The 144,179-nt window shown below is 40.2% G+C and overlaps 1 protein-coding gene across 5 annotated transcripts; it reads right to left on the bottom strand.

The window, feature by feature from the left end:
* Window positions 1-58,433: 58,433 nt before the first annotated feature.
* On the bottom strand, window positions 58,434-130,176 carry LOC136866942 (gastrula zinc finger protein XlCGF46.1). Of its 5 annotated transcripts, none has more exons than XM_067144032.2 (5): window positions 129,258-130,176; window positions 127,563-127,692; window positions 114,564-114,686; window positions 100,333-100,415; window positions 58,434-58,783 (listed from the first exon to the last, which is right to left on the bottom strand). In XM_067144032.2, the coding sequence occupies exons 2-5, from the start codon at window positions 127,626-127,628 to the stop codon at window positions 58,780-58,782; spliced, it is 276 nt and encodes a 91-aa protein (XP_067000133.2). In that variant the 5' UTR covers window positions 127,629-127,692; window positions 129,258-130,176; the 3' UTR covers window positions 58,434-58,779. The 5 variants fall into 5 exon arrangements, with proteins under 5 accessions (XP_067000133.2, XP_067000129.2, XP_067000131.2 ...); XM_067144028.2 differs by lacking the exon at window positions 58,434-58,783 and adding an exon at window positions 59,098-61,182; XM_067144030.2 differs by lacking the exon at window positions 58,434-58,783 and adding an exon at window positions 59,098-61,182 and having other exon boundaries at window positions 127,563-127,687.
* Window positions 130,177-144,179: the final 14,003 nt, after the last annotated feature.

Raw genomic sequence — 144,179 nt, 5'->3', positions numbered from 1 at the left:
GTTCATCCAGATTTACAAACGTATCATCCACATACCTAGACCAAAACTGTACGTTAACGAATTTCTTGCCGTTCTCTATTACGGTGTCCTCTAAAAAATCCAACTGAATTTCGGCCAAAATCCTCGAGGCCAGTGACCACATTGCTAATCCATCCTCTTTATAAATGACTTTGTCAAAGACAAAGTAGTTATAATTTTTAAGCATTTTTAGTATACTCATGAATTCTTGTATTTCAAGTTCACTCAGGTGACTGTAAGTCTTTAAATTCTTATTAATGATAGGAAACAGCTTACTAGTTTTAATACTTGGAAACATATTAACAATGTCAAATGAATGTATAGTGTGATGGGCCTGTTGTTCAAAGTTGTTTAATTTATTGACCAATTGTATGGTATTCTTTATAGACTTGTTTGCGGCGAATCTATAATGTTGTCTAAGAAATTTCTGGATAAACTGAGCCAATTTATATAGGGGGCTGGGTCTGTAATTTATTATGGGTCAAATGGAGACTCTGGCCTTGTGGATTTTAGGAAGTGCTTTTGCTGTTGGTAGGCCCGGGTTCATATATATTAATTTATGCTTCTCCTGTTCAGTGAAGAGAAAGGTGCATTCTTTAACGTTTGTTTTAATTAATGTTGAAATAATTGTGTTGGACCGTTCTTGGTTACTAAAAAGGTGTCATAGTCAAAACACTTGTTTGTATTTTGGATGTAATCAGTCCTATGCATAATGACCATTGTGTTGCCCTTCTCAGCCTTAAACAAATAAATAATAACTACTCTGTCTTTGACAAAGTCATTTATCAATAGGATGGGTTAGCGATGGCGTCACTGGCCTTGGGGATTTTGGCCAAAATTTATTTGGATTTTCAGAGGACACCGTTATAGAGAACGGCAACAAATTCGATAACATAGAATCTTGGTCTAGGTATGTGGATGATACGTTTGTAATTCTGGACAAACGTGTCACAGACGTGACTGCTACTCTCAAAAGTCTCAGTAGTATAGATCCATATATAAAGTTTAATTTGGAATCGGAAAAAAATAAGTCAATTAATTTTTCGGCCTTAACTATTAACAGACTTAATTTCTCTTGCACATACAATATTTTTAGAAATCCTAAGCAAACAGCTGTTACTATAAGGCAGGACTCGGTGCACCCACAGAACCAAAAAAGCGCCACTTCCAACAGCCTGGTAGTTCGCGCTTTTAGGATCCCCATGTCAAAGTCCAATTTAAACAAGGAGTTGAACACCATTCATTAAGACTAATGGCTTTAAAGAAGATTTCATCGAACGTATAATCAACAAATTTAGACTTTGCCCACGAACTGCATTACTTAAAGATAAACCTAGTCAAAAGGCTTTTGCAACATTTACTTTAATTACTTTACTTACATGTATAAATTTTAACCACATGAAATAGTGGATTGTTCTGTATTGTATTGAACAGGTGGATCTATAAATATTATTATATTTGTGATATACGTCATCTTCAATATGGAACCAAAATGAATAGTTACCTGTAAGAACTACAAAGTCGTGAAATGGCAACTTGGTGCTCTTTGCCTCAGAAGGGGATTGGTGTAGAGTTATATAAAGAGTACACTCCGACAAATAATTGGATCAGGCATCACCAGGGACTTTCTTGTAGCGAATGGCGAGAGGCAATCAAGATGATATCAAATATTTCTGCAGTACGAACTATCCTGGGCAGAACACAGAACGGAGAGAAAGAAACACTGGCTCACATTTTGGGTTCTTGCCCCTACGGCGAAGTACTGAGAAATTCACATCACCACAAGATCAATGATCGCAGAAGAATCCGTAGCAAAAATTTTCGTGTACATGAAGAAGTCCACGGTTTGTCTACAGCAGGGAGTACAAGACGAATTGACATAACTGCCTTTAAAGATAACGATAAGAAAGGCTTCATTATCGATCCGACCATCTGATTCGAGCACCATGTCGGCCAACCTACTGTCCATCTTGAAAAGCAGAATATCTACACACCCACTGTTCCATTCTACACAGATAAATACCAGCTGAATGAAGTAGAGATTATCGGCCTAATGGTTGGCGCTTGTGGCAAAATACCTGCGTTGTTCATGGAATTCTGGAAGAAGTTCGACCTACCTATGAACAGCATTGAAAGAATAGTTACCAGAATAGTAACAAGACATTGAGATACTGGAGATTTTAGGTAACGGATCTTTGCTTGATGCTACAGAATGATGTTATATACACTCGGATCAATATTTCAATTCAAATCTTGACTTAAATGAGATTTCCAGAAGACTAAAAGTTCTATTTGATTTCCCCATTGCATTTTCTTTCTGGCTCCATGGCTAAATGGTTAGCGTGCTGGCCTTTGGTCACAGGGGTCCCGAGTGCGACTTCCGGCAGGGTCGGGAATTTTAATCACGACACACAGGTCGCCAATGGGAATCAACTCAAAAGACCTGCAACTGGCGAGCCGAACTTGTCCTCGGACACTCCCAGCACTAAAAGCCATACGCCATTTCATTTCATTGCATTTTTTTGTCCGGCTCCACGGCTAAATGGTTAGCATGGTGGCTTTTGGTCACAGGGGTCCCGGGTTCGATTCCCGGCAGGGTCAGAAATATTAACTTTAATCGGTTAATTTTGTATGTGTCGTCTTCATCATCATTTTATCATCACGATGCGCAGGTCACCTATGGGAGTCAATTTAAAAGACCTGCATCTGGCGAGCCGAACTTGTCCTCGGACACTCCTGGCACCAAAAGCCATACGCCATTTCACTGCACTTTTTTAAAACGTACAGGTTCCAGGCAAAAGTTTGGTTTTTCGTGCTATGCGTAATAGTTTTTCTCGTTATTCCATTCTTCCGCAACGTCCTGCAGATCCCCCTCACACTACTGCTCCTCGGTCTCTTCCCCCACTTACCCCTTCCGCCCCTCTCGTGTCCCATCCCGCCGCGGGTACTTGACTCAAGCTTATCACTACTCACAATGCTTCAATATGCTTCGTTCGGTCAACGGCCTCTTGAGGTGAGTCTTATAAACCCTTACATTACAAGACACTATCTTCTCCCTCCACAACATTATAACTAGTATATGCTTCTCATTATTGACAGGTTCCGCATTTGAACTGGAAAACGTAGTTCTTGTCAACATCTTAAGGACTTCATTTGTATGGTCCCACCTCACCAGGCTCAATACATGGAACAATACTGCCAAACAAGGACACTATTCAAGTACTTGCAGTCATGATCGTACATGGTTTTAAATATTTAGGTACATTGGACCCGCAAGTCTTCGACTTGTTGACAAAGGAAGGACTAACATTGTATTTTTCTATATGTAGTCATTTTAAGTGCAATATCATAAGATTTCATCTTGTGAAAATGTTAATGCTTATAATGTTAATATGATTGCAGTTTGCTAAAGCCTTTGTCCAGCTGATGATGACGCAAAATAGCGTCAAAACTCGTTCTGAATAAACATAATATGTTGTAATTAGAGCTAGACAACAAATTGTATAGTATTGAAAAAGGTGGACCCTAAAACTTTTTGAAGCTTTGTAATCTCAGTTCAATACAAATAAAAAAAATTTATTACTTTTTTTAAAAGCAGTTTAGATGCTGGGGCAAAATGATTATAATAATTGTCCATTAACACTGAATGGCCATTATTCAGAAGTTGCTCCAAAAGATGAATGACCACTTTTGTCGAGTGTCCTTCCCCAGACAACTGGTCTTTGGCTCGGGCATACACAATAAATTTGAAAGTGATGCCCTCAGGTTCATTTAGAGCATAAAATTTTATGCCTTTCTTATGCTGTTTCCCCCTTCTATACTGGTTGAAAATTAAGCAACCCTGTCAAAGTACCATAGCTTCATCAACGGACAGTTCCTGTGAAGGGTAATAAATGCTAGACATTTTATTGTTTAAAAATCAATAATTTGTCTCAACTTTTGCAGCCTGTCTAATGACTGGAATTTGGCATCATTGGTAGCCGGGGAAAAGTGTAGGCATCATAATATAAGTAGAAAATGATCTTGGCTCATATAACTGACAAAACACAGGAACGTTGGAAAGCCTGTTAATTTTCCAATAATCTTGGAGTCTGCACATTCGCTATGTTCCTGTATGAATCAGCAAACCCAAAAGTGTCTTTAGTTCATTGACATTAACATCCTTCCATGAAAAACAAATTCCAAAAAACTGTTATGAAGCAAAAATAGAAACCTGTCAATTGTTTTGTTTTTTCCCAGTATCGGCACTAGCAGTTTGTTTTCTTTACTAAAGGGTGTACTCTTCATGCCGAATATTTGATTTCACCAGGTTGGGTTGATTTCAGGTTTGACCTCTCTTTCTGAATATTCTGTTTCAGAATCAGCACTTCATTTACTGTCCATTCTCTGAATATTCCTTATAGTTTGTTAGTTTGTTACTTACTGAACTTGACTTCAGTAATTAAATGATTTCAATCCAGGCAAGAATTTGATTAAATACCTTCAAACCTTAGAAGTAATCATATGGCACAAAGACAATGCTCCAAAGTAGTAATCAAATATAAATCTGTAATATGTCTTTCTGTGCTTGTTGTTACTCTAATCCCTATATAAACAAATACAAAGCTTACTCACCAGCACACATGCAATTATAAATAATGAATATCAAAAGACATGATATAGAAATTATAGTTAAAGGTGAGTCAGTGAAGTTGAACTCTGATATTATGCCTTCATTAGATTAGAATTAATTGTCATTAAACAATGTATATGCTAACAGACAAAAGTTCAACAATCTATAAAAAAATATGCTCTTAAAAGTCATGACTGTACTATAATATAAAACATTGTTCATTCCCTTGGAGTATATATTGTACTATTTTGTGAAATATTACATGTAACATGTCTACATATTTACTCATTTATATTACTACTATTAAACACTATGAGCATCTTTCACAGTATGACACCAAAAGGAACCCAAAGGTAGAAAGTAATAGGATGTATGCTGGAAGGTTCACAGTTGCCCCACACATGTACAATGCCAATTAAGGACTATGAAGCTAAACATTGCAGTTGAGTGCCATGACCATGACAATCACATGTCACAATTTAAAGTAACAGATTCCAAGCTCTAGAATTGCCTACATTTACTAGAACTATGTTCTAATAATAATATTGTCATCATTCATACTGCGATAGGATCACCTGTCCACTACTGTTTTCCACGCCAATGTATCTGCTCAACCTTCTTCTTTTCAAAGTAACTATTGTGCATTACACTTACTCTAATCTGCTAGTCATATGCAAGTATTGGCTTACTCCCACCAGAAATAGTTCCCTGTCTCTCACTGCCTATGTTTTGTTTCAGCTTTCATTCCAAAACCAGCTGCAGACGTCCAACAGTTCTCATGATGTGACTTCTTAATCTAATACCAATAGTAATAAGCTTACTGTCCTAACATCTTTTCTTCTGTCAAGAATATTGAGAAATGTTATTTTAGCTATTAATATTTACAGCCAGATGATGTGGTCATGCTTACAAGTGTTGTAGTAATGAAATGAAATGACCTACGGCTTTCAGTGCAGGGAGTGTCCGAGGACAAGTTCGGCTTGCCAGATGCAGGTCTTTTAATTTGACTCCCGTAGGTGACCTGCGTGTCGTGATGAAGACGACACATACACCCAGTCCCCGTGCCAGTGAAATTAACCATTTAAGGTTAAAATTCCCGACCCTGCCGAGAATTGAACCCGGGATCCCTGTGACCAAAGCCCAGCACGCTAAGCATTTAGCCATGGAGCCGGACAGTGTTGTCGTATTTCAGTGGAAAAAATGGAGGTCAACAATTTTTCCATCCAACTTGCTTCGACCGATAAAGTTACATTAATGAGATCCTTAACTTTGACACTGTCCAGATTTTGGAAACAAAATCCTCACACTACAAATGAAATAAGAATGAGACTCCCTCAAGCTTAGTGCCTTTTGTGCAATTTTAGAACATAGATGCTCCAAAAACCATTAAAAATATACTTAGTGGGATGTAAAGCAAATATCATTAAAACAGATGTAATGTTAAAGGCAGAATTTTAGCTTTTAGCAACTCTTACACAATACCACGTCCATATCATTATAGTTCACAGACTTTGAAATAGATCATTTCCTGTCAAGTCATGTTATTTATAGAACATCACACTAACAACTTTTAAAGTTTTAGAAGATGCTGAGGTGCCAGAAGTCGTTATGCAGGAGTTCATTTACTGCTAGTAAAACTACTGACATGTGCTGGCATAGTTCCGTAGCTTGCTTCCTTGAATTTTGCGGCCAGTGCTAATGATATCGGTGGTGCTATGAGCTGTTCAGCCTTGCCCTGGGTTAGTGAGTGGCCAATGTTTGCCATCAATCCAGCAGGCTTTCTCAAGGCAGACTGATAGCCAAGGGAAAGGCAGGGATGTGCAGTGAAAGTGCTGACCTCTTGTGTAGTACAAGGTTCTTCTTGTCCTTTTAGTGCCAGTTCAGACATTGGATAGCCAGATCACTCTTTTCCATTGAAGTTATTAGAAGCCATTTCCTTTGGAATGGACAGTTTTACCAACAGATGGAGAAGGATGTTATGGGCCCACCACTCACACCTGTTATAGCGAACCAGTTCATGAACACTTTGAAAAGACAACTCTCTCCACAGCACCCTGGAGACCTAACTACTGATTTCAGTATGTGGATGGCAGCATGTAAGAGCAGCCACACAGCCTGAAAAAGATCAAGGAGTTAACACACACCTGGACAACATAATTTCACACACAAAGAGGAAAAAAAAATGGAACTATCCCCCCACTTTGATGTCCTAGTGATCAATAGGGCAGACAGGATGTTAAGCCACACGGTCTATAGCAAGCCCACACCCAACAACAGGTACTTATATCAGACTCGCACCACTCAGTGCAGATAACAACCACTCTGGACAACAGAACAAAGACCAGAGGCCATTAAAACAGAACTCAACATTATATTTTTCAAAGAAATGATTTCTCTCACTGTGAGATAGCACGAGCCATCAGAGCCAAGATGGAACATGTCTCAAGAGCAACGGAAGTCAGAAAAAACAGAGCCTTTCACCATAATGTCACAGCCAGGATAGCCAAAGTTCCAAAGAAACTCAATATATGTACACCATTTATCTCTGGACTGAAGGTACATGATCTCGTCTGACATAGCCAAAGGACAGACACAAGTTTCCAGCAGCTCCTGACATCACATACCTACTGCAGACATCCCAACTTGTTCAATGATACCAAGCTGTTAGCCCCTAACCAGCATTTTCACCACATAAAAATCGGCATGACATCTGTAAACTAGGAAGAACATCTCACTATCCCAGAGGGGAGCATTTTCACTACACAATCCACCCACTCCACATAAATACTCCTGCCTTTCTCTCTGTCTTGACAAAGCCTTCAGCAATGATGGCAACGCATAGGCCACTCATAAACTCAGTTTGCGCTACAACAGCACCATGGGCAACAGCATATTTCAGCATCTTCAAATACTATCGTACTGAACTAGGATCAAATTCACCAGTGCCATACCATCGGTGATATTCAGACTGACATGTTCCTAACAAAATAATGAGCTGCTGATTTGCACTACAAGTCACATATTCAGAAGAGTACAATAGATTGTGTAGCAGAAATAAAAACAGACATTAAGGAAACTCAGCCTTCATTGGGACGCCCTTCGTGGCCCTAGTCTTCCTTGACATTCTTCTAAATGTCAGGCCCGAGATATGGTATACTGACGGTAATCAGCAAAACTTGCTTGACCGTCAAGGGTTATATAATTACCATAAATTAATCTGGAATGATACTTACAAGTGAAGTATTTGGTGTTCCTTCAAGCCAGACTGCTTCCTGTTTGATCTCTATTTCCAAGGCCATTTCACACAACAAATGAAATATTTAGTAGGTGTTGCAGTAGTATATCACTTCCACTGATCTTGCACTGAAACATGAGCCAGACAAATTCATAATAATTATTGTTGTTGTTTAGATTATCACTCCATAGACTAAATATTGATCTTGTTGTTTTAACTAACTGTTGATATAGAGATAATCCCCACAGGACCTCCAGTTTTGCATGACTGTTGACATTGTAATCTTAACCATAGGACCCTAGTTTTACTAGACTGTTGATATACTGGCCATGGCAGTAGGACCTTTAGTGTACATGGAACCCAAACCACAGGTACATGACATTTTAAAAATACCATAAGCAGTGATAAGGTTCGAATCACAACCAACTTCATGAAAATCCAGTTACTAGACCACATGTTTGTCCATGACACCCTATCCTGTACTAACATCTTTCCAACTATATCCAATATATACTCTAATTTTCCAAGTTGTTTGAAAACAATTAAGAAAGGACTAGATAAGCAATTTATAGGGAATCTGCCACCTGGGTGACAGTCTTAAATGCATATCATTATTGGCTGATTGATAAGTTGTTCATTATATTTTGCTTAGCATTGTCCCACAATTCGTTCCTCTACATGTCCCTTCAGAACTAACTGAAAAAGCTCAGAGCATCAGAGGACCATTTTCTCCCAAACTGTTTTCCAATCATCAACTTCTTTCACTATCTCTCTATTTGTGACAATTTGGGATAACAGGACATTTCAAAGGCTTCCTTGTTCCAGATATTATCGAATGTTTCACTTCCATACAATTTCATGCTCCACACTCAGATTAAAAATCTGTTGTGTTCAACACAAAAATTTATAAAACACTGTCACCACCTGATTTCATCTTTATAAATGCAGAAAGCTAGTTTGCATCACCAACATCTGATGAGAACTGAGACTTACGGGCGCCAACAGACACATCTGTTCACGAGGAAGACTTCTCCAATAATGAAAGTTCGAATTTAGACGTTAGTAATAGAAGAGTAAGTGGTACATTCTCTGCAAAATATAACAAGTGGGCATAAGCCCACATCAAGTCTACAATTTCTCCTACATGTAACATGAGGTAAGATTTATAAAATTCAACTTCCTAAATTGTATACATATTTCAACATCGACGATAATACCAAAGTTAAATCAAATTTACTCACTCTGGCCACCACTGTAGTTCTAGTGATGATGATAATGATGCTGGTTTGTTTACAGGGGCCTAAAAACGGGTAATTCTATTGATATACTTTAGTTGTGTTTCCTTAGTTTTCAGATACAAAATTTAGTTTTTTATTGTTTGGGTTATTGGTCGTCTTATTTGATGCAACTCTCCGTGCCACCCTATCCTGTGCTAACATGTTCATTTCTACATAACTACTGCATCCTACATCTACTATAATCTGCCTGTCATATCACACTTTGGTCTACCCCTACCACTTTTATTGCATACACTTCTCTCAAAACTCAAATGAACAAGTCCTGGGTGTCTGACGTGTACTATCATTCTATTTCTTTTCATCAAATTTTGCCGTATCATTCACCTCTCACCAGTTCAATTCAGAATCTCTTCATTCATAATTCGATCTACCATCTCACCTTCAGCGTTCTTCTGTAACACCATATTTCAAGAGCTCTGAGGTAATTTTCGTCTATGTTTCACTTCTATAAAATGCCATCCTGTAGATGAAAATTTCAGAAAATCTTTCTAATTCCTATATCAATATTGGAAGTGAGCAAATTTATTTTCTTACAAAAGGCCTTTCTTGCTTGTACTAGTCCTCCTTATTTCTGCCATCGTTAGTTAACCTAATACCCAAGTATCAGTATTCACCTACATCCTTCAATGTCTTGAGCGCCAAACAAAAATTTTGCTCTGTGCGCCAAAACTTTATTTTTACTCTCTGGTGCTTCAGTAGCAACATTCCACCGTGCATTCAACACAAAATTAATATCAAAAGTGAGAACAAAATAAAGCAAACAATGGTGTCCATGGTGGCCTGTTGGGAAACTTATTTCAGCTGGTCCAAGGCTGTCACACAGGCAGACACTAGCACACGCTCAATAATGCACACCTTATTTTTTTACTTTTTCATTAAATGCACGGTTGAATATTGCTACTGATACACCAGAGTGTAAAAATAAAATTTTTATCCACAGAGCAACATTTTAACATTTTTGTTTTGCACTCGACATGCTATCAACTTTGAGCCAGCAGACACCCATGTCCTTGAAAATAAAATAAATGTTATTGTATCTGAATGTATAATTTTGAAGCCTGGTGTATGAATTATAAGTGAAGCGGACCTGCCAGATAATCGATATGGTCAGCTTCCGTATACAAGTGGGCAAGTTGCGTATGTTTTCAATTTTGGGCCACCGTCGTGGAGGATATCCAAAACTATTCCCTGGTGTCTGCTTTGGTGTCAACAAGCAATATTTCCTGCATCACCTGACTTGTTCCTATTTAGGTACCCCTAAGCTCTGTTGAATTCTGACCACAAAATTTGGTCTTTGATTCCATCAGCATCAACAGCCTCTTCTTGTTCTACAACCTTATAAACCTACTTCTTTCCCTTGATATCATTGTTGAATATGTTCCTGCCATTGCCTTCTCTTCTTTCCCTAAAAATGGTCTTTCATCTGAGTTCTTGATATTCATACACCTGGAAGTACCATACAAAAGAGAAGCAAACTTTTATGATGTCACACATAAACATCACCAACTGAATAAAGCTGTTGTGAGGTAAGATGATACAGAACATCTCCAAGACATTCTACAGAAATACTAATAGCCTTACAGATAACCTTATCAGGGAAGCTCACAAAATTTCAAAACCTGACATTTAATACAGAGATGTTTGGAGCCTACAGACTAAAATACAAATCAAGCATTAAAAGATTCACTTTTAATTTGCACAAAAGAATGAAGAACACCTAAATGCAATAACCAAAATCATTCTCTATTCTTCAAGCTCAGTGGTAAATTGTGGTATCTCCCAATAATATTAGAGACAAAGTTGTGATATGCTGAATATGTAACTGCAATTGGAGTCAAGGGTATGGAGTTCATAAATTTGTTATATAGCACAATAATGAGGAAATATAATGGGGAAGACACAGAAATGCATGAAGTTACGCTGGACAGATATACTGAAAGAGCCTGAAGGTGGCTCTTCAAGCAGTACAAGGCTTTCATCTTGAGAGCAGCATGAACTGTTAAGAAAAAGTGAGTATGAACTATTTCCCCCAAAAAGTCAAGGGCCAGTGTATTGAAAGATATTGATGACAATGTAATGGAGAATAGTCGTGAAGACTATTACAATCATACCTTCAACTCCTAGAGAAAAGTAATGAGGCACTCTAAGTGCATTAGAAGCAAATCAAACTGCAAGAAAATGATGTGACTAACAAATGATGAGAAGGAGCTCAGTTCAAAGGAAACAGGCTGTCACAACTATAAACTTCAAAAAGCATGTATTGCTGCAATTTGATAGATCAAGGTGCAGTTCACAATTACCAGCTGCAGGGCTGAGGGGATCGGATTGTTAAGGCACTGACTTTCTGAACCCAAGTTGACAGGTGGGATCCTGGTTCAGCCCGATGGTATTTGAAGGTGCTCACATACACCAGCTCCGTGTCCCTAGATATACAGGCATGTAAAAGAACTCCTTAGGGACAACATTCTGGCACATTAACATCGCTGAAAACAAAAAAAAGTAGTTAGTGAGACATGAAACAATTATTATTATTATTATTATTATTATTATTATTATTATTATTATTATTATTATTATTATTATTATTATTATTAATATCATCTGCTGATATGGATGCTACAAGCATCTAAAATGTTTGGCCTGAACAACGTCAAAATAGTGACTGATTTCATCCAGTCATATCACTACATTTTATTACAACTTCCTTCACGTCGTACCGACACAGATAAGTCTTACGGCGACGATGGGATAGAAAAGCCTATGAGTTGGAAGGAAACGGCCATTGCCTTAATTAAGGTACAGCCCCAGCATTTGCCTGGTTTGAAAATGGGAAACCATGGAAAACCATCTTCAGGGCTGCCGACAGAGGGATTTGAACCCACTATCTTCCGGATGCAGCTTACAGCTGCGTGCTTCTAACCGCATGGCCAACTCGTCTGGTCATATCACTACATTATCACATAGAAAAGGATAATAACACACATCAGGAAGTGCAAGCATTGGAGGAAGATGGAGTGTGGACAAGATACATATTTGGAACAGTGAACAAAGACAATTCTGTTATGAAATGTCTTCCATGTCAACACACTCACAGACCTGTACCATGCATGATAGCATCGGTGCATATAAGGCACGAATGGCGTCCTGGGGTATAGCCATGCATGGTGCCTTCACCTGGGTCAACAGTTCATCTTTGGTTGTTGGCATTGGGTAACAGCGCAAAACTTGTCGTTTCACCATATCCCATATATTTTCTATTGGCAACAAGTCCGGTGATCTGGCCGGCCAGGGCAACAGTCTGATATCTTGTGACAACATGAAGGAAGGTGTTCACGCAGCAACATGTAGTTGGGCATTGTCCTGCTGAAACACGACGTCTCGGGTGTCGTGCAGAAAGGGTATGGCTACAGGCCGCAGGATGTCATTCCCATACGTTAAACTGCTCATAATGCCCTGGACACACATCAACTGTGATTTGTGGTTGTAGCCAATAGCACCCCACACTATAAGGCCTTGAGTTAGAGCTGTATGTCTTGTGCGAATGCAGTCAATGTGATGCCTCTACCCCTGTCTGCGGTGAACCAAAATACGGCCATCATTTTCAAACAAACAGAAGCAGGATTTGCCTGAAATCACTATCTGCTGCCATTCCTGTTCCCGGTGACATTGTTCCATACACCATTCCAGTCTAGCATGTTTATGCACATTAGTCAAAGGTAGGCAGAGAAGTGGACGACACGCAGATTACCCAGACCATAATAAATGGTGACGGACTGTCACTCTTGATAGCGTTTGATGTGTTACATTGTTCCATTGTTGCGCCAGTGCCGAGGAGGACGCAGATCTGTCCTGCAATGCCATTCGGATGAGGTGTCAATCCTCTCACAGGGTGGTCCAGGAAGTGCGACCAGTGCTGCCTTGTCATGTTCTATGGCCTTCTGTGAACCATTCTGTACACACCCATTGCACTACCGACACACTTCCGCCCACACGAGCAACAAGATCCCAGATGGAAACATCATGTTCTCTCATGCCAATAATGTGCCCTCTTTCAACTAACTCATTTGACGGTATGGTTCTCACATGTGTGTGTAAGGCATCCTGAACATCTGCTCAATTGGTTTCGGGGTTTAATGTTGAATATAGAAGACGTGGATTTGCTTTAATTTTTTTGGCTGAATATACTAGTATTTTATTTATAAGAATATTATTTTGTATGGTTTTCTTTTAGGAGGTGATGTTTTATCAATTCATTTCTTTTTTAAGTTGACTTTTTAGCTTTTATATTTATTTGGGTCTGAGGAACCCTTCCTCGATTCCGATATGATAAATTAATATATTTGGCATGAAAGGCTTTTATTTACCCTTGCCACTTAATTTTTTTTGGATTAAAGGTTTTTATGTTTTCCTTACTTATTTAATGTATTCTATTTAGTAAAGTTAATAGAAGAATTGAACTTCTGTGTTATGTTTTCAAAACATATGCTTTCATAAGCTTAATACCTAATTTACTAAATTACCTTTGGTTTATAGTGACAAGAGCCAGAGGCACATTTTAGCAGTCGGTGGTGGTGCGATGAGATATCTAGTGCTAGTTGCTTTATGTCGCACTGACACAGATAGGTCTTATGGTGACGATGGAACAGGGAAAGGCCGGGAGTGGGAAGGAAGTGGCCATGGCCTTAAGTAAGGTACTGCCCCAGCATTTGCCTGGTGTGAAAATGGGAAACTACAGAAAACCACCTTCAGGGCTGCCGACAGTGGGGTTCGAACCTACCATCTCCCGAATACTGGATACTGGCCGCACTTAAGGGATGAGATATCGATGTGGACCTTGAACCTGAGGGCTGACTTGGTTCAAATACTAATCATTTCTTCAGAACATAATAATACACATGTCCCCTGTGAATATAAAGCTGTTCTGGTTTTTATGAGCATTAGTGTACATAACTCAAACAGCTGACTTCAACAACAAGTGGCAGATTAGCTAACAAGCACTTTCAGCACAAGAAACTGGGGGCAACATGTCCACGAAATATTAATGTACCTGCAAGCAAGAATGGAAAAACAACAAAAATATATATATCAGACAATTTTAGCAAATATGTAAGTGTAATTCCTGGTTAAATGGTTTAAATGTAAGTTTCTCAAACTAATACGGTAGCCTACTTATGATTCTGTCACTGAAAACAAAATATTGCCAACTCTTGATGTATAAATCTCCTGGCAATATAAACTTTATACAAGAAGGATCAATAAATCACTACTGATCTGCATTTAGGGCAGCTGCCCAGCAGGAAAAATCTGTATCTGTTGTAATCCTAGCCTTTTCTTAAAAATCTCCCTTTGTAGGATATTCCTAACCCTAACTCCACTTCCTGCAAATGTACTTTTGCCCAAAATTTGTCCTCTTGAATTCCAACTTTTAAAGTCACCACTCAGACTTATTCGTCTACTGATGTCATTCCACGCCATTTCTCCACTAACAGCTTGGAACGTACCACTTAGACAAGCAGCTCATCTCCCTTCTCCTAAGTCTTCCAGCCCAAACTTTGCAACATTTTTGTAATGCTACTCTTTTGTCAGAAATAACCCAGAACAAATTGAACTGCTTTTCTTTGGATTTTTTCCAGTTCTTGAATCAAGTAATCCTGGTAAGGGTCCCATACATTGAAACCATACCCTATTTGGGCTCTTACCAGAGATTTATATGCTGTCCACGTGTGCAGCCACAGAATAAATTGTGCAGTTAAGTTTTATTAAACAGACTGTGACTGACAATGCTCCTTGGAAACGGTAGAGAGTGCACATATCTACCGGCTAATTCTTCCATTCCAGAAGTGTTGAAAGATTGTTCTTAGGTCTTATGGCGATGATGGGACAGGGAAGGGCTGGGAGTGGGAAGGAAGCGGCCATGGCCTTAATTAAGGTACAGCCTGGTATGAAAATGGGAAACCATTGAAAACCATTTTTAGGGCTGCCGACAGTGGGGTTCGAACCTACCATCTCCCGAATACTGGATACTGGCCGCACTTAAGCGACTGCAGCTATCGAGTTCGGTACAGAAAAGTCTAGAGCTGACAACAATGTTAGCGGAAGATAAACGAAATTGTTGGATATCTACCCTGGAAGAGCTGGACATGTCCAAAAGTAGCCAGAAAGCCTGGCGACTCTTAAAGAGGCTTAATAATGACTTCACAAAAGCCCCTGTACACATCAATTTGTCCACAGATGCCATTGCTCATCAACTTTTGCCCAATGGAAAAATAGGGGGTTATATGAATAGAGTTAAAATAGAATGCCAAATAGACAAGGAGTCTAGCGATCTCACTAATAATATCACCCTAGAGGAACTAGAGAAAGCCATAAAGATATCCAAAAATGGCAAGGCTACAGGTCTGGATGATATGAAAGGAAAACAAATAAAACATTTTGGTTCCAGAGCAAGGAATTGGGTTGTTGATTTTTGAAACAATTGCCTGCAGAGTAAACAGATACCTAAGGTGTGGAGGAAGTCTCAAGTGATGGCTATTTTGAAACCAGGTAAGGATCCATTAGATCCTAAGAGTTACAGGCAAATATCATTACTTTGTCACGTATATAAGATATTTTAGAGGATCCTACTTGAGCACCTCAGATCTAAAGTAGATCAACATCTTATTCCAGAACAGGCGGGCTTTAGATACAGAAGGAATTGCACTTCACAGGTGCTCAATTTAACAGAGTACATAGAGGATGGGTTTGAAAGACATAAAACCACAGGAGTGGTATTCGTGGACCTTACAGCAGTGTACGACACAGTGCATCATAGAACTTTGATCACCAAGCTCTATAACTTCACCAGATACTATGGTTTCACGAAGATTGTTGAAACTCTCCTGCAGAATAGCCGGTTCTTTGTTGAGTTTCAAGGAAAGTACAGTAGATGGAGGGATCAACGGAATGTACTTCCCCAGGACAGTGTCCTCCCGCCAATCCTCTTTAACATCTACACAAATGACCAGCCAAGGCCCTCCTATACAAGTAGCTTCATTTATGCCAATGACCTGGCTTTAGCGGTTCAGTGCGACGGCTTTCTTTCAAATGCACTGGGAACGTTCAGTGTACTGTCAGAAGAACCGAGTACTGCAAAACCCGACAAAGACCCAGGTGTGTGCATTTCATCTTCAAAATCAAGAAGCTACTAGACAGCTGTGCGTGACGTGGGAGGGAAGCAACTGAAGCATTGTTTCACACCAAGGTATCTGGGTGTCACCTTGGACCGGACGTTAACATACAAGAAACACTGTATTAACTCTGGACAGAAAGTCTCAGCCCAAAATAACATCCCCCATAAACTTGGCTCAAGCAAATGGTGAGCCCATCCAACTTTGTTAAGAACCTCAGCTGTTGCTCTGAGGTTCTCTACAACTGAGTATGCATGTTCTGTCTGGTTCAGGTCAGCCCATACGAAGCGGGTGGATGCAGCCCTTAATGAAACATGTAGAATAGTAACTGGGTGTCTGAAACCTACTCCCACTGACAAACTCTAGTGCTTGGCTAGTATTTCTCCTCCAGACATTTGGCGAGAATTGTTTGCAAGGCAAGAGAGGTCGAAGATGGATCTCACAGGCAACCACCCGTTATTTGGACATCAACCTCCACACAGAAGACTGAAGTCCAGGAATAATTTCCTAAATGTCTCCAAGGCATTAAACCCACCAACAAGAACAGCACTTTGTGATATGTGGTGAGCAAAAACGGAGCATCTTTCTGATTGGATGGTACATTCTTAATCTCCACGCCCTGGTCATCATTTGGAATGGGCAACCTGGAAGGCACTGAATTGCTTGAGGAGTGGAGTAGGTAAATCCAAGGATAACCTAAACAAATGGGGTTATTTGAAAGATCAGTTAGACTTCTGCAATTGTGGGGAGCAACAAACTACTCAACACACTGTCAATCCTGACCTGTTCGTTGTACACTTCAAGACTTGATTCAAGCCACTGAAGAGGGAATTTCTGTTGCCTATTCCTGGGCAGACGTGTGAAACATGTTTTGTGACATAAAATGTACTTTGTTTTGTTTGTATAGAATACCTTATTTATAATTTAAGTTATTTCAACACTCTGACACGAAATAAATAAAAACCCCTAAACACCCTCATAACCATGTGAAGAGATCTGTAACCTTTATTTACAATCCCTTTTATGTGATTACCCCAATGAAGACCATACCTTATATTAACACCTAGGTACTTACAATGATCCCCAAAAGGAACTTTCAGCCTATCAAAGCAGCAATTAAAACTGAGAGGTATTATCCTACTTGTGAACACTACAACCTGACTTTAACCCTGTTTACAATAATTCCATTGCCTACAGTCAATCTCACAACATAATCAAAAACATTTAGAAGTAGATCACAAATTTGTAACTTATTTATTAATCTATACAGCATGCCATCATTCTCTAATAACCTTATCCCTGATTCCACTTTTTTAATCTTATCATTTAGAATTGGTATGCAGTCTGGTGAGAAATTGCAAACCACTACCTCTGCTGGCCAATTTTCTGATGGTGAACTTTTTTCCACCAACTGAACTCGAGCCGGCTTAACTCAGTGTCAGACCATAAAGACTTGACGCCTTAGCGATCATGGCAATCAGGCGGGCTTATTTACCAGGTGTGAAAATGGGAAACCACGAAATACATTTTTGGGCTGCTGACTGTGAAGAAAACATAAAAGGTCCAATAATACTACCCTAAGGAATTCCTCTCTTAATTATTACATGGTCAGATAAAGCTTCACCTACTCTAATTTTCTGAGTTCTATTTTCTAGAAATATGCTCTTTTCAGTGACTCTTTTGTCTAGTACTATTTTACTCATTTTTGCCAGTAGTCTCCCATGATCTATGCTATCAAATGCCTTATACACAGTCCATTTGACCTTCTAAATACAAGACATCTGGTATATTTTGCTGGAATCCTGCAAGTTGAGCTTGGGTGTAATAACATTTCTTAAACCTGAACTGCCTTCTATCGACCAGTTATTAATTTTGCAAACATGTCTAATATAAACAGAAAGAATGATTTCTTAAAGCATACACGCAATGCATATCAAACTGTCTGGCCTGTAATTTTCAGTATCATGTCTACCACATTTTCCTTTATACACTGGGGCTACTATCGCAACTCTCCATCATTTGGTATAGCTCCATCATACTAACAAATAAGTACTTTGGATATGGTACTATATCCCAACCCATTGTCTTTAGTATATCCCCAGAAATCTTATCAATTCCAGCCATTTTTCTAGTATTCAAATTATGTACCTTATTGTAAATGTAATTGTTATCATAGGTAAATTTTAATACATCTTTAGCATTAGTCACCTCCTCTAATCTGGACATTACCCTTGTAACCAACAGTCTTTCAATACTGCTGACTAAATACTTCTGCTTTTTGACATAAACACCCCCTTGTTCATTTATGATTCCTGGAATGTCCTCCTTCGAACCTGTTTCTGCCTTAAAGTGCCTACACAAACCGTTCTAATTTTTACTAAAATTTCTATGACTGCCAATTATGCTGGCAATCATGTTATCTGCAGCTGACTTCTTTGCTAGATTAAATTTCCTATTAAGTTCCTTCAATTTCTCCTTACTTCCACAGCCATTTCTAACTCTATTTCTTTCCAATCTGCACCTCCTTCTTAGTCTCTAAATTCCTCTGTTATAATATAGTGGGTCTGTTTTCACATTCCTCAACGATTGCTTTAAACCCACATGTACAAATGTTTACATTTTTATTTACTGTTTTCCACAGAACAGTAATTACTTAATTCTATTCCTTTCTTTACAATACTTCTGGAGTTCAACACCACCCCTTTTTCCTTGAATGTACCACCCCATAACCCAGTGATTTAAGTGAAGGCCTATCTCCTACCCACCCATTAGGATCTAGAAATATCACTCCCAATTTCTCACATACCCACTCCATAGTCTTATTTAAATCCTTGATCACCTTCCAATCAGTATCTTTCCTACACAGTATTCCACTGATAACAATCTCTGCTTCTTTAAACTTCATCCATGTTGCATTTACCAGATCCCAACTACTCCTTAGCCATTCTTTATTGTAAAATGACAACAACAAAAAAAGGAAAAATAAAATAACTTATTCTGTGCCAAAAAACGAAATGGAAGAGAAATTGTCTAGGATAGTACACAAATGTCACATGACAATACAGTAATTAATATATTACTACACTAAAATACCACTTAGTCATACTATATTTTTACTATACTTTATCCTACAACACCTTAGTAGGATGAAAGCTGCCATTAATCACTGAATATCAAAAAGAATAAGTTAGACCAGACCACAACTCTGACAGCAAGCAAAGGCTTATGCCACTGAAGTGAAAGAACATGTAATCACCTTTTGTAAGGTTTTATTAAACTTATGACGACCAACTGGCGCATAAACAAATTCAGTGGCAACAGTAACATCTGAGTAGAAAGTGTCAGAGAAAATATACAAATAAGGCAACTTTAGAACTGGACTAAGACATGACAAAGAGATCACACAAATAAATTATATCATTCACCCCCACATAGATAATAGTCCTTAAGGTGGGCAGGACAGCGACGGATTCGTGTGCTCCGTCTCGGTAGCTGGTCAGGAGTGGGAGAGGCAGCTGGACCCCTTTCTTCTGACCTTGATGATTCAGGAGATTCCGTCTCGCATGGAGCTGGATCTGAAGATCCGGGTGATGAGACAGGGGTGTGGCAATGTTCTGGGCTTCCATAGGAATGTTGTCCATCTATTACTCCTCCGGCATCTTCTTCGCCCCTTTCTTCAGAAATGCCTATTGAAGAAGGCAATGGTGCCAGGTCTCTAGTCAAAACAGTAGTTTCCCTTCCATCTTGGTGTTGTATATGAGCATACTCGGGATTTGCTCCAAGAAGAGTAACTTCTTCCACGAGTGGTCCGTACTTAGATTGCCTGACATGCTTCCTTAGGAGTATTGGACCTGGAGTCAGAAGCCATGAGGGGATTGAGTGTCCATAACTGGATTTTCTCTGGTGCTTAAACATCTGCTCATGGGGAGTTTCATTGGTAGTAGTACACAGCAGTGATCTGACGGCATGGAGGGCATCATGTACAACTTCTTCCTACTGTTGGATATGCATTCCCCTTGATTTCAAAGATAGTTCTATAGTTTTCCACACAACTCCAACATATTTTTCTGCTTGGCCACTGCCCCTTGGATTGTATGGAGTAGTTCTGCTTGTCGCCACATCAACAGCCGTGAAGAATGTCTTCAATTCTAGGGACAAGAATGCTGAGCCTCGATCGGAATGAACATATGAAGGCAATCCAAATATGGAGAAAAGTTGCTTAAGTTTAGGAATAACAGTGGACGAGGTGACATCTGGGCAAGGAAAGGTGAAGAGGAATCTGGAATATTCATCAACTAATATGAGGAGATAACGGTTTCTAGATTTGGATGGTAGAGGTCCCTTAAAGTCCATGTTGATGCGCTCAAAGGGACGGGTAACTTTGACGAGATTACCTTCATGCCTGATGAATCTAGGTCAATTCAGCACAAACTTTACAAGCTGAAATGACCTTCTTTATATCTTCTAGCGAATAAGGCAAGTTCTTCGACTTAATAAAGTGATTAAGCCGTGTTATACCAGGGTGACATAAAGCTTCATGGAGGATTTTCAGTTTAGGTCCACAACATTCAATAGCCAAACAAACTCTGGAGAAGGCATCTGCAGCTTTGTTATGTTGTCCTGGTCTGTAAACTATTTCATAATCAAAGCACGAGAGTTCAAGTCTCCAGCGCAGTATCTTCTCATTCTTCACTTTACCAAGATGTCTAGTATCAAACATAAAGGCTACTGACTTCTGGTCAGCGATGAGTCAAAAATGTCTTCCTAGCAGGTAATGTCTCCAGTTTCTTCACGGATTCAATGATAGCCTGCGCTTCTTTCTCCACGGATGAATGTCGTTGTTCAGATCGGTTTAGTGTGCGAGAGAAGAACGCAATGGGGTGTCCATTTTGTGTTAGTGTTGCTCCAATTGTGTGTTCTGAAGCATCAGTCTCTACAGTGAACATAGCTTTGTCATCTATAGCTGATACTAGTGCATTTTTCACATCATCTTTCAGCACTTTAAATGCTTCAATAGCTTTGTCATTTAATGGAAAACTACCACTTGAAAGGTTATGTATTTTCTGGGAGAATCTTGGGATGAAGTTGGCAAAATGAGTGAACATGCCCATCGCTCTTCGAAGAGAAGCAGTGTCAGTTGGTAATGAGAGCGCTTGAAAAGGTATCAGTCGGTCGGGATGTGGGCGCATTTCATGATTGGAGATGATATAACCCAGTAGCTTTATTGTTTTGACCGAATAAACACTCTTCTTCTCGTTGATCGTGAATTCATACTTTTCCACGGCTTTCAGGAACTTCTTCAAATTGAAGTCGTGTTCTTCCTTGGTCTTGCCACCCACAATGATATCGTCTAGGTAAGCAGTAACCCCCATTAAGTCTTTCACAAGCCTCTAGTATCCCCTGTAACAGTATTTGCTAGCAACAATGACACCGGTCTATATCGGTTAGACCATGAACTTTGGCCTGGCTAAAAAATTGCTGAATTTCACTTCTTCTGTACCTAAATGTTCACGTAGAGGATACAGCTGACATGCATTGACATTTTGAAACTTTACAGTTTTGTTATTTTCACAGAATGTAGCAGCCCTGTGGCCACGCATAAAGCAAGCTCTATTGGAGAAAATAGCAAACTCCTCTGGCCAATAGGAACAAACAAAATGGTCACACTTCCCAGGTAGTCATAGCCTCAGTTTTAGTTTCTCTGTATAAGTAAATATATTGGTGAATCCCTGGCAAGCATTTGGAAGGATCTGTTCTCTCTGCTCCTTCAGGTATCATTTCATAACATTTTTGTGTGCCATGAAAGAGTCGATCCAAATACTGAGGAATTACTTGTACAACATCAAGAATTAATACAACCTTGATAACGTTTTCAAGAGTAGAGACGTAACTTTAAGAACGAAGATTCGTATAGTGAAGGCTATGGTCTTCCCAGTAGCAATGTACGGAAGCGAAACCTGGACAGTAAGAAAGGCTGAGCGCTGAAGAATAGATGCATTTGAACTATGGTGTTGGAGAAAACTCCTTAGAGTTCTGTGGACTGCGAAGAGATCTAATAAGTCCATATTACAGGAAATCACCCAGGCTGTTCAGTGGAAGGTCAAATACTCAGGCAAAAACTAAAGTACTTCGGTCATATCATGAGAAAACATGATTCACTGGAAAAGACCTTAATGCTGGGGAAGACTGATGGTAACAGGAGAAGAGGGTGACAACGGATGAGGTGGATTGATGACATCAAGGAAGCCACGGCTCTCAATTTAGAAAGACTTCGGAAAATAGTATACGACAGGAAGAAATGGCGCACTTTGGTCTATGGGGTCACGGAGAGTCGAAAGTGACTAAACGACTAACAACAACAACAACAACAACTACAAGTCTAATGTAATTGTCCCATTCCTGTTAACTTATTACTCTATCTCGAGTTTTTTTATCCCACATATTCATGACTATAGTTTCAATGTTCAAATGATAATTTTTGTTGGTATACTTTGTTCTAGTCAACAAAAAAATAAATAAAATAAAAAATATTAAGAACATCAAGAATAATCCTTAGATAATATGTAATGTAGACAGCTGACTGTTGACTGAAAATAGCCAAGATTAAGGACATCATGATTATGCTTGTTGTTTACAGGGGCCTAAAATCTAGGTCATCAGCCCCTAATGGTACAAAATGAGATGAAATTTAATGACAAAATTCATTCAAGACCAGAATTCAAAACACACTGATGAAGAATGAATGGGCAAATTTGAATTTAAAGTAATCATCGGATCCAACTTACAATATTATAAGTTAAAAACCATTTCAAAATCAATCCACTGACTATAATTCAAAAAGATGAAGATGAACAATGATTATGCACTTGAAACAATCAGTGGATCCTACCTGCAATGACCCACCTTCCCAGAAACTACCTTGAAACAATAGTAGTATATTCTGGCCCCTCATAGTGGTACTTATCACTAGCAAGGTAGAACCAGGGGTTTTCTAATGTAGCGGTACTAATCACAAGTAACATAGACTCATGGTGTTTCACACGTTGTGGTACTAATCATATGCAATGCAGATGCCAAAGTGTCACTCATATAGTGGTACTAAACACACGCAATGCCCAGATCTGTGGTGTTTCTCATATAATGGTACTAATCACAAGGAACATAAGCCCATGGTGTACCGGATATAGTAGTACTAATCATGGGTACTGTAAACCCACAGAGATCCACCCACTGGTGCTACTAACAACAAACCTATTGTGTATCAAACGTAGTGATACTACTCGGAAGTAAAGGCAACCTAGTGTGTTTCTCGCGTGATAGTACTAATCACAAATAGTCTCATGATTCTAATTCAACCACTCCCTTGGTCGCCCCATTTAGTCACCTCTTACAAGAGGCAGGGGATATGTAGGTGTGCCCCGCACCCACAGGGGTTCAAAGAGAGAAATACAATTTGCTTTATGTCGCACTGACACAGATAGGTCTTATGGCGACAATGGGATAGGAGTGGGAAGGAAGTAGCTGTGGCCTGGTGTGAAAATGGGAAACCACTGAAAATCATCTTCAGGGCTGTGGACAATGGGGTTTGAACCCACTGTCTTCCGGATACAAGCTCACAGCTGCACGCTCCTAACCACACGGCCAATTCGCCCAGTCAGAGAGAGAGAAAAAACGGAAGGGGCCCGACACTTAGAAAAATTAAGTACCGGTCAAAGAAAGGCAAGGGGCATGAAAATTAAAGGCTCCCTAGGCCTCAAATGCTCTAATACCATTGGGGTCAGAAAAGAACAAGAGTTGACCAATGGAGGTCGGAAAGGATAGATGAAAGTTAGGAGCCTGGCGCAAGTAAGTGGAAGCAACGCCAGCACTCAGCCAAGGGCCCCTTGGTCACCAATCCATGCTCCCAAGCTGAGAGCACCTGAGGCTCCTTTCAGTCACCTCTTACAACACGCAAGGGACACCGTACGTGTGTCTGTCATCTGTGTCACCTCACACACTGGGGGTAGCTTAAGGACAGGATAGAATTATGTGCAGTTTAGAAGTGTAGTGTAGCAATTTTTATTAAAAAGTACACTGGTATTGCTTGCTTTTTCTGTTCGCATGTAGTATTAGCAGTAAAAAAAATTCTGTCCAGATATAGGCTATATACATATAAAGTGTAACTAAATATTTCTAGTATTTTATAATCAGGATATGTCTATAGAGAGTAAATGTAGTGTAGTTATTTTATCAGTTAATATCTTGGTTGCAGTACGGTCGTGAAATCTTAGTGTCGGCCTACTATACAATATTACCTTTCTCTGGTGCATTTAGTTCTATTCATATAATACACTATTTTATTTCTGTTGATATTCTCATATAATTTCACATTAAAAGATACAAGAATGTCTGAGGGAAGCAGGTAACGGGTTTGTGAGCATGAGTTGGAATTAACCATAGAATGGTAACAATAAGCCTCATAGACGTACACGCAAATGTAAATGCCCGCCAAAGCGAGTGACGTTGACAGGGCATCCCTACCCTCCAGCTATGCTTCAAACAGCCCCCCCCCCCCGTGTGTCAGTCACGTCCCAGCCATGTTCCTGTCCACGTTCGGTGAGTAATAATCCCTTTTACGTAATGCAGTGCGCCTGAGAGGCGCATAGTTACCATCAATTGGTGCGATTCTTTCTAGTTTATTTCATATGAGTTTTTATCAAATTTGTTGTAGGTTATTTATCTTTTATTGAGTTACTTCTGGAACAAGAATTTACTTTCAACAAGCTAGTAAGACTGTCTTGAGAGTCTAGTTTTTTTACTGGTGTTTATTTTTATATACCACTTGTGCCTTTTATATCATGTGTTGGAAATAGATTAATTAATTCAATTTTCAGAAAGAAAATATAATTGAATTCACCTCTATACTTAGTGATGTAGTTAACATGAAGAACGTTGGAGAAAAGAAAGATAGGAGACAGTACAGACGTTGTTTTGCGCCGTGTACGCCTTCGAAGCGTATACAGAGATGCCAACTTTCAAAAAAGGTAATTCGTAATGCAGCCGTTAGGGCACGGGGGGGGGGGGGGGTTTGTACATTTTTTTTTTTTTTTTTTTTTTCGTGTTCTTACTAACTTACATATCATTTAAAGCTTGTAGTTACTGTTTGGTAAACGTACACTGGTAACATGCTTTTTCTTTTCATATCATGTGCATCCTCTGCACTAACAGAGCACTTAACAGGTCGGAGTTCATATTAGCACGAAATTCAGTCTTGTTCATTTTCATCATGCGCATCCGAAACATCGCGGCTCCACATACTACAAAACACGTGTGAATGAGATTTTGAGGAGCGCATTAAACTGGGTCATTCTTCCGAGTTTACCTCCCAAAATTTTCAACTATATTTATTACTAGCGTCACTAGTCACAGTAACGTAATCACACGTATTTTCCTGCACAAGAAATCCCTTCATTACTTCAAACCTTTCGCATTTCGTAACACACGATTAGCATATATCCTAGAAGAGCAATATATGTAAATTTGGCAACTACAATCGCAATAAATACTTCAACAGTCACGCACACAGTATTCACCATTAAGCGGAGTTTGTCACCACTTTACTGCCAAAACAAAGACAAAAGAACTCTCATACTTGCATGGAAGTCTGATCATGTGACGAACAAGGATAACAACTCCGCAAGATATGCCACTTCACAGGTGCCTAAATTTCCGGTACTGGAAGCACACACTGCGTCCAGCGCGTGAAAACTCGAAATATTCTTAAACGAACGACAGGAAAGGGGGATAAATTATTTCTGAGAAATCCGAGGATAATATTCCGAGAATTCACGCCGCCTTGTGTATCCTTCTGAACACTTCATACACTTAGATTTAAAAATCAACAAAAAATCGTAATTTGTGGTGTGTGATTCGTAAAGGCGTAATTATGATGGGTAATTCGTAATTATTACGATTGAATCGTAATAGTTGGCATCTCTGCATAGTTACCAATAAGCGTTATAAATTACCTTGTTACCATACCACGGTTAAGGAGCAGAGACAGCGAGTTTCAGGGAAATAATTACTTACTTGTAACAGAGGACAGGAATAAAGGTACCGGTAATTAAAATTATTGACTGGAAACAGAAACTCTTGATTTCCTTATTATGAAAAAGTGTACTGAAAAATATAAAAAAACTTACCGAACTTGCTCTCTTGTGATGTAGTGCTCAATGTTTTGTCTATTGGGCCGACTGAGACATAGAAAATTTGCAAGACTATGCAAAATCACTGAGACTCGTACTTTATCGAACAATATTGAGGTTGTGGACACGGTGTAAAAGTATAAATCACAATTCTCTGATGAAATATTTACTGGAGAAATAAAATTAACTCAATAAAACTGCGCAATGTAACGCCTTACCAAATCGCGCTAAATAAAACAATTGAACATCATTACTTAACAGCAAGCACGCCACTTCGAAATCGAGCCACATATAGTAGTGATGGTCGAATGAAGTTCGAACAGGCTCGAGCCGGCCCGATACGCTACCAAGGCTCAATACGGTATCGAACCTGTTCGAACTGTCAGGCGACCCCACATATAGACTCTGCGGAACGCTGACGGACCAGTCGTCGTATTAGGCTGCTATACTCACTATACTTACCGGTACGTGTGCTGCTTGCTGTCATTTCTTGATGGATACCGTACTTTTGCATTCATCTCCTGGCACAGGCCAGAGTAAAGTGTAGCTTCCACCGATGTCCCAGTCAACATCCATGGCTGTGACAATATGGAAGTTGCTGGGGTATGGGTAGTGCTGAGTAATGACAGTCAGAGCATGAATAGTGCATCTGAGTGTTATGAAAGGTGCTGCTCATAGGCGAGCTGCAATAGTACTTTCTGACCCAGTGAGGAAAGCAATGGCAAACTACATCACTCCTCATCTTGCCTAGTACGCCTCATTTTAGTGCTGCCATTGGTTTTAGGGGTTTCCTTATAACCGCATAACCTTTGATGGTGCTACTTGAGGATCCAACCAGCCTCTGGGCTGATGACCTAACAGACATTTATGTGTGTGGGGTGGTAAACACACGGTTCTCTGTGCAGGAAAAGAGGGTTTGTTTTATAATCTTTCTCGTAGTACAAACAATAGATTGGTAAAATACAATTTTATGGCAAGCTTTTTATTTTGTTAATAGTTAACTTTGCATTTTACATTTTGTCCGCTCTTCAGAAATGCTTTTGTTTATAACTTTGTCGTGATTTGCAGGATTAATGTTGTTAATCATTACTTTCAAGTACCGGTACCGATAGTTTCCGTATGCTACGAGTTAGCTGATGTACCTGTGCTTCACTGCGGACTTCTACATTGTATACCGAACTGTAAACTGAACATTGCCCTAGAAACACGACGGGGAAGTCACCAAACGTCTTTTCTCATATGAAGACTGGGTTAGGGATTTTTCATTGTTAGGGTAGGCCCGCTTGCCTGCCATCAGTCACAATCAGGTTGGGGTGTTTTCATTATAATGGCAGACACTCACTCTCCGCCTGCCTTTATAGATTCTCGGAAAGACTCTCTTAGTGGTTTTCCCAACTGAAATGAACATGGGTCATTACAATGACGTCAGTAGGAATAGCGCGATTAAAAGCAATGCTGTCGTATGAAATACTCGAGCAAATGGAAAACCACACATTTTCTCATTTTTAACGAACAATCCAAAGTTACAGAGCTGGAATAACCAGGACGCAGACATCCGTGAACACTCTTCGATTTTTATCGACGGGGGGGTGGGGTTCGAATAGTGGATAGTCCCAGAGCAAAAACTATGCCCTTTTACTTATCTATTTCCTATTACGGTAACCTAGGAGTCGGAAAATCGCAATTCACTACACTGGCGGGAGAATAAACTACGGTATCTAACGTGGAGGAAAATTTTTTCCTCCAAGCCAGAGAAGAAACCACATCTTAACTGCTATTTTGGAACAAAATGAATGTAGATTTATTAAAAGTGAAGAGGAAGAAACTTTTCTTAAGAAACGACTCTCTTAAGGGTTGAATTTTGAGTTATTTAGTGAATTGTGGTACTATAATTTGGAATAGGACAAAATTGTAACTCTAGACCAGTTCATACTACTACTACTACTACTACTACAACTACTACTACTAAGTGAGCCTCTGTCTTAAGTGTGCACACTGCTCATTCAAAACAGTGCTTCAGAATAGGGATGTATCACGCAAAACTTGTCCGCTAGGCAGCGTAATGTTAATATTCGGTATGCGCTTCCCGTTGCTCGATTGTTTTACACGAGACTTATATGGAGTATTCCTAATTCGTGATAATCGAAAAACGTAACTTTAGCTTTAAATACATGAAAAAGGAGTTACCATATTCTGATAATGTTTTTAACAAGACGGGAAATGGTATAGGTGCAATGGCGATTGCGGATTTGGAAGCAGAAAAAAAAAAAAGGGGCGGAAAAATATCCGGCAAAAACAAGAGTTGATTGAAAGGTACCATTAAGAAATAAATGCAGCAACTCCTTCTTTTAGCGTTTTAGTTAAGATTGAATTCTTAAAGTACAAATAGCATTTTGAAAACATTCCTAATACGGTATTTTTCTTTTCTTTGCAGGTTATAGGCGTACATAAGGCACGACATCGGTGTGACAGCAGTGCCTGGGGCTATCCAGTACGACTGAACTTCATTTCCTGCAGCGCACGAGTTTCAGACCATAAGACAAATATAAAGATTTCCAATTTGGAATTAATGAGTTATTTCGTGTTCAGGAAGTCTGAAATTGATGGTGCTCCAGTGTCAAATTATAGGTCACTGTGTGATTCAGGGTACCGCACATGGTGTTATGGCTGTTTTCCTACTTCTATATCTTCTTGCTCTCGGAGTTATTACCGAGGTACTGGTGCCACACCATGAAAATATCGAAGGTACAGCGTTCTCCTTAAGTTTTCGTCTTTCGCCTAAGATTATTGAAATAGGTCATATTAACTCCTCAGAACGTCACTATCTTATTATAAAATTATTTCTTAATTAGTATCGATTAGGTTCCTTACCAGTTTCAGTAATGATATGATGTTCAACTGTAAAATGTTTCGAGCAGACATTGATATTAGGCGTCACATTTTTATTTCGTAGGTCCTGCCTACGAATCGCATGCAACCACTTTTTACAGAAAGGATCCTGCTTAGGAAATTGATGGTATGAATACCGTCGACCTTGATTCTGGGACATTGGGGCACAGCAATAGTCAGGCATCACAATTTTCTTGTTGTCTTTGTTGTCGGATATTTAAAATCATTAACTTCATCATTTAACTAGGTAACTTCCATTAAAAAGACATAAAAACAAATGACGATTGACAAGCGCATACCGGGTACTCCTCGTGAGACATCTATCGGTAGTGTTTCAGTAAATCCCTATAAGTAACAAATAGCTGGAATACTATGACGAACCAATGTGTTACGTACCAGCAGTATCAGAAAATGTATGAAAAAGAGGAATGGCATGCTAAAGAAGAAAGTTATCTAACTCCTCAGCTATATCCCGCCAATATTCAGTCAGGCTGTTAAACTCGGTACGCAGCAGTAATCCCATATATTTGAGTTAAGTGTCGGCATAAGAGACAAAGAACATCACAACAAACAACGGTCAATGTAATGTTATTGTTGATCAATATCACGCGCTTTAGATATTGTAGGCCTTCACATTTAATTTTCTTCCGGCTCTAAAATACCACTCTTATCATAGTTGGTATGATAAAACTGAACAAAACATAAATGATCGGAAATTGAATTCTCTATAGTCTTGTTATATAGTAGGCTACTTTTCCATAGGACCAATAACATAGGTGTTTAAAAATTAAAATTTAGGTGCCTTCCCCTACACTACTGTACCATTTCACCCAGAATTAATAAAATTGTTTACAGCTTAAACTGTAGTTTGTGATTCCCCGACTCTATACACCGATTTTCATTAAATTTTTACCCATTTTCTCGGGGCTCGGCGTTGATATGGGCTTAGCAACAAAAATAAAAATTCATGTATATCTGTGTTATAATAGCCAGTACGGTAAAAATGTATAAGACATAAATGATCGGAAATTTAATTCTATATAACTTTAGTTATGTAGTATTTATCGATATGACCACTAATAATATAAATATTTGAGTAATAAATTTTAGGCCTTCCCCTAAACTACCATTTCACTCAGCATTAATAAAATGATTTATAGCCTAGATTGTAGTGGCTCATGCCCCGACCTCACATACCTATTTTTATTAAATTGTCTTCTGCCGTTTTCTCGTTATGCGTGTACATACATGCAGACAAACAGACAGACAGACAGAAATTACGGAAGAGTAAAAGCTGCATTTCCTTGTTACTGTGGACATGACTGATACAGAAATACCATTTCTTTTTTTCAAATTCTGAGCAATGTACAGACAAAACTCTTATTTTATATATATAGGCCTATATACGAACTTGTTATTACTGCAGACAGAGCAAACAATGACCTGTAGGAAAAGGTCATGGAGTTGAGTCTACTTTGAAAAGCTTCCAGACAAAAAAGTAAAATGCATACGATGTGATAAAATGTTAAAAAACGATAGTAAAAATACATTGACGAAGATAAGGCACTTAAAATTTCATAATGCGCATCCTTCATCGAATGAAACAATTCCAAATGGGGGAGAGACATCTCCATCAAAAACGACGTCGACATATGCAGGTAAAATATCGTTAATAGGCTCCTTTTCTTTTCATGAGTATCACAGTGGATGGCCACTCACGTGGTCCACAAAGTTACTCTACTGTTGACGTAACTTATAGGCCTACTGTTTATATATAAGCATTACGTTATGAAACCGTCAGTTTATTCCTTGATCGAAAACACCGAGCTCGATAGCTGCAGTCGCTTAAGTGCGGCCAGGATCCAGTATTCGGGAGATAGTGGGTTCGAAACCCACTGTCGGCAGCCCTGAAGATGGTTTTCCGTGGTTTCCCATTTCCATAGCAGGCAAATGCTGGGACTGTACCTTAATTAAGGTCACGGCCGCTTGCTTCCCACTCCTGGCCCTTTCCTATTCCATCGTCGCCATAAGACTTATCTGTGTCACTGCGACGTAAACCAATAACATTATTATTAAAGAAAAAATGGAGATCTTTACTGCTATGGCAATGGCCTCAAACAGGAAATAAACACCCCTTGCAGCCTTTATATTGGACTGGAAAAAATTACAACAAAGGAAGATTAATAATGTTATTGGCCTTACGTCCCACTAATTACGTTTACGGTTTTTGAGACTCCGAGGTGCCGGAATTTAGTCCCGCGGGAGTTATTTTTACTTGCCAGTAAATCTACCGACACAAGGCTGACGTATTTGAGCACTTTCAAATACCACCGGACTGAGCCAGGATTGAACCTGCCAAGTTTGGGGTCAGAAAGCCAGCGCCTCAACCGTGTGAGCCACTCAGCCCGGCACCAAGAAAGATAAGGAATGAGCCTGCAGGGCAAGAACAGTGCAAACCCACTCGGGCCGAGGGTACGTCACTGCCCTACGCACAAGACACGAGTCCGTGTTATTCCTCTTAGTCAAATTTTACGGCAGGTAGACAATACCATGAGTCTAATCTAACCCTTGCTTACAGAAGTTGTATTCAGCCTTTCACCATCTAATTGCGAGCTACTGTCGTTGTGGATCACTTGAATTGCGACTGTGGTGTACAACGAAATACTTTAGTTAAGAAATGAAAAGACGAAGGAAATTCTATACATTCCTTAATAATGTTTATTTCATTTCAGATACTTCCCCGAGGCAAGATAATAATGTGTCAGTTTTCTTCGAATGTATAAATATAAGAAAATAAAATAAACTGTTTACATCAAGCGCAGTATAAATTAAACCGAAATATGTTGAAAAGGTCGGTTTTCTTGCGATTATAACGTTTTTTTAAAATACTGTACCCGAATCAATATTTCGCTGAGTATTGGAGGAGAGCTTCGTAGCCACAGTCGAACGAAGAAGAGGAAGATTACGCCCGCAGAAGGAAAGACATTGAGAGGGAGATAGATGCTATCAAACACGTATCACTAACTGCGGGCATGTGGACATCTTCGAACACTGAGGCATACTTAGCTATAACATGCCATTTCATAGACAGTGCATGGACCTTACGAAGTTTATCACTTACAACTTCACGATTTAGAGAGGCGCATACCTCGTCTCTAATTTCAACCTCATTTGTTGAGACAATGTGTGAATGGCAGTTAAATGCCAATCTTTTAATACACTGGACCTCGTCTTTTGGGTGGAGAGACTTCGTACTCACTTTGACTTGACTGTTTCTGTTGCTCTGGAGATGAATGTCGTGTACTGCTTGAAGAGCCACCTTCAGGTTCAGGTTCCTCCTGTCCTCCAAAATCCGTATATCCATCCAGCGTAATGTCGTGAATTTCTGTGTCATTATGTTATATAATATATCCGCGAACTCCATATCTTCGGCCCCGATGTCATATCCATATTCAGCACGTCGCAACTTGGTCCCTAATATTTGGACCACATGATATCACTGCACTGTACACAGTTTACACAGTAACACTCCAAGAGACGAATACGTACTGCAGCTATACCACTCACAACTGGAGCACGGGTTAGTGCAGCTACACTATGCCACCGTCTAGTGGCGCTAGCGGACAAGAGCGGAGATTTGCATGGAAATGAAGCACACCACTGTTGTGTTTATGATTGCGTGTTATTGTTATTAAAAGATATTGATGACAGCGTACTAGAGAACATTTATTAAGACTGTTACAACCGTGGCTTCAATTCCTACAGCAAACTAATGAAGCGCTATAAGTGCATCAAAAGTAAATCAAAGTGCACATTAATTCTAAATTATGTGTCTAGGAATCGGGGAGCAGGTGCTCGTTTCAAAGGAAACAGACCATCGCAATTGCAAACTATAAAAGAATACCGTATGTAATATCGCAATTTGATGGTGCAAGCAGGTACGGATCTACAGATGTTGGCACTAGAAGGGGCTAAAATGGTTGGCTTGGTCAATTTTAAAGCTTCCATTTCCTTTATCGACCATCTCATGGCTGAATATGGCATTTTATCTATCATATTATTACATTTGTCACACGTAAGGACATAGAAGACGATTATATCATACGTCAGAAGGCACAACAGTTTGTAGAAGAAGTGAACACGTTTATAACAGAGGAGGGTGTGGAGAAAGGTAATGTTTGGAAGAGTGACCACACTCAATTCCAGTATGAAATGTCTTCAGCAACAATACTGTCCTACAGAGGAGAGAAAACTACAGGTAGTGTGTTGCAGTCTGTACATAGCTCTACCTACCCACAGCTACACAATTGATGTGGCTTTATCAATGGCAGACAGACTAGCAAACAAGTTGTACATCTGTTTTCAAGAGACACAACGCACTTTCGGTCCAAATATGTTATAGAAACTTGCAACAACCTGTCCACGAAACATTCATGTGGTGGCAAGCAAAAGTGGAAAAATGACTAAAGAACACATGAACTTCAGTCCTTGGCGATCATGTAACAAATGAAAAGAGCCTATTGTTGTGTGAATCCTGGGCTGGTCATACAGATCGTACCCTTCTAGATGCAAGTTTTCCTAACAGAGATGTTACGCTGAAGATATTGCCACCGAAAACAAAATATTACCAACCCCTTGTTGTTTACTTCTTTCGGCTATATAAACTCTATATCAGAAGGATTACTGACCTTGTAAGACTACAATGTGCCAAACCACAAGTGAAGGCACATGATCGTTACTTCATCGTGAAACTTCACTCGTGATTTACAATCAATTTGCTGCACCTACGTATAAGCCTATGCTGCAATATGCTTGGCGAAAGCCAGGTTATGATATTGACATACCAACATCATCATTTGAAAATGTAGTTAGTGTGGATCTTCGAGATGATAGTTATTTATAGTAGAAGTACTTAATTTTGCACCTGTAATGCTGTGTAGAGAAGGAATTTTATCTCAGTATAGTTCAGCTGAAGTATGGTTGAATAGTACGGAGCGGCGAAGACAGTGTTATTGTGAATCTACGTGTTTATTATGAGTCTATGCATTTATTGAGATAGTGAGGAATTTGTTGAATATAGAGTCTTCGTATATGAACATGAATAGGTCGTTCAGAGTATTAATTAATATGAAATGAAAATGAAATAACGTATGGCTTTTAGTGCCGGGAGTGTCTGAAGACAAGTTCGGCTCGCCAGATGCAGGTCTCTTGATTTGACGCCTGTAGGCGACCTACGCGTCGTGATGAGGATGAAATGATGATGAAGACGAGACATACACCCAGTCCGCGTGCCAGCGAAATTAACCAATTATGGTTAAAATTCCCGACCTTGCCGGGAATCGAACCCGAGACCCCAGTGACCAACGGCCAGCACGCTAACCATTTAGCCATGGAGTAATATGAAGGCAACGGAATAAAACGCTCTTCGATATGAATCTAGTAGGTATTATAAGCCACATGTCAAGTTCTGCTCTCGTTATATCTAAGTACATTTCTACGGGAACCTGCCCAGATAGTGTGACCAGCAGCATCATTTTTGTGCTGTTCATGTGCACGATTTTCTGTCAGCTATTCGTGAGGGAGTAATCCAGAATCATCGATCCAGTGTAGCTATGCAACTGAGATGTATTTTGGGAATGTATATTATCCAATCTAGGAACGAGCCGAAGCTACGTTATTGTATTTCTATTAGCATGTTGGTGCATAATTATTCTTTTCTTACTTTGAGACAATGTTATTTGAATGTCATATCTCCAAAATGAATTCTTTAATTTCATGATATCTACATTGCTTTGAATTATGTAAATTGATATAAGGGAAAATCTCTTTCATATTTTAATGAATGTCTGTATGTTGCTGTCAATAATGTAATGTTAATTTATGTTTGTTTTTAATTAAAACGCCTGAAGGCGTGTACTAATATTGACGTGAGGATTTCTGTTAGAACCGTGGGTGAAGGAACAATAATTCACTAAAAATCATCTAACTCGTATATATTACGTTTCAAGTCGTATATTTATATGAATATTTACGCCACGATTTCTGATGGCATTTCAAGTTTTTCTTAAAGATGCTTTTAGATATTCACTTTCAGATTGTCGTAAATCATTGATTTAAATATGTTAAGGTTTATTTAAATTTTCACATGGAATAACGTTAGGATAATTTTTGTAAATTCAATTGTATTTCACGGTTACGTTGTTATCATATTCAAGTACGCTATTGTTGAAGATTAATACCGCCATTATAGTCAACCTCTTTCTCTTCGACAATGTAATTTTGTGCCTCCATAACAATGCAAAAGAATGTAAATTAACCAGCCATCCCATATTTAATTTTATCATTTGTATATAGGAAGGAATTTCATATCTTTCCATTTAGATTAAATTTCTACCATTGCATGAGACGCCTGTCTGTATGAGGTATTATCCTGATTTAGCGGTAATTATCTGTCGTGAGAACATATCCTTATCTGACATGAACCTTATGTTTTGCCGGAGCTAAGGTATGATATAATATTAACACTGTTATAGGCCAACCCTACCTGTAGGCTATAATTGAAGCTGATTGAAGACATCCTATTTTGATAATAATTCAGATTCGATTATATTTAAGATGTACATATTTATTGATGATGATAACAAGTTTTCTAGGATGCCATCGTACGAGTAATATCGGTTACGCAATGCGTTATATTTTGACGCCCAATTTCAATCACTACATTTGTTACATTTTGACGTCCAACTTTAGGACATTTAACGGCCATGTTGTTGCATATTTTGGTCACCCAACCTTGGGGTAAATCTATGAACGTATATAATGTTGTAACCCCAGGTTAATCGACTCGTAATTTCTATAGTCCTATGCCGCGCCACCACGGGCGGAAGCGAGAGAGGGATGGTCTAGCACTTAAGCCTTGTCGTGATTGGTGTGGTTGAAGGGTAAGCGGGTGGGCCTAAACGGTGACGTCACCAGCCCATCGCTAGTTGGTAAGGCGGACGCTATAACCATTGCACTGCTCCCTCTTTAAGGCTGCTCGTCCCGAAGTGCTACACGACACGGTGCCAGGCGATAAATATTGTGGAAAGTATTATTTCATACTTACAATTGAAGCTTATATTCCAGTTCCAAGACTTATCAACGACGTAAGTATAACAGATTTGTAAATGTTAAAAGAAAAATAACCAAAATGGTATGTGCATTTTGTGCATGAGTTTAAATATTTAATTCTTGTAGGCTTCAGCTAATTATGCTGCTAGAAGGTTTTCAAACCGATCAGGTAACAGACCTTTTAGGATAGTCCGATACGATGTGTCCCCACTGAAGCAGCCGAACTGGTTAGACAACCTGCAAGTAAGGTTAACACGTGTATCCACTTAATCTAACCTCACACAGGCGTTTTACCGTCTGCTCTTAAAAAGCATAATCAGTTTGATGACATGTAGTTGAGGTTAGAATGATACTACGGCATTATAACCTAACTTTGTTACAAGAAACTCTAACCTAACCTCACACACGATCTTTATTGACTCCCCTTGAAGGAGATGAACACGTAAGGTAACTTGTAGGTGAGGTTAACACGTGTGTTAATCTAACCTTGCCTATAAACGCTAACCTAACCACACACTCTTCCTTTCAAAGTGTCCCAATTAACGAATCTGGTGAGTTTAATTCACTAAAAATAAACATGTATATGTCGTTTTCTCTTCATAACACAGGAGATTGTGTGCTGACCGTTCAAATATTTTCTGTCCATTATAAAATACATGTAGATTGGAAATTTATAAATAAGGTAAGATAACAACCGACAATGTACGTTATAAACACAAAATATAGGTTGTATGCATTCCAAATACATTCCTGCTCACTTCCGCTACTTTGTAGAGGATTCATGCTGTCCCCTCCGCTTCACGCACAATGCAATTCCCCTACCACGCACACTTCTCTTCTCCTATGAACAGGGTAAGATAACATCAGGGAATGTGTGTGTTTATACACACACAAAATTTGTACGGATTCAATCATTGGCAGGTGAGCCTACCATCTTGCTCTCATACACAACCTATCAGAAGATGCAGAACTATCTGCTTGTCCGATGTGTTAGTAATTGTTTATATAAAATTTCTTCCTTGACTGTGTAGTATAGTCTGCTCTCACACTCGTCCGTAAGAACGCTCAACATTTTGCCTTCTCACATGTTATGTACACTTTTTGTTGTAAAATGTCATGAAGTTTCACACTTGTGGCCAGAGCTTACCGATCCCCTTTTAGAAGAGATCAAAAATGAAAGGTCGATTCCACTATATCGCCGAGCGTTAATAGAAACGGCTTTCGCAAGTATCAAACTCAAGATCAATGCGTAAGAGACAGGATACTCCAGTATACAAGTTCTAACTCACAAGGCAATAAACTCAGCAGAGCGGAGCGCAGAGGAAGGCATAATACACAAAGCCGTACTTCGGAACATTAAAAAAAAAACACATTAATGGTGGGCCATACCCAAGAGGAGTTATCGTGGTAAGTGCATGTTAATCATATGAAAGGAATACCAGAAAACAGAACTCCCAAAGCACAGAATTCTTTTTTTAAAATATAACATATATATTGAATAAAGTTTTCAAAAATACAAAATATAGATCCACCAAAAGGATATAAAACAGATCACGAGGGACTATTTGAATGGTCAATAATCTAGTTTAGATAGACACACACAATTACAACGAAGGGTAAAATGGCCCGCAAAAGAATCAACATTATCTTTGGTTACAACAAGGGATAAAACCCCCGATAATTACAGCTGTTTTTGAGGTACAACCAAGGGGAAATGCCCCGTGTATTACACATATCTTGACTCGTACAAATTCGAGTGAAAAGGTTAAACCTGAGCAAATCAATGTTCTTGTTTGCATACAAGCTCCCATAGGAGGGCCATTTGATGAACCGGAATAAGATAGTTAAAAAACAATTGGCAGTAATTTTAATTGAAGAGAGGTTTACAATACCAAAAAGGGAGTACTTTACAAGATACTGCCACAATCCCCCAGATTCGTGTTTCAGCTTAGACCATATAGGAAAACATATGAACATCGAAGCTACCTAGTGTAGATAGATCATAAAAGGGTTAGCAGACCGCGATGCACCATCTTAAATAACAAAGGTAAACAAAAGGACAAAATAATAAAGGAAGGGAAAGGCAAAAGGAGGGCAATGAGGCGAAGAGAGAAGAAAAATCAGGAGGGATAAGGAGACAGAGTACTGATCAGGCCGCGAAGCTCCCACATCACATGAATGGAAGGCAAAGTTCACACCTCACACATCGCGAGTCCAGTCCACTTTCTCGATGTGAGGGACACACGGGAATACCGGCGCCCATGATTAGTATACCTAGGTGAGGAGCCTCATCGGTTTGCGTTGGCTGTGAGTGGCGCCATTATGTGAGAAATACCATAGGTCTGCGTTCCCTGTACAAAGTACATTACTTGTGAGTAGTACCATCTTGTGTGGAGCACCGTGAGCTCTCGCTACTTTTGATTAGTACCCCAACATGGCAAATACCATGGTTCTACTTTACTCGCGACATGTACCATTCTGTGGGGCCTTAGACATGGATTTTGCACGCCTTTAAACATCAAGCATCATTGTGCTTTATAAGTGGTCCCTTGGTCAGTAATACCACAATTTACGATCTATTTTTTGAGTCTGATCCACTGTTTTGATTTGTTTGTTTTTTGTTGGGTTTATGTCAACCATTCCTTCCATTTTTTATTTTATTTTGGTCAGTGTATGAATTTGTACTTTTTGTTATTGAATTTCGTACCATTAGGGGCCGATGACCTCGATGTTAGGCCCCTTTAAAACACAAGCATCATCATCATCATCATCATCATCATCGTAGAAGTGAAACTTCAGATTCTTTCCCCGAAATATTCAACTGATATGTACCATTTTGCCAATCTCGGCAAGGTGGATCGCAGCCAGAAAGGATACGACTCTATGAAATACCGTCTAGAAGGGAATTAAAAGAAAAGCGGATGTCGGCTTTATCTAGGCAAGGACCTAATAAAGGAAGTAGTTGGATATCCTCAGATTACTCTCGCATCTGTGCCTTTACACCTTATTTGAAGGTGATGGAGCCTCCGCGGCTCAGGCGGCAGCGCGCTGACATCTCACCGCCTGGTTCTATGGTTCAAATCCCGGTCACTCCATGTGAGATGTGTGCTGGACAAAGCGGAGGCGGGACAGGTTTTTCTCCGGTACTCCGGTTTTCCCTGTCGTCTTTCATTCCAGCAACACTCTCGAATATCATTTAATTTCATCTGTCATTCATTAATCATTGCCCCGGAGGAGTGCGACAGGCTTCGGCAGCCGGCACAATTCATATCCTCGCTGCTAGATGGGGGCTTCATTCATTCCATTCCCTACGCAGTCGAATGACTGGAAACAGGCTGCGGATTTTTTTCAGAAGGTGATTGAAGCCGTAGAGGATAGTGGATTCCTTGTGTTAAGAATTGTGACGGACAATCACAAAACCAACGTCTTCATGTTTAGACATTTTGGACAACCTCAGATATCCAGACGATAATATTCCAATCAAACTAGAAACAGGAAATCAAATCCTAATTTGCGTGTACTAGGTTCGTGTTGTTGAAGTGAAGACGGAGTGTCACATTTGTGTCAGCAACGTATCACTGCCTAGAGCTTCGACACTGCTAAATGGAACTGATTATGCATCAGGACAGAGGAGTTTTGTTGCTCTGGTGAAGAATCTGCAGAAGTTCGTTTAAGCTGCTGCGCGCTATTGTCGAAGTCCTTCAAACGTACGATCGTAATACGACGGCTTGCGTCGTCTTCCCTTTCAGAATACCGGGCCAGTTGGCCGTGCGGTTAGGAGCGCGCAGCTGTGGGCTTGCACCCGGGAGATAGTAGGTTTGAACCCCAATGTTGGCAGCCTTGAAGATGGATTTCCGTGGATTCCAATTTTCACACCAGGCAAATGCTGGGGCTATACCTTAATTAAAGCCACGGCCCTTTCCTTCCCATTCCTATCCCATCGTCGCCATAAGACCTATCTGAGCCGGTACTACGTAAAACAAGTAGCAAGAAGAAACCCCTTTCAGAACGGGTTTTGTTACAGTGTGAGGTCGAAGATCATCAGCAAACTGTTAGTGATATTATCCTAACCAAGTTCGTAAGACCTCTATTATTTGATATTGCGTTGGCAAGAACACAAAAAGTACGGTACCACTCCAAGCCTTCGTCCAGGAAAATCTGCAAATTGTGCATGAAGAGGCCAACTGCGACATCATACACGCAATATTGCCGATACGGTATTTAATATTACTGATGTAATTTACGAGCTTCAGTTAACATATGACAATACTGCATAGTGTTTTGTAGGCTGTCGTCATTACAAAAAGATTAGAACATTCTGCGTCTATGTCTGCCATCTAGCAGAAAAATTTTGTCGCAGTCGCAAAAAGGCTCGCATAGAGCAGGCAGCATAGGAGGATCGAGACGGGGGTGGACTTTTTTCTTACTGTGTTCAAGCAATATTTATAGCCCACTCTCGGGAAATTGCTACCTGCCAGGTAATAGGGGTACGTTCTTAACCCCGGGAATTACGTAAATTTAACTTTAGTTTGTAAGAAAGATAAGTTTATGACCTTTATATGAGAATGGTATGTAACAGTTGGGTCATTATTTTAGCTCAATAGGCTACTTGTTTTGTTTTTTATTATCCTATGGCTTCTAGTGTCCAAGGGTATGTTCGGCTTACGCGAACTGCGTGTCTGGATGGGGGATGATGATAGTGAGGTACGGAGAGTATGAAACCCTATGTTAGCCTTTGTCTTTTGAATAACAACAAAGGAGGTTTTCTCAAGGTATTGACGTCGCCATGCGACGTACGAATCAGTGTCTGTAAATCTTTACAAACTAGTTCATAAAAGAGAAGTTAGAAATGCACCGTGCTGCAGCTCGCACGACGTCACAGCCCAATACACTTGTGTGCCTAGTTAGGAACTTACACTATGTGATCAAAAGTATCCGGAAATCCACAAAAACATACGCTTTTCATCTTAGGTGCATTGTGCTGCCACCTACTGCCAGGTACTCCATAGCAGCGACCTCGGTAGTCATTAGTCATTAGACATCGTGAGAGAGCAGTATGGGGCGCTCCGCGGAACTCGCGGACTTCGAACGTGGTCAGGTGTACGCAAGATTTCCACCCTCCTAATCATATCTAGGTCCACTGTTTCTGATGTGATAGTGAAGTGGAAACGTGAAGGGACACGTACAGCACGAAAGCGTACAGGCTGACTTCGTCTGTAGACTGACAGAGACCGCCAACAGTTGAAGAGGGTCGTCAAGTGTAATAGGCCATCAGACAGGAATTCCAAACTGCATCAGGATCCACTCCAAGTACTATGACCGTTCGGCAGGAGGTGAGAAAACTTGGATTTTATGGTCGAGCGGCTACCCATCATGCAGGTCAGTGCCAAACGACGCCTCACTTGGTGTAAGGACCGTAAACATTGGACGATTGAACAGTATAAAAACGTTGTGCGGAGTGACGAATCACAGTACACAATGTGGCGATCCAATGGCAGAGTGTGGGTATGGCGAATGCCCTGTGATCGTCATCTGAGAGCGTGTGTAGTGCCAAAAGTAAAATTCGGAGGCGGTGGTGTTATGTTGTGGTCGTGCTTTTCATGGAGGGGGCTTGCACCCCTTGTTGTTTTGCGTGGCACTGTCACAGCACAGGCCTACATTGATGTTTTAAGCACCTTGTTGCTTCCCGCTGTTGAAGAGAACTTCGGGGATAGCGATTGCATCTTTCAACACGATCGAGCACCTGTTCATAATGCACGGCCTGTGGCGGAGTGGTTACACGACAATAACATCCCTGTCATGGACTGGCCTACACAGAGTCCCGACCTGAATCCTATAGACCACCTTTGAGATGTTTTGGAATGCCGACTTTGTGCCAGGCCTCACCAACCGACATCGCTACCTCTCCTCAGTGCAGTGCTCCGTGAAGAATGCGCTGCCATTCCCCAAGCAACCTTCCAGCACCTGATTGAACGTATGCCTGCGATAGTGGAAGCTATCATCAAGGTTAAGGGTGGGCCTACACCATATTGAATTCCAGCATTACCGATGGAGGGCGCCACGAACTTGTACGTCATGTTCAGCCAGGTGTCTGTATACTTTAGTGTAGGCCAGGCCTCAAGTATTCCATAGAGATGACAGCAGTGCATTCTATGTTGGATAGTGTTGGAAAGCTGAATATTAATTATGCTGGATAGTGACAGAGCCATTGGTGTGGATTTGTTACGTGCAGCTGGGTAAATAGTGCCTCGAGATCAAGATTGCTGTGTATTTGATGTGACACGTGTTTGTAACAGAATGTTTTTCTCTTGATTTCTTGGAATTACATCATATTATATCTCTGGTAATGGAAATGCTAGTAACTGCTTGGGCATTGGAGAATGTCATGTGCCATATTTGAAGTAAATGCACTTTTGGGGGCGGCCAGGTGGGTCCCTGTCTATCGCAGTGAACACATCTCTCTTCTACAAAGAGTTCTGCATATGATGTGAGAATTTCTAATCCCTTATTATTTTTTAAGCCGGCCCCGTGGTGTAGGGGTAGCGTGTCTGCCTCTTACCTGGAGGCCCTGGGTTTGATTACTGACCAGGTTGGGGATTTTTACCTGGATTTGAGGGCTGCTGCGAGGCCCACTCAGCCTACGTGATTAGAACTAAGGAGCTATCTGATGGTGAGATAGAGGCCCCGGTCTAGAAAGCCAAGAATAACGGCCGAGAGGATTCGTTGTGCTGACCATATGACACCTCTTATCTGCAGGCCTTCGGGGTGAGCAGTGGTCGCTTGGTAGGCCTGGTTCCTTCAAGTGCTGTGGTGCCATTGGGGGGTATCATTTTTTAAAGCTTGTGTAGTTCATAATAACATTCTACTGGTACAGCTCCTGACAGGACTGTCGGTCTGAATTGGTTAGGTCTGGCTAGTGACAAGACCATTGGTCTGCATTGTTTAGGTCCAGCTACTCACCAGACTATTGGTCTGGATAGTTTAGGTCCGGCTAGTGACAAGACCATTGGTCTGGATTGTATAGGTCCTGCTATTGACAAGACCATTGGTCTAGGTTGGTTAGGTCCAGCTAGTTACAGGACTATTGGTCTACATTGGTTAGGTCCAGCTAATCATAAGACCATTCACGTGGATTAATTTGCCCGTACTAGTGACAGGACCTTTGGGCTGGATTGGTTAGGTCCAGCTAGTGATAATACCATTGTTCTAGATTGTTTAGGTCTGGCTAGTGACAAGACCATTGGTCTGGATTGTATAGGTCCAGCTAGTGACAAAACCATTGGTCTGCATTGTTTAGGTCCATCTACTGACCAGACCTTTGGTCTAGATTGTTTAGGTCCAGCTAGTGACAAGACCATTGGTCTGGATTGTATAGGTCTGGATAGTGACAACACCATTGGTCTAGATAGGTTAGGTCTGGCTTGTGATAAGGCCATTCATTTGGATTAATTTGGTTGGGCCAGACCATAGGTCTGGTTTGGATAGGTTCAGCTAATGATAACGCCATTCATGTGGATATATTTGGTTGGACTAGTGATGACCTTTGGGTTGGGGGCAAGCAAGTGGGACTTTGCATAATGTCAATAGCATCGTCTTTCTATATAAGTAAAAAGGGCGTTAGGAAAGTTTTGCAACACGCAAAAACAGTTGGCTATGGTGAGGGATGAAAAGAGGGGTAAAAACCGGTCTAGAAGACAGGAAGGCACGACCTACACACCAGTTGTTACCAAGCAGTGGGAATGAATTTCAGAGGGGAAATTTTGGGGTTGAACACGATCCTCGTTCTGGGCGACCATCTGAATCAGTGACAAGGAAACATTGAAGCTGTGAGGAAAATGTTGCAGACTGCTTGAGACAATAGAAACTGCCATTTTGCCAAGAGGTACACAGGAAATGGCCTGAGGAAAACATTGAAGCTGTGTGGAAAATGTTGCAGCAAGAGAGGTGGTTGACATCCTTGCACCAGCTATTCATTCAGTTCTGCATGACCATCTCCATGTTAGAAAGGTTGTACATTGCGCTTCTGCGCATCCAATCTCCCAGTCGATCCCAGTTACGAGTTCGGTTCGTAACAACATGGAGGTAATGTCCTACGGCTCATGCAGTTTGAGCTTTTAATATATTTGCTCAGTCCACGATCAACCCCGAAATAATGTGAGAATTGTTATTGTTAATCGTTTCGACCTTAATTTCAGTTGACCTGCGAGTCGCCTTATTTAAAATAACTGATTTCATTAATTTTGGTATTACATCCACAACCATTTTGATGAGTTGTCTACTGTGGAATTCTTATCTCCCAAGTCTTCCAGAAACCTTGGCATTTGAAGTATGCTTCTTCAACATCGCTCCCATGCTCAAGTGGGTGTATTATCTATAATGTTAATGATTTTAACTTTTGAGCATTTGCATGAAATTCGTAAGTCTGATCGCTTTAGGTTATTGTTCAATGTGATATTCGTGGCGTTTTGGGGATTTATTTATAAGTTATTTTGGGTATCACAAACGAAATTCCTTGTATTCGGTTTCACAAATTCCTTTTTTAGCTAGAGGCTTTACGTCGCACCGACACAGATCGGTCTTACGGTGCCGATGAGAGACGAAAGGGCTAGGAGTTGGAAGGAAGCGTCCGTAGCCTTAGTTAAGGTACAGCCCTGCATTTGCCTGGTGCGAAAATGGGAAACTACGGAAAACCATCTTCAGGGCTGCCGACAGTAGGGTTCGAACCCACTTTCTCCCAGATGCAGGCTCACAGCCACGCGCTCCTAACCGCACGACCAACTCGCCCCGTGACAAATTCCTAGATTGGTCCCTAAAATTGAATTTCGGTAAAATTACGGTTCACCTTCATTAGAGAAAATTGAGTTTCTGGATTAATATATGAAATTAACTCCCTTGATATGGTGAAAATTTTACTCAGTCTCAATTTTTCTTCATGTTATATAATAATTTAATCATCCATCCTAAACTTCAATTTAGTCTATAAATCAGTTATCTTTAGATTACTTCAAGTGAGGTACGCATCGATGGCGTGATGATTCATTGTCCCGTCCTCTCGCTACTTTTGATGTATACTTTTGTTATTTTTGCTGTACCTTATCTCTGCATTGGAGTGTCTTAAGATGCTATCTTTGCAGCCATGACCCACACTATTACTTTGGTTGATTTTTATTTTCCATGAACATGCTATCCTAGGAGTTGCGTTTCTCAGGAATAATATTTGTTTCATTGGGAATTTTTATTTGAATTTTCTGCATTAGCTTCACCTCTTTCCGTCGGAGGATACTGCATTAATTTAATCAGATTCATGTCTTGATGTGATGGTAATACAAACCTTAGTGGAGGGTCGACTACTTTATTTATTAGTTGAAATAAGCAACTATTTTATTAGCATTACATAAAGCGGTGGTTACCAAATGGCGGGCCACGGATGCGAAACAATATTTGAAGAGTGGAAATCCTAAAGGATCTAAGTGCCATTTTTTAACTTTCGGGTTTTTTCACTGCTAACCAATCTATGTCTTTGCGCCAGTCCTGTGTTAAGGGATTTATGTGCCTCAGTTGTTCCTTGGAGTTGCTACAGTCCCTAACAGAATGCGCTAGTCCTATTTGCAGACAGGCCTGCTGTGCTAGTGGATCTATGTGCCACAGCCGTCTGCCGCTAGCCGAGCAGTAGTCAGAAGTCAAGGTTATGCAGTAATCTTCATCTCGTGCTATTGTTTTACTTACTGAGGATTTTGCTTGTTATTGAAAATGATGGACGAGAATGATGATGATAATAATAATAATAATGTGAACGCCAGTGCTGTAGTAGTGGTGGAAGTATTGAGAAATTTACGGAAAAAATCACATTAACTTATTCCCCAGAAATGTTTCTCACTATAGTCGTTTGAAATCTGAAAGAGAATAGTGGTGACAAGCTTAAGCCGCATGTTCGCTGCCTTTAAGGAAAAGTATCCTGATAGTGGTGTATCGTACAAGTTCTACCGCAAAAAATTCCTAAATGACTTTCGTAAGCTCTCGTTCAGAAGACCAAGGAGTGATACCTGCAAAAGGTGCGATTATTTAAACATAAAATCAAAAAGTAATGACCCCATACAATCAGCCAAGGCCAAAAAGGCGCTCGAGTTCCATCATAGAAAAGCTGAGAGTGGCCTTCATGTATTGAAAAATAACACACTTTACCTCGCAGCGAACATTGTACCATTCTTGTAGATTTAGAAAAAGTTTTCCCTTTGCCTAAATTGACGCACAGAAACATGTATTATTTGCGTCAACTCTCTTGCTATAACTTTAACATTCACATTACCGTCGCGAACGATGGCATAATGTGCTTGTGGCACAAGGGGCACAGAGGTAGAGGAGGGAATGAGATGGCTTGTGGCACAAGGAGCACGGAGGTAGAGGAGGGAATGAGATGGCTTGTGGCACAAGGGGCACGGAGGTAGAGGAGGGAATGAGATGGTCTCTTGTATTTTGCAGGCTCTAAACTCTGGTTTATTCCAAACAGAAAAGCGAATCTTGTTGTATGAAGTGACAATTGCTCAGGCCGAATAAAAAGTCGAATGTTAATATTTTTGTACAAGTAGACAGTAGAACGGGGCAAGTCAGTAGAACATAAATTTCTATTGTCTGAGCACATTTTTAAGTTGCCGATCACGATTTCGCTCTTATAGAGAAACGCAGCAAGACAGCCAAACAGCAAGTAATGGAATATCTTGAAAATGTGATCTAGCAAGCTAGGCCTACAAAACATTTCCGAGTGTTGAATATGTACGACAGTTTATTCGACTTTGAGAAAAACGCTTCTGAGTGCATTGATATGGAGAAACTTGGTATCACTCAGGTTTGTTTGTTGAAAATACTCATCATTAGCCTGGCATTGTGTCCTGCAAAACTACCTTTCCCAATCTGTGTGACTGGGAGAAATTTCATGTACTGAAGAAAGACAACCAAATGAAAGACCTTGCAGCCGTGGAATTGGAAAAACTTCCAGCTACAGTTCCGTTGGCACCAAACAAGAAAAAAGATCTTTCCACCATGATTGATTACGTGGATGAAAATAATAAGGACTTTTTTCCAACAGATGTTAGCTCAATAAAGACAATGTTGTCTCGTGGCACTTGGATCTATTAGCTGTATCAAAACTTTTTATACGCAGATCTTTCTGTTCAAAAGGCCACATAACTGTTTCATTTTTGAAGATAATTAAAAAATCCTTTGACAACATATTTAAAATCATGTAAAGAGTTAATTTGTGTTTAATTACAAATACATATTCATTTCTCACAAAGATGTGCAGTTTTTCTACTTCCTGAAAAATTTCACTTTTGGCACTTAGATCCTTTAGCATTTCTACTCTTAATTTTGCGGCCTGCCAAGGCTTTAAAAACATTTACGATATATGAGGAAACATTACAATAAATACTTCATAGCTCGACCAAAAGTGTATTAATTTGTATATCCTTTAATTACCCAATTAATTCTTTAATATTATTTCCTGTTATTAAGTTCTCACCTCGCCTGAATATATTGTGTTATTAAAACAATTAAAATCCAAACTTAGGGCAGAATATGAGCCCTCACAACTGCCACTAAAGAAATCGCTATGAGATCCATGCCAACATCACTGTGGACATTTTATGCAATGTTGCATGCAATGAACACAAAGAAATACTTGTGGGATGGAGTTCCGTGCCTGTTGCATATGGTCGGTCAATACAGAGAGGGATAATGCCGGTCGTGGGTGATGCTGGAGTTGTCCAATGATGTCTCATATGAGCTCGATCGGTGACAGATCAGGGGATCGAACAGGCCAAGGCAACATGTAGACACACTGTAGAGCATGTTGGGTTAAAATAGCGGTATGGGGGCGTGCATTATCCTGTTGCAAAACTCCCGGGGAATGCTGTTCATGAACGGCAGCACCACAGGTTGAATCACCAGACGGACATACACATCTGCAGTCAGTATGCGTGGGATAACCAAGAGAGTGCTCCTGCTGTCATAGGATAGAGCTCCTCAGACCAGACTTCCGGTGTAGTTCCAGTGTGTCGACGCCGCAGACAGGTGGAATACAGGTGTTCACCTGGCTTCCATCTAACCAACACACAGCCAGCCATCACTGGCTCCAAGGCAGAACAGGCTTTCTTCGGAAAACTCAAAAGACCTCCACTCCATCCTCCAATGAGCCCTCGCTTGACAGCACTTAAGTCGAAGACGGCGGTGGTTTGGGGTAAGGTGTATGCACGCCGCAGGGCGTCTGGCTCAGAGCTGTCCTTCAAGTAACCAATTTTGGACAGTTCCTTGCGTCATTGTGCCGCCAACAGCCGCTCGAGTTGCTGGTGCAGACGCAGGCCGCTGCGCCACAGCTATACGCCAAAAATGGCGGTCCTCCCTCTCGCTGGTGCCACTGGGATGTGCGGAGCCTGGTCTACTTGTGAGCGTACCTTCACATGACCACTGCTGCCAGCACGCATGCACAGTGGAGACAATCCTACCAAGTCATTCTGCAATAGCGCAGAAGGAAAATTCACCTCCATGCTGCCCTATTATACTGCCTTGTTCAACCACAGTGAGCTCTTGGTACTGGCCTCTTTATCGCCGTAAAAGCTTTCTTGACCCATCTCACAGTCGCTCCGTCGAACCTCCTAGGTAACTAACATCTCATACAGTACAGCCCATGTTTAAATCTGGTATGCAATATCATAGGGCTGCACCACGCTAATGCGAATTTCGGTAAATTTGTATCATATTTCAGACATTTAAACACGACTACCAACTTTCGTTAACCTAGTACAACCCCTTCTTGATGTTTGGAATTTCTGCCACTGTAATTAACATTTTTATGAAGTTGTAAATTAGTGTTTTAATCAATTAAAATATTTAAACCTTAATTTCAATTGTATTATGTACATAATTTCATACTGATGCCTCTGTTATATTTGCTAAATTTTACCTAAATTGGCCTATTATTAAAGTGCGGCGTGCGATCGTGCCTTATGTTTCCAATATAGCACTTGAGCCCTTACAAACTGGAATCCCCCTGATGTATAGTTATAATGTGTTCAACAGATTCTAATTTATTTATTCACGAGCAAATGTATCCGTGCTTTGCTACGGTATTCTACAATGTATACGGATATCGAAGTAAATTGCTGTACATGAAGTGAATAAACATTTTTAATTGCATGTCTGTTTGCGTTATCCGAGAAAAAAACATAGGGAGGTCCGCAGACGTTGTTGCCAATGTAAAGTGCGAGTTGCAGAGTTGTGATGATAACGACAGGTCCACTTGTCTGCCGCAAATTCAGTCACATTTTGATGGGTAAATTTGTTTATAATCGGGGTCACCTAAATCTAATGATAAAGAGAATCAGGTAAAAGAGTTAAAAATGCACGCTCCCTTGCCTTCTGCTAGTCAAATCAAGAAGGGAATTATGCATTACAATTGTACACAGGCGTTGCTAGTTAAAATCGATGTGGGGAGTACTGATTCCAACAGCAGACGCCCTCCTGCTGAGAGTCACTATTGATTTGTAAAGTATTAAGTACAATGTAAGACACACCCCTTTCTAGATAGCTACAAATCGATTTTAATTAATAAATGTAGATCGACATACGGAAGTATATGCATGTTCACCTTCATTTACAGAATAACTGCTGCTAAACGGTGCATTGATATTGAAAAACGGTTTGTATAAAAAGACGACTCTGGCCTCATTTAGCTATCTAAATGGCTGGCCCTATGATATTTCCTCGTATCTCATCTATTTAAAGGCAAGATTATTTTAGAAACGTTGAATAGGGTGAAACTTGTGAAAGTTTTTCACACAGTAAATTACTTTTCAGATAATTATGTGACAGCTTCAAACATAGAATTTGGCTGGGTGGGCCAATATTCGTGCAAATTTGAGGATCCCATCTTTCCTATCAGTGACTCAAACCATCAATTATACGTGTACAAAGTGCAAAGTGTAAGGTAAGATGGCGGCGAGCGAATATCTCAGTGTGGGTATCCTCTGTGCTACTTTAGTAATATGTGTGGTTAATCAAGGATTTGTTGTCTCGAATTGTGTTGGAATTACTTCCGAGGAATTTAGTGATGATGTGGAGTGTAGTGAGTGTGCGATGTGTGACGATATAATGGTGAAAACAATGAGATTGTGTTTGTGCGCCACGTGGTCGGGGTGTGACAAGCTTACACACACTACGGGGCCGGCGTCCTCAACTGCTGCGAGTGATCCGCCTTCAGGGCCTGCAGGTACACAATGGAACGTGGAAACTTCCTTCGCCCTCTCACAGGCAGGAGTCTGGTTAACTTCGGATCGTAAGTTTTATTTTCCTTCCTTACCGACGGCTAACCTGTCTTGTTTTCTTAAGGTCCCAACATCGACCCACGATTCGTTGAAATTACGCTGTCATGCGCGCCGTTCCCCGTTAAGTTTCTTACTAACACTGTTACTACTGTCTGGTGATGTGCAAATTAATCCTGGGCCGACAATGAATAATGAGTTCTCCGTGTACTGTCAAAATATCAGGTCCATAAAAAATAAGATTACAGACTGTGAACTTCATGTTCAAGAATTAGCTGCTTTCGACGTTATCGCCTTAAGTGAAACTTGGTTGACGGGTTTTGTGTTAGACTCTGAAATCCCACTCTCAAAAGAGTTTTCGTTATTCAGGGCCGATCGTAGAACAGGATCCCGGGGAGGGGGTGTTTTAATCGCTGTCAAATCTAAATGGCATGCGACCCTACGCTCCGACCTGATGAATGACTGTGAAGCTGTTTGGGTTGAAGTTACATTTCATAACATAAAATATCTTTTTGCATGCTTCTATAGACCACCTCGTTCTTATCTCAGCTATTCTGAAGCTTTTCTTTCCTCTGTGCTTAAAGCCGTTCATTCCAAAGATAACATTGTCATACTAGGAGACTTTAATCTGTCTGTCTCCTGGATTTCCCCTTCATTAGGTCAGCCTTCTAATAGCCTTGACAAATGGTATATGGACCACTATATTACTGGACTGAACTTCAAACAGCATGTCTTGGAAAACACCTGCGGAAATAGTCTTCTTGACTACCTGCTTTCCTATAACGAGCCCTCATCTGTTTCTGTGGGACGAAATATTTTTAAATCCAACCACAAGTCCTTTGAAGCAACTTTCACTCTCACCCCTCCCCGTGCTCCGAGATGTCATCGACCTGTCCTTAGGAGCTCTGTGCCTGTGTGGCGTAAAGTTGACTGGCAGACTGTGAATCGTACCCTGTCCCTGTTACCATGGCATTTGTTGCATGTGGGTGAAGTTCAAGATGCGGTGGACTTATTTTATGATTGGACGCTTGCTGTGATTCGGGACCTCATTCCTACTCGTTCGATGTCCAGAAAATTCCCTCCATGGAAGAAGAGTGATACTAAAAGTGCTGAACTACAAAAATCGGTAGCCTGGAGACAATGGAAGAATGCACCTTCCGAGAGTAATTATAAAATATTCTCGGACCTTCGCAAACACCACAAGTACTTATTAAGGCGGGATTACTCTGACTATATTAACGGAGCCTGCATTGAAGTAAAACACAACAGTAAAAGGTTCTGGTCACTTATAAATAACAGAAGAGACAATAAACGAATACCGGAAGTAGTAACCTGGGACCAGTCTGTAGCCAGTGGAGCAGATAGATCTGAATTATTTAATGAATATTTTACCTCTAATTTTGTTAAACCTGTGCAATATGTTGAGTTTCCTAAATGTAAACCTGTTACATCCCATAGCCTCAGTAATATTTCTACCACTGAATCTGAAGTGTACTCCCTACGTTCGTCTTTGTCAGAAAATAAACCCACTGGTCCTGATGGTCTCAGTCCTATCTTCCTTAGGAATACAGCAGTAAGCCTTTCATACCCTATTAGTGTGATATTCAATCGGTGCTTCTCAGTCGGCTACTTTCCGAGCTCCTGGAAACTTGCGTATATCACACCAGTTCTTAAAGGTGGACAGAGGTCGGATATTGCAAATTATCGCCCGGTCTCTATATTACCTGCTTTATCAATCATTTGTGAAAGGATCATCCATCAGCATTTGCTTGCGTTTACAAATCCCTATATATCCCCTCAGCAGCATGGTTTCCTTCCTGGAAGCTCCTGCGTAACTAACTTGGCTATCCTCCTCCATCATGCCACGTCTGCCATCCACGCGGGCTCTCAACTTGATGTATGCTATATCGACATCGCGAAGGCCTTTGATACCGTGGATCACACCCTTCTTGTGCACAAACTTTCTGAACGGTTTAACGTGCATGGGAGACTCCTAGCTCTAATTAATAGTTTTCTGAGCGAAAGACTACAGCGCGTTGTTCTTGATGGATGCAGTTCTTCTCTCACCACCACCCTCTCTGGTGTCCCGCAGGGTAGTGTCCTTGGTCCACTTCTTTTTGCCCTGTATATTGATGACCTTATCGATACTGCTTCCCACCATTCATGTGAAATACTGCTCTTTGCTGATGATTGTAAAATCTTCAAGCAGATCGATTCTCCTACAGATACGATCCAATTGCAAAATGCACTTGATTCACTATCAGGTTGGTGTACTACATGGCGTCTTAAACCTCATCCCTCCAAGTGTTCCACCATTTCGTTCACACTTCGTAAATCCCCCGTTCTACAACAATATCACCTACTGAACCAACCGATTGCTCTTGTTGACAATCAAAAAGACTTAGGAGTGCATTTTGACAGTAAATTGTTGTTTGTCTCGCACATAAACAGGGTTACCTCACGTGCTATGTCACTCCTTGGTTTACTGTACAGGTTTTCTGACATCACAGATGTGAATGCCCTCCGAGCATTCTACGTTTCCTGTATCTTACCTATTGTTGAATACGCCTCTCCAGTCTGGTCCATTTCTGCTTCTTCAAACCTCTGCCACCTTGACCGTGTACAATCTTTTTTCTGTGCTATCGTCAGAGCTAGGGTCCCTGCATGTCGCAATCTAAGCACTATCCAAGTGCTTGGGAAACTGAACCTCAAGACTCTTTCTGCTCGGAGGAAAGTAGCCGACCTAAAGCTGCTATACAAAGCAGTTAATGGTCTGTTTAGGTCTCCAGATTTAGCTTCCTTATTTCCCCTCCACGTCCCATCCCGTAATACCAGAATGAAGACCCTATTCCATACTCCTTACTCCCGGCTTTCTCTCACCCAAAGGTCCCTTTCGGTACGTATTCCAGCAATGTTTAATACATTATCTATCAACAACAACCTAGATCTCTTCGTAACGTTTCCTTCCTTCTGTCATGATATTTATCATATAACTTAATTTTCCTTCTTGTTCTTTCCCGTTCTGCTCCTGTATTTACTGTAAATGTATTTTTCTTTGTTAATAACGTTGTTTATGTAAATATGTATTATACATGATTGTACAGTTTTTATTGTGTATATTCGTGTCCTTTGTAAGTATTTATATATCTTTCATTTTAGATTCATATCTGTTGTACATAGCTCAGATCGTTGTAATTCGGCGTTATGCTGTTGCTGATCCTGAATAAATAAATAAATAAATAAATAAATAAATAAATAGAGCCAAATTTATCATAAAGGATAGAGATACGTCCAAAAGTCATAGGACCAAAGTTGTAGATCACTCCAAATTGAACGGAGATTGTGCCATCCGTTTTGTGATACGACTTACCGTTTAGCCACCAAATACCTAGAAAGGAAGGTCTGCACCGTCATTAAAATTGCCTCCATATTTCGATATTTTGGGGGGTAAAAAAAATGTTTTAACATCTCGTAAATTTTCCATCGGTTACAGGCAAAAACTATAATTTCGCCAGTTTCTATTTTCTAACTCATCTGGAAGATTGTGCTGCCATCTTGCTATGGGGGAGGGGGTTAAAATTAGGACTTTCAGGAAACTTTTAAACCCATGAAAGCTATAGGTTATCGTTCTGGTTAAATATCACCGACTGTGTTCTTATGCGGATTTGAAACTCCCAACGTGTCCCTCTCAGAGAATTTTGATAATTTTAGATTTTTCTATGGATCCTGAAGTCATCAGGTTGTCTGGTACCAAGTTTTAAGTTTCTAGGATGCCTAGAATGGTCTCATTAATTCACGTCTGTTTTCATTTTTATGCCTTAATTTATATATGTATAGTACAAAATATATAGATCGCGCCAAACTGACTTCTATATATTAATATGAATTCACGCTTCCGAAGTGGTTCTAGGGGTGTCTTACTCCCACAGTATGTTTTCCAGGCAGTAAGTCATACTTGAAAATCATACTGGAACATTCACACGTCTATTACCTTGGGCATTCTTGGCCATTTATTTTTTCACACTTTCTCACCCTCTATGCCAAAGGATGGCATTTTTGACTATTTTTTCACCCTTTCTCACCCTCTATGCCAAAGGGGGCTGAAGCTGGACTTTAAAATCCGGAATGTTACTATCCATCTCGGCGACCCCGAAAACTATGGCTTCGACACTATTTTCGATTATTTTAAAATTTGAATCCCCCTCACCCTCCACCAGAAAGGGGGATGAACTTGGACTTGTAAATTATCCGGGGTCTCACCATTCATCTCAGCGACCCCGACAACTATGCATTCAACATTATTTTCGTTTATTTTTATATATCACTCTCCAATTGCCACCCACCACGAAGGGGGCTGAACTTTAAAAAATGCCGGAGTGCCATTATTCATCTCAGCGACCCCGAAAAGTATGGATTCAACACTACTTTTGATGATTTTGTATCAGAGCCCCCTTGCCCCCCTGCCCATAAGGTTTCTTGGGGTGTATTACCCCGACGTGGTTTGTCTCCTGATACTAAAAATCCTGAGCGTCACCATTCATCCCAGAGACTCTGAAAAGTATTGATTCGACACTATTTTCTTTACTTTGTATATCTGACCCCTCACCTCCCGCCCCTAAGGGTTCCTGTGCTGTCTTACCCCCAAGTGGTTTATCTCCTGATACTAAAAGTCCGGAGTGTACAATTCACCTCGACGACCCTGCAAACTATGTATTCGACACTATTTTCGTTTTATTTTATAAATCAGTCCCCCCTCGCCCCCCACCCAAAAGGGAGCAGAAATTTGACTTTTTAAAATCCCGAGTGTCACTAATCACCTCAGCGACCCCAAAAACTATGGATTCTGTTACGATGTTTTGTGGACTGGCAGAGGTGAAAGAAGGTGCTGGGATGAATAGGTCTCAACTTACGAAATTAAAGTTAATTTAAAATTTAACAAAGGTTATATTTTCTTTTCAAGAGCAAGAAATAACAAGTATAACAGGTACTCAGTAGCATATCAACAAATTAAGAATGTACAATTGCCATTTGTTAATGGATTTGGGCTTCGAGCCCCCAGACACGCAATCCTTGAGCAATGAGCCCAACTTTACCTAGGTACAAGGTTTAACAAAGGGGCAGAAAACCCCAATCATGCCAAGGAGCACTAGCTCCTAATTACCCAGTTAAGCCTGCTCGAGGCACACAGAAAGCAAATTTAAGAAAGAGCAACCCGCTGTCAATGTTCAAGCCTATTCAAAGGCCACACCAAACTCCACCTTTAAGCTGCCCTCTGGGCACACAAGAACAAGGGCAATGATACCCAACCTACTGAGGCCTATACAGTAAAGAAACAGGTCAATTACATGGCCCAAAATACCAACTTGAGTGGAGGCGTAACTTGCACTCCTAATACACTTTTTCAAAACCTATTCGGCACTAGGCCGGTTATGCAAGGGCTAATCCCATACTACGGAGGTGACATGATAGGAAAACATTATTACATTACGAAGTGAAGGGAAACTGTTATGAAAACGTCGTCACCTCAAAACAATATGAGTGGGAGCTCGAGAGGGTTAGGCACTCTCTATCCCAATTGTAGTTAAAGTTACAGAATTTATACCAAGTGTCATTTACATTTTAAAGGAAGGTTACATGATAAAAGTTTCAAACGTGCCCCGAGGGTTAAACTGCTGAGCTAGCGAGAAAAGAAATTATTAAAAGGTCATTACCTTATGGATGAACTGCTGCCCGACGAAAGAGGCGCTTCCCGCCCCCTGCTACATAATCACCCAAGAAGAGATGTTACTGAAGTGGCCCCGAGACCAGAAAGTCAGCAGTTTATATACCCTCGCGGAAACTTCGAGACATTTCATGAATGATTACAACCCGCCCTCAAAATTTTATTGGGTAATGGCAAAAAATTTATACACCAGACGAAGAAGAAACATCTTATTGGTGGAAAATTAATTACAGAAATTCCTCATTGGTCAAATTCAAAACTGGCGGAAAGAGAAGGGTTATACTGCCAACCCAAACAATGACTGAAAGAAATTTAACAAGGAACAAACTTATGACTACAAAATTTCTTCAAAAAAAGTTCCTTCGCTTCGCACTAGGGTGCAGAATTATAGTTCTTAAGTAGTGCCATCTAGAAGAGAATGTTCACACTTCTTACTACAGAGAAAACAAAAACAAATCAAAACTGATATAGTTCAGAACTCTTCAAAATTTACTGTAGAGACATCTTCTGAGGAATCATAGAATTAATGTGGTTGTTAAAGTTCAGGCTTTCCCCAGTTGAGGAGTTTCAACTGGTGCAATGTTTGAATTTGCATTGTGGGGGTGTACCGCTCGGTACAGATTCAACGCTATTTTCGATTATTTTTTTACCTGGCACCCCTAACCCCCACCCCTAATTGGGCTAGAAGTGGCTTACTCCCACAGTGCTCGTCTCCAGATTGCAACGAAGAAGTTTCAAAATTTGATTAAATTGCTCCAGTGGTTTAGGAGGAGGTGTGTCATTTGAACACACATCCAACATCAGTCCCCCCCCTCGCCCCCACCGAAATGGGAGCAAAAATTTGACTTTTAAAAAAATCGGGAATGCCACTATTCACCTCAGCGACCCCAAAACTATGGATTTGACACTATTTTCTATTATGACTTTATCTGAACCCCTAACCCTCTACCCCTAAGGGGGCTAGTGGTGGCTTACCCCCAAAGTGCTCATCTTCAGATAGCAAATAATGTGTGTTCAAAATTTGATAGAAATTGCTCCAGTGGTTTAGGAAGAGATGTGTCATTTACACACATACATCCATCATCAGTCCCCCCCTCATCCCCCACCCAAATGGGAACAGAAATTTTACTTGTAAAAAATCGGGAGTGTCACTATTCACCTCAGCAACCCCAAAACTACGGATTCGACACTATTTTCGATTATTATTTTACCTGACCCCCCCTAACCCTCCACTCCTAAGGGGGCTAGAGGTGGCTCACCCCCACAGTGTTCGTCTCCGGATAGCAAATAATAAGTGTTCAAAATTTGATTGAAATTGCTCCAGTGGTTTAGGAGATGTGTCATTTACACACATACATCCATTTTTGTTTATTTTTATACATCACTCCCCCCTCACCCCCCAAAGGGGGCTGAACTTGTACTTTAAACAACCCGAAGTGTCACTATTCATCTCAGCTACCCCGAAAAGTATGGATTCGACACTATTTTTGTTAATTTGTATATCTGACCCCTTGCCCCCCTCCGCCCCTAAGGTTTCCTGGGCTGTCTTACCCCCACATGGTTTGTCTCCTGCTACTAAAAATTCGGAGTGTACAATTCACCTCGAAGACCCCGAAAACTATGTATTCGACACTATTTTCGTTTAATTTTATACATCAGTCCCCCCTTGCCCCCATCCAAATGGGAGCAGAAATTTGACTTTTAAAATTTCCGGAGGTCACTGTTCACCTCAGCGACCCCAAAAACTATGGATTCGACACTATTTTCCATAATTTTTTCACCTGAACCCTTCTAACCCCCACTCCTAAGGGGGCTAGGGTTGGCTTACCCCCGCAGTGCTCGTCTCCGGATATCAAATAATAAGTGTTCAAAATTTGATTGAAATTGCTCTGGTGGTTTAGGAGGAGATGTGTCATTTACAAACATACAAACATTCATTTTTACATATATAGATTGAGAACTATACTGGGTGTAACAAAAATGTATGGCACAAACTTGCAGGACAGATTCCTTATGCATAGATGAAGAAATTATGTTTTATGACCATGGATCCAGAAACACCTTGTTTCCATGTTACATCTCATTGTTTCCAGCTCATTAATGGGAAACACACAAGAACAGAATGTAGCAGCATACTACATCCAACTCTTTCTCACAGGATATCTTCAATATGTCCTCTGTGAGCTTTGATACATTCTTGTCAAGGTCACACTGATCACTGGAACAGTTGATGTTACCTGTAAGCAAACAATGACGTAAGTCGGAAGGCAACAGGGTCATGTAAAACAAAACAAAACACTGGCAGTGCACCTATGATAATGACGCCGTTACGACATGTAACCAAGAGTACATAGTTCCCATGATTAACGAGTTGAAAAATGAGACGTAATATGGCACACCCATGTTCATATAACATAATTTCTTTGTGTAAATGTGAAGAATGTGTCCTGCAATTTATGCTGTTCATTATTCTTACAGCCTGTATATACCTATCAGCCCTGGATATTTTTAATGGGATTATTAGTGAACATTCTAATTTATTATCCCCTTATCATTTACACTTTTATTGATACATTTTTAAAATAACATAAGCCTGAACATTTTCAGAAAGCACTCAGAATGGCACTTGGTAGTTTCCGATTAGTGTTTAGGTCCTTCCCTCATGTTTTGGCCTGTGTATTTCCGCAGGTCCACCCACATAATCATTAATGGACAACCAGTAAGGTATACTAGTTAAACTTGTGCCACTGAACTGATAATATTTTATTTCCGTATAGCGAATTATAATGTACACAACAGTGTTTACAACTTGTACTTGTACAATATTAGGGAAATATAATCCTGAATGTGCACAAGATATTAAAGTAACTCATCTAAAATTTAATTTTTAATATGATGGTTCACTTTTGATTTCCACCACTTACTATCTACCATGCCATAGCCTGAATACCATTCACTGTCTTGGCATAGTCTGTCAGAACTACGAGGAGTATAATTACCTGACTTACAATTCCAGTAACTTTTCCCACAATTCACTCCGAGACTTAAGCCAAAGATTTTTTAAAGTTCTTTAAGTAATGAAAAAATCAAATATCACATTCATGTGCATACACTGCAATCAAATTGCGTCTGAATCAATCATGGAGACAAATGATTCCCGTAAGGCATTATAAGAATTTTGTATAACCACACATGAGGGTTAAGAGGTGTCGCTTATGAGAAGACCTTACAGAATTCAAGACATTGCATACTTGAGAATAGTGGGTCCTTTCACCTGATTAACAGCTGTTGTTAAAGATAAAACTTACATATAAACATCTTATGAAGAGTGAGATAACCATTGATGATCAATATATGACTTGCAAGTAAACATCTTACTGCCTACAACTTATAGGATTGGCCTTAGGCAATTTGACATATGAAGAGTGTTTGTACATCGCACTTTTGAAAACTGATACCACCGCATATATTATAAAACATAGCCGCACTCCAGTGTAAGGTAAGAGGAATCACTTGTGCGAAAGCCCTTGCTGAAAAGATTGCACTGTATACATTACCACAGTTCGACAAATCATTCAAGTGCATAAAAAACGTTGATTCAGATGAGACCAGGAAACAAACATCGCAACTCAGAGAGTAAGCAGATAGGCATTTCTTCAGACTGAGGTAATTGGCAATGTGAAGATACCACGTCCAACGAACTTGCTATTTCACACAATAAAATGTACACGGCCTTGAAGAGTGAATTGCGAGCTACTTCCACATGCATGAAAAGTTGACCAGAGTGAGCTAAAGAAGCGATTTTTAGGTTCAATTTGTAGAATAAGTGCCACTACATACAGCACAAAATTACGGCCTGTGGCCTGGGTGTGTAGGCAGATGTCTGTTGAGATACCGTTTCGTAAGGAACGTCCTAGGACAGAAATAACAGGCAAATGATCTCTCGTTTGAATGAATCAACAGGTGCTGCTTTACATCGGTTTTGCGAAGAAAACTGCGGCCGCATTCATTGCACTGGAATGGCCTCTCTGCTGAGTGCGTCAACATGTGATTTCTTAACACGACGTTCCTTATGAACCTACTACCACATTCATTACACTGGAAACGCTTCACCCCAGAATGAACTAACAGGTGGTGTCTTAATTCATCCTTCCGCATAAATGTAGCTCGACATTCATTACAACTAAACGGCCTTTCTCCAGAGTGACTGCGAATGTGCATCTTTAGTTGATAAATCTGAACAAACCCGCGACCACATTCATTACAAGAGTACGGCCTTATCCCAGAGTGATATATCTGATGTGTTTTTAACTCCGCCTTCCGTGTAAACGATTTATCACACTCACTGCAACGGAATGGCCTGGATGTGGAGTGACACAATTCATGCATTTTCAGTGCTCGTTCCGACTTGAAAGCATTACCACAGTGAGTACATTCGTGGGGTCGAATTGCAGAGTGCGTCAATGAGTGTGTTTTAAAAATTGTCTTAGTAGCAAAAGTTCTATCGCATAATTTACAATAGAACGGTCGTTTACCAGTATCACTTAGCAAACGGTCCTTCAGCTGACTTCCATTTTTGCAGCACCCATCACATGAATGCACCGAAATTCCCGTCAATATTTCTACATTCCCCACACTGAAATATACACAAAAAAAATAATAATAATAATAAATAAATATTTGTTAGGAATAAAGGAAAATCAGTATACATTCTAGAAGGAAACTTGCTAATTCAGCTCAGGAGGTTACTTGACTAAAATTCAAAAAGCTGTTTGGTAAACATACTGTCACATATAGTAACATTGTTATGGCCATCTCCATAGTCAGTTAAGAGGTGCCGGTAAAAAGACGACATCACAGAATCATGACATTGCGTACCCACATAACCGTTGCTCTTGATAGATTCAGAGAGGCCAACCGTGAAGACTGTTGGTCTTCGTCGTTTCCCAACTCACATACGACTAACACCAATCGTGAAGATGTCAAAATACCAAAGGGAGTATCCAGTATCGCCAATGAAGGTACATTCCGGAGAGTCTGAATTCATCGTGTGGTGAAATTAGAACTCCTCCATTATCAACACTAAATTTTAAAACAATCATATACAAAATAAATACACACAAACTCCGTAAGACTAACAACTACAAGCAAGTGACATATCACGCATACGAACGCAATATTTCACTCACAGCAGTTCAAGAAAGCAGGGTCAAAGAACAAAAATGGTTCAAGTGTCTTTGGCACGTCCTTCATAATATGAGAACAGGCGGATTCAATCATCGGGATTACATCTTCCAGCAAACGCCTCTCAGTTGTTATCTCAGATGGGGAAAGAAAGGATATTACCCAAACAGATATAGTCCCATCAATGGTGACAATACGAACTCTAATTCTTCTGGGAGGTGTTCATCGATGAGGTCGGCAAAATTCCCGATCACCACGTCAAGGTCCTCACAGGCTAGTTCAACGCCCGATACGGAAAGGAAGTAATATATCAGAAAATAATGAACCCCATACAGCACATAAGGGCACTAATATCAACGGTTAGCGTCTAACAGAACTGTGTACGTTGCACAGACGCGTATAATGTACACTGTCGTTCCTAGAAAACTGAGACACCAGACCACCTGGAAGTCAAAGAATGCCACTGGTGGTTCATTTCACACAGACCAAGTTGCAAATCATGCTAAACACAGAAAAGAGATCGTGGGTGTGAAAGTTCGTAAAGGCTAGGGCGTGGACTATGTATATTTCTTCACACACAACACATTAGGTGACTTCTTAAACTCCAATGTGGCCCCAGAGGTAATGAATGCGATGTTTACCGAGCGATATCGCTGGTGCCGGTAGCCTGCAAAGACTCTTCGCGATTCTACAATACCCAGTGAGACCAGCCGATTGGTGAATACCGGGACAATTTCGACAAGAACGTTCTTGCGTCGCGCAGATCTTCAACCTGAAATTTAATCAAAAACTAACATGAAACCCCGGAAAATCTGGAAGGAAGCGACGTCACCTGTGGTGTAATATTGTGGTCTGTGAGCGTCCCACACCTTGGAACTCGACTAGGCAAGATGAAAAGGATAACTTTACAACAACGCGAAGACTATCAAGCACGATCTTAGGGGGTGTTATATAATATAACCATCAATGAGCGTTAGATAAACTGGACAAATAATTCAGGTTATACAACACCAGAAATATATTCTAGGCCTCCAAGAACGATTCCCCGGGTATAATCCACCATGCATTCATTTCAAGAACCCGGAATGGAAACTGCTCACTGTAATCGTAGGAACGTGGAAAATCCAGTGAATTAGTGTGAACAGTTGTTCAACTGAGCGTTATGCTGTTGAAAAACACCCCTCTTGAATACTGTAAATGAAAAGTAGCAAAACCAGTACAATCAGCAGTCTGATGTACAAATCTACCGTCAAGCTTCTTGGGATAATGACAAGAGTGCTCCTACTGTCAAAGGAAATCATTCCCCAGACCATAACTCCTGACGTAGGGCCAGTGTATCAATGCGGCAGACAGCTTGGTTCCACTTCCTTTTTACGAACGTATAGCCATCACTGGTAACAAGACAGAAACGGCTCTCATCTGAGAACACAATAGATCTCCACTTTCTCCTCCAATCAGCTTTAGATTGACACCACTGAAATGGTAGACGACATTGATTCGCTACAGGATGTCTGGCTCGGAGCCGTCCCTTTGTTACAGTTCGCTTCGTCACACTGGTGCCAACTAAAGCTCTAATGGCTGCCTTGCATGGTCTTCGGTCCGTGTGCGGTCAGACTCAAGTCGTGCTTTCCGCTGACCATGTGCATTGTGGATACATCCCTGCCAAATCTTTTTACAGTATCGCGGAAAGATCCACCTTCTTGTAGAATTATTACATGGTCTCATTCAAACTCAGCAAGCTACTGATACTGCATTCTTCATATTCTTAAAGGCATGTTTGACGCAGAACTACCTCAGAACGTTAACACCGGAAGATAACTAAATCTCATGAAGTGTACAACATGTATTTAAAGCAAACTTGACTTCCAAAGTCATAGGGGCTGGCTACCAGCACTCTTCGACGACTAGGGAGCAAATATCATAAGTATTCCTCTTTCAGATGCACAAACATGCCTCCAGAATTTCGTTTATCTAGCACAATTCCTTCTTTGTGTCGGGATTTCGGTTTCCACCAGTGTGTAACATATAATACAGGGTGCGGCAGAAATACGTGATGAATTTCAGACCTAAACAACTCAGCAACGCAACAAACCAATCACAATTTTGTTGTGCAGTTTAAAGGAGCAGGGTTTGCCATTTACGTCACATACAGTAGGTTGGAGCGAACTAAAGGTCGTATTGGCCACAGCTTCCAAACAGGTGTTACTGTCATGGTGCGCGCGGCCTTGGCCTTGGAGAACACACGCACCGTCTCGTCCGGGCTAGTCAGTCGCTAGCATGGCGTGGAGTGGTGAACACCGAGGTTTCGTGATAGAGACTTATTTCAAAAATGCCGACTCTGTTACCACAAAGCGTTTGTTTCGCAGACACTTTGGCTTAGGTATGAGATAGTACCGAGCAGGAACACCATTCTGTTATGGGTGATCAACTTGAGAAAACGTGGTTCCAATGTGAAAACGAAGCCGCCTGGCAGGCCTCGTAGCGTCCGAACACCAGAGACCGTCCGTGCAGTGAGACAAGCCTTTACGCAATTTCCTCAACGTTCGGCGCATAGCCATTTACGTGCTAAGGGACTCTGATCGCACCGTAAGGAGGATTTTACACGCAGACATGAATTTCCAACCGTACAAAATGGTGGGTGTTCAGAAACTCAGTGAACGTGATTGGGCCAACCGCAGAGCGCGTTGTGAGACTATCCTGGAAACTGTAGCAGCTGACACCAGTCTCCTGGCAATTGATGAGGCGCACTTTCATTTGTCAGGCTACGTTAATAAACAAAATGTTTGGTACTGGTCCGCAACGAATCCTCAACAGCTCCATGAGCAACCTTTCCACAGCGAGCGTGTTACTGTTTGGTGTGCCGTCTGCACCGAACCCAAGACGTAAATACACACATATAACACTACGGGAGATTCGAGGGCGTGGACTCCGATCAGGAGAGGCAGATAACAGCCTCGAACTGAAGGTGTTGATCAATAATAATAATTCATGATAAGGAAACAAAACTAACTACCAGCAATAAAAATCGAATAAAATTAAATGAGGGTTTATTAAGATAAAAATGGTAATGCAAGAAAAGAAGCCACCAAAGAAAATGAAACATTATTACATACGTGCCTTTGTCCTTCAGGTTAGTAGAAGCTAGCATCGTAACCGTTCGAGCAGAACATACCATAAATACATGGATAAACAATACCTTACGACGTGCTCACTGCTTAATTGATATTTTCACAACACATTGAAACATCTTATTTTGGTCATTTCTTTCCGCGAAGTAGTTCACATTATATTTACCAAACATTATTCAAGCCTCCATCATTATTACAGCATCAACAATGACCATCACAAGGATAATAGATCACACAGCCTCTCGGAGTAGAGCGAACAATAGTTACATGATGGCAATGCAGGTATCGAGATGGCCAGAAGTGCAGCGTCTCAGTACCAAAGAGCACACAAAAGGCAAAGAAAATAAAGCGGGTGTGCGCATCACCCGAATTAAAATGAAACAAAAATGGCGGCCATCAGAACGAGCAAAACGGTCATAAAACAGACCAAGACAAAATAATAAACACTGCACTCGAAGTGAAAACCAAGTGTACGAGGAATAAACGAAAAGGAACATAAATTAACTGACCGATACGACATCCCTTTAGCCCCTCGCTCGCTCTCACACATACACACAAACATTCAGGCATTGTCGACATCGGGCAACAATAGGGTCAATAACCTCTTTTCAAAACAGATCGCAAACACATGTAGTATGACTCACCTGGCCATAAGTAAGTTCCCACACACGACGTAGAAACGTGCCACTGCAAATATTTTATAAGCAGGACGATATGGACCCACGGCCCACGTACAAGCCCACCAACACAGGCACTGGGTACGACGTATCTCCGTGTCGACACCCAGAGCCTACTAACATTTGGTGGCAATAAAGAAGTATAATGTCGTGCACATAATGACAATTCTCGTAGAGACCCAGTTACCTCGTCACCACCACCACAATAATACCCGCAAACACATACCCATTCATATCGCGGGGCAAAAACGTATATCAGTCAGTCGCGATTACAAGGCACTTGAAACAGCCACAAGATAAACATAAAATAAAAGTGAAAACACAGCTCAGATTACCTGTAGTAAAAGCTGATCAATAAAAAATCAGAATATGAATACAGGCAGAGTTTAAACCTTATAAAAACCCATCGATAATTCGAAAATGCTACTCCGAATAGAGGCGACTCCATCTTTTTTTCTGGCCTTCAGGTCATAACAACAATAAAGACATCAAGTCAAGGAGATAAAAGTCAAAGGCTCGCGGAAGGAAGGACCATCCGTTTACAAAGCAGGGGCGCTGCCCTCTGCGGTACAGTTTGGGAAATAATTAATAGTCAGTTTAGTGAAGTCAAACGAGAGCTAATGCAAGCTCTTAGCAATCACAGATAAACCTACATGTTATGAACGTGCTAAACGAGCTTGTTTCACGTCACTGATTTCGGAATTGTAGGCCCTTACTTTTATGGCGAGGACAGAACTGTAACAGTAACATCGGATCGTTACGTACAGCAGTTACACAACGTCCTACAGCCAACACTCACCGACTTAAGGAATCCTACTGTGTGGTTCCTACAAGATGGTGTCACTACACACAGCACTCGAAGTGAAAACCAAGTGTACGAGGAATAAACGTCGATGGGTTTCCTCAGAGAAATGTTTCCAGGACGTCTCATCTCCTTATGGGGTGACGTTCGATGGCCAGCCCGTTCCCCTGACTTCGCTCCGTTCGATTTTTTTCTCTGGGGATATTTGAAGGATCGCATCTTCCGACGTAAGCCGCGAACACTACATGATCTGAAAGCTGCCATCCGTGAAGAAATCGAGGCAATACCACAAGACATGTTCAAGCGATTCATACGGAACTGCAGGGAGAGGCTTCATAGATGCATCGAACAGGACGGTCGGCATTTTGATTACTTCATTTTCAAAACCTAGTGTGTATGTGTACGTAACGCAAATGACAAACACTACTCTTTCCAACTGAAATAAATCTTTAAATGGCTTGTTGCATTGGCGAGTTCTTTACGTTTGAAATTCGTCAGGCATTTCTGCCGCACCTTGTAGAATAGAACATAACAACATTGTGGATTTGTAGCTGCCTCAGTGGATCAGTGCTGGAGTTTCAGCCACTCGATCCCAAGAGATTTTCAAAGTGCAGCATATATGTCGAAATTGGAAAGAAATCTGAATAAATCAGAACTTGGTCAACTAATCACAATCAATCAGACATTAAAATATAGGAGAAAATACGGGCAGGTTTCTAATGTTATTCTTCCCCCAATACAACTTAAAATTGATCTACCCTACAAGACCATCATCTGAGCCCCTTCATTCTATGGCTCTGAAAAGTGACGAGCCAAAAACATTTCTTCAGAACATGGATATCACACAAAGCAAAACAATTTCGAAAGTCGTTATGTAACCAATGGAAGCAAATAGGATTCGGTGGTAGGATGTAGAGATGAGATTTTCAGAAGCATGAAAGGAGATTGAATCATGTGTTTAACTGGAGGCAGGTTTATTCAGTGGACTGGTTATGTTGCTGGAATGGCCAATAGCAAGGTCATGGTCAATGAGATACGTAGGAACACTTAAAACGTTTTGAAGGACAAAACTCGGCAGCCCGGTTAATAATACCAACCCACGACCATCCTGATCACTGGATATGAAAGCAGAATTAGACTGGATGGATACTATAGATGAGTTATTTTCATTTTGCACAGTGACATTGGATGAGCTACCAGAATTTTCTAATATGCGAGGATTGAACCCTAGAACTTGGAATGTACCAACATTGATTCACGAGGCAGGTCACAGACTTTGTGAATGATGTGGATGAGGTAGGAGAAGATACAGACCAGACGGAAACAGCAAAAGGGCCATGGTGAAAATTATCTACAAAACTGTACATGTATTTCCTGTGTATTCCATTTGCCACCCAATGTTCTACGATGTTGACAGGTAGACCTTTTGTGACCTATCTCGCCTTCAGTATTCTTCTCTAATATTTTCTCTAACTACATTCATTTCAAATGTCCAATTCTGTATTCTTCTGAGCAAGTTATTACGCATGTTTCACTTTCATACAATGCCATGCTCTGGAAAAAGTTATCAATAACTTCTCCTTGATTTGCATGTGAATGCTTGAGGTGAGCAACTCTTCTTTCTTTACAAAGGCCTTTGTTGCTTATGGTAGTTTACATTTTTCATCCTTTACGTCCCCTTTACTTCTTTAGTATCCAGGTAATAATATCCATCTAATATTATCTGATAATGCCCAGAAACATGGTATCCTTACAACTTTAACTACCAGGGCTAGGACGATTTGTGTACTCTCTGTTCTACAAGAGGAAATTAACACCTTGAGAACCACCTTTGAGAGCAACGGTTATAGCAAAGCTTCGATCTCTATGATTCTGAAAACGACGCATAATCGGACGTCTGTTGCGAGAAAGGGTGTAAGAGGGAATGGTTGCCTAACTTACAAATGTAACATGACAGATCTTATTGCTAAAATCTTACAGAGGTACAATGCACGAACTCTATAGGGATTAGGCAACTCCTGCGACCAACGAAGCACACTATGCCTAAATTGCAACAACCTGGTATCCATAGAGTTCCCTTTACTTGTGGTAAGGTTTATATTGGGCAGACTTCAAGAGCGATATGTACTCCCACTAAGGAAAATAATAGGTGTATCAGACTCAACCAAACTGATAAATCAGCTGTCTTGACGTCCTGTTCCCAAGGAGTGGATGACCTTGCCTGTATAAAAAATGCAGGCTTCAACCTCAGTGAATCATGGCCACCTATTATCAGGACAACCAGAAGGTGATGCTTTACTGATGCCATTCGTTGTTCCTGGCAAGGGGCTAAAATGGCATGACCCTATTACACTTTAGGGCACCATTTTAAGTTCTGTTTTGCTTTCTCTTAGCAACCATTGATCTGTCATGTTTCCATTCTCTGTTTTCTCCTCATGAAGAAGGGCACGGTACCCCTCGAAACATGCAGTGAGTGAGTTTATATAGTTTATTACATGGCAAATTCCCAAAAATTTTACATCATGAATATCCATGTAATTCCTCTAAGACTGCATTCCCAAATCAAATATTTATTGCATTACCTGACTTTGTTCAATTGCATTCCATTACTTCGGTTTTGGATTTATTCATTTTCATCTTGTACTCCTTACCCAAGACTGTGCTTATACCACTCAACATTTTCCCAAACTTCTACAATCTCAAAACAAATGTCATTGGCAAATCTCGAGAGATCTGATATTCTCTACAATGTTGGAATTCCATTGCCAAATATCTCTTTAATTTTCTTTACTGCCTGGTCTACATAAACATTGAAAATAATGTGGAGCAAACTGCAGCTTGTCTAATTCTCTTCTCTATCCTTGCTCCTTATTTCATAGTATTCAACTTTTATAATGGGTGACTGATGATTTTAGATGTCTGCTCCAATACAGAAAAGGATAAAAAAATATCCTCAAACACAGGACTCAGAAATATTACTTTTAATTTGTGCTGGCATTTAATCCCCTTTTACTATTGAGTCCTAAAATGCTGAGAATATTGTTAAGACATGATTTTGTATATTACATTTAAATCTTATTACAATAAATATCCCTGTTCATATCAGATAACTCAAATTTTAGTGTATATTTCTTCTGAGATGCATCGGACATTTGTAATGTGATTTATGGGATATTTTCTTCTTTCAAATATATTCCTTCAAGAATTTTGTAGTAAATTAAATAAGACATTTATGTTACAGTATCTAGAAGGGTATAGCTCACAGAGTTGTAGACAAGCTAAAACATGCATATGAAGTCAAAATCAGCACAAACTGTCCAGAATTCAGAAAACTTGCCCATGTTTTTATTAATGTAATGCCTAAATCCAATGTTCTGCTAATGAATGATGCAGACATTCCTAGAGATATAAACTAAGTGCACTCAAAGGTGGATAGTTATTAAACTTAGAAGAGAAAGTGTGCTTTGTTAAAAAAAAAAGTAGAAGAACAGCATCATGCAGGACGTTAATGAAGTCGTTGAGAAGGGCTTTAATGAAATACGGCAGGTTGTGGTACCCAAAACGCAAGACCTGAGGGAAGAAGTATGTCTTGTGCAAGAACGAGTGATGGCGATTGAGACTCGGCAGACCCAGTGAGCCCAGGAGTAGCGAAGACAGTTCCTGTACGACGATGGTGATACCTTCATATTAAGATGGGACCCTTTCCAGACCAACTTTGAGACAGTCTGCATGCACAACAGATGGACATCAGATGAGAGGGCCACACAACTGATAACCAGGCTACATGAATGAGCTGTGAAGACATTACACAGCCTCCGACCAGGTGCTACCTCTGTGTGTGCTACCACTCGCTGCTTTACTCAATGACCTGCACCACTATAAACCTCCAACTGAATGCTCGCCCTACTAACTTGCACTACTTTGACATCACTAACTACAAGATTCTAGAACTATCAGAGTTTGTTACCCTAACCTAACCCCATGGCACTACAGCCCTGAAGTGTCTTGGCCTGGCAAGCGACTGCTGCTCAGCCCCAAGGCCTGCAGATTATGAGGTGTCATGTGTTCAGCACTACAAATGCTCTTGGCCATTCATCTTGGCTTTCTAGACCGGGGCCGCTATCTTACCATCGGGTAGCTCCTCAGTTGTAATCACGTAGACTGAGTGTACCTCGAACCAGCCCTCAGATCCTAGTAAAAGTCCCTGACCTGGCTGGGTATTGAACCTGGGGCTTCCAGGTAAGAGGCAGGCACACTACCAATGCATCACGGTGCTGGGGAATCAGAGTTTGTGTTCTCCTGATTTCAACCCTACCTCACCATCCTCTCATTCACACTTGGCGTTCGTGTTTGGCTATAGTAACTCAAGTGTCAAGGCAGAGCTGGGTCTCCCAATTATCATCATCACCTGTTTCCAAGATAAGAAGATGGAAAGAGAACATTAATATTTCCCAATGAGTGACTTTCAGTTTAACTTCTTGTGGAACTTACATACCTGGATGAAACAAATCAGCAGTGCCTGTGTTTTCTCTTTTTCTCCTCTCAAAATTCATTTGAGCAGACTTCACTCAAGTCAAAGGACGTAAATTTCCCTTGGCAAGCCAACCGAAAGTGGGTAAGATGTTGTTTTAAAACTGTGAATACCTTCACATGCAGGTGTTAAACCTTTCCCCAAGGATATTCTTTGACAAACTATCTGACAAAGCCAGGAGTAATAATTTGCTTGTAGGAACAGCTCTGGGATACCTTCACTAAATAATTTATTATGTAAAAACTGCTTAAGTTACAGAGATGCCAACTTTCAAAAAAGGTAATTCGTAATGCAGCCGTTAGGGCACGGGGGGGGGGGGGGCGGTCGTAGATTTGTTTTTCTTCTTTTTTTCGTGTTCTTACTAACTTACATATCATTTAAAGCTTGTAGTTACTGTTTGGTAAACGTACACTGGTAACATGCTTTTTCTTTTCATATCATGTGCATCCTCTGCACTAACAGAGCACTTAACAGGTCGGAGTTCATATTAGCACGAAATTCAGTCTTGTTCATTTTCATCATGCGCATCCGAAACATCGCGGCTCCACATACTACAAAACACGTGTGAATGAGATTTTGAGGAGCGCATTAAACTGGGTCATTCTTCCGAGTTTACCTCCCAAAATTTTCAACTATATTTATTACTAGCGTCACTAGTCACGGTAACGTAATCAGCACAAGAAATCCCTTCATTATTTCAAACCTTTCGCATTTCGTAACACACGATTAGCATATATCCTAGAAGAGCAATATATGTAAATTCGGCAACTAAAATCGCAATAAATACTTCAACAGTCACGCACACAGTATTCACAATTAAACGGAGTTTGTCACCACTTTACCGCCAAAACAAAGTCAAAAGAACTCTCATACTTGGATGGAAGTCTGATCATGTGACGAGCAAGTACAACAACTCCGCAAGATATGCCACTTCACAGGTGCCTAAATTTCCGGTACTGGAAGCACACACTGCGTTCAGCGCGTGAAAACTCGAAATATTCTTAAACGAACGACAGGAAAGGGGGATAAATTATTTCTGAGAAATCCGAGGATAATATTCCGAGAATTCACGCCGCCTTGTGTATCCTTTTGAACACTTCATACACTTAGATTTAAAAATCAACAAAAAATCGTAATTTGTGGCGTGTGATTCGTAAAGGCGTAATTATGATGGGTAATTCGTAATTATTACGATTGAATCGTAATAGTTGGCATCTCTGAAGTTACCTCCTTGAAATTTTGCAAGAGAAATAAATGCACTATACTAATTATAAAACGATACAAAGATCTTATTTAATTACACACAGGAACCCCCAGTTCAGTATGGAACATCAAGAAACATCCAGCATGTCACAAAGTAATGTCACATTGCTTGCACCTAAAGGCAGATGGAATTGCTCTACCTGAAGGGGCTCTTCCTTTCTTGTTCATTCAGAGAACACAGGGCTTCACCCCCCTCCTCTATCCTGATAAAAGTGTGATTATTTCCTGGTGACGGGCGTGATAAGGGAAGAGACTCTTTCCTACCCCGCTGTTCCAGTGAAGAAAAATTTCCAATCATTTCCTGAATGAGAGAGATGCTTGCTGAATTCCAGCCCATACTTTGTTCTAGAAGGAGAGTTAGTTGCAGCACATAATGTAAAACTATTTATGATGCAGACAATGATTATAAAACCAAACACATACTTCCACCACTTCCTACAAAGCCTACCAACTGTGTAGTAGCTTTTCTTCTGGTCTGCTTAATCAACCCCTCCTATGTACTTTGTATATTTCTGTATAGACAGAGGACACTGCAAATGTACCCTTTCCTTGGATTTTCCCACTTACCTCTGTACCTCAAATTGTACCATGGGGTCAGTATCTGTTGACAAAGTAGTAATGTCCCTCTTGCCTTTCCAAACAGTTGCAAACACATTTATACACTGCAAACTTCTGCTCTCCCCTTGCTTTAGTTTCAGTTTCTTGGGATATTCAAATTCAACTGGCCAGCCGTTTCTGTTGGTATTTACACTACCACCTGCATAAGTGCCTAGGATATAGAGTTCATTCATGAGTCTAAAAGATAAGAAAAATCTATCGAAGTACACATGATCATTCTTATGTAGATAGTTTTTCATTAGATTTAGCAAAACCTGTTCCCCAAGTATGTCCTTGTAGCAATTTTCCTTCTTTCCCAAGTAAACAGTAGCCTCAAAAACATAGCTCTCAGGTGATGCTCAAACCCACACTGTGAGACCCCATTTCGTGGGCTTTTAAGGAACATATTGCTTCAAAAAATGTCTCTCCTTGAAGCCAATCATAGCTTCATGAACAGAAAGTTCACATCCTGGTTTAATTTTTCTCTAAATCTAGACATAGCTTCATGAACAGAAATATCACATTCTGCTCTTAATTTTTCTCTCAATATAGATATCCAGTCTAGAATAGGCCTTACCTTCTGAAGACAATCATAATCAAAATCTCCCAATTTCTTTTCATCTTTGGGGTTGGTCTGATGAAGATTTTTACAGAGCAAATAATACCGGCTCTCAGACATAAAATTACTAACTATATTACAGTGAATGAGGTTTGAAGAAAAATAATCTCTTTCTTTCAGGCAGCTGATACGAATATATCCCATATAAATAACTATAAAAGCTTTCATTTCTTCACGTGTTGTATTTTCCCAATCTTTCTCTATTACTGAAACTACTTTTTCTCTTGCAGGTCACATGTAGGTTAGTAGTCTTTGTTAATTTTGAGAAAAAATTGCTAACAATCATGTCCTCAAAATATTCACATTCGGTGCTACCAGTTGGAAGATCACGCACAGGTCCATGGCCAAAAGAAAATTAGCTGGGGGATTGAAACCAATACTGTTTGTCCAAGTAGGCCTAATAGTTTGAACAGAGACAGTACTAAATTAGCATCTCCCATCCTATCCAATGTATTTAGAGTTTCTTCAGGTTCATCTTCTGTGCCAACTGCTTCCATATCACTTTCACTATCCTCAATACAAATTTCGAACTTACTATCACTGTATACGTCAACAAACTGATTCAATTCATCACTAATATCAGCTTCATCCATGTCACTATATGAAGCCATATTGCTACAATGTGTTGACATTCAGGCAGGTGTCTGTTTTTCCTAAGATAACCTGTACAAAAGGGCGGTATTTTAGCAAGCTGTGCAGGTCATTTGTATCTAGGAAGCATAGAGAATTCATTGGTGCCTGGAAGTTTTACGTTTGGCCCACAGATGGCAGAGGAAGACAGTTTAAAACTCAAGTACGCTCTATTACGCAAACGGCGGGAGACAACTTCAGAGTCTGGTACACGTTACTACGTAACCCACAAGAAAGAGTTAAACTTTACTTTGCATCTGGTAATTTACTCTCAATAATGGACCTTGGTCTTGCAAAATAGTACCTATATTAACAAACAATGTCTGGGTCGAAGGGGCAATTATCGAGACTAATGTAGGAAATCCCATTTGTGAACTATTTTGGGTTCTATGAGATTTTTTTTACAGAACTAAAGTAATAATTCACCTCCAATTATTATTGACTGCTAACCTTCTCATAGTTTTCTGAGACATAAATGTTCAGATATTAACAAAAATCAATATTCCTTGGATAAAGAACAAGATTCTAATGCGGTCAAGGGAAACACCCTTCACTTTTGGGTGGCAGTGTGCATAATCTGTAAAGGTTCCCTTTCCAGGAAAAAAAATTGTCAATTATTTATCTTATAGCTTACTCTTACTTGATTGAGATTATTCTGATGTATAACATAATTTTAGGGTTTCTTATAGTATTTGATATCAACAAAGAATTAGGTGTAAACTAAATTAATGTTAGACCTAATGAGGCTATTTTCTAATATGAGATTAGATCTCAACTCATGTCTTTAGACAAATGTGTATAAACTTATGGTATATTACCTCCCTCTTTCTTTCCAAACTTCTCGACATGTCAATATATTACTCTATTTGTTTCCTGAACTTCTTATCTGACATTTTATGGTCCTTCATATGCTTGCTTTTTCTCTTTGTACCAAAGTGAAGAGTGGAACCAATTTTCAGATGAATTGTAATTTAGTACTGCAAGGGTACTTTCGTCAATGTTCAGGTTATAGTTGTACAGAGGTGCCAACCATTGAAGTGGGTTATCAGTAAACAAACTCTACCCCTTAGCAAATTATTGAGTCCACTCCATAGAATGTTTCTCCCTTCCCGATAATGAAACCCCCCTTTCCCTTCCCATCAGCAATCTATTCTACACAGTAGATTGTAATGGTTATAGCATCCACCATGCCAACTTGCTACGGGCCCGGCTCATCACCGTATTCGGCCCACCCCTTACTTCAACCGCGCCAATCACGAGCAGCACTTAAGTGCCAGGCCAGCCCCACTCGCTTCCGCCTGCGGTCCTGTAGCAGAGGAGTATGGAAATGACTCCACGATTAAACTGGAGTCTTCCATTTTGCGAGGTTCCTGGATCCATCGAGCATGCAGACTATTCTAGAAGAGCCAGCGCAGGTATATAAGAGAGGAACGACCTGCCAGAGTTAGTGAGAGTTAGACACAGTGAGTGAGGAGTGAGATTGAGTTCGCTGGCGTGAGTTAGGGAAGAGCACAGTCAGTGATAGCCTGGGCTGAGATGTAAGCCTGGTGGAGTATCTGCCTGTTGAAGCCGAGGACTCGTTCCTGTTTCCCTGACGTCGTGTGTGTGAGTCCCTTGAGGCCGGCTGCTGGAGAAGAACCTTGGGTGTTCTGGAGCAGCGCGAAGGGAACACTGGATGCCGACGTATGCAGACTGAGAACGGAGTTCGACGGGTTGAGCGAACAGCGGATACTATCCCGACCTGCGAGACTGACGTGTAGGCTGTGGACCGTGACAGCGCTAACGAGTGTGACTGAGTGGCTGAGTGCAGTGTAAATAATCGATGACTCTGTGTGTGTGTCATTGTAGATGGAACATGAGAAACTAAGAGAGCGCAAAGAGTGAAAGTGTGTGTTATGAGCAAACATGGTGTGTAGTCTTGTGTAGTTTAGTGCGTAGCTAATAAATATTAGAAATAGGACGCTACCAGGTTCTGCACTCATTTATTTGTTTATTTACCCCGCCATGTTACAATATCATATTACACAATAACATTGCACACTGCCTGTTCATTCAGTGATAAAACATTCTTTGTAACTTGTTTCACACCGAGCAACTGCTTTTCAGTGTAGGTATTCTTGAAGCATCCTATCCCCTGTGATGACACTTCGTCTTCTGAACCATTAAGTGATTCCAGTGTACCTGCATGTGCTTAATATAGCCCTCATTTCTATAAATACTACGTTACTTAAGAATTTATAGTGGAAAAGAACAGAGTAGAGTTCCTTCAATCACACAATGAATTTAACAACACTTATTGGTAAGAAACGGAAGGCCAGGCTGAGTGGCTCAGATGGTTCAGACGCTGGCCTTCTGACCCCTAACTGGCAGGTTCAATCCTGGCTCAGTCCAGTAGTATTCGGAGGTGCTCAAATACCACAGTCTAATGTCAGTAGATTTACCGACACGTTAAAGAACTCCCGCAGGACGATATTCCGGAGCCTCGGCTTCTCCGAAAACAGTAAAAAATTACCTAGTGATGTAAAGCCAATAGCATTACTATTAACAAAAGGAAGTGAGGATCGAATCGAAGTATCAGTGCCAACTCACAAGCACTGAAACGAGGGAGGTTGGACAGAAATGCTGCAAAGGACTGAACATCTGTCCTTTTTTTGTTTCCGTAGAAAATTATTTTCTCGTGTTAATGTCACTTTTCCGTAATAATTTCCCCATTGACCATAATGCCATAATCGTGAGGTGAAATTCATAATAATTACGGACAATCTGTAATAGCTGGCACCTCTGGTTGTATGTAGATGTCCCTTATGTATGCTGTCCTTGAAATCTCTTTCTGTAATAAAAATCATCACTTGATGATTACTCAATCGCAACTCTTTGATATCGTTATGCTAAAATCTTGTGTTCATGTGTTCACATACCTAACTAGTTGTCACTGACCATATAAACTCACTACCATGTCACTTGATGGTAGAGTTTGGTCTTTCTTTTATATCCAACAAAGATACCAAAGAGTACGCCATAATGGCTGTTAGGTTTCCAAGAAATCGCCTACTGAGGAACATCGCATGTGGGAGGGCTCAATGGGTGCTATAATAACCACTAGCTGCCAGCCGCCAACCATCTCCAGCTAAAGATGATACAGCAGGAATTCGCCACTGAGGTCAAAGAGCTAGCTCACAAGGCTCTAAATGGCTGACACTGGCAATAGGCCTCAGAGGCAGTGAAGACACCCCTGGTACAGTCACCAAGCATAAGAGCTGCCAAGAGCGAGGGTGCACCAGAGTTCCCCCAGTAACAGAAAACTATTGTAACGGTTATAACGTCCACCTTGCCAACTGGCTATGGGCCCGGCCCGGCGCCGTATAGGCCCACCAGTTACGCTTCAACCGCGCCAATCACAAGCAGCGCTTAAGTGCTAGACCAGCCCCACTCGCTTTCGCTCGGGGTCCCGTAGCAGAGGAGTATGGAGATGACTCCACAATTAATCTGGAGTGATCCATCTCGCGATGTTCCTGGATCCATCCAGCATTCGGACGATTCTAGAAGGGCCAGCGCAGGTATATAGGAGAGGAACGACATACCTGGAGTCAGTGAGAGTTAGACTGAGTTAGAAGTTGGTGTGGTTCAGTCGTGAGCGCCTGCCAGTGTAGTGAAGTATGTGAACTGCCGTGATTATCGGACTAGTGTGCTACAGTGCGGACTGTTGGCGAAGGAGAGAAAGTGTAGCGGTGCGACGCGGGACCTTGTGTGTGGGTGCAAATCTGTGTAGTGTGAGAACAAGTGAGAAACCAAAGGAGAGAGAGCGCGCGAACTGTGTAAGTGTGTGTTATGAGCAAATGTTGTGTACAGTCTGGTGTAGTTTAGTGCGTAGCTAATAAATCTTAGTATTGAAGCTACCAGTCTAGTGTTAATTGATCCTACTACCCCGCCAACTCGTTACAACTGGTGTCAGAATTGGGATCGACTGGTAGCAGTAATTTCGTAACTAGGAATTTCTAGTGAATCGTAAAATGGATAGCGAACAGTTCCAAGCTCTCCTCAATAAATTCACTGAACTCTCATCCAAACAGGACGAAGTCAAGAGCGAACGGAAACTGGAATTAAATGAACTTATGGGGGGACAAGATAAATTAGAACACGAAATGCACTCTCTCGAAAGAAAATTAAAGAGTGGCATTATGCAGGACATACAGGAACTGTTTGAAAAACAGATCAAAGAAACACCGCAGGTTGTGGAGTCAGGGGTTCGAGACCTGAAAGAAGAAGTAAGTGCCCTGCGTATGAGAGTGACAGCCATGGAGACTCGTGCTAGGGCCACCTGCAGCGACAGCGGCTCCAGCGCCGGGAAACGAAAACCCCCGCGCTTCAACAGGACAACATCTCGGCGGACCTTCGGGGTCCAATTCGAGGCCGTGTGAGGGCACAACGGTTGGACATCGGAGGAAAGGGCCGTGTACCTAATCGCTGGACTGCAAGGACCAGCAGCGGAAGTACTACACAGCCTTCAGCCGGGTGCTATTTTTTTTTGCTAGTTGCTTTACGTCGCACCGACACAGATAGGTCTTATGGCGACGATGGGATAGGCAACGGCTAGGAGTTGGAAGGAAGCGGCCGTGGCCTTAATTAAGGTACAGCCCCAGCATTTGCCTGGTGTGAAAATGGGAAACCACGGAAAACCATCTTCAGGACTACCGATAGTGGGATTCGAACCTACTATCTCCCGGATGCAAGCTCACAGCCGCGCGCCTCTACGCGCACGGCCAACTCGCCCAGTCAGCCGGGTGCCACTTACGACGAGATTGTTAGAGCGCTCGACAGCCGATACGGTGACCATCAGCTGGCAGCCGCCTACCGAGTCCAGCTGAGGAAGAGGACCCAGCGCGCTAATGAGACGCTGCAAGAATTCGCGCAACATGTGGAGCAGCTAGCCCACAACGCTCTGGATGGGCTGCCTCTGGACCACATTCAGCGGGAGGCAGCCTATACATTCATTGATGGGCTCCGCGACGATGAGATCCGTCAAAAGCTGATGCTCACCGGGGAGCATGACCTCAGAGAGGCCCTGACGTTAGCAATGAGGGTGGAGGCAGTGAAGGGAACAAGAACAAGAATACGAGCCGTGAGAAGCGAGGACGCGCCGGAGACCCGCGCCATTACGGGAGAACGACGCACGCCGCCGCTGAGACGTCGACGCACCAACGAGATGACCTGTTGGAATTGCGGCGAGGGTGGCCACCTGCGGAGGAACTGCCGTATGGAGGCGGCCCCTGATCAGGGAAACGAGTAAGGGCCGACAAGGAGAGGGGATCGTCGGCACCGTCACCTCGTTTCACGCTAAATGTGGTCGCCGAGCGAGGCGACGACAGCTTGATCGACGACGGGTGGCTCGGAGACAGGCCGTGCCGAGTCACGATAGACACGGGGGCGGCAGTGACCATCGCCAGGCCGGACATCGCTGAGGGACAGCCAGAGAGGGAACCCCACCGCCCTCATCTGCTGCGGACGGCCTCAGGAGACACCATCCCTGTCTTGAAGGAGGCGCTACTTCAACTGACGCGGGGACAACGACGCCTACAAGTCTGGGTCTTCGTCGCCGCCATCACGGATGAGGTCATCCTGGGCCTAGACGCGCTACGGAAATACGAGGGAACTGTCGACGTGGGACGACGTGTATTGTGGCTCGGCAAACAGGAGGTAATGCTGCGACGCCCAGGTACGCAATCTCGAGTAGAGCGGTTAACGTTGGCGAGCGACGAAGGGATACCATCCAACAGCGAGGTGACGGTTACGGCAAGGTTAGAGGAACTCATACAAGGGGACAGCGTGCTCTTGGAACCCGGTTCGCCGACCACCAATCAAGGACTCTACCCGGCCAGGACGCTCGTTCCAGCACGAAGCTGCGTGCCGGTACGAATAATGAATTCGACGTCGCGGGAGCAGAGGGTACCCAGCGGGACCGAGCTTGTGACTTGTGAACCAGTTACGTGCGTCGTGCCAGTGGACGACGAAGACGCACAGACCCTGGAAGCAGGCGAAGGATTGGATAAGCTCCGGAAGATATCCGACGCCCGGAAACATTTAGAGGCGAGAGAGCTCAGGGGGGTTAAGGAACTACTCCATGAGTTTCAGGACATCTTCATTGCCGGAGCCGACTACGGAAAGACGGACAGTGTGTACCATCGCATTAACACCGGCGACGCGGCTCCAATCCGACAGCCACCTCGTAGGGTACCCCTGGCGAAGAAGGTGGAAATCGACCAGACGCTAGATGACATGAAGCAGCAGGGAGTCATCGAGGAGTCGAACAGCCCGTGGTCATCGCCAGTCGTCCTGGTGAAGAAAAAGAACGGTGAACTCCGTTTCTGCGTCGATTGCCGGAAGTTGAACGACGTCACGTAGAAGGACTGTTTCCCGTTACCTCGGATAGATGACACCCTGGACACGTTATCTCAAGCCCAGTGGTTTTCGACTTTGGACCTGAAGTCTGGATACTGGCAAGTAGCGCTCCATCCGGAAGACAAGGAGAAGATGGCGTTTTCAACCGGCCAAGGGCTCTACCAGTTCAAGGTGATGCTTTTCGGTCTCTGCAACGCACCGGCGACTTTCGAGCGACTGATGGAGGCCGTGCTGAGAGGGCTAACTCACGACGCTTGCCTCGTGTACCTGGACGACATAATTATTGTGGGACGCACGTTCAGAGAGCACGTGGAGAACCTGTGGAAAGTGTTCGAGAGGCTACGTGGGGCTCACCAAAAGCTAAATACCGGAAAATACCAGCTGTTCCAGAAGGAGGTCCGCTACCAAGACCACATCGTGTCATGGGAGGGAGTAGCCACGGATCCGGAGAAGTTAGAGGCTGTCAGGGACTGGCCAGTGCCGAAGGACAAGCGAGAACTAAGGAGTTTTCTTTGCCTTTGCGCGTATTACCGCAGATTTATAGCTGGCTACGCAGACATCTCAAAGCCTCTTACACGGCTCACCGAGGAGAGGAGGTCTTTCCAATGGTCAAGCGAGGCGGGGACTGGCTTCCGGAAGCTGAAGGAATCGCTGTGTACTGCACCCATCCTCGGATACCCCAAGCCTGGGAAGGAGTTCATCGTTAATAGCGACGCCAGCAACGTGGGAATTGGTGGGGTACTGTCACAAGCGCAAGACGGCCAGGAGAAGGTGATCGCCTATTTCAGCAAGACGTTGTCAAAAGCTAAGAGAAATTACTGCGTGACGCGTCGGGAATTGCTGGCCATCCTGAAGACCTTGGAGCACTTCTACCAGTATCTGTATGGGCAGCCTTTTCGCCTGCGCACCGACCACTCCGCATTGACCTGGCTCCTAAGCTTCAGAAACCTGGAAGGACAGACGGGTGCAACGCCTTCAGGAGTACGACTTCGCCACCGAGCACTGACAAGGAAAGAAGCACTGCAACGCCGACGCTCTATCGAGAAGACTGTGCCCTGCGAACTGTACACACTGCCAGAAAGTAGAGAGACAGGCAGGCATCGTGGACGTCAGGGCCGTGGGGGCCACCGCCGCTGAAGGATGGGATCGAGACGCCCTCAGGAGGAAGCAGCTGAAGGACGACGACATCGGGCAGATCTTACGAGAAGTAGAGTCGGGGCACAGACATCGCCGAACGCAATCCAACCTATAAGGCGTACTGGGCCCAGTAGCCGTCTCTCAGGGTTAGTGACGGGGTACTTACCCGCACGTGGGAATCAACCAACAGAAAGAAGCACATTGCACAGCTGATAATCCCCAGGAGCATGAGAAAAGAGGACCGAGTTGCATACGGGCGCTACTGCCGGCGACTTGGGAGTGAATAAGACACTAGATCGTGCCCGACAGCGTTACTACTGGGTGCACTTGTGGAATGATGTTGAGAGGATGTGCCAGCTGTGTGACACCTGCACTGCGAGCCGGTGTCCATATACCAGGAGTAGGGGCCAAATGATGCAGTACAACGTTGGAGCACCATTCGAGAGGATCGCCATTGATATCGCTGGACCATTACCCGAATCAGACGCCGGGAACCGTTACCTACTCCTAGCTATGGACTACTTCACAAAGTGGCCTGAGGTCTACGCCATCTCGAACCAAGAGGCATCGACAGTGGCCGACGTCTTGGTCAAGAACTTCTTCTGCCGATTCGGTGTCCCGAGGGAACTTCATAGCGACCAAGGCAGAAACTTTGAGTCCAGGTTGATGCAAGAGGTTCTGCAACTCTTAGGAGTGCGGAAGACACGTACGACGCCTCTCCACTCTGTCAGATGGTAGGTGGCGCGTTTTGTAAAAACCGTCGAGGAGCACCTCAGGAAGGTGGTTTCGGCGCACCAGAAATACTGGGACGAGAGGGTCCCCTACTTCTTGATGGCCTATCGAGCGTCCACCTATGAGACGACGGGCATAACACCTGCCAACGTGGTCTTCGGAAGGGAGCTCCGCCTGCCATGCGATCTAATGTTCGGGTCTGCACCAGACCAGCAGCAACCAGCGACAGACTATGTAAGGGAGTTGGTGGATCGGCTCAACGACATCCACGATTATGCCCGACATCATCTAAGGGTAGCCAGCGACGGATGAAAGCCCGCTACGACTTGCTCGCGAACTCTGCGGGTTTCCAAGAAGGTGACAGAGTGTGGCTGTACCGTCCAGTACGGACAAAAGGGAAGTCACCGAAACTGCAGCCACAATGGGAAGGCCCATATACAATCGTCACCAGGATCAACAACGTCGTCTACACAGACAGACAGACAGACAGACAGACAGACAGACAGAGAGGGTGTCCAACAGTCCCTACATTCTGCGAACAGTTTCAGTAAACACCATTCCCATCATAAAAGAGGCGCTGCTCACCCTGATGCTAGAACAATGATACCTATGAGTCTGGGCCTTCTTCACTGCCATCAGAGAATGGTCACCTTGGGCCTAAATACACTATAGGCATAGGGGGAAACTTGTCAGAAGCTGACGAGTTGTGGCTCAGTAGGCACGCCTCGCTGTGCAATCCCGGGTAGCGAGACTAATTCTTCCCAGCAAAGAGGGGATACCTGCCAAAAGTGAGGTGATGACAACATGCACAGAGAGAAGATGTGTTAGAGGAACCTGCCCTAATGATCAATGAACACGGACTCTATCTGGCCAGGATGGACAACTCGGCACAAGTACTAAATTTGAAGCTGTGGGAACATAGGTAGGACCCCCTGCGGGACCGAGCTTGAGACGTGACAGCTAGTTATGTGTGTACAACTAGACTATGAAAAGGCACAGGTCCTGGAAGCAGATGAAGGTTTCGACAAGCCCAGAAAGGTTATCTCCAATGCCCAGAAACACCTGGAGGCAGGGCAACTGATGGGACATACAGAAGGTGACTATGGAAAGATGGACAGGATGTATGATCACATCAATACCAATCTGGCAACCACCCCAAAGGGTACACCTGGCAGCGGAAACTGACCAGATGCTAGATGACATTAACGGACAGGTTGTCATAAAAGATTTCAACAGCCTGTGGTCATTACCGGTGGTCCTGGTGAAGAAAAATGGACAGCTCCAATTCTGCATCAGATATCACAAAGTGAATGATGTCACCAAGAAGCAGTAAATAGAGAGGTGGATGATCCACCTAGTCAATACTATGTGTTAATTTTTTCAATATCCACCTTTCACATTTACAATATGTCTAGTACATGTTTCAAGAATATGCACATTCTCTTCTTCAGCTAGTTGAATTAAATTTCCTGTATACAATAGGACCTAGTGAAAATGGGGGCCCCCATTAAGAAATCTAAAACTATGACCAGTACAATGTAACATGTTAAAACCTGAAGGTTGGTGACATGGAAATTTAAAAAAACGAAGATGAAAAATGCACTTTATGATTTACACCTACGCATCAGTAGTCAAATTTCAGTTCTGGAGTGGGAGGAGGTGTAATTCAACATTGACCTCTCATTATTTACAATATTAAAGAAAAACCAAGTTTTGGATAGAAAATACCGGCTCATTGATGACAAGCGCATCACAAGAGAGGAAATGCGAAACAATATAAGATACACAACAACACATACATTTTATCCGCCATTTAAACACCTGACCAATTTTGATTTCAACAATGATTAAGTTGAGATCTTAAGTAAAGGTCCTAAACATAACTAGCCACACACGAGTAAGACCATTCAAAAGAGGGAATTAGTGAAACTGATAGCAGTATCTGAAGTAGCAATTGCAGAGGTCCCTATACATGAACAAGAGAATATGAGGTTCGAGGCCAAAAGGAAAATTTGTAAAATAATGGAACACAAGACTATCACAGATGTCAAAACGAATAATAACCTCTGAATGATTAACAAGAAGATCAAAGATAACAACATAATTGTTACAAAGGCTGATAAGGGTAATACTATAGTTTTGATGAATAAAGAAGATTATGTTAATAAAACGAAGGATTTTTAAAGGGAGGTAAGTTTTGTCAGATAAAAAAGGACAGCACCAACATTATACAAAACGATATTTAAGCAAATTTTAAACAATACTAACTTTTTGATGGATTTGAAAGAAGCAAAATGGTTGGTAAATATGAACCCAGGGTTATCTAAATAGAGGCCAATGCCTAAGGTACACAAAGAAGGCATACCTATTCGACCGGTTGTGAACTTCAGAAATAGTCCCACATATGAAACGGCCAAATTTTTACACACGTTTTTAAAGAAATATTAAAGATTTAATGTTGATACTAGCCTCCGCAATACTACAGATTTTTGTAATAGGACAAAAAATGTAATTTTATCACAACAGAATACTATCCATAGCTTTGATGTTAAGGATATGTACTCGAACATCCCAATTACGGAGACTATAAACATCGTTAACCCTAGACTGGGTACGCTGGTTGACAAAAGCAAACAGCGCGATATTTTATGCTGTAATTCCTAGAACTGTCAGTCTTTCACCTCCTTGCAACTAATACCTTTTTTCTCACTCTTGACCTTCAGTTCAGGCGAGTTTCGACAACAGTGGAAGCGATACATGTGTAATTATTTCAAGCGAACTCTTGGAACCCAAAGCTGGTTAACAAAGTCAAACGCACACCAGGTCATATAAGTAAAATTTATTTCTTTAAAATGTCCTTTCCTCTGTACTTTTCAGGTAATTAGGCAAAGTCAGGCGTAATTACATGTAGTATATTTCTACTTTAGGTCTTGGTTTGTCAATGACGAAGACATACCTGATATTTTGAGCCAGTTGTCCGATGAAATACAAGAGTCTGCCTCGGACTTTTTGGATGGGGAGGAGGATATTATAAACGTACAGATAAAAATCATAACAGTGATACAGGGCATGAAGCCGATTTGAATAGTGAGATCTATGAGGACGATAACGAAAGGGAATATATCCTCGGGTGTGATGGAGGAACAATGTGGTCCAAGACGGACTTTTCAAAACTTACTTTGAGGAAAGCAAGGAATATTGTAAAAATACTGCCAGGACAGGAAGGGGAGACGAGGAAGGTATCAACAGAAATTGACTGTTTCATGTGGTGAGAAGGTCGATGATTTATTATACTGGAATAATTTGTATATTTCTAGTAAGTGGGCAGAAATGAATTCCAGCCATGAGCGCGATGCTAAATTTGTGAACTGCAGTGAAATTATGGCATTGCTCGGGGAATAATGTGTGAAGGAGTTCTTGGGCATGGTAACAAAGTTTATATTTCACCCAGTCTTTTTTATTTGCTATTATGTCTGGTCATTTCATTGTATAATTGTGGAAATATTCAGATATGACCATTATTTTAATTTCATTGTGTAGCTACTGCTTAACTCATTTTAAATAGGTGCAGTATTCATGTCCGTATCAGAATTAGTTCATGTGTTCATTATTATCCGTTTTAAGTACATTCATATTAACCACTAATACAAGTTTTTAATTTTATTTGGAGAATAACACTGAAACAAAAGGTAAAACGCCATTAAATTAAATATGTATGCGATTGGAAGCCTATAAATGATTGAAAATCTAACTGGTTGACAAAGTCAACCGCGCGCCCGGAAGTGTGACTGGTCTAGGGTTAAGGAAAACAAACGCATACAGCCCGTTAAGTAGAGTAGAAATAGATGAATTCATCATCTTATTAACGTTCACATTAGAAAACAACTTTTTTACTTTTGATAACTATGTGTATAAACAAGTTAAGGGGTAGGCTATGGGATCACCAGCATCTGGTATAATTGCTGACATATACATGGACCATATGGAAATTAATAAAATAGTCAGCAAAATAAGAGGATTAGATTCATGGTTGAAGTTTGTTGATGACAAGTTCATTATCATTAACGAACAGGATCTCAAACCAAACGAGCTGTTACACCAGTTAAATAACTTACATAAACATATTGTCATTCCGGAAGAACAATGTCATAACTGTCAAAACTGCGATTGTGCAGGAGACCCGAAAAACCGATTTATTTTTTGTTAAGATTCAATTACGCAAAATATTTGTTTTGAAGGAAATTGTAACATATACAAGCGCACTGTAAGATACAAACATGTTTTCAAAATAATTACCTTTTTTTTTTTTTGCCCAAAATGACCCCTTTTCTGCAAATGCATCATTGTTCTTCTGAAACTGTGATCAACATGTAACGAAGTTTGTCAGTAGTATCAGGAAGATAAAAACCCCACGTTTCAAAAATTACATTATAAAACATTATTTAATGAACAGTTTATACACAGGCCCTACTTGTTGACAAATAAATAAAGCTGTTTATTTTTGTGGAAATTAATAATGCACAAAATTGCGGTCCAAATATCAAAGTGGTATCCTGTGTGGATTCTGATGTTTCTACGAGTGTTATCATAGAATAATAGGTATAATTGGTACCATTCTGCTAACAAAACAAGATAAATGAAATACAAACTATAAACACTGAAAGTAAAAAAAAAACCAAAACGGTAATGTAATGAGCTTCTCAACCATTGAAGCAACAAGTCAGAGAAATACAATCACATCCTGCCAAAAGATTCCTACCGCTAGAAATGGATGATCATAATACAATCACATCCTGCCAAAAGATTCCTACCGCTAGAAATGGATGATCATGATACAATCACATCCTGCCAAAAGATTCCTACCGCTAGAAATGGATGATCATAATACAATTTGTACATTTAAGCACCTTGTGTGGCATTACACCACAAAGCTTTCACAGACAAAACTTCAGAGGAATGCTATAAGAAATACATGTTGAAATACTCCATGAATAAATGCATTCTGAAGTACAGTATCAAGAAAAATTATCTTCAAAACATTTAGTGGATAAGAGAGTCATAAAAACCTCTATAAAAATGAGGAATGATGTTTCTGTCAATCAAACTATGTAAATCTCTAATATTATTTTCAGAAAGGTCCATCTTTCTGTTATAGGCTCATTTCAAATCAATACTAGCTGGATCTTTACTCTGTGACGAACGCCTCTTTGTAACCTTAAACTGAACGTTACTCCATTCCAATTGTTTATAGCTAGTCTTATAGCAAAGCACATCACTATCCTTCTCAAATCGTAAAAGTTTAACTTCAGACATTTTAAACACAATACCATCAACATCCTTAAAATTAGGTACCATCTCATCATGCAACGCCTTGATGTCTATGAAGTCAGCAAAACTCATTTCTCTAACACGTGGAGGCTCCCCCCTCTTTTTTGCAGTTCTGATGATTGATACGTATTGATCAGGCACATAAATAGGTCCAGATTTCTTTGCTTTCTTCAAAGACTTCTCAGTGATGCTATGGACTGCATCCCCCTCGTTTTTTGTGTGACCACGCATCAAATATTTATGGGAAATAGACTGAATGTTAAGTCGCGCAACTGCATACAAATACAGTGCTATGATGTATCTGAAAAAAAAATAGACAATTTCACGCTACATGCTTTCTCCAATACAAGAATTTTTATAATTATTTCTGAAAATTGACACAATAACTCTATTTTGAAGAAACGTTGCTTTCTTCATGCTGACCTGTTTTTCTGCTGACCTCCACAGTTATCAGAGTAAAATACAACACTTGTCCCAGGCATAGTATTTGACAACTCTTCAAGATGTTATTTATAAGTTTCATTTCCGTATTGATAGATATTACTTTACAAAAAACAATATGTATATGAGTTTCCACCTTATCAATACAAATTTATTTTACATTAAGCAAGTAAATGTAGTCAAGACTAGTTTCGACCCCTAGGGGGTCATCCTCAGTTGACAAGCGTTAAAAATGTATTGTTTACAAAAACATCACATGTAGTGGTAAAAGCTTAAATTAATTTGAACCGATCATTAATGTTGGTATGTCTGGTACATGATTGACTAGTGTGCATCATCCATGAAGACACATATTATTTTTTATGCTACTACCATCCAATTTTTTTAGGTTATACAACGTGGAATATACATGCATTTATGCAACTCAACAGTGGCAAGTTTAACAATGTACATTTAAAGTTGGTTCATAAATTACACATTGGCTATTGATTAGGACATTGGTTTGAACACTTTTGACTAGAATATCAATGTAACACCTACTGGCATATATCTTAGATGCTAAAATCAATTTGTAAGGCCTGTTACTCTTGATTGAGTCTTAGTATAAAGTTAAAATTTTAAATGAAAACTATTTGCTTAGTATAGGCATTAAATAATGCTGTTAAAATGGACGTAGTGGTAAAAGCTTAAATTGATTTGAACCGATCATTAATGTTGGTATGTCTGGTACATGATTGACTAGTGTGCATAATCCATGAAGACACATATTATTTTGCATGCTACCACCATCCAATTTTTAGGTTATACAATGTGGAATATACACACGTTTGTGCAACTCAATAGTGTCAAGTTTAACAATGTACATTTAAAATTGGTTCACAAATTACATAAATTGGCTATTGATTAGGACATTGGTTTGAACACTTTTGACTAGAATATCAATGCAACACCTTACTGGCATATATCTAAGATGCTAAAATCAGTTTGTAAAGCCTGTTACTCTTGATTGAGTCTTAGTATAAGGTTAAAATTTTAAGTGAAAACTATTTGCTTAGCATAGGCATTAAATAATGCTGTCAAAATGGACATCTAGCTAAAACAGTGGTATATGTATGTCATATATGCCTGGTTTAAAAAAAAAAAAAAACACATTACATTAATGTTATTGATATGTGGTGCAACATGTACATTGTTTTTGGAACAAATGGGGTTGACGAATTTTTCATAACAGTCTTAGATATAGTGTTCTAATAAAATGGGTCCGTAAAAATATTTATATGTATAAAACAGTTAGCATTTAAATAATCCGCTGTAGATCGGGTAATGCTTAGATATCTATCTGGAGATATATTAGGCAGCTACTAATGTTGGAGTTATTAGAAATATTAATGGAGCATGTTTTCCATCCGTATGTCGTGATGTTTCTGGCTGGTGACATTTGTCAGAATGTGTTGAAATTATGCGTCTTGATGCACGTTGATTTTATCGTGGAAGCGTATATGTTGTAAAACCTAAATGAAAGTATAGACAGAAACAATATTCTTTTTCATGCAGTAATTCCCTCATTAAAAGATTTCTACATCAAAAGAATAAGTAAACAAAAATCTATATGTTCAAATCAACCGCCCCAAGACTTCCTCCCCTCTAACCCCACTCCCATCACTAACACTCCACCCATCCCCCCAAACCTCCCCTCTACCGCCGCTAACTACAATCTCAGAGCAACACGTATCAGATCCCAACAGGCAGCTACAAAGAACGCACGGTTCCAACACCTTATGTAAGTAAAACGATATACGATTTACTATTACACTTTCATACCACGCCATTATCACACTCATTATTTCTATTTCCAGATACTGTACCTTGTTTTTACAACATATACGCTTCCACGATAAAATCAACGTGCATCAAGACGCATAATTTCAACACATTCTGACAAATGTCACCAGCCAGAAACATCACGACATACGGATGGAAAACATGCTTCATTAATATTTCTAATAACTCCAACATTAGTAGCTGCCTAATATATCTCCAGATAGATATCTAAGCATTACCCGATCTACAGCGGATTATTTAAATGCTAACTGTTTTATACATATAAATATTTTTACGGACCCATTTTATTAGAACACTATATCTAAGACTGTTATGAAAAATTCGTCAACCCCATTTGTTCCAAAAACAATGTACATGTTGCACCACATATCAATAACATTAATGTAATGTGTTTTTTTTTTTTTTTTTTAAACCAGGCATATATGACATACATATACCACTGTTTTAGCTAGATGTCCATTTTGACAGCATTATTTAATGCCTATGCTAAGCAAATAGTTTTCATTTAAAATTTTAACGTTATACTAAGACTCAATCAAGAGTAACAGGCTTTACAAACGGATTTTAGCATCTTAGATATATGCCAGTAAGGTGTTGCATTGATATTCTAGTCAAAAGTGTTCAAACCAATGTCCTAATCAATAGCCAATTTATGTAATTTGTGAACCAACTTTAAATGTACATTGTTAAACTTGACACTATTGAGTTGCACAAATGTGTGTATATTCCACATTGTATAACCTAAAAATTGGATGGTGGTAGCATGCAAAATAATATGTGTCTTCATGGATTATGCACACTAGTCAATCATGTACCAGACATACCAACATTAATGATCGGTTCAAATCAATTTAAGCTTTTACCACTACGTCCATTTTAACAGCATTATTTAATGCCTATACTAAGCAAATAGTTTTCATTTAAAATTTTAACTTTATACTAAGACTCAATCAAGAGTAACAGGCCTTACAAATTGATTTTAGCATCTAAGATATATGCCAGTAGGTGTTACATTGATATTCTAGTCAAAAGTGTTCAAACCAATGTCCTAATCAATAGCCAATGTGTAATTTATGAACCAACTTTAAATGTACATTGTTAAACTTGCCACTGTTGAGTTGCATAAATGCATGTATATTCCACATTGTATAACCTAAAAAAATTGGATGGTAGTAGCATAAAAAATAATATGTGTCTTCATGGATGATGCACACTAGTCAATCATGTACCAGACATACCAACATTAATGATCGGTTCAAATTAATTTAAGCTTTTACCACTACATGTGATGTTTTTGTAAACAATACATTTTTAACGCTTGTCAACTGAGGATGACCCCCTAGGGGTCGAAACTAGTCTTGACTACATTTACTTGCTTAATGTAAAATAAATTTGTATTGATAAGGTGGAAACTCATATACATATTGTTTTTTGTAAAGTAAAAAAAAAAACTCTTCAAGATATCGAAACACACAAGTTCCTATTTCAGTCACGCCTCTATTTCCGAGTCGCTCATGCCAAAAGAAACAAAAGCTTTTGTCACATCCAATTTCGGTTACCTACAACAACAACAAAAATACAATAATGTTTTCATCACTAGAAAGCCAGGTGAACTGGATTAAAAAATGAGTGTAACTGCATACAATACAGGTTGACAGACACTTACTGTGAAATTTTAACAGTTGAGACTCGATTTGTAGAAAAAGGCCGATGTTTGTCCCTTTGGCACTGGTAAGACGGGTTGTATATCATAAACGGCTAATTTCATTTCTCCACTTTTGGCCTTTTCTTTGTCTGTGGTTTTCTCTGTTCTACTCAGTTCCTTTTCTTCCAGATGTTCTTCATACTGTAATTGCAGATTTGACTTTTCTTCACCTACCGCATTTTTATATCCCTCACATTGATCCTTCTTTGGCACGAAGAATCCTATATTAAATTCGGTATTGAATATGCGTGCGTAGGTATCGTAATTCACAGCTGGCGTATTAGCGGAAGACCGCTCTGAAGAATAATGTCACTGCATTTCTGCGATAGACAATCCATCTATAAATTCTCTTGAGGAAGCACTTCTTATATAATGGCTCTCAATTCATGGTATTGAATTTATGTGAGTCCTAACTGAGTTCAAGATTTCTTCGTCAATCTTATTACGGTTGTCATGCTTTCCTCTTCTGTCTTCAGGTGCCATGTCAGCCCCAGTGAATTTGCCTGCGATCACAGTACGAATTGTCCTTTCGGTTATTCCCAAAGTGTTTATCAAAAATGTTTTGCACACATGAAATTTCTGGTCATTATTCATTACATAGAAAGCGCAATTTGACTTTCTAGGTTCTTGGGCAGATATGCGCCGATATTTAAGAACAAGTTGTTCTATACATGAATTCAAAAAGTCTCATTGTCGTTGCAATGAACCTAGGCCCCAATAACTCCTGAACAGCTGATTTCTGTAGTCTTCTGACAACTTCTTTGAACAAGCAGCGCGTGTCTTACGAGCCTCAACGATTTTCCCCATTCTAGATGTATACATTTTCCCTGAGTTTCTCAGAATTTTTGCGTGAATTTTGTGCCACTTATTAACATTCCGCACCCTTTTTTTGCCTTTCTTTTTTGGAGAATTTTTAGTGAGGCCTGTTTCGCTCAACAATTGTTGACTCACAGGTATTTCGGTGTTGTTGGACAATGAATCAGATCTTGACGATTCGTCATTACTAGATGGTTCATAATTGTCACTTGAGCCTGACGAAAACACATCTGAACTATCATCAGAGCTATTATGGAGCTTAGAGGGTGTTATTTTAACTTTTTTCAAACCCACTTTTGTTAGTGTTGAACTATGAACCACATAATAATGTGAATTTTCAGTTTCCTGTTTGGCTGCGAGATTATGTTGTGTGTTAGATGCCTGTGGCTCCACATTAATGATCTCTGAATTTGAAGTATCACGTACAGTTTGCATTTTAATTGACGTAGAACAATTTCCCGCTGTTACACCTCCGTTTTCTTCCGTTGCCCGAGTATGAACAAGACAAATAATTACCTTCATTCGTTCGCTCATTTTCACCCTGTGAAAACAATGAACACTTTCAGTTATAACAAGTAAGATCTCAGAAGGTCACAATGGTCGCAAACTACCTACTTCCCAAAATTGATATAAAAGAATGTTGACATGAATCTGTTTAAACCTCCTAGTACCATTCGGGTCTAAGTGACTTAAGAGTATGTTTTATATTGAAATCTCTGCTGTTTTAAAAATGTAATGTTTGACTTTATCCCTCTGAGTCAACTGTATTCAGAGATATTTCATTATGATTTCTATTTTCAACACATAAAGGTTTATTCACTGTTTGGGGTCAATTATGACCCTTAGAGGTACTCCGTGTAACAAAAAACACCTGGTATTAGGAAGGTTAAGCCATCTCGTTCTTCTTAACATTGGCATCAAGAACAGTTATGACGTAGAATTGAACGGACTGTGGAGTTCAACAACGGTGAAAAGAACACTTAAGACATAAAGTTTTTAATTTGTTAGATGAACAATGACACCGTGCACACTTACGTCGTTGTCGCACTAGAACTGCGATGGATGTAGGTGAAGTTTCGACCCGGAATCACACTTACGTCATTGTTCCAGCGGACACGAAGGATCACTCACGAACTCAAGGACAGCACTTTTTTTTTTTTGCTAGTTGTTTTACGTCGCACTGACACAGATAGGTCTTACGGCGACGATGAGACAGGAAAGGGCTAGGAGTGGGAAGGAAGCAGCCATGGCCTTAATTAAGGTACAGCCCCAGCATTAGCCTGGTGTGAAAATGGGAAACCACGGAAAACCATTTTCAGGGCTGCCGACAGTGGGGTTCGAACCTACTATATCCTGGATACTGGATACTGGCCGCACTTAAGCGACTGCAGCTATTGAGCTCGGTAAAGGACAGCACTGAGACATGCGGCGATATTTCTCTGAAGCGCAGTCACAAACAGCTAACATTTCTACGACGACGCAATTTCCCTCTAGCGGCCTAGAGCATAACTACAGTTCGAACGATATTCACACGTGGGCGCTAGGTATTTCTGAACCCAGATGACCACGTAACTCCGTTTGATCAAATTGTGCAGTTGTGTCATTGTTCTTCCGGAGCGATGATATAACGTTCACAATTGAATCGGAAGATAATAAAATTCAAAAGTACCTAGACGTAAATAACTGGACATATAACTAGATATATACAACTAGAGATAATAAAAACCTGGTTTATCAAGTATTCAGAAAGCCTTCACATACAGATGTTGTAATCAGGAAAGACTCAACCCACCCAAGAGAACACAAGAAAGCGGCATTTATAGCTTGAACAACAGAGCAGTAAATACACCACTAGATAAAAATGAATTTAATAAAGAGATAAACATCATTCACGATATTGCCAGAAGAAATGGTTTCCCTATGAGCTATGTCAATAGGATAAAGAGTAAGGTCATGAATAAACCACACACTCTACTTGTAAATAGGAAAGAAAAGAAGAAATGTGCTACATTCACTTACATTAATAAACAATCATACGGCTTGGTTAAACTCTTTAGGAAACACAATATCCATGTACCCTTTAGAACAGATAATAATAATAATAAAATGTTATTCAATTTGAATAGTGTAAACACCAATAGTATTTTCAGTACGTCGAGAGTACACAAACTGCCATGTCAAGACTGTGAGAAGTATGTAGAACAGTCGGGAAGAAGCGTGTTGGTACGTTATAAAGAGCATGTGAATGCACAAAGATATTCTAGATACTCTGCCATGTGTGAAAACAATCATCATTTCACTAATATTGAACAGGTAAACAAATGAATGCCCTTGAAAAGTTAGAAATGTACAAGTTACAAAACTTTGATAGTGAAAATAGCCTTAATGAGCACATGGCAGAGGACAATCAGTTGTTTAAATTGGTGAACCAGTATTCTAGAAAGAGGTCAAAAGAGAATGAGAGAAAGCGCATAAGGGGGAAGCATGACGATAGCATCAGTGATGGTACTCTCTACCCCTCCTACCATCCACCATGCCTCCCACTGCAATCAGTCATTTGCTTTTACATCTCCTTGACAGTTGCATGACAGCACTACCTATATTACAACATCGGCTGGTTTTAATATTTTTACGAGTTGTTTACGTTACAGTCTTCCAGTTATAGTTTCTATTTTACTTTTCCTTCTCACAGACCATATTAAGTTCATAACAACCAGCTGCATTATTAATGGAGAGTATCGGCTTGACAACAAACTTTTATATCATTTTATATTATTCTTAATACCACCCCACCTGAATTTTACAAGAAAGTATTGGAACACCAGGACACATTGACATCACATCACAACAGGACTCAGTGCTCAACATTTTATTCATATAGACATCATCCTACTGTGTTTTATTGTATTTGACAAGATGGAATTTATTTCCATGCCCCCCCATCCTTCAATTTTTAAAATGTTACATTGTACTGGTCATAGTTTTAGATTTCTTAATGGGGGGCCCCATTTTCACTACATCTTATTGTACACAGGAATTTTGATTTAACAAGCTGAAGAAGAGAATGTGCATATTCTCGGAACATGTACACTAGACATATTGTAAATGTGAAAGGCAAATATTAAAAAAAAAATTTAACACATAGTATTGACTAGGCGGTTCATCCACCAATACTGACCATTATGGTCAAGATTATTAAGAGTCATTAAGAGGGACTACAGCAAGTTAGCCCAGACAGGTGACACATCCGGCACTTAATCCAGAAGACAAGGAGAAGACTGCATTCTCTACTGGCCAAGGGCTGTACCAGTTGACTGGTGTTGCCTTTTGGGCTATGTAATATGCCAGCGACCTTTGAGCAGCTAATGGAGTCTATACTGAGAGGACTAATGCATGAAGCCTGCCTGGTGGATCTGGATGATATCATCATAGTAGGGTGCAAATTTACAGAACACATGGAGGACCTCCAAAGAGTGTTCCAGAGACTTTGAGGGGTTCAGGTGAGGCTGAATCATGGAAAATGTCAGCAACTACAAAGATTTCTTTTTTATTTATAATATCTGAAGCCATCTCTAGACTCAGTTAAATTTTAACTCCTAGACTCTTCAGTCTACTGGAACTAACTTTGAGTAAATAAATGTATAAACTACCTGCAGGAGAAAACGTATGATAACAGTATTTCACCTGAAAAGGAAATAAAAAGTCCACAAGGATGCAAACACATCATACCCCCGTGAGGAGCAGCCATGGATCCTACGAAGTTAAAAGGCATTGTAACTGGCTGGTACCAAAGGACAACGAGAATTCAGATGCTTCATCACCATTTGCACCTACTATCCCCAGTTCATAGCCATTATGCTAACATCTCAAAGCCAATTACAGGGATCACCAAGGAGAGAAGGTCGTCATAAGCAGAGATTGCCTTCTGTACACTGAAGAAGTCTCTGTGCATGGAACCTGTCTCGGAATAACCCAAACATGGGGTGAAGATTATCATCGACACTGATGCCAGTGAGCTGTCAGAGGTACAGGACCACCAAGAGAAGGTGATCTTATGTGTGAAGTAAACTGCTGTCCAACGCTGAACAGAACTACTGTGCGATGCACTGGGAACTACTGCACGATGTGTCGGGAATTATTAGCAATCATGAAAGCCTTGGAACACCTCAAAAAGTACCTGTAAGGACAGCCATTCCATCTGCACACCAAACACATGGCCCTGACTTGACTTTTGAGCTTCCACAACCTGGAGGGGCACATGGCCTTCAAGAGTACATTTTCACTGATTAACACCTTTAAAGAAGGCTCTGTCCACAACACCACTCAGAACAGTACACACTGCCCGAAAGTGAAGAGGCCGGCAGACACAGTGGAGGTCTGGGCCATGAGAGGCCAGATTATGACAAAATAGAATGCAGTCCAACTACAAGGCATATTGGCCCAGTGGAAATGTCTAAAAATCAGTGACGGAATGCTAATGCACATGTGGGTGTCGACCAATGGCAAGAAATGGATTATCAAGCAGAAAATGGCCAGGAGCTTGAATAAATCCTTAGCGACCTGTCATATGTGGACAGCACTGCAGGCCACCTGGAAGTCTCTGCCAGGGCTAATACAGAGGAACAACACTGAGAGGATGTGCGAGAAGTGCAACACCTGTGCTGCGAACCGAGGCTCATGTACCAGAAGTAGGGGCCAGATGGTGCAGTTTGTCAGAGCACCTATTGAGAGGATAGCCATTCACATCAGTGGTCCATTTCTGAAATCTGATACTGGAAATTACTACACACTCCTGGCCATGGATGATTTCATGAAGTGGCTGTAGGTTTTTGCGATCCCTAACAGAGACTCTACAAAGGAAAATTTAAGGGTGTGTCAGAGCATCATACAAAGCGGGACTTTTCTAGCGTCCACCAATGAATCGAAGGGCATGACTCCTGCAAATATGGACTTTGGGAGAGAAATACGCATGCCATGTGACTTAATGTTTGGATTGGCAGCAGATCAGGAACAGTCAGCAACGGAATACATGCGGGAGTTCATGGACTCGTTAAATGACACCAAAACAACATCTGAGGATAGCAAGTATTCCCACTACTACCTGCTAGTAGTGTCCAGTGGCCTAGCCAAGGGAAGATGATGGCTGTCCTCTGGATTGTCTGGTGCCGTACCATGGAGCAGCTCTAGACGAGCAACCTTAAGGAGAGGACAATGTGGCAATGTCCACCAGTTTGTATAAGACCTTGGGGGAACAAGACAGGTCAGCCCAACTGGGAACCGTCCATGTCACTACCTAGATGTTGACTCCCGCATGACCAGCACATCAGGAGAATGATTGAGCAGAGCAAGGCCAATCCCCCTCTGACATCACACTATCATCTCCCTGTAGGCCTCCAACAGTAGTGGAAAAACCTGGAAGATAACCCAAGATCATTCTAAATCTGGAAAACTCTGAAGACTTCCTTCATGCCAGGCTGAGTAGCTCAGATGGTAGAACACTGGCTTTCTGAGCTAAGCTCAGCAGTGTCACACCTGGTATTTGGTATTTGAAAGTGCACAAATATATCAGCCCCATGTTCGTATATTTACTGGCAAGTAAAAGAATGCCCACAGGACAAAATTCAGGCATATCAGTGTCACTGGAAACCATAAAAGTAGTTAGTGGGACGTAAATCCAATAACATCATTGTTACTACTTCCTTAGTGAAGAATCTTGAGGAGCCAGCAATTCCTATATAAGGTGGACAACTGAGAGCAGTATGGAGTCCAGTTGATGAACCAAGGTCTGTTCTGTTATGGAGTCGAGACTGTCTTCAGTGAAGTCCGGAGTGCCTTGTAGCTTTGCATCGTGCCAATATGGAGTCTACGAATACTGTTGGAATGTTGACTGGCTAGCGAGTGCCTAACTTGTAGTGCAACAGATTGTGCATGGCATGCAGGATAGGAAACTTTATAGTGCATAACTAAGTAGGCTTAACGATAAGTAGCAGAAAGACTAAGGAAATGCACATAAACCATCGTAACAATCCTAGCTTGACTCTAGATGGTTTGGATATAGAACTGGTGTGACTTAGTTAGTGTGAGTTGAGAGTGCAAACTGTTTAGTGGGTAGGAAATAAATCTTAGTCATAGGAGTATAAGATGAAATCATTTTGGAAGATCAAGATATCTCAGTAGAACCATCAACATGACAAGAGATTGCACAAGCAGTGATACAAATAAAAGTAAATCCAGATTTAACAGCAGAAATCGTGGAGCAACTTCTAACACTAACATGGACCGAAGAACACTTCCCTTGACGGGGGGGGGGGGGAATTATACCACGTGGCATGGGAGACTACATCAAGAACAAGCAGGTTTCAGAAAAGTTTGCTCTACTATGGATCAGATTGACACATTAAGGCTCATCATTCAACAATTTGCTCAGTATCGGACATCTCTGTATATACTTTTCATTGATTCTGTAAAGGCCTATGATTCTCTACACCAAAAAAATAGGAGGAGTGCTATGGAAAAGTTAGGAATCCTACACAAGATAGTCTGTCTTACACAGGTAATGTATGGTGGATATACTTGCCAAGTAGAACATAAAGGGAAGCTGTCTGAACTATTTTAATGTAAAAATCTGGAGAAAGATAAGGATATTTATTTTCTCCAATCTTCTTTATCACAAAACTGGATTATATGTTGAAAGGAGCAACGAATAGAGATGGTGGCATTTGGTGGGGATTAAATAACTATCAGAAGAACTGGATTATGCAGATGATATCTGTCTTCCTGCAGAATGTTTTTGGGACATGGAAATCAAACTGAATGACTTAAAAATAGAAGCTGAAGAAGTAGGCTTAAATATAAATAAAAAAGGACTAAGGAAATGCACATAAACCATTGTAACAATTCTAGCTTGACTCTGGATAGGTTGGATATAGAAAGGGTAGAGGCATTTTGGTACTTAGGAAGCATGGTAAGCCAGGATGGAGGTTCTTTAGAGATGCGGTGAGTTGTATAAACACAGCTGAAGGAGATTTTACACAGTTAGGGCCAATATGGAGAACCCCTCATATTCACATAAAAATTAAGCTAAGGATATTCAACTTGAACGTTCAATTGGTGTTACTGTATGGGAATGAGCCCTGAAAAGTGACCAAAGACATTGCCACAAGGTTACAGTCCTTTATTAATCCTCGTTCTACAGAGAAAGAAGCATACCATGACCGTAATAAATGGAAGCCATGTCATTCTTTAACATCCTAACTGGCTTATTGAAAGGAATTCATGATGATGATGATGATGATGATGATGATGATGATGTTTGAGGTATATTATGAGAATATGAGACCATCTCAAAAAAGACCTTTGAGAGGCCACAAGTAAAAGTCCCATACAGCAAGAAGAAAATGGAGGAGGATTGGGGCACCTGGAGAAGTCACAAGAAAGTAACACCAGGCAGGCATTGGTAGTCACAAGCAAGGCAGATGACCTGGAAGAGAACCACAGACAGGGATATTGCTGGAGTCAACAAGACATGGAGGGAGGTGAAGGCATTAGCAACAGATAGAACAAGCTGCAGAAATTTTATCAAGGCCCTATATTCCAACTAGGAATTAAAGAAAATAAGACAAGTAAGTAAGTCGTATGAATATAATGCTTTGATCTGTATTTCTATATACCACCCACCTCCATATTACAGTATCATAAACAAACCATCTTCAAAAATATATTGATCTATCTGAGATACATTTTGCACTAACAGACTTCACCTATTCTTAAAGTTCCTTAACACGTAACTCAATTTTAACTAGTAGTTTCCTAAGAAATTAGAGTTGTAAAAAATTTATAAATATAGCTGGTAAAGGGAGATCAAACAACCACTATGGAACATGGCACTTAGGTAATGAACACATTCCTACTGTTTAGGTATAGGAGTGTAAAACCTAATTAAGCAGAACTGTACTTACTCCTTCTCTTCTTTGAAACAAGAGGCCAGTTGGTCAACTGAATGTTCATTTACGAATATTTCATTCTTATAGTCTGCAGAAGGCTGCAAGAAACACAGAAAGTTAATTAAAAATACAGAGCAATGAGGTGACAAGGATATAAGTATACCAAACCTTAGTACTGTTTCCTGATACAGGGTCAGAAATGTGAGATGATATTAATGTTATGATTTTATGGTTGGATGAATTTCCTGTTACGAACCTCAGTTGAGGAGCTAATGAGGATGAAATGAATAAGTTATGGTAAATGAAATTGGGTGAGAAGTTGGTAAAAATAGGAATTTACCCAGCAGTTGACTGGAAGTGAAAATAAGAAACCACAGGACTGCCGACAGTGGGGGTTCAAACCCACTCATCTCAACTCCACTTAACACACAGCCACTCCGATCAATATCAAAGTAATAAGAAAAAATACATAAACAAGAAACTGCTGACAAAATAAATTTCATATTTGCACAATAAAATAATAACTGATTTATTTTCCATTTTGTTACATATACAAAATGGAAAGGAAAAAGCAAGTGTAGAATCACGTCATTGTGATAGAACAAATGAAGGAAGAGGAATATTCCATAACAGACCTTTTCAAGAAAAATGTTGTGTTTGGAATAAGGTAAGGGGAGGGGATGTCACATTTTGTAGTCTGACATTTCATCACTGCTTTAGATTAAGAGATTACTTAAGTCACACCAATTTATAATTTTTTACTGATTGTTATATATATGCAAGTATTTCAAATCTGATCATGGCTGAAGATGACCTATTCTAGCAAGGTCAAAACTGATATAAATAATATAGGATATAGAATTAATCCAATGCTATTGAATAGGTGCAGTTTTCTCTACACTTTGACAGTGATCAATTGTCAATATGGACCATAATGAAATTCATAACTTATGAGACCTCATATTGCATGCAATACCTGTGTCAAGCGGCAGCGCGTCGGCCTCTCACTGCTGGATACAGTGGTTCAAATCCCGGTCACTCTATGTGAGATTCGTGCTGGACAAAGCGGAGGCAGGACAGGTTTTTCTCTGGGTACTCCGGTTTTCCCTGTCATCTTTCATTCCAGCAACACTCTCCATTATCATTTCATAGCATATATCATTCATTAATAATCACTTTGGGAGTGGCGACCCCATCGTAATAATAGCCTATATCTGCTTCATTCATTACATCCCTGACCCGGTCAATGACTGGAAAACAGGTTGTAGGTTTTCATTTTCACCTGTGTCAAGGACCTTCATTACTGCTATGAGGGCAAATGAAACACAGTTCTGTTTGCTAGACCCATGCAAAGACCAGAACAATCATTATGATGACTGATGGCTGTAATTTTTGTATGACCAACGTCTTTGGTTACAATGAGAACATACATACATCATTATTACGGTGGGCCGAAAAAACTCGAATTATTTTTCCCAAAGCCATAATACTGCGGAGAAATTGCGAATTGGAGAGAATGAAATGGGATTTTTAAAAAAAGAAACAAAATAGGTTCATTTCTTTTCCGGTCGCCCACATGCTCTAAAGTTTGCTGAAATTCAGAAAAATGTAGATTTTTACGATAATTTTCTAACTTGCTTACCTTGTCAATATTTAAATATAATAGCTCTAGTTGACTCTTACTCGAACCAATAATGATTTAGAAAAAATAATGGTTCAAATCAGTTAAGATCGTCCGCTTGCGCAACAGCCATCAAAAATCTAACAAATTCTTGCGCTCGTCGTAACTCGCTCGGGTCAAAGACTCTGATGCCCAGCCCACCTACCACTCTCCCAGCAACACCGTGCTATTGTTGCGTCAGCCTGCACTTATCCCTCGTGTTTGATGTGTGTTTCATTCACTCTTCCAATTACTATTGTGGCATTTGCATCTACTGTATTTCGATGTTTGTTTTGTGTTATGACATTTTTGTGTAACTTTGTGACCTAACGGTGGTATACTATGGCTGTACCTCAGAAACTCATCACAAGACAGGTATTTGATTGCCCTATATTTGCTGCACCTATAGATTTTCCATCAAACAAGCTAAAGTTAAAGTTGTTATCCTTCAGGTAAAAGTAGCGATAGCGACCAAGATATTGGCCTCCATCATCAGTTTCAACAATATTTACATTTGAATACAGGCACAAGGGTTTCAGATGAGATTCATATTCATCATCCAGAGTTAAATGGCTGTCACGCAATCTCCTTTCCAATGATTTAATACGTTTTTTTGTTTTAGACATGTCCAACCCTCCAATTTTTCTGTGTGCTCATAATAAGTAAACAAATCTTAGCTCAATAGCACGTATTTTATTTGATTTTGCACACACTTGACAGTTATATCACATTTACATAAATCAGGGGTTCTGTTACAAATGCAATTAACAACAATTGGGCATTTGCAAGCTACTACGTCAGAAAGTAATGAGTATTTTTGCTTAAACTTGTCAATTTTCTGCTTAAACGAATCTTTATTCTTATTCCGAGTATATGATTTTTGAATGCTGTAATATTTATCATGCAACGCTTTTATAAGTTGCACAATTCTCTTATCTGTAACCGTTGGGATGGATGCTTTCCGATACAAACCAATTATTTTGTTAGGTACCGTACTGGCAATGTGTGAAAAACTGACACTCTTATTATTAACTTTAAGTGCCAAGTGGTATCTCTCCTGTGAACAACACTGAATCACGTCCTCACCAGTAGGAAGCTTGCTTGATGAAAAGTATTTAGGTGCAGCAAATATAGGGCAATCAAGTACCTGTCTTGTGATGAGTTTCTGAGGTACAGCCATAGTATACCACTGTTAAGTCACAAAGTTACACAAAAATGTCATAACACAAAACAAACATCGAAATACAGTAGATGCAAATGCCATAATAGTAATTGGAAGAGCGAATGAAACACACATCAAACACGAGGGATAAGTGCAGACCAACACAACAATGGCACGACGTGGTGGCGAGAGTGGTAGGTGGGCTGAGGGTCAGAGTCTTTGACCCGAGCGAGTTACGACGAGCGTGAGAATTTGTTGGATTTCTGACAGCTGTTGCGCGAGCGGACGACCTTAACCGATTTGAACCTTTCTTTTTCCTAAATCATTATTGGTTCTAGTAAGAGTCGACTTGAGCTATTATATTTAAATATTGATATGTTAAGCAAGGTAGAAAATTATTGTAAAAACATACATTTTTCCAAATTTCGGCAAACTTTAGAGCACGTGCGCGACCGGAAGAAATGAACCTATTTTGTTTCTTTTCTTACCCCATTTTATTCTTCCCAATTAGCAACCTTTCCGCAGTATTACGACTTGGAAAAAAGAATTTGAGTTTTCCCGGCCCACTCTAATCATTATGGACCGTTATGCCATTCAGCGTTCAGTCTGCAAACCTCTGTGAATTTACTAAATGTTGTCACAATCCCCAATTTGCAACCGACTAATGCTGTACCCTCTTTTAGTTCTATACCTCTTGTCTTTAAATTGTTAAAACTGAGTCTAACCACTGTTGTCTTGATCTCCCCCTACTTCTCTTACCCTCCATAACAGAGCAATAATTCTCCTAGGTAACCTATCCTCTTCTATTTGAATCACATGACCCCACCAACAAAGCCAGTTTATGCATACAGTTTCATCCATCGAGTTCATTCCTAACTTACCCTTTATCTCCCCATTCCGAGTACCCTAACACCATTGTTCGCACTTGTTTAATCAGCAATCATTCTCGATACTTTCAAGTCTGTTACTTCTAACATGTAATTAAGATATCCTGAATCCACTTAACTTTCGCTCCCATAAAGCAAAGTTGGTCTGAAAACAGACCAATGTAAAGATAGTTTCATCTGTGAGCTGATATCAATCTTACAGAATACTGCTGACTGCAAATGTGAGCTTGCTGCATTAGCTTTACTGCAACTTAATTCAATCTCACTAAATTACCATCCTGGGAGAACACAACCTTAATAGTTCAAACTATTTACCTGTCCTAGCTTTGTATCACCAATCTGACTCAATTCTGTTGAATTTCTTACCTACTGACATCAATTTAGTCTTCAAAAGCATAATCTTCATATCATACTCATTGCACCTATTTTCAAGTTCCTAGATATTAGACTGCAGGCTATCGACACAACGTGTCATTAAAACCAAGTCGTCACCATAGGCCAGACCGCTCACTACATTTCCACCTAACTGAATCCGTCCCTGCAACTTTATACCTTTCAGCAGATGATCCACATAAACTACAAACAAGAAACGTGAATGATTATAGCCTTGTCTAACCCCTGTACGTACCCTGAACCAAGAACTCATTCTACCATCAATTCTCACTGCAGTCCAATTGTCAACATAAATGCCTTTGATTGATTTTAATAATCCACCCTTAATTCCATACTCCCCCAGTATGGCAAATATCTTTTCCCTCTGTACCCTGTCATATGCTTTCTCTAGATCTACAAAACATAAACATAGCTGTCTATCTCCCCTCCAAGATGCCAGTGAATACATTGCCTGGTATACTAATCAGTGAGATACCTCAATAGTTGCTGTAATACTTCCTGTTCCCTTGCTTATAGATAGGTACAATTACTGCTTTTGTCCAATCTGAAGGTACCTTACCAACACTCCATGCTAATTTTACTACTCTACAAAGCCATTTCATCTGTGTCATCCCCCTATACTTCACCAATTCAGGTCCAATTTCATCTACTCCCGCTGCTTTATGAAAATTGATTTCATTTACCATCCTTTCCTCTTTCTTACGCGTAGTTTCACCAACATCATATGAGCTTGGAAGATCTCCTTTTACGTTGAGAAGATCTTCAAAATATCTCCTCCACCTGTCAAGTGATTCCTGGGATCTATTATGAGTTCACCTGAGTTACTCAAAACACTGTTCATTTTCTTTAACCCTCCCTTCTTAAAATTATTTATTATTGTCCAGAAAGGTTTCTCTGCTGCTTGACCTAGCCTTTCCAGGTAATTACCAAAATCTTCCCACGACTTCTTTTTTGGATTTAACAGCTAATTGTTTTGCTCTGTCACTTTCATCTACATTCAATTCCCTGTCTGCATTGGCCCTTGTTTGGAGCGATTTCTGATAAGTCTTCCTTTTATGTTTACAAACTGCTCTCACTTCATCATTCTACCTAGATGTTTGCCTTTTCCTCATCTTCACACACAGTTGTTCCTAGGCATTCCTTTGCTGTTTCTACCACAGCATCCCTGTATGCCACCCATTCTCTTTCTATATCCTGAACCTGCTTACTGTCCACTGTTCACAAATTCTCACTAATCATATCCATGTACTTCTGTCTAATTTCCTCATCCTGGAGATTTTCTGCTCTTATTCGCTTGTAGACACATTCAACTTTCTCTAACCTAGGTCTACAGACACTTGGTTCACTACAGATCAGACAGTGGTTTGTATCATCAAAAATCTCCACAAAAAACCCATATATACCTTAAAGATTTCCTAAATTCAAAGTCAGTTAGGATAGAGTCTATTATGGATCTGATACCCCTACCCTCCCATGTGTAGCAGTGATTAGCCTTATTCTTGAATGATGTATTCGTAACTGCTAAACCCAGCAAAGAAGTCCAGCAAATGCTTCCCATTCCTGTTAGCGTCCATATCTTCCCCACATTTACCAATCACCCTCTCGTATCCTTCAGTTCTATTTGCAACGCTCTCATTGAAATCGCCCATTAGCGTTATCCTATTCTTGCTGTTGACCCTCACTAACAGCACATCCAGATGCATCCTCTTTGCTGACTCAGCCAGTTCTACTTTATTTCTTTATTTCCTTCTTCCACAAGCCCCATTAATATTGATAGCTCCCCATCAAATTCCACTTTGTTCTCCAACTTGTTTCCAAGAAGTCCCTTGACTGTCAAATGGTAGTGGGACTCCATTACTCCCATAGGTCGGAGGCTTTATTAAAATGTTCTGAGCTCTGTATATTCGTACAGCACGATGCTACACTACTCACACATGGTCCAAGCGAGGATCTCTCCTCTAACGGGTTAGGGACCCCGGTGGATTGTATAGTCCTAGCCCCCTGAGCACACGGAGGGCGTTAACTCAGAATATGTCCGAGATGCCCACTTCCATCCCGATTCTCAGGACCATGCACTAGGCCACTCAGCTGTTGCCCTTGGTTCATGAACTAGGCCATGGATACTGTAACACACATCACGAATGATTTACAATGAGAAGAGAAAAAAATTAAATATCCAAAACTCTTTGTCAGCTATTGGCCTGTTCTGGTACCAGTACCTTCCAGCTGGTAACTTGAGTGATGAAAGTGAAAGCACTTCCTTGCAATCGGATGCAGAAGAAATGGGTTACAAGCCACATCAATATGACACACGAACAAACAAATTTACACAATCGGAATTTAATGATTTGACAAGGAATTTCGAGTTAACCAAAGAAAAGAGTGTATTACTTGGCTCAAGACTACACAAAAAGAATATGTTGGCATCTGAGGTTACATCTTCTTGCTACAGAAAATGTGAGAAAGAATTTTTAAAATATTATACACAAGAAGCGCAACTTGTGTTTTGTACAGAAGTTCAAAAAATACTTTATCGATAGGGAGAGAAAAAGTATGATACTAGCAACCAGCACATTTTTATTGACTCTTCCAAAAGAAGTCTTAAGGCCGTTTTGCTTCATAACAACATTCTGAATCCCATATTTCCATACCGCTTGCACACTCCACAAAACTGTTGGAAACATAGAAAACATTAAAGCTGGTGATATCTCGAGCACGATAGTCAAATTTGCAGTGACTTGAAGGTCATTGGATTGCTGCTGGGACAGCAAAAAAGCTGCACATTTTCCTGTTTCCAATGCAAATGGGATTGCAGAGCACAGAATAAATATTGGGATACTGTATATTGGTCGGAAAGAGAGCAATCACAGGATACGAACTGCACGGTTTTGATCAGTATTGAATTATGATCACAATAATAATTTAACTTATGTTCCAATGGACAACCTTTTAATACTATATTATGCAATATTTACATTAAATTTTTAAAACTTTGAACATAATAATAATAATAATAATAATAATAATAATAATAATAATAATAATAATAATAATAATTATAATAATAATAAAAAACCCATGTGGCGATTTACCGGTTACCTCCATCGGGCGCGTCCCATTGGAATTGGGGAAGCTCGCTGGCTCTGCCGCTAGCAGAGTCAGAGGGTAGTAGGGAAATAAAATACCACCATGAAAAAAAAACTGGTCCGTGCCAGGGTTACGGCGAAGACTGGTAAATGACCAGAAGCCAGAAAAGATCTTGAGGCAACCTCTAGGGCTAACAACCCTAGTTGTAAAAGGATGCGTACCCGTCCAAAGCAAAGTCAAGTCAAAAAGCATGATGGCACAACATTTCAAGATACATACCCCAGGGGGTAAATCTTCGGATAAATCCATCCTCGTGAACGCCACGGCGCACGAGTCTCGTTCAGATTCTGGGGGAGACTCGACATCATGCAAGAGACGAGTCGGAGCGTCTCGGTGTACCCCGAAGAGTCAAAAACTCAGGCCAAAATCTAAAACCTTTCTAGCAACTTTCAACATAAATTCACTTACACAAACTGGCAAGCTGAAAACCCTCACCAAAACTTTTCACGAAAATCAGATATCCATAATGGCTCTACAGGAAACAAGGTACCCAGATGAAGAGATTTTTGAATCCAAAGGCTATCGATTTTTCAAGAGCAAAGCGCAAAGAGGAATCCTCAATGGAGCTGTGATGCTTGGAACCACGTTTGCTGTTAGAACCAAGATACTTAAATTGGCTGCAAATTTCGAACCTGTGAATGACAGATTGTCTATACTCACAATTAATTGCGCGAACAAAACCTACGCCCTAGTTAACACACATGCTCCTACAAACGATAAGAACAAGTGTGATCCAGATGAAGTTGATAATTTCTGGGACCTACTGGATGAAAAATTAAACAAAATCCCCAAACACCATGTCAAGCTTCTTTTGGGTGACTTCAATGCCCAACTAGGTCGTGAACAGAAGTACAAGAAAGTTATAGGAAATTACCCTGCTCACAAAAGAACCAATCTCAACGGCAAAAGATTGGTGTCCATTTGCGAAAATCACAACCTGCAGGTCATGTCGACCCACTTTCGCCATCTACCCAGAAAGCAAATGACTTGGCGTTCTCCCGTCCAAGCTCTCGGAGAGTTCCAAATTGATCATGTTGCAATCTCCAGGAGAAACAGCCCTGAGATTATGAATGTCAAGGTAAAGAAAGGCATCAATGTGGCCTCAGATCATTATATGTCTCTTATCAAATTCAAACCAATTCCCACAAACACAAGAACCAAACAGATCACACGCTACGACAATGATAAACTTCGGCAAAGGGTCGAGGAGTTCTAGGAGAAGGCTAGACCAAATGACTGTGACTTTAACAACGCCAAAAGTCTCCTTGTTGAGGCCGCCAAAGACGTTGCAGAAATCAACAGAAGCAAAAAGCATGCCTGGTGGAATGGTACCTGCGAATCAGTCCTCCAAGAAAGACTCAATGCGTGGAAACAGTACTACTCTACAAAATCAGAAAATGATTGGGAAACCTACAAAACCCAACGTGCCCAAGCAGCTAGGGTGTTCAGAACTGAGAAATGTAAATACGAAAAATCTCTCATTGAAAAGATAGAACAAAACTTTAAGAAGAATGAAAGCAGAGAGTACTACAGAGCCTTCAAACGCAAACTCACTGGCTATAAACCACCATCTCTATGCTTTGAGCGAAAGGACGGCACACTGGCGACGTCAAATGAAGAAAATTGCAGCATTCTGGCAGATTACTTCAAGAATTTACTTCATTGCTCTAAACCGCAAAGCGCCATTGAGACCAAGGAACCCTTACTCAGGTACCCAGATTCCCAACCACCCGACAGAGATGAAATCAAGCGCCACATTGCCCGTCTCAAAAATAACAAAGCGCCGGGGTAAGACTCAGTAGTAACAGAACTATGGAAATATGCCCCAGAGGAATCACTTGATATCTTGCTAAAGCAAATAGAAGAAATTTGGAACAAGGAGACCCTACCCGAAGATTGGAAAATAGCTTCGATCCATCCATTACACAAAAAAGACAGCATGAAGAACATCAACAACTACAGGGGAATATCTTTGCTACCCATGACTTACAAAATTCTATCACTTGCCATCCTGGAGAGTTTGGAAGCACAAGTCGAACATCAAATAGGTGAATACCAAGGAGGGTTCAGAAAAGGTCACTCAACAGCTGAAGAGATCCAAAATCTCAAAACAATCATCAGATATTGTACACTAAGGTCCAAGCAGTATGTGTCTGTCTTTGTGGACTTTAAGAAAGCGTACGACTCCATTGACCAGGAAGTCCTGCAAAACATCTTAAATGAATTTGGAGTTGATTTGAAACTGCTGGCATTAATTAGAGCCACCCTGACCGATACAATATCCAAGGTGAAATTCCACGTATGTCTCTCGCATTCCTTTGACATCAAAACAGGAGTCCGACAAGGTGATGGGCTATCCCCGATACTCTTCAACTGTGTTCTTGAAAAGATCATCAGAACCTGGCGGGTGAGATTACAGGAAACCAACTACAGTCCATTGAGAATAGGAACCAAATCAAAGGGGATCGCAACAGACTGCTTAGCGTTTGCCGATGATATTGCCGTTCTCTCAAACGACATAGAAACCGCTAGAGTTCAAGTTGAAATTTTAAAGGAAATTGCCAAACAAACTGGTTTGCAGATATCATTTGAGAAAACAGAAGTAATGACTAACATCAAAGAGGCTCCACCAAAACTCCATACAAAATACGGGGACATCACCCGAGTAGACAAATTCAAATACCTGGGTAAGATCATCATGAAAAATGGACTGGACAAGGAAGCACTTCAGGAACGAGTACGCAAACTGGAAATAGCCTACCAAACATCCCGCATAATCTACAACAAAAATTGCCTTTCCCAAAACACCAAGATACGTCACTATGAAACAGTTCTGAAGCTAGTAGTTCTATATGCAGCCGAAACCCTGTCTCTCAATGCCAACAAAGGACTCCTTGAAGAACTGGAGAAAACAGAACTCAAAATTGTGAGAGGAATCTTGGGATCAAAGTACAGAAATGGAATCCATCAAAAGAGATCCAACAAGGAAGTCTACAGCAAAATAGAGAAAATTACCGACACAATCAGAAAAAGACGGGCACGATTTTATGGTCATCTGAAAAGAATGGACGGAAGAAAGTTAACTAAAGAAATCTTTCACTTTTTTGATTCAAACCCCAAAACCACAATTCCCTAGTTTAGAAATACCAAAGACGACCTGCAAATGCTACATATCTCAGCTGAAGACACCCTTAACAGAGATCTCTTCCGCAAGAAAATATTGACGAACAGGCTAAACCGAGACGAGCAACCGAAGAGAAGACACGGTGCCCCTTGGACAGAGGAGCGTAAGCAGGCCCACTCACAAAGAATGAGGAAAATTTGGGCTCTAAAGAAGGGCAAGTTCAGTGTCAAATGCAACAAGACTTAACGTGGTCCTTGATGGCCGCAGTGAATTATATATAATAATAATAATAATAATAATAATAATAATAATAATAATAATAATAATAATAATAATAATAATAATAATAATAATAAAAATAATAATAATATTAACAAATACATTGCAAATGAGAAATATCCCAGTGGCAATGGTCACTTACAGTAATGTAATAATAAAGTAAACTTAATTACCCAACAACAAACAAACAAACAAACAAACAAACAAACAAACAAACAAAAACAAACAGGCAAACAAGAAGAGTACAACAAGCAAATATATGGAAAGAAAATATTACAAGAATTGTGATAATAAAGTTAAAAATATAATACCCAACAACTACAACAACTCAAGTACGAAGAGCAATTCCATGGAAAAAATTATTACAAGAAATACTCATTCTAATTGCAGCATCATGTACAGTTTCATACACAACTTAATTATTTCCAATACTTAACACTATGGCTTACAAAACTATAGGTTGACGACGACGACAACAACAACAACAACAACAACAACAACAAGCACATCCATGGAAAGCAAATGTTACTAGCTAATTTTCTAAATCCAGCATTATCATAAATGAATTCACACACACATTAAGTATTTCCAGTACTTAACACTACAACATAAGTTTAATTATTATGTGAAAGAGAGCAACTTCAACCAGGATCCAAAAATGCCTTAAATGTAAGTCTATGGACCATGAAAAAATTTTACTTCCTCCCTTGCACAGCAAATTAGGAATGATGAAACCATTTGTTAAGGTATTAGGCAAAAATGTCCATGCTTCAAATATTTATGGGGCCGATGACCTTCGATGTTAGGCCCCTTAAAACAACAAGCATCAGCAAATATTTATGCATAAAATTTTCCAAATTATCAGGTGCAAAAACTCAAAGGAGTATTTGATGGACTACATATTCGTAAACTGCTGGTGGACAAAACTTTCAAAGAAATGATACCCACAATTGAGGAAGATGCACAGAACACGTTGAAATAACTGGTGAAAAATTTGTTTGGGAATATCAAGGACGGCCTATACAAATAAATTCTAAGAAACATGTTGGACAATTTTAACCAACCCGGTTGTAACATGAGGCTAAAGCTTCACATCTGGACTACATCCCTCCAAATTTAGGAGCTGTAAGTGAAGAGCAAAGTGAATGGTCCACCAGGATCTCAAGGATGCAGAACAGTGCTACCACAGATGATGAGACGTAAAAATTATGGCTGATTATTGTTGGTCATCAGGACCCTTCCAGAGAGTGCTCACGAAATTCGTAAACAAATTCTGTAGGAAATGGAAAAATACAATTTATGTATCATTTACTTTACTTTCTAACTTGTTTAGTTTGTATATTTTATCTCCCTACTCCACATGCGTAATTCAATCAAAAATGTTATGTAATGACAAAATAACATTTGTACAATTACCATTTAGCCAGATGTGATTTGGCAAAACAAAATTCATTTTTGAATTCATTGTTACACAATCACTGTACCCCACCTATTTTATTTTGTACCACACAATAAAAAAGGTTTTTTTTTCACACTTACAACCATCAATGCCAAAAAATTTGTTGGAGAGCTAGGAAATGCTACAGCTATTTTACTTATTATAACATTATTACTAACATAAGTATGTGATCTCGTTACCTCTGCAATTTAAAACACAATTCCTTTCCTACCCCTCCACAAAATATGTTACAAGATTGTGAACAACTGCAAAAAGACCTTGACAATGGACAGCAGGCAATGGTATGATGACGATGGTATGGTTGTAAGTTACACTAATAGAAAAACATCCTCTCAGTTTGAGTTACTGCATTGACAAGGTGAAAGTTCCTTATGGGGATCACTGTAAGTACCTAGGCATTAATACAAGGAAAGAGCCTGTCTCTGGTAATCACATAAACGGTATTGTTAACAAAGGGTACAGATGTCTGCACATGGTTATGAGGGTATATATGGTTTGTAGTAACGGATGTAAAAGGAAATGACATTTAAGTTTCTGGTAAGTGAATGGTTCCAATGTATGGAACTCTCAAACCATCATCTGAACACTCTAACAACAGAAGCACACCATCAACATAGAATACTGTTCAACAGAAGAAGATAATCAACGACACTTCAGCAGTCCTCATCAAGTTGTTGATTAGCTATCCAACATAGGTGCCCAAGTAGAACTACGACATAAAGATAGCATCTTTCTGGGCTAGTTACAAACTAAAAACTAAAAATACAAACAAAAAATTTAGAACTTATTCGCTACTTTTGAATAAGACTATATCAAGTACAAATGCCAAGGTCCAATATTACAAAAAAATGGCACAGTGTTGGAATGCATTTCCTTTTCATTTTGTATATAATCATTCGCATTGTTCTATACTCACTTTCATCATTTTGTACAATATTTTTAAACTTTCATTCAAATTCAACATTGACCATGGCTCAAGGCCATCAATATTGTTAATTTTTCACTTGAACCTAAACCAAGTTACTCTTATAATGACTGCTTTTTAAGTGAAGTTTCCTAATGTATTCAAGTTTGTAGTAGATTTAAAATCATTTTTAGCCAGGTACCTAATATGGGGTACTGAAGTTTTTTAATGTATTCAATTTTGTAGTAGATTTTAGATCAATTTTAACTAGGTACCTGATATGATTTGAGGTAATGATATAGCTGATGATGCCCCATGGGAAAGGGCAAAACATGTCCCAATTTTTATTTTAATGAGGATTTAATAATAACTTTAATATACTGAGTTGTATAGAATAGGTGGAAGAGAAATAAATTTCTTACTTTTATCATAAGATTACTTTCAATACAGATTCGCAATGATTTTCATTATTTGTAATCAGTGGTATGTTCCGAGCTGTCAGCAAAGAGATGGCCTGGAATGACATTAGTAGACAAATAAGTTTCAGTGGTGTCTTTTTGCTAGTGGCTTTACATCGCTTTACGTCAACAGGAAAGGCCTAGGAGTTGGAAGAAAACGGCCGTGGCCTTAATTAAGGTACAGCCCCAGCATTTGCCTGGTGTGAAAATGGGAAACCACGGAAAACCATCTTCAGGGCCACGGACAGTGGGATTCGAACCCAATCTCTCTCGGATGCAAGCTCATAGCTGCGCGCCTCTAACCGCATGACCAACCCGCCCGGTGAGTGGTGTTTTTAAAAAGGAGGAAAGATAACAGTATGAAGATCAAAATTGGAATTCAAGAGGACAAATTGGGACAAATATTAATTTATAGGAAGGGGAGTTAGGAATCGCAATAGCTTACCACGGCATATGTTTGATAAATTTCCAACTTCTGTGCAATTATTTAAGAAAAGGCTAGGAAAACAACAGATAGGGAGTCTGTCAGCTGGGCGACTGCCCTAAATACAGATCAGTGGTTAGTGACTGAAGTCATTTAACTTGAAAAATAGACATAAGACTTTCTTCAAACTATCCTGTACTTTTACTAGAAAGAAATGCACATGCTGCTCATTCCACATGACAAACTGTGATAAAAGGATAATTACTATTTAACTCATGCAGGAAAATAAATTCCACTTGAGAATTACTGAAGAAAGAGGTGGAGTTTTCTTTCTCATGAGTGGACTTACCACTGTTCTGTCATCATCAGTTCTAGGGTCTACTGCATCATTCTCCTCCTTTGGAGTGAGTGAAGTCAGAGACTCAACCTTTATGATATTGCCATTTTCAGCAGCGGTATTTACGAGTGAATCCTACAACAGAAAGAATAAAATAATACAGAATTTCAGCTAAATTAAAATTTAAATATGCTGCAATGAGACTCGCAGCAAGTCCAAGACTGTGACTTAGAAACTGTTAGGAGAAATTATAATAACCTACAAAATGTTATTGGTGTGTGCAGAACAATCACAAATTTCTCTGTGAATATTTCTGAAAGCTTTCGACTCCCTACTAATGTTCTACAAGAAATGTCAACTGTGATTTTGAGAAATTCACTCCAAATAGTACAAAGACATGTGTATAACTTAAATATTTTTTGTATAAAAGATCCAACAGAAAGGAAGTAGTGGGGGAGGGGGTTGGTAGCTGCCCAAAAATTATTTTTTTAAATTCTAATGAAAATTAAATATATTTTCTTATTATCCTCACAGATTAATCTACAGGCTCAATCTTTGTGGTTTTCCTAGTATTAGGGCAGCCATCTTAATTGGGTTTTCTATCTCTTTTTCTCTCTCTATACAACATGTTATAAAACAAAGTATATTAATATTTTTCAATTCAAATAGCAGATTCTGTAAAAGACAAAAATGATCAAATGAAAAACACAGGTATTATAGCCTTATATAGAAGAAAATGACAAAACATGAGAACATGAGTGAATAAATGGCTGCTTGCTAAGTTCCTATTGGCTGCCATGTCAGAGAGTTGCAAGTATGTTCTGCTATCATATGGTCACTTGATAGTTATGAAGGTGTAGTACACATTTACTGTCCATCAAGAAGGAAATTTTTCCAGCTATTCATAACAAGTAGCATATTTCACACTTGTTTATTTGCTATTTTAGTAATAATTGTTTTGATAGAGCGAGATGGAGAATTTGCAATCTCTCTGAGATTTTTCTTCAACAACACTGTCTGGATGGAATGTTCTAATTGTTGAGATGCACTGCAAGGAAGGTTTGTTCCTTGCTGCAGTATTTTAACATTTCTACATTCCAGGTAGTACAACTAAACAATGCTTCAATATCTATCTCTACAATGAGAAACACAACTTATTTATTAATCGGCTACAAAGTTTGAATAGAGCTTTATACCTTATACATTGTATGCACTACGGACGACTATATATACCACAAAAAAAAGTGATGTAACATGTAGAGATTGTAAATATTGTAAATAAATAAATGCTGTAGATTATATATGATCTGTGTATTTCTTTAGCACATTAGAGAGATTTAATTTGGCTCGTTGAATAATTGTGTATTAATGGTCATGTAGTTAATTCTGAGTGTTGGTTAACACTAGAACTGCCAGAGCAGTCAAAGTGACCACTACACATTTTCCAAACTCCACTTTGACTACAGTTTTTACTGTAGGATATTGAGCTGCAGGGACTTTTCCTGATTAGTGGTCAGGAAAATCCATATTACATATAATTAATTTTGCATCAATGGATGTAATGGGTATACCTACTACCACCGGAGCACTTATTTTGACCAATGTATTAATTATCATACCATAAAATGTATTATAACACATATCTCTCGTTGAGATATAATCATATGCTCATAATTATGCCATCAACAATGGTAATGTTCAAAAACTCTGATATATTACGAATTGTACAACCATTATTTCCTCTGCGACTCCACTAGTGTTGTCTTTCATCAGCTTGTCACACTACAGCAAACATGTCACATAGACCATCAGTTGCCGAGTCTATTGCACAACATTTCTGAAGATTTGTCTGATGTAGAATGTGGTCCAGATATAAAAGATCTAAGAAGAGAAATGCTCGTGAAGATTACTACCAAACAAGTGGTAACTCAGAAAGCAATGATTCAGATCACGCTGAAAACCGGATTGTTCAGGCTGAAGGTAAGTTGATATTAATTAGCATTACTATAACTAACACCATAACAACTTCGGAAAAATTCCTTGATTTATACCATATTCAAATTATAATGATGCCTCACATAGGCCGAGTACTGATGAGTTTCCAGTTATTCTATTACATCCATAGAAACAGTAACCCGTAAAGCATGGTATCATAGGGGATGCGACAACCAAAGTAAAAGCCTCCCATGGCCAGATAATGCGTCATTAGGTACTGATGGCATCACAGAGTGAACTGTAGCAGATTTTGGAAAGACTACCCCTAGTAGGTTTGCTCGCCATACCCCCTGGAAAAAAAATCCAGAACTTAAACCAAATTGAAAACGGCATGTTTCTGACGACATTGTAATGAGTGTGTGGCATCTTTTATATAGATAAATCAATATTAAAACTCATAAAGCAATGTACAGAAACAGAGGTAAAACAATAATAATGAGGAACTGTGTGTATCATGAATGAGAATATAATAATTTCAATAGCGGTCAAAATGACCGCATCGGCGGTTCAAGCTATATAATATATTCTGGCATTTTCTAGTGTTAAATACTAACCAAAATCACAGGTCTTAAAATCAGATGATTTAAAGTGGCTATGAATTTATTGCAGCCATTTACTCTTGCACCAAATATATTCAAGACATGATATTCCATTAATGTGAAGGACACAAATTACTGCAGTTCACTCCTGGAACATGTCTCACATACCAGTTATGATATTCTATTGACGTTACGCCCTGCGAAGTGAGACAACCCCTACCTGTCTTCTTTCACAGCATATGTTGCAATCTAGACATGATAAACTCTTCATATTATATTACATGAAGTGACACAAATTACACAGAACCTTTGACCAGGTGAGTTGGCCATGTAGTTAGGGACATGCAGCTGCAAACTTGCATCCGGGAGATACTGGGTTCGGGCCCCACTGCTGGCAGCCCTGAAGATAATTTTCTGTGGTTTCCCATTTTCACACCAGGCAAATTCTAGGGCTGTACAGTAATTAAGGCCACAGCCACTTCCTTCCCATTCCTAGGCCTTTCCTGTCCCATCATCGCAATAAGACCTATCTGTGTCAGTGCGATGTAAAGCAAACAGCAAAAAAAATTCATAAAAATTAGAAATGTATTTGCTAGTTATAGGTTTTTACTTGTTTCCTTCTTTTATTATTACTAGTGTTAGTTTTAAAAGTATTATCATGTTCATCTATATTGTCATGTTGTACATTCTATAATTATTTCTTTTATTACTATCTCCATATTTGCTATTAGTACTATATTATTTTAAAAAAGATTTCTTGTATTTAAAAAATTATATGTACGTTAATTATTTTAAATGTTGTGGTTAAGTGTAAGAGAGGGCCACCTGTGTGGGTTTTCTTACCTGTTTCACTTTCGGGCGCATCCCAGGTGGCGGATGGGGAGGCTCTCCAGACTTGTCTGGAGGGTCTGAGGGAAACACAACACCCTCTCGCGGACCAAAAATAGGTATTGGCAGAAATCGTCTTGAGGCATTGTGATTGTTACCAGTCCAAGCCAAGCCTTGGAAGTGGAGGCCTTGCCCACACATGCTAGAGAGGCATCCATGGTTCCTCCACATGGGTGATATGGTGGTTCATTTGAAGTAGGAATGATCACAATATGAAGATAAAGTTGGAATTCAAGAGGACAAATTGGGACAAATATTCGCTAATAGGAAGGGGAGTTAGGGATTGGAATAACTTACCAAGGGAGATGTTCAATAAATTTCCAATTTCTTTGAAATCATTCCTGAAAAAGCAAGGAAAACAACAGGTAGGGAATCTGCCACCTGGATGACTGCCCTAAATGCAAATCAGTAGTGACTGACTGATAAATAAAGCAAATAAAGGGCCACCTGTGCGGGTTTTCTTACCCGTTCACCAGAAATGATGAATAAGTGCACAAGTAATGCATTAATTCATGGGACCCAATTCAAGGATAGTATAAATACAGAGTCAGGAAATGGGAACGTTTTAATTTGAAGATGAATATGGTGTAACATTCATTGACAATTTATTCAATCACGTAGCAATATCAGAAAAAAATGCAAAGTTAACAGCTTACAAGAAAAATCTGCCCTAATGAGAAAATAATTCTTACGGGATAAATTAACCTATTCAAATGATATTGGATTGTGAATACCTAAAACAAGAACCTTGACTTCAGATGCAAATTCCAGCTAGAAATAACACCATATGCCTCACTGAAACCAGGCGGCTAACTTTCCTATCTGTAGGTATCTAATTATAAGTTGCATAGTACATGAATATCTGCAGATTCATGTGCTTTGTAAGCTAGAATAATAGGCTAATTAGTACCAAAAATCTAAAATAATTTTAGAAGGATCCAAGCAACACTTGAAAACATACATTGAACAATAATTTACATCTAATTCAACACAAGATTCAGACATGAATAAGAATAATTTCCAGGTACAAAGATACAGCAAAAATCCATAGTAACAATCTTGTTTCTGTGATTGTTTGTGGACCTTAAGAAGTCCCCAAAGAGTTATCCGAAAACTTGACATTTCCTCCACCAAAAATTAAAGAAAGATAACAATTAAATAATAAAAACAAGTACAATAAATAGGGAGAAATATCTGGAACAGTTATTCCAAGATGACATGAGGAGACAGGAACCAGAGATATCAGATACAACAGGACCAGATATCCTAGTAAGTGAAGTGGAAGCAAGCGTACAACAAACGAAGGAAGGGAAAGCAGCTGGACCAGATGGTATACAAGCAGAATTTCTCAAACTGCTCAGTGAGGAAAAAATAAATATGATCACAAAAATATTCAACGACATTTCCTCATCAGGTAAAATCCCTCCAGAATGGTTAAAATCAGAATTTATTGCTTTACGTAAGAAATCAAATGCCAAAGAATGTGAGGACTACCGTACCATCAGTTTAATGAGCCATCTGCTAAAATTATTTCTTAAAGTGATACACAAGCAGATATACAGTATTTGTGAAGAACAGATAGCGTCTAACCAGTTTGGGTTTTTGAAGGCAGTTGGCACTAGAGAAGCAATATTTAGTGTACAGGTACTGTTCCAAGGATGTAGGGATATCAACTGTAATGTATTTGCATGCCTCAATGATTATCAAAAGGCATTTGATCGTGTGAATCATGAACACCTGATAGACGTACTCAAGAAAACAGGAATTGATGGGAAAGATCTAAGAATAATAGCAAATTTATACTGGAACCAATCTGCAGTCATGAAACTAGATCAAGACCAATCTGAGCAAGTGAGAATACGCCAAGGGGTCAGCCAAGGATATATAATATGACCGATACTCTTCAACCTTCATTCTCAGCACATATTCAAAGAAGCCCTATTTGATGTGGAAGAAGGAATTTCAGTGAATGGTGTCAAACTCAACAATTTGCGCTACGCAGATGACACAATTATCTTTGTAGATACGATGGAAGGGCTACAGAAGTTGATGAACAAAATTTCTGACACAAGCAAGAGATATGGTCTGAACATCAACACTAATAAAACAAAATTGATGATCATCAGTAAGAAGAACATCCGAGGCATGAATCTGTTCCTCAATGGAACACATATAGAGAGAGTTTCACAGTATCCGTACCTGGGTACCATTATTAACGAAGCATGAGACAATTCGCAAGAAATAAAGTGTCACATTGGAAAAGTGAGCAGTGTTTTCAATTCAATGAGCTCACCCTTCAAAAATCACGACCTTACCATGGATACCAAAATGCGGCTCCTTAGGTGCTATGCGTTTTCAGTTCTCTTTTACGGTGTGGAAACATGGACCCTTACAAAAGCCACCACTGCTAGACTGGAAGTATTTGAACTCTGCCTATACAGAAGAATTTTGAGAATATCATGGACTCAGAAGGTTACAAACGTTGAGGTTCTATGCTGAGCTAACAAGAGACCAGAGCTGATCAACACCAAGTGTCGTAAACTACAATATTTTGGATACATCATGAGGAATCAGAAAAGATATGAGCTACTTCAACTTATCCTGCAAAGGAAAATAGAAGGAAAAAGATCTCCTGCGCGAAGAAGAATGTCCTGGTTCGACAACCTTAAAACCTGGTTCAACAAAACATCTGCAGAACTGTTCCGAATTTCAATGGATAAAGCCAGAATAGCCATGTTGATCGCCAATGTCCGAGGTGGACAGGCACGCTAAGAAGAAGAAGAAGAAGAAGAAGGATAAAAGTGAAAGTGAACATCACTAGTGAAATGACTGTATAGGCACCGTGCGCGTCGCTCTAGCGGCCAGGCGCAGAACAACACGTGAGGCAGACTCCAGACTCGCAGTACCTGTTCTGTTATGACTGAGCGTGTAGTTACTCAGATGATAATGGCATAGAAAAGATCAAGTAAACGCAATTGTTGTGTTGTCACATGTTCCAATACTTACGCAAATACGGGAAGTGAAGTACAAATTTATTGTTTTCCAAAACGAGCAATAGATGTGGACCGAAGGAGGCGATGGATAATACAAGGAGTTAACCGAACGAAGTAAGTAGGAGGCCTACACATACGCACTGCACATGTTTGCAATAAGTTCAGTTGATCCGATTTAATTTTTAGCACTGATGGATCACTTTGGCAACCTACGACTTACTCAAGAATATGTAGTGCACATTTCATCGGAAACAAAAGATCTAGACACCCATTAAGTCCAGCCTATGTTCCGACAATATTTGCAGATGAATCCAGGAAGAGAAATGTGTCGCCGGGATCCAGCTTACAGCGCTTTCACTGACAATTCAAGCGATTAAAAAGGAAGAATCAGACGGAAAATTTTCAAGTACAGTTTGCCCAAGTAACATAATCAAGGATGCATCCGTGGGAACAGATGCATCTGATTTTCATTGTTCAGACTTCATGTTTCCTTGCTCAATAAATTAAAATGACGTAAATACACAAGCATGTATTCCACTTAATTTCGGTCTGGGAGGGGACATTACGAAACATGATAAAATGTGTGGAACGGAATACAATCATACAGACATCAAGGGTCCAGGTTTCCAAGGCTACAGTTCCATAAGGAACAATACCCAAATGCGTGATTTAACAGGTGTAAACTTCAACGTCTTTGCCTTGCGTTATTACCAAACTGTAACGTTTCTAAATTATGTAAAGAAACCAGATTATTCATTTTCCTAATGAAAATGAAAATCGGACTGTCCTATTCTGCTTTGAGAGTGTTCACAGGACAACAATTTCACGTATTTTTACGACCGTGCTTATGCGACTGGCACTGCGTACGTATTCTGGCCTAGTAAGGAAAGTGTTCAAGAAATAATGTCTCCAGCAATTAAAAGAAATTACGGTAACTGTCGAGTCATTATTGACTGCACAGAATTTAGGGTTGAACAGCCTCCCCAAGTAGATCAAGACATTGTATTTCTATTCTCAATACAAGAGTTGTACACTTCAAAAGTTTTAATTGCAATCACGCCTAATGGTATGATCGCTTTAAATCTAAATGTTACGGTGGAAGAGCTAGCGACTCATTCATAACAACCGTCAGTGGTTTACTTTCCTTCAACATGGCGATGAGGTCATGGCAGTATCATAATCATGACACCACCGTTCTTACATGACGGGAGATTAACAGCTGAGGAAGTTGAGAGTACTTACAATATTGCGAGTGTTAGAATTCACGAAGAAAGGTGTATTAAAAGAATCAAAATAAACAATATATTACAGAAATTGCCAACAGAACTTTTTCCACACGTGGATGACATCGTCTATGTGTTGCGTGTTAACGAATTTGCAACCTCATCGAATAACACAAACAACAAATGAACTTCCATACCATAGCTTTCTACTGCTTCACTTTCCATTTCACTTCTGTAAGAATGTTCAAAGCAGCTCCCACTAATTGGAGATTCATTTACAAATGCGAGAGCTAAAGTATCAAAGTTATGTCGCCTAGTTTTGATCCGATTTGCTTTCATGCTAGCAGATATTCTTATCTTTTTTTCTTGAAACCATCGAGGGCTTCCTGATTGAGATAGAGTGTCCAGGGATATTTTAATTATATGATCTGTATTAACCTGCACTTTGCTGGTAAAAAACATTTCGTCACTCAAAGTGCGAAAGGTGTATTTGTCTGGCAAGCACACGTCGTTAGAGACTTGTAATAGCTGTGTCACAATTTCCTAACATTCTTCTCTCTCCACATCATTCACTACCCTGTCTAACAATAAGGTGACTACAGATCTGCACGATTATTTGATTTCAGTACTTGCTTCTGCTCGATGCTTTGTACGAAGACTGAAAGGGATGTTTTTTTAAAATATCCTCAGTTAATTCGAAGGGGGAAAGAGATGTCATCAAAGTCTTTTTACCGAACAGTTCTTCTATGCGTTTGCCTTTTCTACATTTTTCTGCTGACATTGTTTTCGGGCTCGGTTTTCCCACTGTTGCGGACGGTCTGTTTTGGAGGCAACACTTTCATTATTTATATGATACACTACCGCAGCTACGCGTTTACAAGTTCTTCTGGCGCCAGCAGGACAGGAACATTTGCTGGTAGAGACATTAAGATTCTGGTCAACCTGAACACAAAATAAAAATGCGTACAACTTAGCAAACATGCATCAATTAATCCTTACTAAATAAACTATATAAATTTTTACCTAACTACACCTTGCCTACCTCAAGTTTTATGATATAAGGCGGCAAATTGCCAGACGCTTGTCGGGTGACTTTTCCTGTGATGTATCCGAAACCATTCAAAATTAACTCTTCAACACTGTTCACGTGGCCACTGACAACAAGGTCTCGTCCTTTATTGCATGATGATTCACTTAGATCCCCGAATTGAATTGCTTTAAAGCCGCAACTTGTTCGAATGTTACACACGTTGTACTGAGACTCTCGCACTGCGCCTCACCTCTTGTTTCAGAACGGGCCACTATGTAGCGCTAGTAGTAGCTTTTCGATCTATTTGCACGGTGCCTATAGAATAAACCACTCATTGACTCAATCAACGTAGCTAACACAGCAGAGAAATAAAACAGCTCAACATAACACCATCACCTTAGTACAGTGGATACAGAAATTAAGATCAAGTCAGTTCATAAGGAACATGTTGAAAGAGTCTAAGTTTGTGACTGTCACTATTATCTCTGCTCAAATTTCCCTGTAGGGACATGTAGAAAGCATAAAAATGTTCATATATGAAGACACACACCACTGTATACGACACGAGAGATTTTACTTGACCAATGCCATAAATATTATAGAATGAAATTCAACACATGGATATACAACAGGCCAGGATTTTTTACCTCCATACTTCAGAAGGTAATAAACCAGTTTAAGAAAGGCCTCGCCATAACTTCAAATAAAACTGAATACATTCTGAAATTAGGGGAAAATTTTTAAGAACCGGCTTGAAAAGAAAGGAAAAATAGTCTCCAGAAAGGTAAACTCCCTCCCCACCTTATTTAAGTCAGGCAATTGGCAAAGTTGAAACAGCAGGACTTGGAGCCTGAATCCAAAAATGTAATGTTGGTTGGAAACTTATATTAATGTAAAGAAAACAGTTTTATACTACACAACAAGATGTCTAAAGAGACTGTTTGCACACTCTGCAGAACGAGTGACCCTTTTGTTCTCATGTCTCACTGGTCCGAGAAACAAGTCCTGTTTTTGATGTTCTGGAGAACATCACAGAATGCGAGAATGATGCCAGAAAGAATTCTGGCATCTGGCAAGTGTCAGTGTTCTTGCAATTGCCTGATGGTGTGAGAACATTCCACCCTCATGTTAAGAATGTGCGTAGGCTGTTCCAGTCAAATCCTGCATATGATTGGTTGCTTGCTTCCCTTATTTTGGAAGGGTATGCATGCAAACTACGCGGGGGGTATGTCTTCATATTCTAACAAATATGAAGCTAGCATTGTCAATTCTCACCTTAATCCTCTGAGAAGGTGGAGGTGTCTTTTCCGAGCTCTTGACCCGAGGAGGGAGTTGCAGTATGTAAATCTTCAATTCCGAAATTCGTTTTTGTTTGCTGGGTCATGTCCTTAGAATCCCCTTGATGTCCCTTAGATCACTTGTGTTTCTAATTTGCTACTGTTTTAACTTTTTTTCTAAAAGTGTAAATTCCTTTGGTATCAGCTTTAAACCTGTCAGCACTTATTTGAGGCACAGGACATCACTTGGGTTCTGAGGTCAGGACTACCAATCCTCCCATGCTTGCAAGCACAGCTATCAATTTGGCCACCTTCAATTGTTTGTCAATGTAGGATCTTTATGCAATATTAATTGTTTAATAGCTGTAGACTGCAAGGGTCAGCATATTTGTGAGGAAGGCAAAAATTTCAATTTAACAACACACAGTAATTCAAATCTTCATATAATTTTGCAAGTATTGCCGAAGACTGTATAAATATCTATTTATATGGTTAAGCTATGTGTTTCCTAAAATCATTTTGAAGGTTAAGGTCAGTAGATTAATGAGCCTAAAGAGTTATGTTTAATAAATGATATTCAGGGAACCTGACAGTCTTGTTGAGGAATGTAAACAGGCCTCTCCACACCTCATCCTGTCCGTCTATTCTTATTAGTCACCCCTGTTTGTGTATTTTCTTTATCTTTCCCTTGCTTGTTTATAATCTTATTGTGTACAATGTTACCATGTGGTACACAACAGATCCAGAAGGTAGGAGTCAGGCAGTATGTATCCAATTATGGAGATGGGACAGGCCAATCACCGTGAAGGTATAGAGAGGGAAGAGGAGAAAGAAGAACACACTAGCAGGAATGTGATGTTAGAAGTGGTCACATGACAGACTCTGAGAAGCAGTGAGTCAGTTAGATATGGGCAGAAGTCCAGTTTAGACATATACATAGTCAGAGGGAATGTAAAAGTGGAGAGCCTCAGAAGAAATACAGCTGCAGTCAGAAGAAAGTAATCACATATCATTACAAGTTAAAGACCAATTTTTTTTTAAATTAGTAACAAACATGCACTGTCAGATTTCATACTAATTACTTAAGTATGATATGTTTAAAAATATATTGGTAGAAAAAATATCTGAACACCAAGAAGGGGTTGTACTAGAATAACAAACGTTGGCAGGCCTATTTATACATCTGAAAGATGACTGATTCAAATTTCCAGCAAATCGCAATAGCATGGCGCTGGTAGTGGTCCCATGACGCTGCACTTCAGGTTTTCTTTAAATATGCGCATCACTTACATGTGAGATTGGATGGAGTGACTGTGAGTGGGTCAAGAATGCCTATACGATGATGAAGACAAGAGAATCAACAGCTCACTGCAGTTGAAAAACACTGTATAGTAAGGCGACGTGAAGGTGGATATTCCTTCCTCGCTATTACAGAAAACTTGACACGAATGTCTCTACTGTGCAAGCATGCAGGCAGTAGTGTTCATGAGAAGGTACGATCGCTAGAAGACCGGTCTCCGGACCTCCCCATGGCACCACCGGGAGGGAGGACCGCGGTATTCGATGTATGCCTGTGGCGCAATGGACTGCATCTGCAGCAGAAATTCGAGCGGCAGTTGGCAACAAAGTGACGCAACAAACTCTCCGAAATCAGTTACTTTAAGGACAGCTCCGAGCCAGATGCTCTGCAACGTGCATTCCACTTACCCCAAACCAACGCCGTCTGCGACTTCAGTGGTATCAAGCGAGAACTCATTGGAGCATGGAGTAGAGGTCTTTTGTGTTTTCCAATGAAAGCCAGTTCTGCCTTGGTGCCAGTAATGGCCATGTGTTGGTTAGGAGGAGACCTGCATACCACCTGTCTGCGGCGTCGACACACTGGACCTACACCGGATCTTCTGGTCTGAGGAGCAATTTCCAATGACAGAAGGAGCACTCTTGTGGTTATCCCATGCACCCTGAGTGCAAATGTGTACATCCATCTGTTGTTTCGACCTATTGTGCTGCCATTTACAAACAGCATACCCGGAGGTATTTTCCAACAGGATAATGCACACCCCCATGCTTCTGTTGTAACCCAACGTGCTCTACAGAGTGTCAACATGTTGCCTTGGTCTGCTTGATCCCTCAGTCTGTCTCCTATCAAACACACATGGGACATCATTGGACGATAACTCCAGAGTAAGCCACAATCTGCATTAACTGTCCCCATATACTGACCGACCAAGTCCAACAGGCATGGAATTCCATCCCGCAAGCTGACATCGGACCCCTGTATGACACAATCCTCGCACGTTTGCATGCCTGCATTCAACAGTCAGGCGATTACAACCATTATTAATCGACCAGCATGGCACATTTATGACGGCTTTTCTCGCACGGATACTGTATTAACCTGTAGTCTTGTACCTTTAATGAATTATGTTACCTCAGCAAAAAAATTGCAGTTGCTTAAGTGCAGCCAGTATCCAGTATTCAGGAGATAGTGGGTTCGAACCCCACTGTCGGCAGCCCTGAAGATGGTTTTCCGTGGTTTCCCATTTTCACACCAGGCAAAATCTGTACCTTAATTAAGGCCATGGCCACTTCCTTCCCACTCCTAGCCCTTTCCTGTCCCATCGTCACCATAAGACCTACTGTGTCAGTGTGACGTAAAGCCAATAGCAAAAAAAAAAAAATTTTGTATTCTACATTCCTGATTTCATGGTGGTTGGATATATTTTTCTGCCAGTGTATATAGTCAATATCAGTCTACATGTTTCTATATAATATCATTACTGGCATTATTATTATTACCACCAAATGGTGCTGGCGCCTTCACAACCATGAATCGTTTGTGGCCTGGTATATGAAAAGGTTGGACAGCCCAGATGTATAGTGCAGTAACAGTCACAGCAAAGAAAAGTGATGAGAAACTCACTTCTTCTGCAAAATCTTTTTATAAAACTTAGACTACAATTAGGTGTTTTCTTTGAGATGTGGTGTTCTTACAGTAACCAGCAAAACTAATTCAACTGCCTACAGTTATATTCTAATCACTATAAAATTATCTGGAATGATACCTACATGTGAAGTATTTGCTGTTTCCTCAAGCCAGACTAATTCCTTTTTTACCACTACTTCCAGGTCCATTTCACACAGCAAATGAAATTTTTAGAAGGTGTTGCAATTGTAAATTACTTCCACTGATCCTGCACTGAAACAAGAGCCAGACAAATATATTATTATTATTGTTGTTTAGGTCATCACACCATAAACTAAATAACAAGCTTGTTGTCTTACATGACTGTTCTATCATGATCATAGCCATACCACCTTCAGTTTCTCATGACTGTACTACTGTGATAATAGCCACGGAACAACCAGTATTACACGACCGATTATATCACTATCATGGCAGTAGGATATATGGTTTAAATGGAGTAAAAGCGGTGGGACATGGTATCTCCTTTCACATATCTCACATGCAGTAACTATCATGTTCGAATAGGAACCAACTTCATGAAAACCCAGCGACTAGATCTCATGTTTGTGTCACCAGCACATGGGTATACTGTATATACCAGCTTGAAGCAGCTCTCCTTGTTATCATATCCTGTAGTAATATCATAACTTCCATATAACTAAAACATCCTACATATACCCTGATCAGTTTGTAATACATCATGCTACAATTCTTATACTCTACACTTTCCTACAAAACCAACTGAACATTTTCAGAGCATTTCAGAATGTATCCTATCAAATTTTCCTTTGTAGAATTTTTTTTTTCTTTCCATATCACTCTCCAGTCATCGAATTCATTCACTATCTCTTTTCTTGTGCCCTAATCTATCCTGACCTTCAGCAACTTGGTTTAACAGCGCAATTTGAAGCCAATTCTGTCTTTCTCTGAGACAGTTATTATCCAGGTCTCACTTCCATACAGTGCTATGTTCAACACTTTAAGTTTTTCAATCTGTTACACTCAAGATAAAAATGTATAAAAGAAACTGCTACTAACTCATTTCATCTTTGTGCATGCCGGGAGCACATTTGCAATGTCCCTGTTTGTCAGAGGATTAAGACAGTCAGGAAGCCAACAGACAATTGTGTGGCCTTGTAGAACATTCAGAGTGTGTCACTATACAAAGCTGCATCAGTTGTAGTGTTTTATAAATATGTATCTTGTGAATGACTAAAAAAAAAATGTTACCGGTACTTTGTAAATCAACTTTAAAGAACGTGTGGCTTCAATCTTAACAAGACACTAACAATTTCTTGAGTAACAGATACCAAAAAAGTTACATTTAAAATATCCACTTCAGCATTCTTACATGTAACAGGGTTACAAGTTATGTAAATGACTTGCCTCATATCATATCATTAAATTACACATCAAAGAACAATACACCATTCAAGTACATAATAATCCTAATACAGCATCATATATTCATAAAAAAATATTATAAATTATACAGTAATTACAGAAGAAGTGCCAAAACAGCTAATAATATTTGTCAACAAGTAAACATGACTGGGAAGTTAACACAGCAAGGATAGCCTACTATTTTGCAGATGATTTGGATTACTATGTACTTGGATTGTTCGCAACACAAACCGTTTGTAAAGTAAATGCAAAATTAAAAGTACGTAGGTCTATTGATACATTAAAATTAAGAAAATCCACATTTAATGTTCGGTACTAGCGGACTGTAGCCTGAAAATAGGAACTTTTGACTTCCTTATTATGAAAGAAGAACGGTGAAAAAATAAGCTTACCGTATTTTGTTAAAGGTGCGTAGGATGAGCTGATTGAGTCTAAGAAGACTGGCAATATGAGATAACTGAGATTCGAACTTATTCGGCAATATCCCGATTGTGAAGACGGTGTAAAATGAAAGAAATCAAGACTCCGTAATGAAATACAAATAACTCAAAAATAATGTATACAAGTTATCGCAATAACATGTTTCAAACGACTTCAGAGAACAAATTTTAGTATCACCACTACCGTACGTAACACGAAGCAGGCCATTCTGAAAGCAAACCGTATACAGTGATTTGTATTTACGACAGAAAAAAGCCAAATCATTAAACAGGGAAATATTGATTATAAAGATAAAAGTCATGATTGGATCAACACATCCACCTGTTATAGCAATAGAAAATATCTTATCAGTTAATATTGTGCAGAGTGAGGACAAAGTCGGCGTAGTCTTTCGAACAAACAAACGGAATCCCGCAGGGGGATCCAATGAGCTCTCTCTTGTTCAACATCGCTACAGCCGATACTGCAGACATCCTTCAGATCACAGCGGATACAAAACTTATCTTATACGGAGATGACATGGTCCTGGGGTCACCCAATAGCAAAGACCTACCGTATAAAGTGCTTTAATAGAGTAGAAGTGGGTAAAGAAAAATTGCCTGACAATAAATTTCGAGAAGACAGTCCAAATGACATTTCGAAAGGGAGGAAAAATCTCAGGTAGAGACTCTCTTACCCTCAATGGAGAACCGCTGAAAATCGTCAACCACTTTAGACACCTTGGAATTACGGAATTACCCTGCAAACTAACTTACTACAATGTCGTTTAGATATCATGTCCAAGAAAGTACCGCAGCAGCTACAAGAACAATTTCAGCCATGAAGAACCTACCAGCTCTGCCCTTAACTACAGCTATGAGACTTTTTAACGCCACAATATTCCCTGCAGTAGATGGCTGAAAAATAACGTAGCCGTTACTTTGTCACAGTTTCATTCATGTCACTGTTATAAATGTCACGAGGACAAAAAACAACAGGTTACCGAGTAACGACAACAGAATAACATCCTAGTGAAAACAGTATTTATAACTTAACTGGGAAGTGGGAACTGTCACTAGTAGCAGTTTAAATAAGAAGAAATTGTGCACAAATGTGCATTACATTTTAGAGTAATCCAATAAGGAAACTGTTATTTTGCTGCATACACTAAAATGGTATCGTTCACATCGTTCGTTACATAACACGCACACGCACTGCACAGATGGGTCATGAAAACCAGGTCGTACGCACAGTTTGTGATGGAAACCATGTATGGCCAGTCTATTCAGAGCACTCCTCAGTTCGTTGTTCGGCCCAGTCCAGCTTCGGTTAATCATTGCGTCCGTCCCGTACAATTCCAAGTCAATTTCCGCTCGTTTTCATAGTCTAATATGAAGTAGTTCCTGTTCTTGTCGTGTGGAGGGTAATTGTAGTCTCATTCTTATGTCTTCCATAAGGAAGGTTTCTCTGGCTAGCTCATAAGCAAGTCTTGACTGTGACTTTTTGGAAATACCTAAAATTCTTTTCAAGAATTTAGCCTTGACATTCTCAATAATTCTAAGGTCAGATAGAGTTAGATGTTCCCAAATTAGCTCCAAACCGTATGTCAGGGCAGGTAGAACCTTTGCATAGAACAGCGTCATGGCTGTATTTAGAGACAGTTTAGTGGGTTCCTTCAAATCATACATATTTCTTATGGCTGCCAATGACCTTTCTCTTATATGAATTCTAAAAGAAGTAGAAGAGGGCTGGAGCGTAATCCCCAAGTATATGAATGAATTCACAACTTCCAGGGCGGCTTCACTGCTTGTTATCTTGTCATTTGCTGCTATTTTCCCTCCTTTCCGGAAAACCATATGGACTGTTTTATTTCTGTTGATTATGAGACTATTCATGTCGGCATACTTATCGAGTTTATCCATTACAGCTTGTAGGTCATCTCTGTTGTTCGATCCTATTGCTATGTCATCTGCACACTGGTACATCACAACCGATGTTTTGTGGATGATATTTGAGATATCTGCTAAGGCTATGTTAAATAGTATCGGACTAAGGGGGTCCCCTTGCAGTACCCCGTTGCTTTGTATAATGGCTGCTGAGGACGCTTTGCATCTTGTATCGTGACCCTGTTGTAAGCAAGTATGTTGTTTATGGCTATGGTTAGTGGGTTGTCTGCTCCAATCATATTCGCTAGTTTTCTAAGGAATATTTCTCTGTTTAAGAGGTCAAAAGCCTTCTTAAAGTCCACAAAGATTACATAAAATTTCCCCTTTGACCACCTCATTGATTCACGTATATTGTCCAACAGATTCTTGACTGCATGTAATGTCCCTCTTCCTTTCATGAAACCAAATTGGAGTTCGGGGATCATAGTTCCTGTTTCTGCAATTAGTCTGTTCTCTAGGATCTTGACATAGGTCTTATAAATGTTGTTTTCGAGGGCAATGCCTCTATACGAATCAGGGTCATTCCTGTCTCCTTTGCCTTTGAAGAGCATTTTGATATGCGACTGCCTCCAACCTTCGGGTATTTTCCCTGTCGTCAAACACGCATTGAACAGAGTGGCCCATGTATGAAGCAGAATGTCACAGGTATCTTTCAGGTTTTCATTGAAAACTCCATCTGGGTCAACTGCCTTCTTATTTTTCATGGACTGGATAGCAGTTTTGACTTCCTCCTGATCAATAGGTCTTGTTGTACAATGTAGATTTTCTCGAAGTGGGAGAGCTATGTCGAGATTTTGCTGATTAAGAATCTCCGAGAAATGTTTCTCCCATGTAGCTATTGGAAATTCTGGAGAAGGGCACGTAGCTTGTTGTTTGAGAGCAATGTAAGGGTCTTTCATAGCATCTTGAGCTTGCAATTTAGCCTTTTCTTCTAGGTAGTGCGCCTTCTTTTGTTTGAGTAGTTCCTTATATGTTTTCCTTTTCACTGCATACTCAGCATATGTGGATTCCCCACCTGTTTCCCGTGCCTTCTGTAAAAGGTCCAGAGTATCTTGTCTGGCCGTGTAGCACTCCTTGTCGAACCATGGTTTGGCGATCCTCGGAGTCTTTCTGATTTGTGCTTTCTTTATGAGGTAGTAGCAGTTTAGAGAGACCTTCAGCGTTCAGAGTGTACGTTTGTCTTCCTAGTGAGAGCGCTTTCGTAGGAGATTGCTTTAAGTTAAATACACTGTAGTTTATAATATACTCTATAGTGTATTTGTGAAAGTTGCTCAATCAATCACTACTGATCTGCATTTAGGGCACTCGCCCAGGTGGCAGATTCCCTATCTGTTGTTTTCCTAGCATTTTCTTAAATTATTGCAAATAAATTGGAAATGTATTGAACATCTCCCTTGGTAAGTTATTCCAATACCTAACTCCCCTTCCTATAAAAGAATATTTGCCCCAATTTATCCTTTTTAATTCCAACTTTATCTTCATATTGTGATCTTTCCTACTTTTAAAGACACCATCCAAACTTATTCGTCTACTGATGTCTCCCCCACGCCATCTCTCCACTGACAGATCGGAACATACCACTTAGTCGAGCAGCACGTCTCCTTTCTCCCAAGTCTTCCCAGCCCAAACTTTGCAACATTTTTGTAACGTTACTCTTTTGTAAGACATCGCCCAGAACAAATCGAGCTGCATTTCTTTGGATTTTTTCCATTTCCTGAACCAAGTAATCCTGGTACACAGGAACACTGGAACCATACTCTAGTTGGGGTCTCACCAGAGACAAATATGCTCCCTCCTTTACATCCTTACTACAACCTCTAAATACTCTCATAACCATGTGCAGAGACCTGTACCTTTTTTTTTACAATCATATTTATGTGATTACCCCAATGAAGAACTTTCCTTATATTAATACCTAGGTATTTACAATGATCCCCAAAGGTAACTTTCACCCCATCAACGCAGTAATTAAAACTGCGAGGACTTTTCCTATTTGTGAAACTCACAACCTGACTTTTATCCCCGTTTATCATCATACCATTGCCTACTGTCCATCTTGCAACATTATCGAGGTCATTTTGCAGTTGCTCACAATCTTGTAACTTACCTATTACTCTGTACAGAATAACATCACCTGCAAAAAGCCTTACCTCTGATTCCACTTCTTTACATATATCATTGATATATATAAGGAAACATAAATGTCCAATAATACTGCCTTGAGGAATTCCTCCCTTAATTATTACAGGGACAGATAAAGCTTCACTTACTCTAATTCTCTGAGTTTTAATTTCTAGAAACAGAGCCCCCCATTCACTCACTCTTTTGTCAAGTCCAATTGCACTCATTTTTGCCAGTAGTCTCCCATGATCTACCATATCAAATGCCTAAGACAGGTCAATCGTGATACAGACCAATTGACCTCCTGAATCCAGGATATCTAGCTGGAATTCTACAAGTTGGGCTTCAGTAGAATAGCCTTTCCTAAACCCAAACTGTCTTCTATCAAACCCGTTATTAATTTTGCAAACATGTCTTATATAATCAGAAAGAATGCTTTCCCAAAGCTTACATACAATGCATGTCAAACTGACTGGCCTGTAATTTTCAGCTTTATATCTATCACCCTTTCGTTTATATACAGGGGCTACTATAGCAACTCTCCATGCATTTGGTAAAGTTCCTTCATGCAAACAATAACCAAACAAGTACTTCAGATATGGTACTATATCCCAACCCAATGTCTTTAGTATATCACCAGAAATCTTATCAATTCCAGCTGCTTTTCTTGGTTTCAACTTTTGTATCTTACTGTAAATGTCATTGCTGTCATAGGTAAATTTTAATACTTCTTTAGTATTAGTCACCTCCTCTATCTGGACATTATCCTTGTAACCAACAATCTTTACATACTGCTAACTGAATACTTCTGTCTTTTGGAGATCCCCGCATACACACTCCCCTTGTTCATTAATGATTTCTGGAATGTCCTTCTTAGAACCTGTTTCTGCCTTAAAGTACCTATACATAGGTACGCTTCCATTTTTCACTAAAATTAGTGTGGCCACCAATTATGCTTGCCATCATGTTATCCTTAGCAGACTTCTTTGCTAAATTCAATTTCCTACTAAGTTCCTTCAATTTCTCCTTACTTCCACAGCCATTTCTAACTCTATTTCTTTCCAAGCTGCACCTCCTTCTTAGTCTCTTTACTTCTCTGTTATAATATAGTGGATCTTTACCATCCCTTACCACCTTTAAAGGTACAAACCTATTTTCACATTCCTCAACAATTGCTTTAAATCCATCCCAGAGTCTGTTTACATTTTTATTTACCATTTTCCACCGATCATAGTTACTTATTAAAAACTCCCTCATGCCTGTTTTTCAGCCATACGGTACTGCCTAATAGTCCTACTTTTAAGACCTTCCTTTCTATCACATTCATTTTTAACTACGACAAAAACAGCTTCATGATCACTAATACCATCCATTACTTCATTTTCCCTATAGAGCTCATCTGGTTTTACCGGCACCACATCCAAGATATCTTTCCCTCTGGTTGGTTCCATCACTTTCTGAATCAGCTGTCCTTCCCATTAACTCATTTGCCACTTGTTAGTCATGCTTCCTGTCGTTTGCATTTCCTTCCCAATTGACATCTGGTAAATTCAGATCTCCCACTACAATCACATTTCTTTCCATGTCGTTTCCCACATAGCTGATTATCTTATCAAATAATTCTGAATCCGTGTCAGTGCTACCCTTTCCCGGTCTGTACACTCCAAAGACATCAAGTTGCCTATTATCTCTAGAAATGAGCCTTACCCCTAGAATTTCGTGCTTGTCATCTTTAAATTTTTCGTAGCTTACAAATTCTTCTTTCATGAAAATGAATACTCCCCCTCCTACCATTCCTATCCTATCTCTACGATATACCCTCCAGTTTCGTGAGAAAATTTCTGCATCCATTATATCATTTCTCATCCATGATTCAACTCCTATTACAATATCTGGTAAGTATATATCTATTAAATCACTTAATTCTATTCCTTTCTTTACAATACTTCTACAGTTGGGCACTAACAGTTTTATGTCATCCCTACTTGATTTCCAGTTCCCTGTTCCCTTAACACCGCTCCCTAGATAACCCCATTTCCCTGAATGTACCTCCCTAAAACCCTTCTAAACAAATTTCCTAACTTATATGTACCACTGCGGTTTAAATGAAGGCCATCTGAGCGCAGATCCCTATCTCCTACCCACCCATTAGGATCTAGAAATTTCACTCCAAGTTTCCCACATAACCACTCCATAGGCACATTTAAATCCCCAATCACCCTCCAGTCAGTATCCCACCTACACAGTATTCCACTAATAACAATCTCCGCTTCCTTAAACTTCAGCCGTGCTGCTTTTACCCGATCCCACACATCCCCAACTTTATTGGTACTTATACCTGCTTGTCTTACGTTGTTAGTACCAACGTGAAACACTACCACCTCGTCCTTTACCTCCTCCTTCTCTTCTACTTTCCTCAACATCTGCCTTAACCTAATTTCTGGATAACACTCTACTCTGGTACCCTTTCCTCCACACACTTTCCCGACCTGTTTTCATCAGGGCCAGATTAAGGGGCTGGGGTGCTAAATGGGCTGCAGCCCTGAGCCCCGCGTGCCAAGGGGCCCCGGCCCTTGGCCGAACCTAAAATTGTATAAAAAGGCCTGCTGCTCCACCTCCGTGTATGTACATGAATATTTACGCTCGCAAAATATCGAACACCCACTCTTCCTTCCTTCCTTCCTTCCTTCCTTCCTTCCTTCCTTCCTTCCTTCTTATCAGCTGTCTGCTGTAGTATTTCATCACTGCTAGAATCAATTACCGTCCGCAGAAACGAATCCTCGCTTCTTACGTACTGCAATTATTGTAAAGGTTGTTGTTGACGAAAATTTAAATCTGGCGCCGTGGCGAATGCTGAGATCAAGACGTGGGATACCACTATACTTAGGTTACCCCTTCTCGACGGTAGGTTTAGTGAACGTCAAGCCTTCAGGGTTTTGAACTGCAGCCAATAGCCAACAGAGAAGACTGTTGCGTTGTGAAGGCTGTTTCACAAGCTACTGGCAATGCTCAATCCCGGATCAGTGGAGATGGTAGCCTAAGTTTAGCAAATTATAGTCCGGCTTTGTGGCTAAATGGACAGAATGCTCGGCTTTGGTCCTATGGCCCCTGATCAATTTTCATAATCAACCCCCTCATACTGTTAATTCCCCTGGCTTGGGGACTGGGTTTTATGACGTCTTCGCCATTCATTTTATCCTCATTATTACACCATCCGGCCTATCCAGATGCCGTGCACTATTAATACTATTATTATTATTATTATTATTATTATTATTATTATTATTATTAAATAAAAATGTTGAATTTTACAGTGGTCGTACCCATCGTTCACTGCTTAATTGGCTTCCTCGGGAGATCAGTGTTGGTGTCCGACTCATGATCACGGGTTCGATTCCAACCAACAAAAGGGAACCTGAAAGATTGCATTCCATTTTAGCAGATCTACCAATAAAATAAAACTATATTATTCCTATAACAGCAGCCCTGTAGTGTAGGATGTAGAAGTGAAACATGAGCACTCTGTTATCTATATGATGAGGATGTATATACGATGAGTAACGCATGGTTGATAGCAGTGGCGATCTGACAGAACGTAGCCTAGTATTGACGTCCGAAACGGGGGAGGAGCTTACCGTCAGCTGTTTCCAATATGGCGGCGAGATAGTGACGGGATGTAAACACGACAGTGATCGGGTGTGCGTCTGTAGGATTTATTAAGTGTTCAAAATGTCTTTGGTGTCGTATGCGCAACTGTTGAGAGTTGTCGGAGATTTCATTCGTCCATTAGTGGAAGGGGAAGAAATATTCAAGCGTAATTACTTGATATGTGTAGATAAAAAGTTTGAAACAGAAGATGAAACTGGTTGTGTTTACAATCATCCCACATCGATTCAAAGTTAATGTTGTCTTGAACAAGGGGGTGAAAATGTGAAGTGCAACTGTATATGTAAAGCGGGTTTGTCAGAGAAATGTTACCGCTGACACGCTAATTCACCTTAACAGTTAAGCTACTGTAATTTTCCACTATTAGAGGTTATGGAGTAATTTCTTAGCCAGGTGACGGGGGAGTTACCTGTTTTGTAAACTGTAATCTTGGGGAAGAAAGAAAATAATAATTCTACTAAGTAAATGTTGTAAAGCAAATAAATCCTAGGCTTTATACAGGCTTGTGTTGGAACAGCCCACATAAACTTAAATGTTCTTCCATTTTTACCATCAGCACAAAAGTTAGAACTTAGAACCGACAATAATAACTATAAAAAAATTATAACTACCTACAGAATATGCAGAGCAAAGTTGAAAAATTATAATGTAAGACCTCTACAGCTGTTTGGGGTTGAAGAATACTTGGTTTGTCCAATTCTACCAAATAATTAGGTTATGGCTTCTAATTTATGATGACCGGGCGAGTTGGCCGTGCGGTTAGGAGCGTGCAGCTGTGAGCTCGCATCCGGGAGATAGTGGGTTCGAACCCCACTGTCGGCAGCCCTGAAGATGGTTTTCCGTGGTATCCCATTTTCTCACCAGGCAAATGCTGTGGCTTCCTTCCCATTCCTAGACCTTTGCCGTCACATCGTCGCCATAAGACGTATCTGTGTCGGTGTAACGTAAAACAAATAGCAAGAAAAAGCTAATTTATGACGGCAAAATACTACATAATTTCTTTCATTGATAGAAGTATTATATAGGCAATTTAAATTCAGTGCTTAATTACTACCAGTTAAAGATATTACTCACATGTAGATAGTTAATTTACTGTCTGCTGTTACACATATGAAGAAGTTTACAAAGAGCGGATTACATTCTATGTGCGGCACAGAAGTATTAGGCTACAAGTTTATCAGTATTTTTGATGTAGCTAAATCTTTGTGAATACAAATTAGAGATAATAACTATCAATGAGTACAATAAACAGTACCGGTACCTACGCTGTGGAAAGAAGTCGTCTTCTCGAGAATGCAGACTGCACACTGTCATGTATCGCGTAACGCGTTTTCCAATTGACAGCGCGGAAACCCATCTTTCTCTCTGAACTTTTTGTACAGGAAAGTAGTGAACAGATTTCGCATCCGTTTTATACGATTTGCAACCATATACAGAGCAGTACCTCCTCAAATTTGACAATTTTCTTTCTGTTTCCATCACGACGTCAATGCTTCGCCATGTAAATATACCTCACCAGTCACTATGTTGCAACTTCAACATTCTACCGCGTGGCTGCGCCATCCAACTTTTCTGACGTCAATATCTATCACCTCCAGTCTCCGTTCCTATCCGAGGTTCAACAGCACGCCGCGCGAGGCGAGTAGAGGAGAAAGGGACGAGAGTCCGGGCTGCGATATCAGTCTCCGATGCTTAGCTCCCAGAAATACGTGCGACGTCTTTTTTCTTACTGCTTTCAAGTTTTGTAATTGGAATAAATGTGTCAGATGCTTACATTATAATGTGCTTTAGACTTCCATCATTCTCAATTGAAGTTTGGGCTTCACCGATAGCCTTGGTAGCCTCAGTATACGCCACTGATCTGGCAGCTTGCGAGTTCGGACATAGGGGAAGGGGAGAAGAGGTCTAGGAAGTGAGCGGGTGGGGACAGGGGAAGCACGCTGGAATGCGCATGCTGTACTATATCTTTGCATCAGGAAGAGAATTTCCAGTTCACCTCTGATTGTTGAACCATTCGTAAACTACAACTGCAATGTTCTTATAAAATGGATAGAAAATATCCTAGTGGTGCCAAAAAACGTAAATTAAGAGAAAAACATTTGAAAGAAATTGAAAAGTTGCCGAAACTATCAGCATTTTTTGACAGGAGGTCTACAAGTGCTGTTTTAAGAGAGATTAGGTCTTTATGGAATTGGAAAGCATGAGCATTAGGAAGATGGTTTTAGGAACAATAAAAATGAATCCTAACGTGTGTTTTAAACTTCAGTCACATTGTATGGAATACTCGGAGTCGTAAATAATAAATTGCCGATCTCGTTGGTGTAGTGGTAGCAATAATGACTGCCACCCCCGAAGACCCAAGCACCTTCCCCGGCGCTGACTGAGGGGGCCTTGGTTACGAAGAAGCTGCCCCACATTTTTAAATAGCCCAGGGCCCCCAAACACCTTAATCCGGCACAGGCTGTCATCTGGTAAGTGAAGTGTAAACTGTTACGACACATTCAACTACTCAGGGTTAATCGTTGACTCAGAGATCGCGCAGGGCTACCTACATTATAATATTATTATAAGTTTTACCCGTATAATTTTTCTTGTGCCATAAATAAATTAGTATGCTAACTTTCATATTGATAATATAGATAACATAACATTACTTCATTTTACTTAATCGATCCTCTTGTACCGGTTTGTGTCGAGGTTTGGCAGACAGATCATTATGTTTTCTTGTCTTCTATCCTTGATCGGGGCATTTTCAATCTCACTCCTGTAGATTTCACAAACGACGCTATGTTGTCCATTGTCTGCCTCTCGTTAAGTTCATATCAAATAGAAACGCGTTTTGCTGCACCGACTTTCAACAATGTAGTCACAGTCGCGAAGCTCTAATAAGAGGAAGGTTCATCCATTTGACAGCTGCAAGGTCTGTCTAGGGAGGTCAAGTCACGAATGCTTCTTATGGAGCCGCCATATTGGGTCTTTAAGCGAGCGTAACCAAAAGCAAGTGTATTGGAATTTAGAGGATTTCGCTACAGTACATTGAAATAAAAACAAAATACCAACTATTTTTCATAAAGAATTTAATTGGGCACCTACTGTTCATGTATATATAACTGTATAACAATTAAATGATATGAATACATTCACAGCTGTTTGAATAGGAAGATAATTAACAGAGTCTGACTTCTTTTTTTTTATTTTTTTTTTATTTTTTTTGAGAAACAGTAATCAACAGAAAAGCTCATGCCCTTATCTTTTACTTCCTTACAACTTGGTCTTACTGTGTTCCTTATTCATATCATCTGTCAAATACCTTATTGACAGAAACATAGAAATCTGTACAGTACCTGTGTCATATTATGATTACCGGTACATGAAATACTGAACTTGAAGTACTGTACTAAAAGTACTAAAAGACAGTTGTAATAAATTACCTTCACCGTTTTCTTTATTAAGGAAGTAATTACCGATACTGCGTTTCTAAAAGGTTACCCCAGTATGTTGACAAGCACTGAATGCCTCTTGAGTTGAGTGCATTAAATTATGTATGGTAACTGTTGTTATCCATTGATGTGGTATTTCTTTGGGTTCTAAGGCAAAAATACTCTGCACATATGCAACAAGATTGATGTTCTTAGCTTCTCTTAACTAGTTTATTGATAACCCATGCAGCTGTATAGTACAAAATGGTGTTGGTTATTATTGTTTTAAGAGGAAGTACAATTGGAAAACCATCCTCTATTAACACTAATCAGAAGAAAACAAATGGTAGGGGTCCAATATTTAGAAAAATGAAGGTATCGGCCAAATAAAGATGAAGGCCACAAAGTGCGTGGAAATGAAAAACTTCCTAGGCCTCGAATGAGCTAATGCCGTCGCGGTCGCAAAAGAATAAGTGTTGACCAGGGGAGGTCGGATAGGCTAGAATAGGTGAGAGCCTGACAAAAGTAAGTGAAAGCAATGTAAAGACTCAGCTAAGGGCCTCGTAGTCACGACCCGAATTGATTTCGCCCTGTGAGTGGGGGCAATAGAATAACACCCACGGTATCCCCTGCCTGTCGTAAGAGGCGACTGAAAGGGGCGTCAGGAGCTCCTAACTAGGGAGCGTGGGATGGCGACCACGGGATTCTTAGCTGAGTCCTAACATTCATGCATATAATAATAATAATAATAATAATAATAATAATAATAATAATAATAATAATAATAATAATAATAATAATAATAATAATGGTTAAGAAATTTAAAGTCATTGGTAGACACGATTCCATAAGAAATAGAAATTCAGTCACTATCGAGTGAAGCGAGTGTTGCGATCTTTAAGTATTTGTCCAGCCATATAATGTAGGCTACTCCAGAGAGCATTTAAGATGAATGAAATATAGCTGTAAATAACAACTATAGTACCGTATAAGTTTTTGCTATTAACAATTGTTGTTGTAATGATGGCAAGCTGGACACAAATTGTTGGTTTGAACTGATAGGCCTGTTGTTTGTTGTGATTGCAATTGGTAAATGGACAGGAACAAGCATTTCAAATATCTGTGAAACGTTTCTACATTGCATGTAGGGTTAGAAAGATACTGTCTGTAGTTTACATGAAAAAAAATGGAATGAAATGGCGTATGGCTTTTAGTGCCGGGAGCGTCCGAGGACAAGTTCGGCTCATCAGGTCGTGATGAGGATGAAATGATGGTGAACACGACACATACACCCAGCCCACGTGCCAGCGAAATTAACTAATTACGGTTAAAATTCCTGACCTTGCCGGGAATCGAACCCGGGCCCCCTGTGACCAAAGGCCAGCACGTTAACCATTTAGCCATTGTTAGGTCGAACCCGAAAATCTACCCGATAAAACGGAATTCGTCTGATAGTCACACAGGTGATGACTTTTATTATTTTCCACAAACTTAAAACTTTATTTACATCGTTATTTCTCGTACAAAAACAAAAAACTGTTCTCAAAACCAAAGAGTACAAAATCTGGTGGGTGCATTCCATTTAGTCTCTAGATGTAACATACCTCCCACCTTTTGGTTTTCTTTATTCCCCTGTTAACAGAAAACCAAAATGAACCAATAAAATAATCTGACAGTCATTTCACCTTCACAGTTTAACAAGACAAGAACTTATCACAAAACTTAAGTCCTATATCGTGCAGGGAGTTTCACCAAACGTCCACTTTTCGTTTTCACTTCATCTTTTACAGCAGAAATAACACTTTCTTGCTCATTCTCTCCACAATCTTCCACGTGTAAGGTATCCTGTGACGAAGTCATCTCCAGTGGGTACAAATGTTGAATGGGCCTGATGATGTCTCGTCCAGCAGTCTGCACTCGAACCACTCATGTGGTTTACCAGGAAACATCTCAATCACTTTACCCAAAGGCCAATCGAGTCTTTCCCTTTGATCAGAGCCTACTAACACAATGTCACCAATCTTTAGCATCCTTCGACACTTTCCTTTAACTTGCGGATGTACTAAAAGGCTCAGGTAATCATCACGGAAGCTTTTTCTCAATTCCTCCCGTAAACGCTGCAGGTACTTGGCCTGTCTTCTGAGATCAGTCTTGTCAAGGCAATCCAGATCAGGGACTCCAATCGACCGGTTGTCCTGCAGGAACATTGCAGGAGTCAGTGGCACTAAGTCGCTTGGATCCTCAGACAGGTACGTCAAAGGCCTAGAATTTACCACAGACTCCACATCGCATAAGACAGTCAAAGCCTCTTCGTAGGTGAGAGAGGCTCTTCCCAATGTCCTCTTCAACAACTTCTTGACCATTTGAATGATCCTCTCCCACCATCCACCCCACCAAGCAGCCGTGGGTGGAATGAATTTCCACTGGATCCTCCTTGAAGATGTTTCCTCTTCTATCTTATGCCAGTCCAAAGAGTCAAAGGAATTCACAGCTCCTGTGAAGTTGGTCCCGTTGTCACTGTATATAAGTCTGGGTCGTGCCCGCCTTGCAATAAATCGTCTAAGTCCTTGAAGAAATGCTTCTGTGGAAAGGTTTAACACCAGATCAATATGTACAGCTCGATACACAGCACAAGTAAACAACAAAATCCAAGCTTTCTCTCCGCCCCTTAAAATCAGCGGCCCAGCAAGATCAACTCTACGGACCTCGAAGACGGACGAATATTTCACTCTATCTTCTGGCAATGGAGCAGGTTGTACATCAATTTTCTTTGACTCAAATCGTCGACGTTTGACACATTTTGTGATCACCCTTCGTACTGTCTTCCGACCTCTTAAGATCCAGTATTCTTCCCTTAATATTCTAAGTAACACCCCAACACCCGCATGAGAACATTGTATGTGGTAGTCTCTGATTAGAATCTCTACAAGTTTGTGACTGGAAGGCAGAAGAATGGTATATCTAAAATTTTCCTCATCCTCTCTTTGAACAATTTTAGTCTTCAGCCTCAGAAGACCATCTTGGTCTACAAAGGTGCAAAGGGAGTTCAGTCGTCGTCTTTCAGTTTCTTCCAGAACCCATGTCTGGACAAGACGCAGGAGCCTTCTCTCCGCCTGTGCTAGTTCTGAAGCAGAGAGCTCACCCCTACTTTCACAACTGCTACGTTTCAATGATTTTCCAACAAATCGCAGTATCCATCCTATGAGCCTGACAATTTGAAAAAACTTGGAAAATCTTCTTAGGTACCAGGCATCTCCATTCTCCGCTGAGGAACTGATCAGTGATGGAGATATTTTTCTTCTCTCTTGTTTGATGATGTCATCATCCACGTTGACTTCTGATGTCGGCCATTCCCCTTTTGCCAACTTCAACCAGTGGGGCCCCTCCCACCATTTGGAGTCTATCAGGACTTCTACCGAACAGCCTCGAGATGGAAGGTCAGCTGGATTCTGCTCCCCAGGAACATGCCTCCAGTCTTCTTGTCTCGTCAGAGATCTAACCTCCTTCACTCGATTATTCACAAATACTCCCCACGACTCATCTCTCTTGATCCAATACAATGCCGCTGAAGAGTCCGTCCAATAAAACTCGGAGATGTTCAAGTTCAGACTTTCTCTGACCAAGTTTGCTAGTCGACTACCAATACAGCATGCCAGGAGCTCCAATCGCGGCATTGAAATTTCCTTCAGTGGTGAAACTTTTGTCTTTGCCATGACCAGCTGAACAGAAACAATCTCTTCAG

This window comes from Anabrus simplex, chromosome 3, assembly GCF_040414725.1.
Source record: "Anabrus simplex isolate iqAnaSimp1 chromosome 3, ASM4041472v1, whole genome shotgun sequence".
Classification (NCBI taxonomy): domain Eukaryota; kingdom Metazoa; phylum Arthropoda; class Insecta; order Orthoptera; family Tettigoniidae; genus Anabrus; species Anabrus simplex.
The sequence above is the reverse complement of the archived record's forward strand: the minus strand, read 5'-3'. Positions and strand labels throughout refer to the sequence as shown.

What these genes read in the sequence shown, in the direction of transcription:
- LOC136866942 (XM_067144028.2), bottom strand. Translation starts at nt 127,628, where the DNA reads ATGGACCTGGAAGTAGTGGTAAAAAAGGAATTAGTCTGGCTTGAGGAA. An exon ending in CTGATGATGACAGAACAGTG is followed by an intron (nt 100,416 to 114,563) that starts GTAAGTCCACTC and finishes TGTTTCTTGCAG; the next exon opens with CCTTCTGCAGACTATAAGAA. An exon ending in TGTTTCAAAGAAGAGAAGGA is followed by an intron (nt 61,183 to 100,332) that starts GTAAGTACAGTT and finishes TGTATATTTCAG; the next exon opens with TGTGGGGAATGTAGAAATAT.